This window comes from Xyrauchen texanus, chromosome 6 (assembly GCF_025860055.1).
Source record: "Xyrauchen texanus isolate HMW12.3.18 chromosome 6, RBS_HiC_50CHRs, whole genome shotgun sequence".
Lineage (NCBI taxonomy): Eukaryota > Metazoa > Chordata > Actinopteri > Cypriniformes > Catostomidae > Xyrauchen > Xyrauchen texanus.
In genome coordinates this window covers 33,602,914-33,722,813 of record NC_068281.1, presented here as the reverse complement: position 1 = coordinate 33,722,813, position 119,900 = coordinate 33,602,914, and the positions used below count along the sequence as shown (strand labels likewise).

Below are 119,900 nucleotides of genomic sequence, written 5' to 3'. Positions count from 1 at the left end.
AGATAATTATTTTGATGTAAATACTTCACAATTTTAAAAAATATGTCACACTACAGTAATGAGAATTAGATTTTCTTCTTTGTGTTTGGGACCCAGACACATTTTTGACAGGATTTGTTACCCTTTTGGATAACAATTTTCCCACAGTAGGATTCATGTAGAACGAAAAGTTAAACTTGTTTTCATTTTGTGACATTTATTTTGCCTTCATGTGCTGTCAGAATTTTCCTACTTCGCACTGAAGTGATAATTACGAGTACATTGTGTTCAGTGCTTTGTTGTCGGAAAGAACAGGAAACATGGACGACGCTAGGTTCATCCATACATATTTCTTGAGAAACTTTTATTATTGCTGGTGATAATGCAATTTTGGTCAAATACAAGCTACTTTCATAGTGTAAAGATTTATAACATTCATAGAATGGTTGCTGATATACATAAATGAATTTGACCAAAATGGCAAGCATTAATAATTCGCTGTTTAGAAAAAATGAACAAATGCCATTCACTACAGAAAATGTACTTTCCTCTGCCATGTTGAAAGTTCAGAACTCTTCCCATCTTGGAAACTCTAGTATCAAAATTATCTCTGTGATTAGACTTGAGCAGTCATTCATGTGCAACTTCCATTTATATCCTCACTTCACTTCCTGTGCCGGGCAAACTGAGCCTGCCCTAAAAACAATAGTGAGATTCCCAGGCCTAGACTCTGCATGTCACACGCTCTGACTGTATCCAGAGGTGTGTAGTAACGTGCTACATTTACTCAGTTACATTTACTTGAGTAACTTTTTTGGGGAAAAAATTGCTTTTAGAGTAGGTTTAAAAGTGGGTACTTTTAATCTCACTCAAGTAAATTTCTATTGAATTTTTTTTACTTTTACTTTGTTACAATGGTGTTCCTGTTGTTACATTATTTGTCAAACAATGTCTCTGATATTTCTGATATTTTGGGTGGGTCTGGGTCTCACTACACAACTGCTGGCAACTATCGCAGCTACTTCGGGCAGATTAAGAGTATAAATCCATGTAAACATCCACATTAAGTGTAAATGCCATTTGCTCTGCCGAACTTGTAATTGACAACTGGAGCATAAACAGACAGCATTTCTGCAGGTGGTGCCCTATGCAGGCTGCACACTCTGCATTTAGGGAGTGGTAGTACTATGTACAGAACTAATGATCAAAATTCTTTCGACACTGAAAACTGTAACTACACTGAACTAAGAAATAAAAGCTATGAAATACCGAAAGTATGCATTAATATAATTTAACATAATCTTGCTTTGGTTTCTATTTCAGCATTGATAAAATGGCCCTGTGGGACATTGTTCATGTTTTCATCGTGATAATTACTAGAAATGTTTTGAAACCTCTCTTCTTATTGACAAATTCATCCAGATATTACAAGAGCCCTTAAAGCAATACTTCACACAAAAATGAAAATTCTCTCATCATAGACCTTTTTCCACAGACTGTGAGGACATGTTTCCACCTTATGTATCAGTGCAAATCTCACGTTTTTTATACTATAAATTTTTTAAATATTGAGTGTAAATTACTTTTTTTTTAAACTTAAATATAACTTTGTGTTATATTACCCTTGAATTAAAAAAATAAAATAAAAATGACCACAGCTGTGAGGGGGTTTCTATAACAACTGCTAAGAGAGTGACAGTAAATTTGTCTTCTCCATTTTAACTGTCTTAATCCACCGCTCTCTATTTTTTTCCTCTTCAGGAATGTCATTCAAACATATTAGTGGATTTTTTTATTTTGGTCTTGGAGCAATTGGGTAAGTGAAAATGCTGTGATCTCCCAATCACCGCTGTCGAAGTTTACCCTGCAAACGTTTACTTCCGCATTCCAAAAGTGTAAAAAAGGTCTTAACTCACCTTTATGCCAAATGTACATGACTTTCTTTCATCTGCTGAATGCAAATGAAGATTTTTAGAAGCATTTCTCAGCTGTTTTGGTCCATATAATGCAAGTGAATGGGTGGCAACATTTTAAAGCTAAATTTTCTTTTTTTTATCACAGAAGTCAGCATAAAAGTAATCCATAAGACTCCAGTGGTTAAATTAGTATCTTCAGAAGCGATGTGATAGGTGTGGATGAGAAACAGAGAAACAGATCACTTTCACATTCTTCTCTGCATATCGGCCCCTGCTGGGCAGGGAGAAGAACTTCTAACAAAAATTACTTAAATATTGATCTTTTTCTCGCCCACACATATAACATCACTTCTGAACATATGTGTTTTACTCATGTTATTATTATATCGAATGACTGGAGTCTTATGGATTACTTTCATGAGTCCTTTATGTGCTTTTTGGAGTATCACAATGTTGGCACCCATTCACTTGAATTGTATGGACCTACAGAGCTGAAATATTCTTCTAAAAATCATAATTTGTGTTCTTTGAAGAAGGGAAGTCAAACACATCTGGGATGGCTTGAGTGTGAGTAAATGATGAGAGAATTTTTATTTTTGGGTAAACTATCTCTTTAAAGTGATAGCTCAGCCATAATTTAATATTCCATCATAATTTCTCTACCATCATATAGTTCCAAACCTGTGTGGCCTTCTGTATTCTGTGGAACACAAAATATGTTAAACAGAATGTTAGAGACGAACAGTCTTGGTCACCATTCACTTTCAAAATATATAGAAAAAAACATTCACTGAAAGGCTAACATTCTGTCTAAAATCTCCTTATTTGGAACAACATGATGGTGAATGATGACAATTTCCATTAAAAAAAAAAATAATAATAGAAAATACAAATGAAATAATAAAAAAGTAACCTGAAAGTAACGTGTTACTCACTACTTGAGTACTCTTTTAACTGAATACTTTCTTACTCTTACTCAAGTAATTTTTTATGGACGTACTTTTACTTACTTGAGTAATTTAATTTTAAAGTAATTGCACTTTTACTTGAGTACATTTTTTGGCTACTCTACCCACCTCTGACTGTATCATGCCATCACAGATGATAAAACTGATATTAGATTGCTTGGAAATGCTGGAGAGAAGAGCTTTACTTCAAATCACAGTTCAGAATGAATTAGATGCTTAAATAGGGAGCTTTCACACTGGGCATGTTTGCTGTGGTCCGATTCTGATTTCACACTAACTTGATTCTTTCGAACCCCTGTCCATTTGCGTTCATCTTACGTCATCACAAACACGCATGGTGAACACAACGCGACACATCATACTTTCTGTTTTTTTATTATTTTGGTGCCATTATGCACAGCAGAGTGAACGACAACTGCGTATATGTGCACCTCATGGCGTAACTCATCAGATGTCCAGGGAAGGCGGCTTGTTGCTGCTCGCAAATGCCATTTTTGAGCAGACAGCTGCTTGCAAGGAATTAATTTGCATTTTTGTTTACACTGCACACTTACTCACGCTCGTGTCCAAGGTGAAGTTATCGCCACTGTCATCTCTATTATAACCTATATTTATGACCTATAATAGTATTTATATATAGTATTTATAAGGTGTATAGACAGATAGACAGATAGTATTTATATTGTTGATTGTACTTGTATGTCATTGTGCTGTCATGCGTTTTTGGGGCTTTCAGGAATGCGTGGATCCTCTTGTGTTGTCGAAACTAATGATGTCATCATCAGCTAAAATGCATGCGCAGGTTACTTTACTTCCTGAATGAGTGCACGCCCGAGTCCGAGTTGCTTTCACATTCACACGATTCGTGCTACAGTTCCATTGCAACGGAACTCAGACTGCCTCCTTCACCCCAGTCCTCATGACAGCTTTCACATTACCAATTTTTAATGTGAACCGTGCTCTGTTTCGAACTAAACTGCCAGTGTGAAAGCACCCTAAATTAAATTCCATCAAACACACCATGGGCTTGAGGGCAGGGATGAGTGATGTTGATGATGCTGTTTGAAAAAAAGTTAAATGACTGTCTGCTTCCAACCCATGCTCATCTTTGTCATTGTATCTATTTTGGGCAAAAGCAGTCTTTTGGATCGTCATAGACCGTACCTGCCCATTTTTAGAGATGCTGAGACAATCTACAGTATTATCAGCTTCTGCTTTGAAAATTGCTTTTTATATCAACATCTTTTATACAAATAAGTCATTCAGACTCATGCTAGCAACATATCTCTGCAACACAGGGCATTTGTTTCAAGTTGTCAGAGATACCTAATATGATTGACTTTCCTGCTCCAAATTGTGCACTGAATCAGTCACTTTTCATCCTTATTTGTCTCAAGAGCAGATGGCAGATGTGTGAATTTAACACTCTGAACCCCCATGTGATGCTGACTGGTGCTGTCATTGTTTGACCTTTGACTAGTTTGCCATCAGCCCATCTGGCAGCTCTAGGCTGAGGCATTCATTCATTTGGGATTCACTTCAATGCAATAAAGACTTGGCCTGTGTCTATTTGACTGACCTCAGGTCAACGTGCATCAAAACAAGCAGCCAATAATGTCAGCAGAAACTTGAAATAACAGGAGTCAGTCCATAATCAAAATTTAACATCAGAGTGTCCGATGTGATATTATCTACAATAACAGGTTTCATTTAAAAATAGTAAGAAATATTTCACAGGTTTCATTTAAACATAGTAAGAAATATTTCTATATAAATATTTATAATATTTCTGAATCAACCAGACAACAGAATCCTGCTATAGAACATATTTAGTATTACACAATGGAAACAAGGCTGTGAGGTGTATAGACACACAGTATGTTCAATAGGTTGTAAAGTCAAGTCTAATTAGAACAAGACAAGGGTATACAGTAAGTCACAAAAGAAAAGTATATTCCGAGTAAAGATTATATAGAGTTTTTGCAATGATAATGATCACATTGCTTTCATGTACTTACTTATAATAATCCATTTATAAATGTTAAAATAAAGAAACCTTTCCACCATAGAGTCCGATTACAGAAAATAACTGGTTTAATCATTGTAAACATGGAGTTATATCCTCATGGTTTGAGTATGGTGATTGGGGAAGCATCCACTTGTGAGTCATAACCGAATGCAATGTAAAGAAAAGGTAAAGATGAAAATGTCCCAGTGAAGACAACTGTATTATATTTATAATATTGAAAATAACTACATTAAAACACTTAAACGCTGTCTCTTCGGACTTGAGTTGAGTACTTTCATCCTCTGGGAGTAAGCTGAACAGCACGCGCAGCTCCTTATTAATAGCTCAGATACTATGGTAAAGTGCTGTGTTTATCCAAAGAAACAATTAAACATCTGATGTTTACTGCCAAGTGCATCCAAGTTGGCTACATTTATTTAGAAAAATTGGGATCGTCCATAGACAGATCGATGGGTGGATGTTTGGTTATGCTGCCATTCGGAGCCGGATGTGACGTTAAGCAGACTGTGATAAAGGCCTATAGCTCTGAGTAGAACCTCTGTCGTCTCATAATTACTGTAATTCCAACACGATGTGAGCACACCATTACACTGACACCTAGTGGCGTGGATGCTGCACCATTCAAACACATTAGTTTTCAGTCACAAATACCATTGTGAAATTCACTTTTTACATTTAACCATGATCCAAGAATGAAAGTGTCCAAATAACAGGACAGTTACAATAATTAAGCAAGTAGTATTCAGCTGATCATGTTGTGCTAATGGCTGCCCCCAGGAGAGGACACTCTCCATGTAGAAAAAAAGTATCTTATATGACTGGTGTCTTCATCTAATTTGAGTGCTCATGATTTTATATATATGTTTCAAAATTACAATAATTTTTTTGGAAGCAAAACTTAGCACACCTTTAAGAGTATTTTTGACTACCTGAAATTGTACAGTACAGTACAACCCATTGAACAGACTTTTATTCCTCACAAACAAAAGAACAGCCTATGCTAGTTTAACTGGTATTTTGCTTGACCAGCTGAAAAGTTCCCAAAACCTCTCTAAAACCAGACTGGGAGACCAGCAAAGACCATCAAACCAGCTTAGGTGATTTTTTTTCATCAGCGTTTTAGTATTTGTTTTTATGAAAGTGCGCACTAGTACAAAATTACATTTGAAATTGTGATTTCATAATGCATACATCAAAGTTAATTCATTTAGTTCCCTCGTTGAGGGACTTTATATATAATCCTTTAATTTTACGCGTCAGCCTTCACTATTCACACACAAGAGGATCAACACAGGACCTCTGTGCCAAACGAGCACTGAGTGTTCAAGTTTGACTTTGATGATGACAAATATTCTGTCTCTGCCATTCCTCACTTGAGAGTGGTGTGTGAAAGAGCAGAAGAGGTTAGGGTTAAGTTTTAAAGAGCAAATGAATGTCTGTGCCCCTGGACATGGAGATTTGTAGGCTAAGTTTAATGAAGCCTAAACTTGTGATCTTTATTTGGTGACTTGGATGAGCTCTGTAGTGGCACTCACAAGCAATTGGCTTTATTCAAAAGACATAGGGGCGTAGATGGTAGAGGTAACCCCCAACCACAATAATCAAAACAAGCAAGTACAACCCCCCCATTATTTATACCATGATCACTGAAAACATGTAAATGCTTCATGTTCTGTAAGGTGCACCTGAGTCACTCCGAGGTTAAATCAGTCAAGACAACCAGAAAAAGTGCAGAAATAAAAAGGAGAAATCCAGAATACTGGGCTTTCTGAGTAACAAATTCAAGGAACACTTCGTTTAGAAAAATGTTGCGCCTTTGTTGTTGTTGTTGCTTTTTTAATTGCCGTTTGTTACTTGTTTTCAGAGCTATTCAGAGCTTATCTTTTTTAGAGCAATGTGTTTGCTCTTGATAGTTGAATGGTAATATCTAGATTTATCTAAAGTCAAACTTTTCAATATAAGGATGAAATTACGTCAAACCAAAGCTTGTGTTGCTAATTGGAAATTTGCTGACAAGGGATCTGTAGTTGCAGTGACAAAAATAATTTGACTGACAAATACAAGACAAAATGTTGAATGATTTTGTAACTTTTATTGACTTTTTCTATTGTGCAAAGTCTGAGACTGTAAAATAAACTAAGAATAGAGCTTCTTCAGTAATTGTCTTTTCTATATATAAATAAACTGTTATAGCTGTTTGAAGGAACACTAGCCTTGACAATCTTCTGCACTCTCTGAAGACTTGGCCAAAGTCTGAGGAAGCATTCAAACAGCAAAACAAAGGGGATGAGTGTGCTTTACATTTCCTTTAACATTTGACATCTTACAAGATTCAGCAGCTTACACTTAATCTAAAAATTCTGTTAATATGCATTGCTAAATTTTAAAAGTGAAATTTTTTAAAAGTGCACCAGTAAAAAAAACTACAGTTATTTACTGTAACATATACGTAAAAAAATTATAATATATATAAAAAAAACAATGCATGTAATTATACGGTAAAATAAAATACAAAAATATTTTAAATGTAAAAAGTATGATTTTACTGTATAATTAAAAGTAAAATGTATATTATGTTTAACAAGAGAATACATGTACTTTTATGGAAACTATTTTAACAATTACGGTAAAAATAATAATTGTGCATTCCCAGAAGTCACTGCGTGACCCATCACATTTCATTATATTTTATGTGAATAGTTATGCTTCTTTTTTAATATCAGTTATGTACACTGGGGTGTTCTGAAATGATTGTTGCATTATTTTAGCTTCACAGTTACGCTGATTGTGTTTGTGTGTCTCTTCATGTGTATTTATTATTGCTCCTGGAATGTACGAAACGATACAGTAAAATACCGCCAGCTGTTACCAGAAATGTACCTTGAAAAATACCATTACATATTAGTTCCATAGTTCCTAATGATTGGCCCAATCATTAGGAACTATGGAACTAATATGTAATGGTATTTTTCAAGGTACATTTCTGGTAACAGCTGGCGGTATTTTACCGTATCGTTTTTTATAGTGTAGATTGAGCTACATTTGACTCTTTTTTTTATTTTTATGAAGTCTAATGTTACAAACACACAAATGTAAAATACAGTATTGTTAAAGATTATTCATTTGACCATTTCAATGCCATGACAAAGGTTTTGTTCATAACAGAAGGTGATTTACATTAGAATGAGATTTTCTGGGGGAAACTAGGCTTTTCCTCATTGTAAAATCTTCTAATAATATTTGTACAGGAATGTAAAGAGGAATAGGGCCATTTCAAAAAGGTCACAGTTTTCAGATATTCCTGAATTTAACATTCAATGACAGTGATTAAATGCCCCAATGATGAGATCCTGGTTACAAAATTAGACCCTGTTGTGGAGAAAGAAAGCCTCCATCACCAGTTAGACCAAAAGTCCAAATTTAAAATAATTTTCATATGATTTCAACTGATTTGTTTTGTTTTTGTTGCATATACACATCCGGAGTCTACTAGATTTGCTGGAATCATTTTCAGAACTTCATGAAAAATAAAACAGGAAAAACAGACTAGATAAATGCAGTTTTTGCGGATTTCTATGGCCTGACCTCATTTGCAAGTCATGAAATATTTGATTACATGTCAGCTCATTAATTTGAAGCTGACATACAACTCAGAGTGGATGGCTGCAAGTGAATAGGTCATAGAGTGGCTGATTAAGATTGGGCTGCTACATATTCAGTTACGATGAATGCCTAAAATGAGAACAGTTTCCAGTTAACAAAGGCCATGCAATAGGCCCAAACAAGGACAATAGTCATCACATATAGTCTATAAAATTCTTAAATTAACCTTTAACTGCACTGATAGAGGACAAAGTTGCCAATAGTTTACACGTCACATTAACATTCATATTACAATGTAACAACACAAGTACTACTACACAGTAAAAATAATAATTACAACTATGAACAATATATAAATATATTAACATGTCAACCCAACAGATTAGACTTCATCACATGACAACCCAGCTAGATAGAAAATTAGTTAACGGGACAGTCCACCAGAAAAAGTCTCCAGTTACACTTGTAACCTCGGTTCCCTGAGATGAAGGGAATGAGACATTGCTATAGGGCAGTGGTTCCCAAACTTTTCACTGGCGTACCCCTCCAAACATTCAACATCCTTTTCCGTTCCCCCTCTCTAAGGCATAGATAACATGTGCACAATGTATTTTGAAAATATGTATATTTAACACAATTATCTTTGTAAAACAATTCCCTTGTATTAAACATGTTATATGAATCATATACATATTGAATAAATGGCTTTCCAATTAAGATGTGTATGCTAGATATGATAAAACTGCATAACTTGAAAACTCCCCATCATCGTTGTATTCAAGAATAGCGTTCCGTTCTGTGCCACAAAATGCGCATCATTGCAGTTACGGTGTTGTTGTCCAACTTCTAGCATTGCGGTTAAGTATCTGTGCAATTGCGTGGTCAGCTCAAGGTACTTTTTTATGTCAAATTTGACAATTTAGCAAGGTTGAGCTCATTTGCTAAAAAACATCATGTAACAATGAGAAAACAGGTCTCGTGTGTACGAGCAAATAAGAGTGAAAATTACTGCGTGTGAAAGGTGAAAATTATTTTTGACACATGTCAGAGCTTATGAACTTAAACCATCAGACTCAAAACTAAAATACAAATAAATTTTAAACTGTGAAAAAAATCAGAAACAAACGAGACAAACTAAAATCATGGACGACTGATATGTGCGAGTCTGATAAAACAGTGAAGTATTAATTTTATTTACATTCACTTGCAGTGAGCTGGGCTGGTGAAAAATTATACTTGTGTGACACATGACGCATGAGTAAACGCATTTTTTTTTACAGCAAAAGATACATATTTTCTGACCTTTATGACGTTTCTACACTAGGGGGCACACAAAATATTTTTTTTACCAGTGAGAAATACATGAACTGGGTTTGAATGTTATTTTAGACAGTGATGAAATTAAAAGAACGGTAAATCTCTTCACGTACACCCATTGAAACCTCACGTACCCCTATGGGTACGCGTAGCTCAGTTTGGGAAACACTGCTATGGGGAATACATTCCTCAATGACCTAGTTGAAACTCTTGTACAATAATGCCAATGTTCTGATTGGCAATGGTGTTTGAGCCCTGCCCCTTTAGGCCTATATAAGCGGACGCTCAATCACCATTACTTCAGATTTTTCTGACCGAGGGACATAGGGCATTACTCTTTCCTCAAATCTCTGAAGTAGTAGTGCAGCCAGCTTTCACAATGTCTTGTTCCCTACATCTCAGGGAACCAAGGTTACATGTGTAACCGGAGACGGTCCTGTTCGATTCAGTTCACTGGACAGTGTTAACAGAATTCCATCCCGCCGCACTATGTGTGTACCTAGATTTAGGTCCCAAGTCGGCATCATAGCTCAGTGGAGGGGGGGGTGGTGCTCCTCTAAGGTGATTTATGATAAGATTGTGTTTACCTATAGTATGCCTCTTGGGCATGAAACACTGAAATAGTCACTACATAAATCTTAAGCATTAATGAGGTAAAATCAGCGTCTAATCGCTTTTGAAGGAATGTACACCTTGCTGATAGAAGGCTTGAGCTGTCCAAAGCGCTAAAGCAGCCAGACAGTGGCGAGTTATCTAAATGCGCATGCGCCCGTGGCACCAGGCGTGTTATGGTACATGTCGTTTGAGCCAATACCGGAGAGGTATCATATGTAACAGACCCAACATTATGATGGCTGATGCTGCCGCCTTAAAACCCAGTATTTTCTGAAAAGACTTCAGTGGACATGTTTTCCACAGATTGAACTTGAGACAGACACCGAAGAATGGCCTGAATGTGCTCGCTCGTGAGGTGCGCACACATGTTCACGGAGTTGAACTGAACTCCAAAAAAGGAGATTTGTTGGCTGGGGGAAAGTGTACTTTTCGCCCAGGTAACATTCAGACCTAGCTTTTCAGATGGAAAAGCAATAAGCCTCTGTGTTCGCTCAGCAGGGCCTCTGATTGGGCTGGTAACAGCCATTCGTCGAGGTTATTCAATGTACCTGGAGTGGTGGTGGTGTAGTGGTCTAATGCACATAACTGGTAAACTGGTAATCAGAAGGTCGCTGGTTTGATCCCCACAGCCACCACCATTGTGTCCTTGAGCAAGGCACTTAACTCCAGGTTGCTCCGGGGGGATTGTCCCTGTAATAAGGGCTCTGTAAGTCGCTTTGGATAAAAGCGTCTGCCAAATGCATAAATGTAAATGTAAATGTAACACATGCATAATGTTAATTTTCAACGGAGCGAGTGCTGTATCAATGCATTTTGTGAACATGCGGGGAGCCAGAGGCAGACCAAAAGGAAGGAGACCATTCCTGTGGGCAGATGTGCATTAAGATCTGTTTCTGAGTTATCACTCGGTGCATGATTCGTGCCGGGATAGCGGGTGCCTTCACTTTGGCCATGGTTTATGTGGCTTTACTGCTGGCTCTGTGGTGGCTTTTGATGTAACTTGGGCAGTGAGAGTGGGAGTTTTTGTTGGCTGCTGACCGGACGCAGAGTGGGAGTGGGCTGGGTAAGAGGGTGTGACTGTTTATGAGCAGCCCCCTTGGATTCAATCATCTCCACATCACGGCCCCTCCATACCTCCTCATGTGGTCCCTCAATCCAGACCATCTATCACCAACAATCATGTGGATTTGCGCTGCTTTGGTGGCAAAAGGGGGACCTACACAATAATAGGCAGGTGGTTTTAATGTTGTGGATGTTCGGTGTATATACTGTATATACACAGTATATACAGTATATACATATTCTATAAGGATACAGTTAACTCCTGCTGGAGCACTGTGGGAAGCGGGTAGGTATCTCGCTGAAGTGTACCATTGTTAGACAAGTTATGGTGATTGCTTATAAAGCCCAAGTGCACACCAAAGGACGGGGCTCAAACACTGCACCCTGTATAAGGATTTCAGCTTGGTCGCCGAGGAAATTATTCCGCAAATTCTGTTATCAAACCCATATGACAGGATTTTCGAGAGAATACTAGCCTCAGTCTCCATTCACTTTAATTGTGTAAAAAAATATCCAATGAAAGTGAATGGTGACTGGGGCTAACATTCTGCCTAACTTCTCCTTTTGCATTCCATAGAAGAAAGAAAATTATACGGGTTTGTTTGGAAAAACATGAGGGTGTTCTTCCAATCATTTTTGGCTGAACATTCCCTTATATACAGACTTAGTTGTGATTAAGCAAAAAATACACACAACAGAGTTTATGGGTCCCACATTATCCAACATCCCAGATTACCCTAATTCACCCTATATTTACTCTATAAATCTGCTTGTGAATATGCTTTGTTGGTATTATTACTATTTCAATTATAATTGTATGCAACTTCAAAGCACCTATATGTGACATGGACACTGTAATGTGAAGTGTTCCCAATTTTAAAACAGAAAATGTCCACTCAGCAGCATAAAGTACATGAATAAATCTAGAGTCTCTAGAGTCTAGACCATGTACAGTAGTTGAATGCAGCAGCAGCAGCAGCAGCAGCAGCAGCAGCAGCAGCAGCAGCACATTTTGAGCGTTGATGTTATTCATGGGAGGTGGCATTCTGCTCAATGAGGCGTTTCCGCGCTGAAGTGGGCTGGGACAGGAACATTTCCACGAAGTGGAATAACCCGAGGAAAAAAGAGCGATAGACCACACAGTTATTTTTACACATCACGCAGTTATCGCTCTACCTCATGAAATGCTTCGAACGTAAGAAACTCGGATGCGCGGTCTCGTGAAAGGTCCTGTTTGAGGAATCCTCACGCGCACGCAGCTGCAGCATGAAAACATTTCAGTACCCGATACTCAGGGATAGCTCCGCTCCTTTTTCGCCTCCTCATTAATTTACCAACAGACGGAGGGTGTTTTCATCACTTACACTGAAGATGTACCAGGGACATTCACAGGTAAGCTCGCTTGCTTCTTCTGTATTATTGTGCATCGGCGCGTGAAGCATCTCCATCGGCACGTGCGCATGTGAAAACTAAATCAGCATTTGTGGGAGTTTTTACTGTTCTCACCTGGAAAATCCCACTCTCTAAGCCGTGTTTTTTAACGTGTGTGCATAGTGAACAAATATTTTATGACACAAGCAAGAACTGTAACAGGAGGAGGTGAACTTATAAGCAAATATCATGTTGCAAGGCGTTGTTATTTGTCCCATTTAAGGGTGTAACTGTCTGAAGCGAACACCCTATTCTAGTTGTATTTCTAGATTATATGCGTGACTTCTGAGTGGCCTCGAAAACTCTGTTTGTTTTTGAGTTATGAGACTTGTCATTGTCTATAATTGAATTTGATAGAAAATATCATAGGGAATAGTTAGTGTTTTACCATCATGTTTCTTGACACAAACATACAAATGTGTATAAATCACATATGTCTTGCTTTCTGCAATAAATAGCAGATGTGAAATTGTACTACTGTATGTGTTTAAGCCTAAGAACGTGCATACCATTTTTTTTTTAATTGTAATTGAAAAGGTCCTGTGCCAACTCAGTATTTTGTAGAACTTGTAGAAACTAATTTAAAATGCAATTATTTACCTTCATGTTTTAATGACCACACAATCTATTTAAGAAAAATAATAATAAGATCTAATATTTGAATATGGTAAAAAACAAATGAGCATGTGTGCCATGACCCCTACTGTACATGACTGCAGGCTCAACATAGATCTTTTGCACTTGGAAGGATGTGACCTTCATAGATTCAGATGAACTTAGATGTTGCCTGCTGCCGTTCACATGACTGATGCTGCTGTGCTTGCATTCAGGGAACTACCATCAAGAATGGTTTGCTTCCAAGTCCTCAATATAAATGTGTCTTCTGTAGAGGTTGACCAATATATATCTGTTTTGACGATTAATCGGTGCCGATAGTTTCTTTTAGGAACTAACGGTTAGTGACAAAAATGCTGATCTGTTTTAAAAAAATTATATAAAGAATTGCTCTGTGGTCAGCGCTGGAGGATTCTACAGTTTGAATGGCTTGATTCTACAATATAAGTAGAATGCAATTCAATTTTATGATAATAAGCGTTATGCTGCAAATGCTGTCCATTGAACTTAATTTGTATTGAACCCTGAATATGAATACAAATTTAGAGCATTGTTATGGAGCCAAGTCTCCGTCATTGCAAAATAAGAGTCCCTGTTGTGTTTTGGGCTTGTTTATAGTTAAAAGTCCCACATTATGCACCAAATTTGTGGTTATTATTGGGATGTTGGTTGATAAATGAATAAATAAAAATACAAAAACAGCACAATATGAAAAGACTAAGAATAAAAAAAAATGTCTGCCGATGAATTGCTTATCTGCCTTTTCCACCACCATAGTTATCGGTATCAGCAAAGTCCACTATTGGTCAACCTCTAGTCTTCAGTCTCACCAAGCTGTAAATATGAATAGTAAGATTTTAGTCCACATGTCTGTGTCACATTTCTCATGATTGCACAAAATAAAATGGCTTTACATTTGTGATTAAAAAGCAATGTACTGTCCTCATGTTTGCTAGTAAGCAAATCACTCTTTACAAATTTTCCCTTCAGTTCCAGTCTGATGTTCTTGATGCACAGATGGAGGTACTGAGGGATGTTGTAAATCATGTTTTTAAGTTGAAGTTGTGTGGAAAGGCTTGCATGGTGCTGTTTTATGGATGTTACAGAAGCTCCCCACTAAGCACTGCCACTCAGTGCACTGCATGTTTTGAATCTGCTCGTAAACCGGATCGATGCTTGGTTGATTTTCAGTGCATTTGAATCATCCGACTACTGGATTGGCTCTCATTGGTGATGGGCGAATTGCTTTTAATTCTCAGATGAGAAAGGGATTGATGCTCACTTGCTCTTATGCCCACCTGATATATTGTTAGGTGAAAAAGGCCTTTTATGGCAGCAATGCCCATGCATGCAGTGCTAATTAAAGCTTTCTGGAGGGACCATTAGTTCAGCCATGTGTGGGACTGTTTGAGACTAACAAAGAGAAGCGTGAGAAAGCCCTTTGATGTGCACTTGTTAGCGAAAATTCACCCCCACTAAATCATTATGCTGGGAATTTTGCACTTGGAATACTGCCTTTGTCCCATTTATGTCAGCAGACTCAGGTGTTTGAGTCAGTCTCTCCAAAAACCATGCTCTTTATTTGTAGTAAACTGTGTTTCTAACAATTTATCAAGATTTTGAGGTGGATAGAAATTCAGATTCACTTTCATACTGAGATATTTATGTTTCTCAGTTAGACTTTGTAGCTGTTTTTTTCAAGCACAGTAAAGTGCTTAATTTGATTATTAGCTCAATAACAGTAATTAATTCTCAAACATTTTAATGCTGAGCTGCACAAATCAGAGTCAGTGCAAAGGTTAATTTGAAACTAACTCCTTGCGTGATGCAAGCGCATGCTGCATATATTATCTATTTGCAGTGTTTTGTTAAATTGTCTTCTTCATTTACTGTCTCCATATGAGCTAAAGTATCTCAGAAGCGGGCAGTAATTAATTCCTTTAAAAACCTGCAGATGCACTCATAAAAGGAGGCATACAATACAGCAGTTAATGAAAGAACAATTTTTTTTTCATTCATTCGAAAAGCACTCATACTTTGATGATTTTGCCCAGTAGATGGATTTAAAAATGAATGGGAGCCAAACAGAATATGATGGAAAATAATGTCTCTTGAAATCAACCTCTGGAAAATAACTTGAGAATTACAATGAGTCAGCCCACTCATACAAAATGAAGGCTAAAAATAAATACATTTATTGTAAGTGTTTTTAGTGTGGTCCTTGGAGACAATCATAGTTGGAAAAATAAGAACAAACTGATTGTGACTTCCTCATGTAAAACCAAAGGAGAAATGATGATAACCTAATAAACAACAGCAGAATTCAACAACAAGAGATATGAGAACATGTTGAAACAAAGCAATATTATACAACAATATATAATATGTAATATTATATTACTATTGACCATTGTAGGGCTTACTTGATTGATGTTTTTAATCAACTATCAATCTGCCTTTGTACATTTCCAGTTCAAATAACATAGAAAGCCACACTATAAATGTAAAGGCAGATTGAGAGTTAGGTAATAGCATCTGGATTAGTAGATCCTACATTGGAAAAGTAGAAATCAGAGTGCTGCTATTGAAATTCAATGACAGTTGAACCTCAACATAAACCATTGATCAATAGACATTGCTCATTCATTTAGCTCACAATGTTCCAGTAAACTGAAAGAATTATCACCCATACTGAGCTCTATAGATAGAGCAGTATTGGACTTTGAGCTATCCTAAGCCAGTTCTGAAAAGGAACCCCACACAGCCTCAGCACCTCATCTTGAAGTCAACATAAAATCAAAATTAACATTATTTACTCTGAAAATGCATGTTCCTGGTGTTCTTGTAAAACTAAATGTAAAATACATCAATGCATTATGCAAAAAAAAAAAATATATATATCAGCAAGCACAGTACGTTCAGATGACGTCACCAGTTAGGCTAATCGTCCTTTCGTTCTCACCACATTCTAACAACATTCAACAATAGCATCACCACTACGAATATGGGACTCAAAAAATTACATCAACTCAACATCATTTTGTACGTTGCAGCGACAAATATGATTTGGTCTTGTTATGCCATCACAGCATAACTGTGTTAGCTGGAAATGTAAGAATTTGCTTAAACAGCTATACTTTTCGGCTGACGTCATTAATCCTGCTTACTTTTTTCACGTAATATCCTCTTTGTCTCAGAAATCAGTTGTTAACGGCATTTCATGTAGATTTTATATTGTGCTGTGATCTCCGATTTCAATGTAAGCTAATGGAATAGTCACATTTATGAATTCAACACATTATATGCAAATGTCATTGACTCCTTGGAGGGCTAAAGGCAGGGCACAAACACTCCCACCGGAATTCATCCTCTCCATGCCATCAAAAAGTAGGTGAGATGTGAACCCTAATGCAGGTTGCTCTACACTGCAGCTTAAACTGTTAATCACTGAAAGCATCTGGATTTGCTCATGGCAGCTGTTGTGGCACTTTTCCTGAACCAGATCATACTCCATAGACAACATACTGCCATCTGACACAGCAGCCACGGTGGATGGCATAGCTATTCCATGGTTAAAGTAGGTGCAAAAGCAGAGGATTATAATAAGTTAGAGAGAAAAAAAAAGCTTGGCGCAAACATCACAGGCTTTTTCTGTCTGACCTATAAGCATGCTTCACATGTGCGGATTATACTCACATTGCCTTTTTTCCTGTAAAAGCAAATTTCATATCATGCCTGGCCTTTAAATAATGTTGTCTCATGCTTTGTGAAAATATGCTATAGCCATACATTTTCCTGTTGTCACTGTAAGGGGCTAATTGCTTGGACACTGTATAGGCTAAAACTGTGGCCTTTTTACTAACTTTGAATATACTGTGGTTGCTAAAGGTATGATTAATGCTAATAAGCCTCTAGTGGGCCTCAGAGGAGCTGACACTGACCTCGGATACGAGCAAAGATTGATGTAGCCTTAGGCTGCCTAGATCTCCAAGGTACTGCTTGGATGATGTTCAAGGTAACACAATGTTTTTGTTCCTACTAGAAGCTGCGCTTTGATCATTGCTTGATATGTGCATAGTAGGCTTACAGACATTGGGATTGATCTTTTACTTCTAGCTGCAAAAGAACAACAACTTAAGCATGTATTGTAGGTGGATGGCATTGTTAAAACACAAAAATCTATGCTAAGCTTAAAAAACATTATATTAACTAATGAAATTTCCTTGACTTTTCAAGATTTGATTAATTTCTGTCCTATTTCCAGATTTTCCATGACTGTAGGAACACTGACATATTAATTTTATCTTAAAGGGGACCTATTCTGCAAAATTCACTTTTAGATGGTGTTTGTACATAAATGTGAGTCAGCAGTGTTTGTACACAACCACCCTACAATGTTAAAAGTCCACCCACTCCTCTTTCTTTTATTTCTATTAATCAAAAGCAGTGTGTCAAAATGAATGTTTTTCGTTTCTGCTCTACGTGATGTCACGTTAGAGCAGGCCTCGCCCTTGACTGGATCTATTATCATAGAGATCCTCCCCCTCCCCATTTTTTTCCAGATACAGTGAGAAGAATAATGTTTCAGCTTCGTAAGCATCATAAGTGTTCTGTTGTTGGCTGCAAAGGTGAACAAAAGAGTCTTCATTTAGTCCCGGCATCAGAGTCACTGAAGACGCAGTGGACAATTTTGTTTTTGAAGGAAATGTGCCCCAAAACATACAAACATTTTTACAAAACAGATTTCACACCGGACTGCTTTGTGAATGAGTGTCGATTTAAAGCAGGATTTAAAATAAAATTGATTCTCAAGCATTGATCAGTACCAACTGTTTGTGTTCCAGCTTTATATCCTGCAGATGTAAGTATCACACTTTATATTTTGTGAATGTTTGCAAATCACCTTTCCGAATGTGCTTGTTAGTCTCTGATTGTATTCACGGAGACCAGAGCTATGTCGGGGGCGTGGAGCAGCAGCTCATTTGCATTTAAAGAGACACACACAAAAACAGCGTGTTTTTAATACCACTCAAAAAGAGGCATTTACAACATGGTATAATAAATGATCCATGAGGTATTTTGAGCTGAAACTTCACAGACACCTTCTGAGGACACCTGAGACTTATATTACAACTAGTAAAAAGGGGCATAATAGGCATAATAGTAGTTCACGCAAAGAATGATAACAGTATCATCATTCACTCAATCTCATGATGTATGATGTGAATATATCCATACAATGTGGTCAATTGGGTCCAAAACTTCTAAGCTCCAAAAAAGGATATTAATATAGGGCCAGATACCACCCTTGCTTCTGTGATATTGCTATATTATAGCTATATCATAGAGTTCTGACAGCCCGAAGTTGAACCAAAGTCCCTTCAGTGCAAGTCAGGTCACTCTGCAGCTATATTTGTAATTGTAACACTTACGGGCAGCCTGCAGGACACTGTTTTATAAGGATATAACTCCAGGCTTCTTCTCCAGGATGGGGAAGACTGAAATATAAAATTGTGCTTCTTTAGCTCAGATGATGCGAAACAAAATATAAAAAAACAAAAATTTTCAAGCTGGTCCAGCTAATTCGCATGGGCGTTCTTGAAAAATGAAAATGTGATGCCTCTATCAAAACGTTTATCAGCTCTTTTGCCTGTAAGGTGGGACTTTCATTTTTACAGCCGCCATAATCAGCAATACGATCTTCTTCTTCGAGTCCGTTGCAATCTCAGATGTCGTTCTGCCAATATCTGGCGCAGATCACAGCTGATGTAGTTGGTTCAGCCAGATCCTGGGCACTGCACTGAGGGGCGTTTTCACACTCCAGTAGATGGGACATTGTCTGTACTGCTCTGCAGCTACATGTGTCGTCTGTCTGGTGGTTCCATGTTTTCATAAGTGCTTTGCACCTGCCCTGTTCCACTCGTAATCTGTTGAGGGTCTTCCAGGTTAGCCATGGGAGGTCGTGCCCGCTGGCGAGACATTCAGTCGGGGTGATTCCTCTCTCCATCCAGTCCAGGGCTCGTGTGTTTAGCTGGTTCCATTCATCTTTCCAAATGTTGGTCCTTGCTATTTCTTTGGTTGTCTGGAGAGGTGGGACTGTCAGTAGGAAACTGGCTCTCGATTTCAGACGGGGTGGGGGTGCTATGTGTCCGTGCAGGGGGTGTCTGGTGTCAAACTCCTGTGCTCTCCGCTCGTCTTGAGCGACGATGGATCGTCTGATGTGGGGGGGGGGGGGGTTATGCCAGCTATGGCGTAGAGGCACGGGACTGGCGTTGTCTTTATACACCCCGTGATAATGCGGCAGGTGTCGTTGAGGGCTGTGTCAATCAGTTTGGTATGGTGGGAGCAGCTCCAGCTTGAGCACGCGTATTCGGCTGTGGAGAAGCACAGGGCTAGGGCAGTTGCCTGGATGGTTGGTGGATCGGCGCCCCATTTTGAGTTTACCAGTTTGTGCAGGATGTTATTTCGAGTGTTGATCTTGGCTTTGGTGTTCTGAAGGTGAGTTTTAAAAGAGAGTGTCCTGTCGAGTGTGACTCCCAGGTACACAGGGTGAGGGTGGTTGGAGCGTTTGTATCCATCCCATGAGATGCTCAGTTCTTTTTTCGCATCTCGATTTTTAAGATGGAAGCTGCATAGTTGGGTTTTTGATGGGTTGGGTTTCAGGTGGTTGTTATTGTAGTAGGTTGTCATCTCTTGTAGGGCACTTTCCAAGATAGGCTCAATCTTCTGGAAGTTCTCCTGTTGGGTAGTGATGCAGAGATCATCCGCATAGATAAACCGGCGGCATTGTGAGTGAAGTGGTTGGTCATTGGTGTATATGTTGAAGAGAAGGGGGGCCAGTACGCTGCCTTGTGGTAGGCCATTCTTTTGGGCTTTCCATTTGCTCTTCTTGTCATTTAGTTGTACAAAGAAGCGCCTGTTGTTAAGGAGGCTTTTGATGATTTGACATAGGTCGAGGTCACCAGTCATGTCAAAAAGTTTCCTAATCATGGTGCGGTGCTGGACGGTATCGTAGGCAGCAGTGAGGTCTATGAAAGCTGCTCCGGTGATGAGTTTGCACTCAAAACCGTCCTCAATGTGTTGGGTGAGGTTCAGTAGCTGTCCAGTATAGGAGCGGCCAGGACGGAAACCAGCTTGATCTTTAGTAAGCTTAGAGTCTATTAGTGGCATAAGGCGTTGGAGTAATAGCCTCTCGTAGAGCTTGTAGGTGATGCAGAGGAGGGAGATTGGTCTGTAGCTCTTTGGGGATGATGGATCCTTTCCAGGTTTGAGAATTGCGACAGTCTTGGCCTTTCTCCATACCGGGGGGATTATTTTCTCTGCCATGCATGAGTTCAGCATTTCTAGGAGCCAAGTCTTTGCTTTAGGTCCCAGGTGCTGTATCATTTCCGGCAGTACATCATCGATTCCTGCTGCTTTCCCAGGTTTCAGCATGCTCATTGCAGCTTCAAGTTCTTGTGGGTCGAAAGGCTTGGTGAGTGCTCTGGCTGGTTGTGGGTGGTCCGGTACCGCTGTCCGGCAGTATTCTCCTGTGAGTCTACGCCGGTTTTGGCTGCGACCGTTTGCCACCAGCTGTGCTGCAACTGCATTTGCTGTGACTGTTGTGAGTGTAGGCGGTGTGGTATGGTCTGCGCCAAGACGGCGGATTGTGGCCCATGCCTTCCTGCTGTTGTAGGTCATATTGGTGTTTTCTACCAGCTCCTTCCAGGTTTTCCTTCGATCTTCCCCGACTTTGTTCAGCAGTATCTCTCCAAGTTCCATGGTGGTGGGGGAGAAGGGGTCCTCATGGTATGCCCCGTGGCAGGCTTTCAATAGGTCACTAGATGTTTCCGACAGCCCGGAGATGTACTCGGTCTGGCATCCTCTTGGTATATGTCGCCTGGCTGACCTTTTCAGCAAGTCTATAAACATGCTGTAGTTATTGGGGTGTGATGGAATGCAGGGGATGGAGTTTTCAATCTCCTGTTGGAACGGCAGCCAGTCTGCCTTACGCAGATTGAACCTTGGCAGTTTCGCGTCGTGGATCAGAGTCAGGTGTTTCGACTCGAGCCAGGTTTCGACTTTGTCTCCGTCTTGATTGTTCGCTTCATAACCCCACCATGTGCTATGGGCATTGAAGTCTCCGATACTGATATGGTATTTCCTCTTGCATCTGTCTGGCAGTTCAGAGTGGAGGAACGGACTTTGGGGGGGTTTATACACTGATGTGATAGAGACGTTCGGGAGGGTAACTGTGATGGTTTCCATTTGCCCTTCGGTGATGTGGGTGCAGACCTCTTCGATCACAAGGTTTGGTCTGCTGAATACAGCTGACCCATACTGTCTGTGTCGGATCTCGGCCACCAGCTTCATTCCAGGGATGGCTGGTCGGTGTTGTGCAGGGCCGATGTGGGTTTCCTGCATGCACACTATGTCAAAGCATCTGACCGCTGTTGCTAGTATGTCTGCCTTGTGTCTGGAAACACCTTCAATGTTGATTGAGGCGATTGACAGTGCAGGCCCCAAGGGGGGCGAGTATCTGTTGCGCTTTGGCATCGTCATCTGTTTGATTGCTCGGGTAGGTATACAGATATTGGCCTACTGTTGGAGGTAATATCAGATAGGAATATCAGATTGTACCAGTCAGCGTTTCCCAGGCTGCACCACGGGGAGGTTTCTGTATTAGTAATACGATTTCTCCCAGTCATAAGGATACCAATGACCCATCTCATCCAATACAGTCTCTGGTTTACCTCAAGCTGTCTATAGATTTCCTGATTAATTGTCCAATAAAATAATTGAAGGGCTATTTGCAATTGTATTCCATTACAAGCAGAATCTGATTTTTAAAACTTTCAAGGCTAAATAGTTTAGCTAATGACCAAAGCGGACAGCTTAATTCATGTAAATCATTTTTGATAATCAGGTTAGAAGGACTAGAATCAATTCATTGTCCATTTCAAAGTCTTACACATAACAGAAGCTAGATGCTTCAGTTATCTGACCATGTATAAAGCAGCTCTTGAGACAACAGATAAGCTGCGCAGAAATAAAAAAATGCATAGCGCTTGTGTTAGCATGCTCGACAATTCCTCTGCTTGCAGATCCTCTAAGGCCTGGTCCATTTTCACCCAGTCAACACAACCTGAGTCCACCACACGTGGGATGAGATTTTATCATCCACTACATGAGTCAGTTCTTATTATAACCCGACACTGCACATTTCTGTCTTTTGACCTTTGCTTTGCATCTCACATCTTGTTTTTCAAAGTTAATCTTTTAAAAATGCATCTCGAGAGAATTTGTAATTAATCTCACTGTATTGTATCTTCTATGAGATGTCCAGAAACCATTAATTGTGCTAAGATGTCTAGCAGTCATAGTATGATAGCCTCCGAACTGGATTGTAATTCTGGAATCATAATCCCTTTAGTACACAGTAGAGGCAAAAGCATGTCATATCCTATTTCATTAAGAACAGAGTGCTAAATTTCAAACCAGTCAAACCAACAAGAGCCCATGTGTAAATACCAACCAATCACAACAATATCTGAGCCCTCAATGGCATAATCATTAGGTGAACCAAAAGGTTTACATAATCTTGGCTTGTCACTCAATTCCCATGCTTTAGAGGTAAATTATTTATCATAGAGGTTTTTGTGAAAATGTTAGTAGTTTAAGGAGTCAGTTTTGAGAAGTGTTGGTCATCTGTTTAATTTTTAAAGTGTAAATGAATGGCGCCTCCCAGATACGCTCTAGAGCAGAGTTTCATTGCAGAGACAAAAGGTCAAACATGAGCTTGATGGAGCAGTGTTGAGGTTTATAATGTCACTCAATGTGGTGTTTGTGGTAAGACTAAGTGAATAAAGAGTTTGATGGATAATCGCAGAGATGCCTGAGAGAGACCTCAGAGCCAACACAGAGTACATCAATTCCTGACATTTTATCCTCTAAACAGCAGGTATTTTGTCCCATCTGGCTTGTGTTTTCTCCATAAGTGCTAAGCTCACTTTCAAGCAATACTGTATTTTAAACTACTAAGTGTGAACATATGCCTGACTTCATCTTTCTAATTAAGATGAATAAGACTGATTTATCTGCAGAATTAAGCTAAATATGTGGCCTGTTAGAGATTCCATAAAATTCTACAAAGCCTTGTTCTTCACATTGTTTAAATAATTATTTCAGCCTTGTTCTTCACATTGTTTAAATAATTATTTAATCTTTGATGTAAAAAGCACATAAAGAAGATACAAGTACAGGTGCAGCTATAAGGACAGCACACCTACTGTATGTTAAATATAGATTCATAGAGGTTAGACTCAACATTTTCTTGCATGAAGATTTTCTTGCATTGTTACAAAATCTAAAAGAGCAAAACGAGAGGAATGGATATTTTTTAAACAGTACACACCAACCCAAACCTCAATCCTAAACCTAACCATAAGTGAAGTAAAATGTACTGTTACAGGGAAAAATGCAACCTCCAAATTGTGCCTAACAGTGATTATCCTTCCTGATTTCAAGACCGAATGTAAACCTGAGTCCCACATGCTGTTGTTGCAAACGCTCTTCCGGTCGCATCACAGAGGAAGGTAAACACACTGGAGCCGAAGCAAAAATGTCTGATAGGAGATGGCTCCTGTCAGTGAGTCGGCATAAAGTGGCCAATCCTAGGGTCCTGGAACATTCTGAAATAAATCGCAGACATTCTGTGGGATCTTGTTGAACGAATTTAAGTGGAAACGAATTTGGAAGTAACATGCAATATGTATTTATGTTGTAAAATCATCTAAACTTCTGGAAAGCAACATTTTTGAAAGTTCTTCTGTTTATTATATGTGTTTAGAATATTTTTCTGGTGTTTTGTTGTTGCTGGACCAAGGAGTGCTTCATTCACTGTTCACTTCATTGATCGCTATATACAACAGCTCTGTTCGATTATTGGATTGCTATATAGGGCAAATGTTGTAGCTGTTCATCACTGCAACTACACTAGGGTTTAAATGGCAGTCTGCAGTGTTAAACATTGCCAATGAATTGCTTCTAAAACATCTTGCAGTGTCCCAGTGGTGGCTTAAGTGCTCAGATCTAGAGTGGGGTGGGGACTGTTAAAGCACAGTTGTAAGCCCAGTGTTTTTGGACAGTATCTAGTCATTGAATCCCTGAACAGAGCAATGCTAGTTTAAATGGTTTAGTAATCAATGTACTTTAACATGTTCTTAGATCTGCATTGTTTTTGGCAAAAAACATTTTTTTTTTATTTATTTATTCTTATATTGGATAGAATTAATTTATTTTGTGCTGTAGAACTGTTAGATGATGAGCATGTTATTTATGCACATTGTTTTGTGTCAGTTGGGTGAACTGCTGTTTTTTCCTGAATTATTTCCAACAATGGCTTTAAAAGTGGGAAACATAGAATTTAAAGCCTCTAAATGATCATGAATTCCTCTGAATTAATAATTTAGTCGTGTTTTTCAAAAAACCCGCACAATTCCTCAAAGATTCTGAACACAAACTGACACAATTCACTGTTGATTTCACTGTTGTAGGAGAAAGACTCTAGGGTGGTTGCTATGGTGCTGAAGGAGCTACCAAGTAAGGCATCCTCAGATGGAAAACCTCTGCTCACCGTGACAACCAAGGTGGGCTGAGCACATACACCCATCAACAGGGTGCACCAAGCATCTTTTGAGTGACTGTGTGAATAAGTGATGTAAACCCAAGAGCTTGGTACACCCTGCTTTGAATATCCGTTAGAGTTACACACATGAGCCATGTGTGTGGACGTGCTTATTTGTTTCTAAAGCAAGCTGTTCTATGGGGTTCAGATTAGATGATGTCATAAAGACCCATGACAATGGGACGGTCCATTGGGACCATTCGGTATTTCACGACACAAACAAGAGTGGCATCAGCTTTACGTGAGTGCTGCTCTGTGGTATCTACTTTACTCCCCATAAGCAGCTGCAGAATATTCTGTTGCTTTAAATGTATTTCTGTTTGTTGTTTTGCCTTTAAATTGCATGCACGTGATCTGTTTTACACAAAAGCCAGAGCTGCATGTTGATGTTATTTGGTGTTTTTTTCTCAAATGGAAATGATTTGTTGTAGAAAGCAAATTAAAGTGGATTTTGTGGATGTTCTGGATTCTTGCTGAAATATGGGGTGGCAATGTTTTTCACGAATGCTTATATATTTTGTAGCACCACTTTTCAATCACAAATGAAGTGTGGATGTCTTCTGTGGCTGATTATAAATGGTTTAAGCCAATGTTTGAGGATTTTGTGATTAGGAAGGTTTGGTTCTATTCCACTGGGGATGTGGCAGAGAGCCATGGATTTCTTAATACATAGTGATGAGCTGCTCAATGGGGAATTTACTGCCAGTTACTGCTGAGAGAATGCATTGTGAAAATGGGCAGACAAGGACTTGCTAGCTCATCCTGTACAAAGGAGCAAGTGTAAGTGAAAGTAATTGGTGAACCCTTAGACAATTCTAGCTGGAGTTAGGATACACAAAAGGCAAATTTGTTAGCAATCATCATCCTATTTAAAGGTGAAGTGTGTAATTTTTATAGTTCAAGATGCACTAAGTAAATGGTTTAATATGTTGTCTTGGACTTACACAGTCACCTAGCGGTGTGGATACATCATCATTCAAACACATTCATTTTCAGTTACCAATGCAATTGTAGAAATTCATAGAACTTTAGCCATAATTAATTTAATCCATTAGTGAAAGTGTTTAATAACAAAGAGGCTACTGAGATTAAGCAAGTAGTATGGTTGTTCATGTGATCATCTCTCCATATAAAATAAAACAGCTTTTAAAAGGTTACTGCTACTGAATGGAGTCTTCATCTTATTTGAGTGGTCATAAATTTACACGTTTCAAAATTATGTTTAATTTCTGTAGGAGTAAAACTTTTTGAATGAATAAATAATTACTGTGTGCACCTTTAATATACTTTCTTCTACCACACACTAAAAAAACTGTTAACTTGCAGTTGTTACCTTAAGGAGCCATTTCTAGCTGATTCAGGTTGATTAATTGATGTTAAATAATAGTTTTAACTTGAAATAAATAAATAAATAATCCAGTTAATTTAGATGTTATCACATGAAGCACATTTTTTAGGTTAATATTTTTTTCAGTGCAGCTTAATATAATAAATAATCAAAACATTTTAGGTTATCTCCCCCAAAAAGTGTAATCACTGTGGCTCTGTGGGTCTTTCAAATCACACTGATATAGGCCACATCCCCGCTAATACCTTATAATTTAAAAACACATTGATTTAGCTATTTTTCACCTGTAATACACTGGAACTGTGTTTTCCTTCACTGAAAAGAAAACTTTCGAAAATGCTCTCCCTAATTGCATACTTTGGGAAATGATGAAGTCAGGAAACAGAAAATTGAGATCCCCATCTGTCACTCACTCGATGTTGTGTCGATGTAGTGACACTGGGGGTCGCTCTTGAGAGCCCTGAACACCTCCCATTCTTTGAGAAAAGGCCAATGAGTATTGAGTTCCGCTCATGGCCATGCCCCCTTCTCCCCGGTCCCTTTCTTCCCGGAGTTGCACGACGAACTGACAAGGTCCTGGAGGGCACCTTTCGCTGCCCGAAATAGACTTCCTAGTTTGTCCGTTCTCACTACCCTCAACGGCCCGCAAAACGCCGCCAACCTGGCGGGATCGACCAGCGCTCCCCTCCAGAGCCTATAGAACTACGACGTCTCTGGCATCCAAAGCCTAAAGTGCTGCTGGACAGGCCTCCTCCGCCCTGCATGCCATGGCCATCCTGCAGGTACACCAGGCCAAGGCATTAAAAGAACTGCACGTGGGTAGTCCTGATCCCGATGTGCTGCAGGAGCTGCGCTCAGCAACCAACCTCGCCCTTTGGGTGATGAAGGTCACAGCGCGAGCACTCGGGCAAGTTATGTCCATCTTGGTGGTCCAGGAATGCAACCTGTGGCTGAATCTGGTCGAGATGAGGGATGCCGACAAAGCCCGCTTTCTCAACACGGCCATCTCCCAGATCTGACTTTTCAGCGACCTCAACCCGAGCCCAGTTCTCAGTCCCAGAGTAGAGCCACACGCAGGAAGCTGAAACTGTGTCCTACATTTAATTTGTCAGACTTAAAGGCCAGTTTAAAGAGATGAGATTTTAGACGTGACTTAAAAGTCTTCAATGATCACACTGCGCAGTGTTGCAATCTGTTTATCCAGAAAAGTGAAGCATACGGCAAGAAACACGTCATAATAAAAGCATGATTCAAAATAAAATCTAGATGCCTGAAATTGAATACAAATATATTAAAACTTTATAGTAAAATGTTCTCTATAATAATAATAATTAATCAAAGGGTCACAAGCAAGACATCTGTTGAAAAAATAAATAAAAAGCAATGTCATGTTAAAAAGTTTTATGTTCATTTGTTAAAAGTTTTAAGAATTTATTGATTAGACACCATTTTGATGATGAAATTAAATTAAACTTAAAAAGAAATTCTGGAAAGTTCTGGAAAATAATAATAATTATTAAAATAATAAAAAATAACTAAACTCTGTGTTCAGTAGCACATTATCATATTAGCATATTTTTGATGTGGTATCGAAATTGGTATCGAGAACTGTGAAATTTAACTGGTATCGGTACCCACTACTGAAATTTTGGTACCGTAACAACACTATTTCAAACAACAACAGATTAGTGGGGATGTGGCCTAAACCAGTTCTGGGGCGGGACTATCTGTTTGCTGACCAATGGCAAATGAGAGGGGGAGCGTTCAGGAGACATGTTTGAAAACAGTACTTACTTTTGCAATTCCTTATGGTGATGCTGGACATTATGCACTTTGAATATAAAGCAATGAGGACATGACTTTCAGGTATGAAAAAGAAAAATGTGTAGTTTATCTAGATTCAGAGTGTTTAGACATGCGGTTGGTACAAGACTAAGATAAACCACATGTGTTTCTTACATGTTGCCTTGATACTGTTACAAAACACTGTTATATGAATTTGCTTGTGTGCTCTTTATTTATTGATGATTTATTACACCTGTTATGAAGTGAGGGCCCCTCACTTTGCTGACCTGAGTCAAGGGCAATTCTTTTCTAATTTTGCTATTCTTGACAGCCATATATTTTTCCAATGTATTATTTCTTATGGCTGCATCCAAAGAAATTTGTGTCATAACTCGCCAGACCACAGAGTTATTCATTGTTATATATATATTGGTGTTTGAATAACTGCAAAAAGAGACTTCTGAGTCTCTTTGACTGCAGTAACTAAAAAATACAATATATTAATGACAATATTTTTTTTATCAAAAGTCAAAGTGTTACTAAGTTGTAGGCTATCACTTCATCTAGAGATGCATTACAACAGCATCTAAAGTTTTTACATCTGAATCCATGGGTATTATGTCTACTAACTACTTCCACTATTCATTCATTCAGTGATGGTTCTCTGATTTTCATACATGCTGTTACATTTTTCAATAAATATAAAAAAATTATCCAGTCTCAAACCCTAAATCAACAATGCAAAAATCTCCACAGGTTAAAGTACCTTAGATGAACTTAGATGATTTACTGTAAAGAATAACAATCTCAATGCTAATTGTTTCATATTCTAACTGGTATGGGCATTTAATATGATGATGTAACTTTTATGGAGATATCGTTTACAGCAAACAGTGCTTGGCAAAGGAAGCATGAAGTCTATAAATACATGCAAGCAGTATTGTGTAAGCTATTTTAAAAATGTAATTTTGATATTACGTGCGTATTCAAGGGCAAATTATCTGAGAGATATATCATACCATAATAAAAAACTGGCATAGGATTTTTTTTTATGATGCCACGGTAGTCTCCATGAGCAATTGCATTGAGTAAAGCAAAGAAAACCCATGTACACACTATTTCACACTAAGTAATCAAAGCAGAATATGCAGATCTGCTCGTGGATACCTGCTTTACTTTCAACTGCGTGACTCAAACTAAACTCTGAAGTTCAGTCCCTTTTCAAGTTTCAGTGTCACTTTGACACTGCATCAGTTGCTGATGCTATGAGAAGCTCTGCCCATGCAGGAGTGACGATCTCTGAGGCCTTTTATAAATAAACCAATTGATCTCTCTCTTTTCTAGCATTTGTCCCATGTAGGTGCAGGGTCTGCTTCGTGATAGTCTGCATATATATTTGATTTGGTACAAGTTTTACACCGGATGGCCTTCCTGATGTAACCTCCAGTGGCTGGGGTGCTCACAGACATACGGTGCAATTTAGAGTCTCCAATTCACTTAACCTGCATGTTTTTGGACTTGTGGGGGAAACCGGCGCACCCAGAGGAAACCCACGCAAACATATAGCATATATCGTGGAACACAGCACTCATCTTATGAGAATTTTCTCCTTCAAGAACGCGATTTCATATCTCGCACTCTGGACACCCAAAACTTTGCTTCGTGATTTGACCTGCACACCTTCACAGAGAGTAGGGCTCTGACAAACAGACAGTGCACTTCGTTGCTGAGTCTGCACACCTCAGTGAGTGGATTATTTTCTGCTTCCTGTGCATCAGCTGATGAATAAGCCTTCTCTTCGCTATTGATACTGCACTTCATCACCAAGTGGATTGCTTCTGCTTCCTACTGTGATTTTATACAATAGCAACTGTAAAAATGTTTGTGTTCACAAAAGAGCTGTTTGCTTCAGATTGTATTTCACAAAAGTTTCCCACCATGTTAATGATATATTCCGCTGTCTGATGGGCACAAGCACTATGTTATTTGCTTAGGCGAAGCTCACGCAGAGGTAGCGCTTAGTGAGACTGATCGCATTCACTACGATCGCATGAAACTCAAGACGCTTCGCTCTTGGCTCGAATTCTTTTTGAAAGACGATGCCTGTCTCCTCTCCTCCCACCATATTCCTTCTGTGGCTCCAGAGGGTCAGAACACAGAGCACAGAGAATTTGAGGAGGATTTGTCACTGGAAAATATCTGACACTGAGCTGATTCAGGCCCTCTCTCAGGCTGTCGAAAGCTCCAATTTGGGTAGCCCACTCCAAATGCGCCCGAGCATTCTTGACGTGATGACCATTTTTAACCGAGCTGGCCTGAACCTACGTCCTGCCAGCTGGTACCATTCTTCCCTGAGTTGCATGATCAGCTGAAAAACATGGTATTCATCCTACTCTGCACAAACGTTTATTTCCGGAGCCGCAGCCTTCACAATGCTCGACCATGCTGAAAAGAGGGGTTACAAGGAGAGTTCCCCTGTGGAAGAAGCACTGGCAGCCAACCTGTGCCCCTCCTCTGCACTGGGTTGGAAGAACAGACCTGTATGGTTATAAATGAGGCTTCTCCAGTGTCTCATCACTCACGCTAGACATTTTGTAAATGCGTGTATTTTGTCAGAAAGACTTACGTTTGGTCATGTGACCAGAAGCAAAGTTATCATGATGGATGCATCCAACACGGAATGGGAAGCCATGTGCGATGGACGTCCAGCAAAAAGGTGCGCGAGCAGCCTGGCACATTAATCGGCTGTAATTATTTGTGTTCTTCCTAGCTTTGAGAGCTTTCTGGTCTGCATAAATCTCTAACGGTAAGTTCGGTCACATCCAATGATGAACTTGGCATGCCAGTTTTTCAATACGTAAAATGTACATCCCTGGTTACCTGAAATGCGGTGCAGATCTGCTTTCGCATCAAGGTGTGATACTGGGATAATTGAGAATTCATCCGCAGGCAATTCTGATGATTTAGAAGCAGTTCAGAGAAGCTGAGGTGGACATGTTCACCTTCCCATTGTCCACACACTGTCATCTCTGGAACTCCATGACTCAGGCTCTGCTGAGCCTGGATGCCCTAGCTCCCAAATGGCCAGCAAAACACAAATATGCATTCCCTCCCATTCATTTGCATAACCAAAAGTTGTGCAATGTCCAGGAAGACAGGGAAGCTATGCTGAAACTGGAGTGACCCAACTGCCCTTAGTAATCAGAGCTGGTGGAACTGCTAGATACCCCTCAACCCACTCCTCACTGCAATAGGAAGGGGAGGTTATGTCGATGCATTTTACTACCCTTCTGGCTTGCAGGCATTGCTAGTTTATGCAGATCAGTTGCGCAGCCTGATGGTAAACGATTCCCATAGCGTCAGCAACTGACTCAGCGTCGAAGTGACCGACTTGAAAGGGAACGGTACAGTTATAACTGTAACCCTGGTTCCCTGAAAGGAGCGAAAGAACTGCATATGCTAGCCGCACTACTGATTTGTCACTGTAAATGATTCAAGGGATGCACTCTCTTTCCTTCAGTCAAACATTCTAAATAGATTTGAGGTGTGTTCCACCTTATATGCTCATGATGACATGTGCATCGGGACAGAGCATCAACCACTGTCTGCCAATAAATTGGTGTGATTTTAAATGGCTTTAGAGATCATCACTCCTGGGAGAGCTTCTCATAGCATCAGCAACTGTCACAGCATCTCATTCCCACCTTTCAGGGAAGCAGGGTTACAGTTGTAACCGTACCGATTTTATGTCACTAACCTGGCAAATTGAAGGAAATCCAGTAATTATTTTATCCTCAAATATGCTGGTTGGATCAACGTGGAAGCTGGTGAACAGGACACTGGTGTGCTTTTGTTCCCAGAAGTTTAGTCAATCCAGGAATTCAGACTAGGACCTACTAAGTTATGAAAGCATTTTATTTTATGGAGTGGTGGTGTAGTGGTCTAAAGCACTAAACTGGTAATCAGAAGTTCGCTGGTTTGATCCCCACAGCCACCACCATTGTGTCCTTGAGCAAGGCACTTAACTCCAGGTTGCTACGGGGGGATTGTCCCTGTCATAAATGCACTGTAAGTCGCTTTGGATAAAAGCGTCTGCCAAATGCATAAATTTGTAATTTGTAATTTTATAGTTTTGTGTGCAATATGCATCAGATAACTTACATATTGTTTACTTTTAGCTGTTTATGCATATTAAGCTAGAATAGGAGATTTTAACTCTGAAAACTCTTATACACATCACCGTAATAATTATAATAACTTCAAAAATCAGAGCGGCCTGGCTCCAAAACAATGAGGGCCGGATCACAAAACAGGGACGTGACAAGATCTAGAAACAAAAACTTTTAAATAAATGACAGACATTTCCAAAAACATTAAAAGAAAAAAAACAGAGATCTCCATAAATGTTACAGCAGAGTACAGTAAGATGAATACAGTGTGTAACTCGATGTAGTCTAAATGAAGTATGTTTGGTTTGTGTGTTATAGTTGTGTAGTGAGCAGCAAGAGAGCCGTCCGTTACTGAGTCCTTCCATTGATGACTTCCAGAGTGAGGGCAAGAGTGATGGAGCAGCTCGGCCAGCCATTTCCAACACAGCAGGTTGCTCCTTTCATTATTGCTCTGTCATCTGTTCCTCCTCACTTTCGCATTCATCTTCTCATTCATCTGCATCTTTTCACATAATATTGGTTATTATTGTACATGTACATGATAATTGGAATTTACTTTAGTGTTGGGTTCAAGTCCACCTTAGTTGAGTCCGAGTCAAGTCTGAGTCTTTATGTCTTTTTCCTGTTTGGTTTTTGTAGTCCTTTTGTAGTTTGATTTTATGATTGGTTTTCCCCTGATTAGTTCTCATTTCCTGATTGTTTCCCCAGGTGTTCCTCATTCCCTTGTTTGTTCCTTTATGTATTTAAGTCCTTGGTTTCCCTGTTTCCAGTGTTAGTTCTTGCATGTGTTATTATGCTCTGTGCCAGGTTTCCTTTGTTTTTCTTTGTCCTGAGTTTTACTGCTGGACTAATCAGGGGAAAACCAATCATAAAATGAAACTACAAAAGGACTACAAAAACCAAACAGGAACTAAACTAAACTTCAACATAAAAGCACAAAACATGACACTTTAAACAATTGATTCGAGTCCGAATGAATCTGTTCATGAATCTGAATTAAATTGTAACTGTAAATTCAACATCAATATTTTAAGCTTATTTTAAACTTTACAAAAACTTTAGTTTTTTTAAACTAAGAAAAACAGTTTGTCAATATAAATGTAACAAAAACACCTGTTGCATTTAATATATATATATATATATATATATATATATATATATATATATATATATATATATATATATATATATATATATTTTATTATTAGTATCCTGCTGAACAAACTTTAAATTTTTCAGAATGAAAGCATATGCTTTAGGTGTATGAAGACAGAACTGTCCTTCAAAACACTTCTTATTAGCGTTCTGTTGACATTACAATTATTTGTTGCTTTCCCCCCTCCACTTAAACATAGACTAAAGAAAGTGAAAGCTGGGTTAGTCATTACAACCAAGGTTATTGTGTTTCAAATTTTTATTTAGTTTTTGTTTCTACTTCATTTTCAATTTGCCAATTCAATTTAATGTATTTGAGTTTTATTTAAAATGATCCCTATCTAAAGAAATAATAGTCTATACTGAGATCTGTCAACAGATTTGGGTAAATACAGAACATACAAATGAGTCAACACATAGTAGTAATTAGAACTCACTGAGAAGTAATGTCTCACGATTTGACTGTGAATGCTACATCCAAAAACACTGGAAAAGCCCACTGATAATATTAGGGCCATGTCGTCATGGACATGATTTTTTAATTCATTTGTGGGAAACTGCACAATGCAGGGCAGTTCTGTATGCTGTTTGTGTTCCTTAATCCATGATGCGTCCATGTGCATCTCACTGCAGCTGCCGTGTTGGTCTGAAATCAGTCTTTAAATACTAACCAAATTTAATTGAGCTCTTCTTTAACCGCAAAAACACATAATTTGGGTCATAAATTCAACAGAATTTTCCTTCAAAAGTTTCAGAGATGTAGGCTAAAAAAAGATGTGCATAAGTTACCTGGTGGTTTAAAATAAAAATAAAATAAATTAAACATTTAAAATAAAATGACATAACCAACTAAATTAATCTCGTAACATGAAGTTTAGCTTCATACACAAACTCTGACATCGAATAATACATTTATTTTATAGTCTATAATTATAAACAAAACATTTCACTGCCCAAAATATCCAAATATTTTATTGTGTATGGTTGAATGTTGTGAATGGTGGAAAAATACTGTAAAAGAATATATTTTAAGCAGCTCATCAATGCTTTGTAATAGTCAATTAATAATAAAAAGGTGCTGTTTATCTGTTTTGAGTTGCAAAAAAAAAAAATCAAAGGCTTGATTCCGAGTCCAGACTCGAATACCCCAACTCTAATTTATAGAGCATAAAGATGTAGATGCTCCTTTGAACTTAGTTCCATTCAAAACTGTTATATATAAAGTATCAATTTAATATTTGTGATTATTGCTCAAAAAGGTCCATATACTAACATTGAAACAGGGACCTGTGCCACATCTTGGAACCACAACATGGGGTTGACTCTTTCATCTAAAGCTCGCTAGACACTGTAGGAGTTTTACAGTCCTTTAGGATTGTTGCTTGTCAGGCTGTACAATATGAATGCATTGCTATCGCCTTGGCACACTGTGCAAAATTATGGCAGACTGTATGATACACATCGTAGCTGACTGTGGTCCCAATCGTCTGTGAAACTGACTGGGAGCATTGCGGAATAGAAGCAAAACGGCGAGATTTGCCTGCCCCGTCAGGACATCAGCATTTCAGCATGTCCTGAAAGTCCTGAAAGTCAGGACATCAGCATTTCCGTTACTCCAATACCACTCTATCAGGAGAATAGGCTAACATATTAAAAGAAAGATTAATTTGTCAAATAGGCCTATAATAAGATCACAAATACACTAAACTATAGATGATGAGAATCAACGCGAGTGCAGGTTTACAGTAATAATGAGCTACCACAAGAAAATGTTCATTGTGGAAATAAAAAGACTTGTGGCCTGAAAAATGACAAACATCTCCTTTCACATTGTTTCACATTGGGGAAAACAAAAAAAGGTGGGTCATAGTATGTCTGTCTCCTCTTTTAGATTAGTAACCTAGGCCACACAACATTTCGAAAATTCATATAGGCGTATAACACCGTGTAACAATAATTTTTTTGGTTCCTAGGTAATAAGTGTTATTTCCTAATTGCTTATGCCTCAAAAGTATAGAAAATTGCTATTGTTCCCCACAAACCTATTTCCCAGAAAATTCCAGATATATTCAGTGCTGAGTAAACTTGGAGCAACTTCTAGAACATTCTAAAACTTTTCAGTAATATAAATAGTAGTATAAATACAGGGGCCTTAAGTACACCAGTTCAGTTTAGTTCCAGCTGCCTAAGTGGATACATATCAAGACCTTGATGGATGCCTGAAGTATGATGAGTACGGCTGGGAGGTCATAGGAGACTTAAAAATGGTGGCATTCCTGATGGGTCTCCAAGGCGGTTTTACAAAGTTTTCCTGCTATCTTTGCTTTTGGGACAGCAGGGACACCAAGGTGCACTACCACAGGCTGGACTGGCCACAGCGGACCAAGATCTGTGTGGGGAAGAACAACGTCTGGTGGACCCCCGGAAGGTGCTGATGCCACCACTGCACATCAAATTGGGCCTTATGAAACAATTTGTCAGAGCTCTGCAGCCTTCAAGTACCTTAAAGACTTCTTCCCTAAGCTGTCTGAGGCAAAGGTCAAAGCCAGTTTCTTTTTCCACAGATAAAGAAGATCCTGAGTGAAATGAATTCCCCAAGAAGCTCACTAGTAAGGAGAAAGCAGCTTTGAATGGCTTTGTCGCAGTGGTTCGTTGCTTCCTGGGCAATCACAAGGCTGAAAACTACAGCACAATGGGCTGTAGGATGTCCCTCAAAGTCCATATCCTTGATGCTCATCTTGATAAAGGAGAACATGGGAATGAACTCAGAGGAGCAAGGCGAGCACTTACATTAGGATATACTGGATTTGAATGCTGCTACCAAGGACAGTATAACAGGAACATGATGGGAGGATACTTTTGGGGGCTGATTTGTGAAAGTTATTTACAGTATAATCTTAAATATTGAAAAACTTCTCACTTCTAAATCTTTTGTAGTCATTTATGTATTACTTTAGTATAAATACATGTTAATTTGGATATATAATTATACATAGTTATCTTTAAATATTTAAAATTATATATATATATATATATATATATATATATATATATATATATATATATATATATATATATATATATATATATATATATATATATATATATATATATAAAATATTCAGATAATTAAAATGCATTAAATTCCTGTAGCAGAAGAGTTAATCATTTATAAGACAATACAAAAAGCGGTTTTAGAATACAATGTATTGTTTACTACCATATTATTGATCATACGCCAATCATTGGCATACAGTTCACAGCAATCCATTTCACAAGTGAATTTGTCAATCAGTTCGAGATATATTAAGAGGGCTTGTTTAAGGACCCGTCACACCTGCCAGACATTTAATTTTTTTATTAATGCTTACAAAACTTTTACATGTAGAGCCAAGGGGTATATTAAAACAAACAACAACAAAAAGGAAAATAAATAAATAAACAGTTTAATAAAAATATCAAATTGTTTACATATTTCATTTCACTTTCTTGTTACTCAAATTGGAAATTGTTCTTAGGTATTGCTGCACCTCTAAAACTAATGGTTTATAACCACCATACTTACATTTATGAATACTAAACTTTGACAACAAAAGCAGAACATTAATCAAATAATGTCCCTTATGAAGAGACATGTCATAGCTAAAAAAAAGCAAATAATATGATCAGAGTTGAAAGCTGGGAATGATATGATCTCCAACAATCTTGCAGAAATCAGACCAAAACAAGTCGAGTTGGGACAACTCCAAAATAAATGAAAAAATGTTTCCGCCTGCAGACCACAAAATGTACAGAATATATCGACATCCCAGTTAAATCATAGAAAATAATTAGTGAGGTAGTACTTATAAATAAGTTTGAAGGAAATTTCTTTGATTTTATTCGTGATTAAATATTTATGGGTAATTTCCAAATTTTTCACCATCTCAATCCAGCGTCAGACATGCTTGTGTAGCATCTCGGGTGTGTTGCATCATAAACATAAAATGTTTAGGTCACTGTGTCAAGTTAAATATAGTTTAATACTCAATCTTTAAACACATCTTGAGATCCCTTAGATCGCATTTGCTCTCCTTCAATTGTTTTGAACGCAAGAAGTAACGCATGTTTGTGTTGTTCTGCCTACTGAAGTTTTTTCTTCACAAAAAACTTTGTTCATACAGCTGAAATTTCACTTACTGCCCTCTGGAGTAAACAGATTCTACTACAAGCTTGCATTTCTCAGGAATCTTCCCTATTATGGTGGGGGGGGGGCATTTTGATTAAATGGTTAAATTTTTTAACATGTTATTCTTTGTAAAATTAATCGCGCTGAGTTATATCGACAGCCCTAATTTTTTATAAAATTGCAGTGGTATGAATCTTAAGACATTTACAGACATTTAAAGTAAATGTATTAAACGTAAAATAGTTATTTAAATAAAGTTGTAAAGAAAATGCATGATACATGTAAAGAAAAAAAAGTTTACGTTTTGAGAGCTCTTTATTTATTTAATTCAGGGAATAATGCTTCATATTGCTGAAGTTTTACACTTTTCTTCAAGCATTTTCTGTTTATTTATTTATTAAAATCTTTTATATAAAATGAAAAGAAAAACTTTGAAAGAGCTTGAGTAGAGTGATAACTGGGCACAAATGTTGCTATGGTGGTGCAAACACGGAGCAGGTTTCTTTCCAAGTGAATTGGGTTGCAAGAGAGGACCGAAATATCTCATTAGATTTTTTGATTAGATTCAACTTATTTTCAAGTACAGAGCCAATAAAATGCAGTTAGCATCTAACCAGAAGTGCAAATAGCAATATGTATATATATGTATGTATATACAATATGGGTTTTTTGAGTGCAAAGTTATGATGTAGAGAAGCAGAGACCAGCTCAATGCAAATGTCTATAATACAGTACAATGTGTAAATGAAGAAGCATAAACTGAAGGTGCATTGTAAAGAATGAGGTATAAATATGTAAATGTGTAAATATATGTTGGCTTTTTTAATAGCAGTCACACTATACGGCTGCAATTCTAAATTTCTGACACTTCCAGAACTTCGTTGGAGTCTAAAGATCATTGCAAAGTCTATTAATCGGTTGTCAGTGAACATTACCAATTTTGCCAGAAATCATTTAGGGTTCCCGAAATTTGTCTCAGATGGCAGAATCGTGGCCAAAATTGCAGAATATGCACCGGGCTTAAGGCTTGGCAACATAAGCCGACTTAGCAACCATCTAGAACACCTTAGCAACCATCCAGAACACCCTAGCAAACTCTAGTCTTGTGGGAGCGAGTTTTGGGTATGTCAGCCCAACTCACATTTTTCTCAGAAAATGTAAAAGTTTAGTTGTTAATGTGTTGTTCCTTCTCCTCTAGTCTTGTCCACAACATTAGATCTGGTGGACTTGAGTGAACCGTGTGAGAGGAGGTGGACCTGGGACCGATGGAGCCCCCGTGGGTCTTGTAAGAATGGTTTCTCTAAGAGCAACCTTCGCAGGAAGAAGTTTGAAGAGACGGAGCTGATCCAGGTGGAGACAGAGCCGTCTTCTCCCAGCCCCTTCAATCCTGAAAGAGACTCTTTAGATTCAGGTATAGCTCTTCATTAAATCTACTCTTGTTAAGTCAATTTAGTTGTACATTATAGCAAGGTTCCCTAGACTTTATTTGCAAAAAATAATGACTATTCCTTACCAACTCAGTTGGCCCAGTTGCAAACTAACAGATTGCATTTCATAAATCTGAAGTCTGATTCATTTGTTGCACCATGTAAAAGGACAATATTTGCATTAATACCTACCTAAGTTAACCTAGATACAAACAAACTAAACTGTTATTCAAAAACCCTTTGAGCCAATTTATTAAATAATCTATGAAAAGGCCTGCATTTGTGTTATTGCTTTTAATCAATTAAAGAGGTGCTTATGATTAAATTGACAGCTGATTTAATCCAGGCTCTCAGTGTAATTAGATTTTTGCACATCGTTTTTTCTGTCATTGACCACTTCATCAGAAAGCATTTACTTAAGCAGCAGCACTCAAGTTTAGCATGTATTATTAAAATGTATTTAGTGGAACTGAAATGGTGGAAAATTATGCAAATTGATTAATAAACACATAAAATTGTGGCTTTCATGACACTGCCGCTCCACAGTAGATATGAAGTCACTTTCTATTGTGTGTCTGAAGCTTACACTAGAGGTGGTTTTGAATGAAACACTATGCTGGCTTATCTTAATCCTCTGAAAAATTAATAAACAACTTGCACTGTAAAGTTAATTTCCAGTAGATTGCTCCTTAAGCTACTGTAAGCTAAATGTACTGGAGTGTTTTCCTGTTGTACTAATTGTATTATTCAGCAGCCCAACTGCTTTAATCAGGTGTGAGCTTTAGGCTCTAGTCTTGAGCTATTAGCTACTGTAAATCCTTATCTGCTTCTGGGTGGCTCAGTCTACCTTATGAAATATTGTTTCATTAAAATAGCCTAGAATTTATGACAGTCTGATGGTTTTATTTCCTGTCATGCTGCACGCTTACCATCCTGTCTCTAGTGAGCAGTTCACCCCTAGAGAAATGGGAGGATGTGAGCCTTCACACAGACAGTGCCTTGAATGAAGGGAGGAAGTGGAGATCGGAGAGGAAGAGGTGCACTTCCAACCATTCATCCAGTGAGCTTCTGTGGTATGCTCAGCACTGCCCCAATATAAGTATATTTTTACATTGCACAAGTGCACTTACACATTACAGAATTGACATATTTTCTCACCCTCATGACAACTTAAATGTGTAGGACTTTCTTTCTTCTGGACCTACAGAGCTGAGATGTTCTTTTAAAAATCTTCGTTTGTGTTCTGCAGAAGAAAGACAGTCACACACATCTGGGATGGCATGAGGGTGAGTAAGTGATGAGAGAATTTTCATTTTTGGGGGAACTATCCCTTCAAAAGTCCTGTTGGGGATGTGGAACACCAGTAAACCAGTTTTCAAAACACTTTTCAACAGGGTTTAGTATAGGTGCACTAAGATGTGGCCAGATTACTTGCAGCAGTCAAGTATGTGACTTTTGACCGCTAATAGTTTGTCTATTTAGAGAGTTTTGTGGGGAATCCATCTGCTTCTAGCAGAGGAGTGAATGCATCTATTGCTTATATAAGACAAACCAACAACAGTCCGATTTTAAGAGCATCATAATTCATCATCGATGTCAGATTTGGATTATTTATTTCCATTGATTAATTCAGTTTCTTCTTGTACATTATTGTCAATATTGCAAGCAATAAGAACATTGATCATCCATGACATCTCTCCCTCTTCAGGTCTGCAGACTTTAAGACAGATTTCTCTAACAGACATAGTGCCCTGGAGTTGAGCATTAGCACAGAGTCAGACCCTGGGCCCACCCCTCAGGTACAGAGACACACGAATGATACTTTGATCGGTAACACTTTAAAAGAAGGTTTCATTTGTTAACATTAGTGAACAACATGAGTTAACATGAAATAACAATGAACAATACTTTTATAGCATTTATCAATCTTAGTTAATGTTAATTTAAACATATACTAATACATTTTTAAAATCAAAAGTTGTATCTGTTAACATTACTTAACATTTGCAGTATGGACTAACATGAACTAACAATGAACAATTATATTTTTATTTACTGACATTAACTAACTAATTAATAAATGCTTTTTTCTTTTGGGGAAACAGAGCTGTCCCATTATATAAAGACACAAATGCTTGGGGTACTAGACTCCAAATAGTGAGAGGTAGTCTTCCTCTTGAGAGATACATTTTCTGTACCCATACATCTTTGTAACCTGACAGATACAAAGTGTTACTATAAAAGGACTTCCATGTTTCTAAGGTGCAGTTGATGGAAAGGTACAAAGTTGTTCTTTGAAGTTGGATTCAAAGGATTTGTAATGCACCAAAAAAAAGTCTTTGTTTGTCAGATTTCAGCATCGACTTACTTATCGTCCAAGAAAGGCTGGGCTTATTTCTTAAATATTATTGAGGATTCAAATATAGTTTTTTTTTAATGGAGTAACATTAAGAAAGTATAATTTTCAACTTAATAATGCATGATATTTGAAAAGTTATATACAAAAAAAAGTAATAATAATAATAATAATTAAGTCAGAAAAAGTATGTTTGAAAACTTTTTTTAAATGAATTATTAAATTGTGTACTTACTGTATGTATTCAAGGAGCAAGAAAAGTATGTCGATACCTTTTTCTTGAGGATTTTTCCATTTGACATGTTTAAAGTCAGTCAATTTTGGTTCAGAAAAGTAAAGTTAGTTTTAAGAAAAGGTCATCATCTTTTCGCGGATAGCACATGGTTTGATATTCTGCAAGTTATTTAGTTGAAATACTTTTGGGGGTACTGTACAGTATGCTAAAAAAGTAATATTGCCCGTAACTTCAAAGTTACCAATTTAGCATAATCTAACAACAAAGTCAGTTTTAGCAAGCAACTGCTGTTTGACCTTCTCTCTTGGTGTGTTTGTGTTTGTGTGTGTGTGTGTGTGTGTGTGTGTGTGTGTGTGTGTGTGTGTGTGTGTGTGTGTGTGTGTGTGCGTGCATTGCCATCTGTGTGCACAGTGGCAAAGGCCCCAGCTGGGCAGTACTTTACTGGGGAGACAACACTCATTAGAGGAGGAGTTTGTGCGAGCCAAGGCTGCTGTGGAGGTGAGAGTCCCTACAACACACACACACAAACACATGAGAAAATCTCAGTAATTCATTCATTTGAAAAGTTTAGAGGAAGTTTTCTCTGCTGTCAAACAAATCTTCCTACCTAAGGGCTTAATCACAATGTATCTGCCCACCTGGGAAGTGCATTTTCTTGCATTTTGTACGGTCAGACACACCCTGTAAGGTAAGACTGCATAATTGGTGTATTTTTAGCCGAAGAGTGCAGCATCAACATAAATGACATCTTAAAGAGGCTGGCTTGTGATGATGTCAGCAGTTACCTCCCTTGTCTCACATCCAGAGATGCTATTGAGCAGTAATATTCATTAGACATCCATTTTCAAGTGATGTGCTCAATTAAGAAAAGTGGTAAAAGCCAACAGAGACTCCTATACTTCCTATAAAGTTTCCTATACTTTACTATGGAAATCAACTATCAAAGTAACTGGTACAATGTAACTCATGGCATCAGAATCCTTAAAAAATAAAGTTTAATATTAAAGCAGAATTCTTTATTATGTTTTGCATGTAGGTGATGCATTGGAAATTTGTCATCTGCACCATGAAGGGGAGGAGTCATGGGTTATATTTCTGATTTATTTTGCTTAAATCAGCGCAGTACACAGCCTTGACTGATTTGTTGGTTTTAACTGTTTCAAGACTATCTAGCTGGTCTCCCTGCTTGACCATGCTGTAAAGTGCCCCAACGCCCTCTAAACCAGAAAACAGACCAGTCTGTCCAGGTTGGGAGACATGCTATTGTAAAGTTGTGTTTTTGTTTCTGCAGTGACTAATGTTTATGTCTGGTGCTTACTAAAAATGAGGCAGAGACAGGACATATTTATTGAATAAGAAGCTGATAATTTCACACATAAGAAACAGTAATTTAATCTGTACAGCAGGTATGGAGGCTGTCTGTGCTACTAAGTGATTTTTGTGTATAGATGAATTACTTTAAAGATCCCCTGTGGTGTTTCCTCTGCACAACGCTTCTTCGTCATGGTGACAGAAGTGCTTAAATGAAACAGACAATCTAGGAAAAGACTGATCATCCATATTATATTGGGCTGATAACAGAGGCGTGTAGAGGCGTTCTATTTGATTTACCCAGTGTATCAATCATACAAATGTGTGTGTGCAGGATATTTTGTGATTAATTGACCCATCTAGCTGGTACCTTCATCACATGATATGCAGCACTCTCCCTCTTTCCCCTTAATGCAAATACTCAGTGACTCAACTCGAGGAGGCTAGTTGGAGCTTAAGTCATTGTTTGTGTGTTGCAAGATTAATTTGAGCTGCCAAGTAAAACAAAAACACCAAGATATTCTAGTCAATGATGCTTTTAGAACTGGGGCGTTCATGCTGTACTTCTAGAGAAAAAAAAGAAAGAATGCAGGTGGAAAACATACTCAAAAGCCATGCACAAATGCACAGAGCAATGAAAGAAAAGTCCTTTTACATCTTAGTCATTCTGCGTAAATGGAGTTCACAGGCTCATGCTAATATAAGAGCCAGGTGAACGATCTGAGTGAAGAAAGCTGATTGCACTCATTCATTCTGGTGATTTTCCATTTGACAAGATCAGTAGCTGATCTACATCTCTACTGACATTGAGGCCATTACGGTCTCCGTATGAGATTTTATGAGATTATGGTCATTAATTTCACTCACAAGGGAAACTGCTAAATGTTACTTAAATACTTATACTATACACAGCTCACTGGAATACATGATTCTGATCAGTCAATCATGGCTATTTGTTGTGATATATTTTGTATAATTGACCATTGTCCCAGGCAACTGTTGTCCTACATAGCTATGCTGGTTTCATGTCTCTTGTATGGTTTGGTCTCTTTGTTCTCACATAATTAAAAGAATTTCAACTCAACAGAAATGGACATTTAATGTATATTTATTTATTTTGTAAGTAGCAATGTAAAAAACAAGATTTTTGACATTCAGTCGGTCATTAAAGAAAAAAAAAAAAAACCTTCAGGGTGATATCTGGGTGACATCCGCTTTGCATTGGGGTCCTTATCACTCTGTCAGGATTATTTTTCAACAGTGACTGGCAGACTGTTTATTATGTCTTACTTTACCATCCAAGTTATCCAAACATGTTGAAGACAAAACCACACAGAGATATACACAAATGCAGACACAGTCCAAAAGAGACATTTATGATAATACTTTCCCCTTGGGGTCTATGCTGGACTGTAACTGGAATTTTCTCAGACTTAAATCTATAACAAACATGTGATCTGACATGTAAACCTAAGTGAATAAATCAATACACTATGTACTGGTTGTAGAAGTTTGTCATTGTAATCCAATCATAAGTGTGCTTCTTGCATATAACATTCGAGTAGATACATAAAGAAGATGAATATGGCTCTGACCTTTTGACCTTGTGGCTTCAAATATCAGTGCAGCTTTTATAAATAAAAACAATATGTTCTTATAAAACTGGAGAACCAAATTAAAATAGAAAAAGTAAAACACACAAATCCAGCCTTTCAAATGCTGTAAAGTGTATCCTTAGTATTCTCAGCTGGGTTACGGCAATGTTTAAGCAGCATTTTGTAGATGCCATGTAGCATCTTTCTATATTGCTCCCCGCACAACAAGTTTTGTATGAACCCTCCACCCCGCTCAACAACTTTTGGGCCAGTTGCCATGTAAAATCCCGGGCCGATTTCTCTTCCCAGTCAAGCCCTGCTCTACAGGGTATTTTTATTATTGTAAAAAAAAAAAACTAAAATGAAAACTAAATAAATGTTATCTTACAGAATTTACAGTTCATTTTAGTTGAGTGTTTACAGTTATATAGACATTTATATAAAACTGTAAACTCTCAACTAAATTGAAAGGACACTGTAAATAAAACAGAAATAAAAACTAAATTTTGGCCTCATTTTTTTATTATACAGTGTGTCTGTATTGGTTGTGTTGTAAAGGGATGTTGACCTGTCTCCCACAGTCAGACACCCAGTTCTGGGATAAAATGCAGGCTGAGTGGGAGGAACTGGCGAGACGTAACTGGCTAGACGATGCTGACAGTGAAGGACTGGCTCCACTCAACATCTCACCAACTGAAAAGGTATCTCAACTAATCAGAACGCTCTACATTACTCTGCAGCCAATCAGAAGACGTTACGCTTTACGCTTATACATGAACTGTTATCCAAAGAGATGACACTGTAGTCAGTGTTATGTGAGTTAAGACATTATAATATAAAAAAGATTAACGGCAAGTAAGGAGATGGTTTGTGGAACATTACATAATGATCAGAAAACACTCTGATCATTGTTAACCAATCAAATGGCACTTTTCCACTGCACATTACGGTCTGACTCACCCCAACTCTACTCGCTTTACTTTTCTGAGCTTGTATATCCACTGCTGTTTAGTGCCATCTCAATGTGGGTGGCATTATAGTCTGATCGTCATAGTTGCACCACCTTTACTGCCGTGACATCATCTTAAACACGAGCTAGTAGCTGTTAGCTACTAGCTCATTGTGTTGCATAAAGCAGTTGTTGCATGGTGATTTTACACAAGTGTAACAGTTAAATTGCCCTGGTTGTTTTAGAAGCAAGCTTCCAGTAGCTGGTCAACTAAATAAAGTGAAGCTTTCAAGCAGAGTATAGAGTTAACGTAACAAAACTTACCATCCTCCATCGTGGATCAGTCCAGAGCACTCTTCCTCCCATTGCTCGCCGTTTTACATAGCGTCCATTGGATCAAACCACTTCAACTTTTCCGTGATGGTTCTGTAGTCACTATTACCTTTTTTTAATTTTCCCTACATTGTTGGTAGGTTCGGTGGTAGCCGCGTGCGGCCAACAGCTGAGACACTTCCTTTTTAGTTTCGCTCATCACTAACGAGTGGACCGTCTGCACCTCGGTCATTGACCATGTGTGGCTTTGCGCACAGCCATTTCTTTTTTCACAATTTGAAAGTCACGTGAACAAATGATACTGTTATCGCTGTTGCTAACTTTAAAACTATCAGGTTGATGTCGCATGTCGGAAATCCAGTGACGCTGGTAGTGACAATTCTCCCTGACCAATCAGTGATCTGCAGGGTTTTGACGTCACATTTAGTATCGGCTCAGCTCGCTTGGAACCTCGACCGTGGTGGTACTAAAATATTATCAGGTACTATCCTCAGTGGAAAACCCCAAAAAAGCAAGCAGAGTCGAGTTGAGTCGAGTTGTACCATACAGTGGAAAAGCCCCAAAAGGTAGGACATTAATTCATAACAACTGGTTTCAAGCTCTCAGTATTACACATTCTATGATGGCAGAAGTGATATAGAGGTAGATTATCACTTCAAAGTTTATAGAATCCAGATGTCAGATAATGTGCTCTTTTATCTAAACTTCTCTCTCATGTTCCATCATTGTGTGGTCCCAAACTTATGGCAGAGAACATGCAGATAAAGACTACATCTAGAGCCTATGATGTAGCTATATAAGAAAAACAGCTTGATTAATCAGAGCCTGTTAGCATTGACTTTGATTTGCATATTTCAGCACATGCAGTTTCTGTTACAGCTATGTGATTAATTATTGGAACCACTCAAAAACTGCTCTCACTGATTAATCACTCAGACTCTTCATTTGAGAGAAGATTGGATGTTTATAAGGTCATAAGGAGTTCATAACAAGATTTTTACTTTTTCTGAAGAAAATGTGAGTGGTCCTTGCCAAACTATCTGCTACAATGCTAGGGTGTTCTGGATGGTTTTGTGGCCTTACTATGGTTGCTAGGGTATTGCTAGGTGGTTGTTGTGGTGTTATGGTTGGACCAAGTGCTCACCACCAAGTGTCTTTGATATTCTGGTCCCTAGATTTGACTTGGATGCCTCTTTCAGCGCAAGTCAATGGGATTTTTCAGTAAATCTGATCGTTTAGAAAAATAATAGCACACCTCTACTCAGTTACCCTCATGATTTCCAACATCACTAATTTCTGTAGCACAAATGTTGTGGGATGACTTATGTGCTGAGCAGGGCTGTAGTAAGGTAACCTGTGCCCCATGTTGGCTGTTGTATGCTCTGGGCTCCTTTCCTGTTAAAAAATACAGTTCAGAATTTGTTGTGGGCCCTCTGGAACTTTGGACCCCTAGGATCACCCCAATAGCTACAGTCCTGGTGCTGTTAGGTCCTTTGCATGCACCACTAATTACATACAAAACTTAAAAAGTGCCTTAGTTGCTTGTGTAGTGTCCTGTATAGTGATAGTATTTGTAGTGTGAATGTTGGGCATATGACTTTGCAGTGGATCATGTGAAGTTTTAGTTCCTGTGCCCTTTTCGGCAGTGGTGGCTCAGTGGTTGAGGCTCAGGGTTACTGACCAGAAGGTCGGGGGTTCAAGCCCCAGCACCACCAAGATCCCACTGTTGGGCCCTTGAGCAAGGCCCTTAACCCTATCTGCTCCAGGGGGATTGTCCCTGTAATAAGTGCACTGTAAGTCGCTTTGGATAAAAGCGTCTGCCAAATGCATAAATGTAAATGTAAATGTAAAATGTATCACCACGCCACCTCTGAGTCTGATTAGCCCAACTGCAATTTTCACTGCAATATTAAAGACCTCAGCGTGATCCAATTATCAACACTCCACCATCTACCTCTCCAGATTTATGAAAGGATTACATTTAGTCCCTCACTCAAGTACTCTCTTAAAATATACATGATATTTACTCATGGTTTGATTGTTTTCTTTCACCTTGGCTTACGGCTGTGTTTGTTCTTCGGTACTGTTGCTTGCAGGGTTACTGTTTCCACAGTAATAACCCCTTTAAAGACTCCATCAATGCCTTTGAGGGGGGGCTGCATAGGTGCACAGATGGGGATTTGAACAGTGCTGTATTGCTGCTGGAGGCAGCCATCTTACAAGACCCTCAAGATTCAGAGGTAAAAACCACCAAAAGTAATCTCACACTCACACACACACACACACACACACACTCTCTTCCTTACAGTTTCTTGCCAGCCGATTTATTGAGCATTTGTGCGTTCTTTTCTGCCTTATATTTTAGCTCAGTTCCAAAACCTAGAGTGAGCTGCCTACCTCAGGTCTCATATGGAAAACCTGAAAATATCAGGGACTTTTAAATATGTGATTTCCAGGCCTGTAAAAGTAATTGAAATTAATTCAATATTAAGTATTCATGGAAAAATCATGGAAATTTCTATAGTAAAAATATGTTTTTCTAGTTATGCTCTGCTCTAAAATACTTAAAAGTCTAGAAGGTCTAAACAATATTTGACAAATCCTTATCTAATATCATAAACAACTTGAAAAGTTATGGAAATGTCATGGAAATTCATGGGTCAAAAGGTGTGGGAACCTTGCTAACTAGACAGCATTTGAGGCATCATATTTGTACTGCTAACACAAAGGCTATTCCAAAATACACTTAAGATATCTAAGTTACCTTCTTTTGGGCAAAAATGTATAGAACTTCTTTTTGTGGAAAAAGCTATTGAATTACAAATTGATTACTTTACCCCTTATTTATGTGTGCAATGTATTTGTATGCTTATTAGAGTATTGTGTTGTTTGCTTAGCAATATGCTAACGTCTCAATTGTGAGTTAAACACTGAAAAGTCTGACTAAAATGGTTCAATCTAATTACAAATTGACTACTTTACCCAATATTTATGTGTGCTGTGTATTTGTATGCTTATTATTGTATAGTGTTGTTAGCTTAGCAACATGCTAACATTGCAATTGTCAGTTGAGCATTGGAAATGATGGATAACAATTGGTAAATCTGATTACAAATTTACTATTTTACACAATATAATTTTGTGCTATGTAACTGAAAGCTTATTACAGCGTTTTGTTAGTAGCAACATTCTAACAAAGCTATTTGGTGAGCATAAATAGCTCAAAGGTCCCCATTAGAACAATGTTCAATTACTGAGGCTGCCAGTTTTTTAAACATATTGTTGTTCCCTCGCTTTATGTGCTTGTGAGTTGAGTCTACCATGCAGAGCACCATTAAAGCAAGGACATAATACTGAAAATGGCGTGGTGGAAATACATTGAGCGACCACTAATATGAATATAGAGAGGAAGTGTCCCCCAAAGTCTATGACTGGCTATTAGTGTGGTTGAGTTGCTGCCTATGTAGAATGTTCAAAATCAGTAATTTATGAGTTCTTAGTTAGGATGCTGCCTTAGAAGACTGCATATGTAAGCTGTAGACTGCAATGCAGCTCAGGTTATTTAGTATCTTATGTTTCCTCACCTGCTTATGATAGATAAGGAAACAGATTATATGTGACCGGCTTACTGCTTTAACTGCTCAAAGCCAGTAAATGTGATAGCCAGTGCAAATCCATTTTCTTCCTGCCTTCCTTTTTTATATCTCATTATTGTTCAGTCAGCACTGTCAAACATTTAATGAAATTTCCCATGTTTTATGAGCTAAGGTGGTGGCAGACAGGTGGTGTAAACCTCTGGGATGGCTTATGAATATGATCCTGTTTAACTGTAATAAAAACCATAGTAGAGTCCATTGTTGGCATACCCTGAGTGGCACGCCATGAATCGCATTGGCCAAGCACATAAAGCGAGGGAACAACAATATGTTTAAAAAACTGGCAGCCTCAGTAATTGAACATTGTTCTTATGGGGACCTTTGAGCTATTTATGCTCAGCCTTTTTATTTCTGCTTTGCTCTAATAACTTTGTGATATTTTGTAAGTATTTTTTCCCCCTCTTCAAAGGCTTGGCAGGTTTTGGGGACCACACAAGCAGAGAATGAGAATGAGCAGGCAGCCATTGTTTGTCTTCAGAGGTGAGTAGACATTCATGAGGGTATTGTGATTAATGCTCGAGTCTGATGTTTGCCAGAGAAGCATTAATGCTCTGTTCTCAGAGCATGAATGATGTTGCAAATACAGTGTTGCAAATACAGGGCATTAAGCCCTTTTATGGGGGATTACATGCTTTACAGACACTCAGAACAAATCTAAAGCAGCAAGGGCAGCGTTTTTCAGATTCCTCCTGAAATCCACTAATCATTGGAACATCTGCGTGGTGAAAGACCATTCAAATAGTCACGTTGCTGTTTAACACAGTAGGGTCTATAAAAAGAATGGATTAAAAACGTACTTTCTTTTTTATATCCAGTATGGTTTGTGCTATACTGATAACCATCCAGGCACAGTGGCAAACTTTCCAATCAGTACAGTTGATAAAGTATTCAGCCCCAACATTTTTCCTCAATGTTTTTTTCTCAGAGAACGCAAGGGAGTTTTTTTGTGAATCGCTCAACTCTGTAACACTACAGCTCAAAAATAAATTACTTAATAAACAATTAAAGCTTATGTGTTTTGAAAAAACTTTTCTATCCCAGCTTAATTTGCTGAGAAAATAAAGTAAGCTATTCGCAGGATGATTTCCCTGGAAAAACTGTGTGGCGCTATCAAAACAATCCTTTGTTTGCTTGAGGATCCCGACCAGCTAGACACCAGGGGCCTGTACAATGAAGCCGTTTTAGGTATCTAGCCAAATAAATGTTTAAGTTTGCATCAACCCTATAGGTACCACATGGGTCTGCCTTTAGCGCTGTTCATCACCATATTAATTTACGCTCCACGGCTAACCTGCTCCATGCCAGGTTTTGTTCTGGGTGGCAGATTGCTAAAAGATTTACACATTTTACAGAAAAGAAAATCGTAGAAATAAGAATGACGTTGCACCAATATTGATTGATTTTAAAATATTAAATACTTATCTCTCCAAAAGATGGCAACAGAATTTGGGAGATGGCTTCCAAACCCTTCTTAATGGACTAGAGATAAACATACTGTATTTCACTTGAAATTTAATATAAGCGGTACACAAAATGTGTCTGAAAAACAAAAAAAAACAAAAATCTTATTGTTGCATACGCATACCAGTTATTACATACAGTATTCTCACTGCTGACTTTTTAATTATTCAAAAGTAGTCTATATTAATTTGTATTAGTATTAAGTGAAATTTAACTTTAAATAGAAATTAATATAAAAGTTTTTATATTTTAAAATAAGCTTTTAAAATGAATAAGCCTTTCACTCACACATTGAAATATTAGCTGTTTATATTTTTATCACATTATGAATTTGTTTCCAGCGTGTGTTCCAGCGGTGTTTCTTCTTGCTGTGTGAATGTCTTTAATTTCTTCATAATTGTACAGTGACCCTTCGTACTGTGTAAATCGTGTTTTAATTCTTCATGATTTCATGGTGATCTCTTGTACAGTGTAAATACGTTTTACAATCTCTTCTTGTGCTGTTTAAATTTACTGTGTTTCAATTATTCATATTTTCAGAATGATTTTCCTTCAGCGGAGAGGTAAATCCCGCTAACTCTCTGTCTCTCTCTCCAAGTTTCACGCGATTGACTGTTCGCTGCAAAACGTCATTCATTCATGTGTGCAAACTTATCTTAAACTCAGAATCAAAGCCTGAATTGACAGACAAAGTTGATGAGCAGAATCATGGTACAAATTAAGCCTGGTTTGGTTTTGTCAACTCGAAAGAAATTGTCACGAACCCCGCTCCTCTGCCCCATCCCCGCTTCGTTGCACACACACTCACTCCTCAAGCTCGCACGCTCGTTCCGCCCCCTCGAGCTCGCATGCTCGTTCCGCCCCCCCTCGAGCTCGCACGCTCGTTCCGCCCCACTCGAGCTCACGCTCGTTTTGCTCCCTCGAGCTCTCACGCTCATTTTGCTCCTGCGAGCTCTCATGCTCGTAGCAGGTCTCCCTCCTCTGGCTCACATGCCCGCTCCCTATGGCCAGAACATTATGACCACCTGCACTCGTCTCTATCACCCCTTTATTCGTTTCACCTGCACTCGTCTCATCACCTTTCATTGTTTACACCTGCACCTTCCCCTATAAATACCACAGCACATCCGTTTCACGGGTGTTGGTTATTGTATTTAGTTTCCCGTGTCTTTCCCCCCCGCTAGTCTCGTCTAGTTTTGATCTCCTCTTGAACTCCTCTTGATTACCCCCTTAGCTTGCCAGCTCCTCGTTTCCCTAGTACCCCTGTCTACTCCCTTTGTTATTTTACCCGCCTCTCGATCCTGTTTACCCCGGCTTTGACCCTCGCTCCCTCGACTACTCTCCGGATTTGCCCCTTTACTCTCTTTGATTCCCCGGCTTTTGACCCTACGCTTCCCTCGACAACTCTTCACTGGATTTGCCCATTTGTACTTTTGCCTGCTTTTATTGTTGTCAATAAAAGCAGTTTTTGGCTTACATTGTGACTGTCTCATCTTGTGTGTGTGTGTCCGGGTTACAGAATAACCAACCTCACCGAAGACAGTCACAATGCATCACACGGAGAATTCGCGCAGCTCACTAGAGCGGATGTTTTCAGAGCACTCTGCCCCAGGATCTACCGGTGGGAGTCATGATCGCGCGCTCACAGCCCAGGGCCAGCAGGTACGTGCGATTTTTGATTTTTGTCACCCTGCTTCACCTGTGTCTGCCCCTGAGCCCGTTAATGCTTTCCATGCATATTTGAGCGCCGTGAACTCTCCACCCCCGGAGAAGTTTTTTGGCTCTTCGGACGCTGACCAAGGGGTTTTTATGCGAGGCAGCGGTTGTGTAACTCATAACCCCGCCCTCGACATTAAGTAGCCAGCGGCCCGACTCTTGGGGTTGCGTCAGGGGAGTCAACCCTTGGAGGTTTTTGTTATGGATTTTTGTGCCCTGGCGTACCAGGTGAATTTTGATGAGGTGGCTCTGAAAGACATTTTTCAATGTGGACTGAATGAGCCAACCTCATCCTTCATGCCAGGTGGTCACTGCTCTCTCAACCTGGCTCAGTTTATTGACCTCGCCCTACTGTACGCTGGTTCCTCGTTTACTGTGGGGGAGGCAGAAACTGAACCGGCGTTCCATACCGCGGCCCCCGTCTTGAGGCCTGCCGTGGCCCCCGTCTTGAAGCCTACCACGGCCCTAGTCCCGAAACCTGACACGGCCCTAGCCCCGAAGCCCTACACGGCCCTAGCCCCGAAGCCTGACACGGCCCCAATCCCGAGGCCTGTCACGGCCCCAGTCCCGAAGCCTGTCACGGCCCCAGTCCCGAAGCCTGTCACGGCCCTAGTCCCGAAGCCTGTCACGGCCCTAGTCCCGAAGCCTGACACGGCCCCAGTCCCGAGGCCTGTCATGGCCCCAGTCCCGAAGCCTGACACGGCCCTAGCCCCGAAGCCTGACACGGCCCCAGTCCCGAGGCCTGTCACGGCCCCAGTCCCGAAGCCTGTCACGGCCCCAGTCTCGAAGCCTGGCACGGCCAGCGAGTCAACGCCCATGCCTGCCACGGCCAGAGAGTCAGCGCCCATGCCCGCCGCGGCCAGAGAGCCAGCGCCCATGCCCCCCACGGCCAACGAGCCAGCGCCTGTAGCCTCGACCGTCCCCATGGCCACGTCCCCTGTTGGCCGAGGATGCAAGAGAAGGAAGAGGGCCCCTTCTCCCCAGTCTCGTCTTGTGCTCAAGACCGCAGAGGTTCCCTCAGTCTTCCACGGCTCTACCGACCTCTGCTCCGCTCTCAGAGTCTTCCACGGCTCTGCCGGGTTCTGCTCCGCCCCCAGGGTCTTCCACGGCTCTGCCGGGTTCTGCTCCTCCCCCAGGGTCTTCCACGGCTCTGCCGGGTTCTGCTCCGCCCCCAGGGTCTTCCACGGCTCTGCCGGGTTCTGCTCCGCCCCCAGAGCCTTCCACGGCTCTGCCGGGTTCTGCTCCGCCCCCAGAGCCTTCCACGGCTCTGCCGGGTTCTGCTCCGCCCCCAGAGCCTTCCACGGCTCTGCCGGGTTCTGCTCCGCCCCCAGAGGCTTCCACGGCTCTGCCGGGTTCTACTTCGCCCCCAGAGTCTTCCACGGCTCTGCCGGGTTCTGCTCCGCCCCCAGAGTCTTCCACGGCTCTGCCGGGTTCTGCTCCGCCCCCAGAGTCTTCCACGGCTCTGCCAGCCTCTGCCCCGCCCTCAGAGTCTTCCACGGCTCTGCCAGCCTCTGCTCGCCCCTCAGAGCCCTCGCGGCCTCCGCCTCTCGAGTCTCCCAAGGCCCCTCCTCCCAAGCCTCCCAGGGCTCTTCCTCTCAAGCCTCCCAGGGCTCTTCCTCTCGAGCCTCCTAAGGCTCCTCCTCTCGAGCCTCCCAGAGCTCTACCTCCCAAGCCCCCCAGGGTTCTGTCTTTCAAGTCTCTCGAGCCTCCCAGAGCTCTACCCCTCGAGCCTCCCAAGGCTCCTCCTCCCAAGCCTCCCAGGGCTCCTCCTCTCGAGCCTCTCAGGGCTTCTCCTCTCGAGTCTTTCAGGGCTCCCCCTCCCAAGCCTCTCAGGGCTTCTCCTCTCGAGTCTTTCAGGGCTCCACCCCTCAAGCCTCTCACGGCTTCGCCTCTCGAGTCTTTCAGGGCTCCTCCTCCCCTCGAGCCTCTCAGGGCTCCGTCCCTCGAGTCTTCCATGGCTCCACCCCTCAAGCCTCTCACGGCTTCGCCTCTCGAGTCTCTCAGGGCTCCTCCTCCCCTCGAGCCTCTCAGGGCTCCGTCCCTCGCCACCGTCATTGGCTCCACCTCCAGAGCCTTTCAGGCCTTCGCCCCTAAAGCCTCCTTCGGCTCCACCTCCAGAGCCTTCCAGAACCCCACCTCCAGAGCCGCCTACAGTGCCGCCTCTGACGGCACCGCCTTTCACGGCTCTTCCCTGGCCCCCTGACCCTGTCCGGTGGCCCCCTGACACTCTCCCTGTCCTGTGGCCTCTTCCCTGGCCTCCTGACCCTGTTCCTGTCCGGTGGTCACCTTCCAGACCCCCGGACCCAGTCCCTGTCCTCCAGTCGCCTTCCAGAACCCCTGACCCAGCCTCTGCCCTATGGCTGCCCCCTAGATCTCCCGACCACCCGCCTGTCCGCTATGTTCCCCCTGACCTTGCCTTGAAACTGCCCATTGACCCCATGGACTGTCTCATTTCCCTCTGTGCCCCTTGGACTGCCCTCAATTTTGTTTGTGTGTTTTGTGGGTTGTCTGTTCAGGGTTTTTTTGTTTGTTCTTTACTCTCTTTGATTCCCCGGCTTTTGACCCTACGCTTCCCTTGACAACTCTTCACTGGATTTGCCCGTTTGTACTTTTGCCTTCTTTTATTGTTGTCAATAAAAGCAGTTTTTGACTTACATTGTGACTCTCATCTTGTGTGTGTGTGTGTGTCCGGGTTACAGAAATCCTGTAACCCTGAGTTTGTTCAGCTAGCTTCATGGTTCATATTCCAGCAAGCATAAACGTTTGGATGTTTATGAATGTTTAAATGCACAGTTTTAAACGAGCTTAGGGCTGTGTCAATTCTATCAAATATCAATATATCGCAATACTTTCCTCACAATATTGTATCAGTAATTTTGATCCCTGTATTGATATTTTTATTCAACTATTTGCATATTCACATCATGTCAAACAGTTAAATAAAGAAGAAGCAGATTTTTTAAATAAGTGCCAACTCAGAGCTGCGTTTCTCAGTGCAGTCAGAGACACTCCTATGAGGCGTTTAACACTAGGGCCATGCAAAAATATATTTTTTTCTGATTTTGTCCTCCTTGACACACTTTAGCTTATAAATAAACCTTTATTAATAAATATTAATCTAGTAATATTCATTTAGCTGGTTTAACTTTGAATCTGTCGCAGCAGACTGATCTCATAGTGAAGTCTTAAACAGTAGGTTGATTTTTCTTCTGTTAAAATCATATGTGCGTACCAAAATTCTAACACTGGCCCCAGTGGCCAAAGCGGTAAAGAGGGGCAACAAAAGCTAGTTGTTTTCAGCTGTCCAGGACAATGATTATGCGAAGGTGATTACTGTCTGGTTTTAACATGCAATACGAATGCGGGTCTCCAACGCTGATGAAGCAATGCACTTTCGGTCACGCCTCGAGTCTAATGGGAGATGCCGCTTGTTAGTGAGTCATAATGTGTCCGATCCTAGGGTACTGAAATTCTCTCATGTTGTTTAGAGCTAGAGTTCTTTTTGGATAAGTCTATCAATTTTGCACAACGTGTTGGAGCATTATTAGCCATTCCACCTTGGAAAGTGCTCATGCTGTGCAATGTTAATTGGAGGGTGGCAGTGGATAGCAATTCTGAGGTCTTTTCACAGTTGTTTAAAGAGGTTAAGGTCACTTCAGTGTTACTCTGCCTGTGTGGTTTGGGTTGTTGTGCTGCTCCCTCCTTAGTTTACACTTTCTGGCAGAGGACATTAGGTTTTTATCCAAAATGTCCATGTATTGTGCAGCATTCATCATCCTTACAGTCTTGATCAGATTGTTAGTTCTAGGTGAGAAAAGCACCCCTATAACATGATGCTACCACCACCTAATTTAGCTGTAGAGATGGTTTTAGCTGGTTTATGACCTGTGCAATCTTTACATTTCACATATTGCTTAGCGTTTGAGCCAAAAATTTCCACTTTATCCTCATAAGACCACTAGTTATTCTACCATTGTTTTTAAAGGGTCATGAAACTCTAAATTACATTTTCTGAGATGTTACCAGATATGTATATGTTACACATGATAGAAGACAAAGTAAGCATCCATTAATTTTAAGAGGAATGTGGTTAATTTAGGGATTTTGTGCGCTATTGTCATCTTCCGGGTTTAAAATCAACATCGAGTCAATGTCACACAATGTGACATTTTACAGTACAATAGTGCATTGCAGCATCATTAGTGTCTCATAATTACGAGACTAAATGGCTTTATCTTGTGAGATTGTGCTGTCTCATGTTTTTTTTATTAAACCACATAACCAGTGTTGCCTTCAAGCTCTCAAGCGCCTCAGTTGAGAGAGTTGATATTAGTGCTGGATAGAACACGAGTCCTCCCTGCGCTGCTGACAGATGGACAGGACAGGCTTTCTATCAATGGCAAAACATTTTAAATGTTCAAGCAGCACACATTTATTAACGTGAGTGTTTCGACATATGCAGTGATGTGGACTGTCTCTCACTGGGGCTCGTTTGAGACGTGGTTTACATTGACTACCATACATCCACCCATCCTTAATGTATGTGTGTTAAACAATCTAAGCACTTCTATTTGTGAATCAACATCTTGGACTAAGTCTCAAAATGTATTAAAGTTTAAAAGACATTCACATATTTTCAATTCAGAGTACATGGCTTGGCATTTAGTTGCACATTAAATTACATATATAAAATTACCAGTTTGATTCTGTGCAATTTATTGTGAGTTAACAAAACAGTGTATGCTTAATGTGTGCATTCTGTTATGAGCAGTTGTGAGAATCTTTGATGCTGTTAACTGCATAAGTGAAATAATGTTGAGTGACTGGATCAGACAGTTATTTTGTTTCCTCCCCATTCTCCCCATACTCAGCTGCTGATCACGCACACTTGGTCTGGCTTCTTTTGAAAATGTGGTGAAACAGGGGGTGCTATGACCCTTTGAAGTGGTGTTTTGTTAAATAACTAAGGGCAACCTCTTCTTTTATATAATATAATATAATATAATATAATATAATATAATATAATATAATATAATATATTTTTAATGTAGAATCTGAGATAATAAATTGTGAAAATGCTGAACACTTTTTCAAAACACTGTAATTGCTAACAAACAACAGTTGCAGGCTCATTAACAAAACTTTCTTTCTCTGTCTTCATTAAGTGTCACTCATTCATTAATTATCTTAGTCTCGTTGTCTTTCACCTTTCTTGCTCTCTTTGTTTTGCCATGTTGTGTTTGTCTGTCTTTGTTCAAATAGATGTTTGGAGCTGCATCCAAATAACCTGAAGGCTCTGATGGCTCTGGCAGTGAGCCTAACCAACACAGGACAACAGCCTGAAGCCTGTGAGGCTCTCCACCGTTGGATCAGATACAACCCCAGATACAGGCATCTGCTGCAGGACCGCAGCCCTCTGGATGGCTCACCGCTGCCCCACCGCAGAGGCTCCTCCATCTCCCGTATCTCCACTCTTGGATGGTACAATCAAATTTGCTTACATTCTGCATATATAATGCCACAAAGTTAAAATGGTGTCTATGTGGTTTTAATTAAGAAGATAGATTCTGGTAATTGAAAGGTTGTAGTTTTGAACTCCACAAGGGGTGATGCATGATCTATTGCCATTGTTCCCTTGAACCAAACACTTTGGGGCCTACACACTAAACAAAATTCTGACAGAACATTTGACAAATAGAAATACATAAGATGCATTTTAAGTATGTAAAAAGTGCCCAGTCAGCTTGAAATCAAGTGGGAATACAGCAAATGGAATTTTTATGGAAGAATATTAATGATAAATGTCTTTGAAACTAAAAAGCTTGCTGAATTGACTGAAAAATAAACACATTGTGCCTCATTCATGAAAATGTAGTAAAAAAATTGGGTTTCAAGTATTCCCTGGTTTTGTCTTGACTTTTATGTTTCCCCAGGTGTTCCTCTTTTCCTTGTTTTCCCTTGTGTATTTAGGCCCTTGTTTCCTCTGGTTTCTTTGTAAGTATTCACATGTATTGTCATGTTCTCTGCCTGGTTCCTTTTATTCTGAGTTACCGTGTTCATCTTTGTTTTATTAAAAGCAGTGTTTAGATCCTCATTCCTCATCTGCCTCATCACAGAAAGACTGACCAAAATTAGATCTAGCGGCTGTCAGAATTCTGCTTCTGAAGCAAGGGGACTGTCCAGTTGAGGATTACGTCTGAGTTTTTAGAGATGGCGAATTTAGTGCACTATCCACACAACTCTCTGGTGGTTTTCTTCCGGACCTGTCTGAATGGTGCACTAAAGGAACAGTTGCCTCTGGCTGATCCTCACTGGACGCTCTGCGAATATATGGAGAAGGCTCTAAAACTTTGTGGATCCCTTTACACAGTGGATTATGGCGGGAACCCCAGGCCAAAACCAAAATCTTCTGCTCGTTGCTCCAGGCCTTCCACGGTTCCTTGTGCGAAGTCGTTCCCGAGTCTCTCCCGGTTCTGCCCGCTCCCCCAGAGACTCCTCCTCCAGCGGCTCCGCCCGCTACCCCAGAGACTTCTCCTTCAGCAGTTCCGTTCACCTTACCAGAGACCTCTTACAGTGGCTCTGCCCATCCCTCCTCAGGCAATTTCACCACCTGACGCAGTCCCTAGTTCTGCAGCCACCTCTTGACCCTGTCTCAGCCCTATGGCCGTCACCCAAGCCTCCTGACCCTGTCTCGGCCCTATGGCCACCTCCCAAGCCTCCTGAACCTGTCTCGGCCCTATGGACCCTACCAGGATTCTTGACCCAGTCCACACCCTGAGGTCATCTTTGTCTCCTGGCCATCCGCCTGACCTGTTCTGGTCTCCTGGCTGTTCGCCTGATCTGCTCTGGCCTCTTCAGACTCTGGCTCCACCTGGGCCTTCACTCCCACCAGCTCTGCCTCGGTCTTCCGAGCCCCCAGCTCAATCACAGCCCTCTGAACCTCTGACTCTAGCTTGGTTCTCCGAGACTGCAGCGTCCCCCTGGATCTTCATCTCTCCAGCTCTGCCTTGGTCTCAAGTCTCCCTGACTTTCCCCCCCGTCACGTATTCCCTGTTTTTCATTAACATGTGTTAATGAATTCAAAACATTCGGAAATAGACTGCACATTCATTCACATTTATCATAATCCACGGCTATGAAAATGTCATATAAGGTAGGCTTCAGACTCGCTAGTATATGAGAATAGGAAGCTTTTAACATCTATTCAGTAATCTATATATATCATTAGAGCTGAATGATTAACCTAAATAAAATCAAAATTACAATATGACCCAGTGTTTATATGCAATATGACCCTGTGATTTAAATAAATATTCTCAACACACTGTCCACTGTGTTGCGCCTATGTGCACGGCTGTTTTGTCTGTAATGTGTAGGGCTTTCTAAAATGCATGCAAACTGGATCAGTGTATTAAACTTGTGGGTTCAGAGTGGCTCTGAGCTGCATACACACAGATTCTATCTATCTGGTGCCCTCAGTGACTGATGTGCTCTTTTCGGTACAGTGTGCTAACATTGTGCGTATGGTTGCCAACTGTCCCGTATAATATGGAACCGTTCTGTTTTAAATGGGACAAAATTGTATTCCATATGTAATCCATACGGGACACCATTTGTCCTGTATTTTAGCTTCTCGCACCCAAACATCTGAGTGTTTCACAAACCGAGAGAAATGGACCTCAAACACACACCTTTAGCATGAGTTGTGTGAGATTAGCTGATGCTACGTTACACGGACACTAAACTTGAAAGATGCTACCATTTAAATTTTTTTACATTTATGCATTTGGCAGACGCTTTTATCCAAAGCAACTTACAGTGTACTTATTACAGGGACAATCCCCCTGGAGCAACCTGGAGTTAAGTGCCTTGCTCAAGGACACAATGGTGGTGGTCGAACCAGCGACCTTCTGATTAACAGTTATGTACTTAAGCTCACTACGCCACCACCACTTTACCAGAGGAAAGATCAGTGCACGTTTTCGTGTTTTCTGTCAGAAGTAGGAGAATTTGTCAAACATTTAGCATTCAGTTGTTTCTCAACATTATAATTCCAATACATTGCATATGTCACCGCTAAATGATGGCAAGAAAAACTGCAGCAGTTTTAGTACAAAAGTAGCTAAACTGTACAGGTTTATTTAAAACACAATGTAATTTTCTTATATTTCCCTTGTGATAAACACTGTACTACCAAAACAACGAGAGAAATACTCCAAGGAGAAATACACTATTTTCATGTGAAGCATTTCACATTTGAAGCATAAAAATACATTATAGTAATGCATGGTTGCTTAAAACAGACTTGTACAAAGACCTTATTTTTATTTATATTTTTACTAATATTTTATTGTCTATAATATTAATATTATTTTTAACACATTTAACACATGGTTTGTTGAGCTTTAAAAATGGAAAAGGCTTAAGCATGGAACAAGGAAGAACATGGAAACATGGAATCAAACATGTTTTTGTGTCCATCTGCACTGTTTTTCAGCTGATTTCCTATGTAAACAAGCTCTAGATAGAGCTGTTTAACCATTGTGCAGCATCTCGCGCATGAGCCCCGCTAAATGTCCTGTATTTGGCTGGTAGAATGTTGGCAACACGAGCTGGGTGCATTATATAAAGTGCCCCAGATATGCTTTAATTTCATATTAGTGTAATTTAACATACATCTATGTTTGGCCGCTACAATGTACAATACACATTTAAAATCACCCCATGACTGTGGGGGTTTTGTTGAAAACAAGGCAGATGAAACATTTCTTCTCTTCTTCTTTGGGATTTTGGCATATTCCGCACCTTAGGCACATACCTCCACCTACTGTTTTTTTTTCTTTGCAACCAATTCTTATGTTTGTTTTGGGTTCTAACAATGGTGGTGAACCTCACCATGTGAGTTCCCTCTAAATCAGTGTGTATGAAGTTATCAAGATCCTCTTATCTTCCATATCAAATACATTTGTCTAAACCCTTGTCTATTAAGAAATAATTCTAATTCATAATTACTCTTTGATTCATTTGGTCTTATATACCTATCCCTAAGATCCAATTTATCATACTTACATCTTTTGTATTACCTTTTTTCTATATTTCAATATTACGTGTTCTACTGTTTATATTTCCCCACAAAAATCACATCTCCCTGTATTATGTTTACCTATTAAATATAAAGACACATTAAGCCCTGTATGTCCAAATTGCAATCTAGATAGAATCTCCTCCTCATTCCTATATCGCCCTAAATTGTATACCTCCTAAACTAATGAACTGTATGTATCCTGTAATAAAATCTTCCTGTACTGCATAAATCCCATTTAGTTTGCCACTCTTTTTGAATACTTGATTTCATTTCTCCTCTGCCTAACAGAACCTCAATGTCGATAATGTTTCTCCTTTTTCCTTTTTTGCTGCCAACATTTCTGCCATTTAATTTCCGTAAACTCCTGTGTGTACCGGTACCCAACAAAATTTACCCAACATCTATTTTCATGTTTTCTAGTGATTTTGTAATCATAATTTATATATAATTTAAAATATCTTCTCTAGTAGATTGATGTGATACTAGACTATTAAGGGCCAACATGGAATCTGAACAGATGATTACTCTATCTGGTCTAACATCTTCACTCAATTGGAGTGCAACTAATTCTACTGTATATACACTACTTATCTGTTCGATAGTCTCTTGAAGATTTATAACTTGAGTTCTGGAATAAAAACACCTATACCAGTTTAGTATCTGGTGCTTTTGATCCATCAGTGAATATCTTGCCAATACGAGAAATAATTAAGTTTCATATATTTACATTTACATTTATGCATTTGGCAGACGCTTTTATCCAAAGTGACTTACAGTGCAATTATTACAGGGACAATCCCCCCGGAGCAACCTGGAGTTAAGTGCCTTGCTCAAGGGCACAATGGTGGTGGCCGTGAGGTTCGAACCAATGACCTTCTGATTAACAGCCCAGTGCTTTATCCACTTTAGCCTAGGTTAACATCTACCTTTGTCATAGGATGAAGGCATTTCACTGCATTAAAAGGATGTTAAGTCAACTACAAACAGAAACTTCCATTCTTCAAAATAAAAGCTTCCGCCAAATAAAGGCTGCACAGTAAGTTAATTATTAAAGAAAGAAATTGAATAATAAGTTAATTTATACAATAATGTGTTTCTATAATTTCTTAACATTATTGCAATAATATAAGTTGATCAGGTTTCAAAAAGTAAACTGACCCTTTCATAAATTGTAAACTAATTTTACGAAGCAGACAGATGCAATGTGATTGTGATTGGTTGGGGGGGCAGTTAGGTGGTGATAGTTCATGCCGTTGTGCTTATTGCATCTCCTCCATTATGTCCCAGCTAACTGGTGCTTTGATGAAAGAATGGACACAGGGTGTGGTGGATCGTGTTTGCGTGAAAGAGCATCTGCCTTGCCGTTCTTGCTGCCAGGGCGGTAAGTGACTGAAATTGAACCTGGTGAAAAACAGTGACCATCAGGCTTGGCGTGGATTCGATCTCTTGTTTGCCTTGATATATTCAAGATTGTTGTGATCAGTGATAACTTGGGAATGGGTGGACTGCCTCCTCTAACCAGTGACGCCATTCCTCGAGTGCCGCGTTCATGGAAAGTAACTCATTATTTGCAGTGCATGACTATGCATAGGCCTTGCTTCTCGGTGGAACTGTATTGGACAGAAGTTCAATGGCACAGTTCCATGGATAATGAGGAGGAAGTTGTGTGGCTTTAATCTTGTTAAACACTTCACTGAACTCTGCATACTCCTTGGGAATCATGGTCTCCTTCTGTGATTTAGGGCTCTATACTGGTGATAAAGCAAGGCCTGGAAACAGTAACATGGATATGTTCATGACAGAACATTGACCAATGTGTGAGCGCACCTTGGTTCCAGGATATCGATGGGTCATGGATGGTCAGCCAGTGATGACCCAGGATAAGTGCGTGATTGGGCGAGTTGATGACATATGGGGAGATATTTTCAACATGAAAGTCCAATCTTAATGGTTATCGGAACAGTCTGTTGGGTTAGACCAGTCCCAATAGGTGCGTTGTCCACAGTGGTGATGTTAAGCTCAGGAAAGCATTCAATGTTGGGTATGTTGAGATCTTGTACAATCACTTGATTAATGAGATTAACAGCAGCCCCAGAATCCACTAATGCTGGAACACATCTTACATGAACACCAATGGAGATTTCTATAGGCAAGAGAAAATTATGTGAGGTGGGTGATTTAATGTTCATAGTACTCAGTACTCAGGTTCGGGTGATACAGTGGATGTTTGGTCCTGTACTGAGACTGTAGAATCTGGGATGAAGCATAACGGAGGCCGTGAAGCAGGTTATCAATCTTGATGGCCATAGTGATACCTTCAGAAAGCTTCATATCTTCAACCTTGCAGGTTAGTTCCATCCCGAGTTTCAGGTTAAGCCCCTTGCGGAAAAGTCTTCAGAGCGACATCATTCCACCCACTCTGAACCGCTAGTGCCCTGAACAGAACTGCATAATACGCTGATGATCAATGACCCTGGCGTAGACGTAGCTGAACTGAGATATCTTGACCACCCGCTGGATTCTCGAAGACTTTGTGGATTTGTTTAACGAAGTAATCAAATGAAACCTGGATTTCCGTATGTAACCCTATGTTAAATAGGGTTAATAAATAATAGCACTATGTTAGAGTGATTTGTTAATGAGTGTAGTTGTTGAAAATATCTGACTAATAACTGTGATACAAGTTGTAATATGTTAAACACAGTTATACAAGATATTTAAGGGTAGAAGAACAGAGAGCTCATGGGAAGGCTTGAGGGAAACCCCAAAAATGTATGTAGTTTGTGTGAAATGTACTGGTGCGAACAATCAGTTTGTATGTGCATCATGTGATAGGCTAATTCCTTGTACGCGTACGCCTTCTTTGATGCAGGGTAAATGTTTAGCAGTGCCCTGAGATGTCAATCAAGGGAGTGTGTGAAATATGTATATATATAGAGAGAGACAAGATGTGAAAAAGAGAATGAACGGAGACGAAAGGGTGTGAAAAATAGATTAGTATGTAAATGGCTGTATTGTTGGTATCTTTGTGTTATATTGAGATGAGAACACGGAAGAGCCTTTTGTTTTGTTGAGTGAACTGACACAAAAAATCCGGAAGATTTCGGGTGCGATTGTTCACTGACGGAGATCATTCAGATTATTTGCATATGAACACATAGAGACTCTATACCAAGCATGAGAGTTTTAGTCGTTGAGGGATTTATTCGGACACCGTGGAAGAATCCAGATAGCTCTTTGAGTCACCGGACGCACTCAAAGGTCCTCTGGTTATGAGGGATTTGGACAGTGAGAAGAGGCAGAGAGACTGAATAGTTGCAGTTCGCTGGAGGACTGTGAGCCCATATGAAAGCTGAAATCCAGTGAGAGCTTGATTATGTGTTAGAGGAGATTCAGGTACTCAATATATGGTTCTTTTGGCTCTCAAAGAGTGAAGAGGCCAATTTACAATTTTGAAGTCCACTCCAAAGTCAAGCTACGACACAGGCCTGCAACTGTGTGTTAGTGTGGGCATTTTATCGAGGTTTATGATATAGTTACAAGGAATTAAGTTTAGTGAGGAAGTCAGGATTTAAGTTTAATACGGACACCGAAAGAGGTTATTTTGGTTAAGTGTATGTCCTGTGAGTGTATGGAATGCCTAAAGTATTAAAATATCAGAAAAGGTAATTAAGGTGTGTTTTTTTTTTTTTTTTCATTTTTTTCATAAAGGTTAAACAAGTATTGTGAAAAGGGTATTTGAATAATTGTTATTATTATGATTTTTTTAAAAAAAGGTTTAAAAACAAAAATGTATTGTCACGTTCCTCTGTTGTCTACCCTGTGTTCTGTGTCTCACTATTCACGTTCATGTCATGTCTCCTTGTCTGCTCCGTGTTTTCCATTTCACCCATCACCGTTCACGCTCCATGTCACGTTTTCCTTGTTGTCCGCCCCGTGTTTCACTGTCCTTGTCTAAAACTACATTTCCCACAATTCTCGGCCTCCCTCACTGCCTGCACTCATCATTGTTTTCACCTGTGTCTCGTTCAGTCTCCACTTTGTCTGTGTATTTAAACCCTGGTTCTTTGTTTAGTCTCTGTCAATCGTTGTTCGTTTCTTGAATGTCGTCAAGCCTGGTCTGTGTTCCTTACCCGAGTTCATAGTTTTGTTTGAGTTTTGTTTGAGTTTTGTTTCACCGTGTTAAATCTGTTTAGTTGTGTTTTAGTTTCCTAGTTTCCCATCATGGACTTTCATTTGTGTTTACCTTTTATTTCTTATGTGTTAATCCCAATAAAACCGCGTTTGGATCCGCACCTCTTGTCCGTCTTGTCCTGCTTCCACACCCTTCATAACATGTATTGTTTAGACTGTTATTTTATTATTTTGATATTTATGTAAATAATTGTTTACTATATGTTTGAGTTCATGTGCATATGTCTGGGAAGTTACTAATTCTGAATTTAGTAACTATATTTGCAATTATATTTTCGGTCCTAATTGTTCAGCCCTACTTTTCACTTTTCCAACCCCGAAAGTGGCGAGAATGAGTGATGGATGTGAGATGGCTCAAGTGAACTAACTATTTAATATATTCTTTGTATGATGTCAGAAAATATTGCTGCAGCGCTGCATCAAAACAGTCAGCTCTGATGCTAACGGCTTTATGCTTTTATTTTATGTTTTGTTGTTATTTATGTTTTAACATAATATGTTTTCAGCTGTACAGGGTGCAAACCAGTAAAGAGAAATGTGTCTTTTATTTAATCTACCCCCCAACCAAAACCCAAATCTAACCCTAACCATTAGTAGAGACAAAATGCAATGTTATATATAAAAATGCAACCTCCTTATCACGCTTGTGATTGTTAATAGAAACATGATTACCTTATCGTTTGAAATGGGATTGAACTGTGGTCTCCCGCGCTACTAATCCAATGCTCTACCAGTCACGCCATGAGGGAAAGTAACTGTTGTGGAGTCATTGCAAATATGTCAGATGGGTGCTGGGCATGTCTGTTTGTTTGTCAGAGATCAGTCAAGTTCATTGCAGTCCACCACTCAAAGATCACTCTCCCCAGAATTCTAAATCACAAACACCTGGTCATCACTTATCACCTCATCAGCCAACTCATAATAACACTCACCTTGTATCCAGTCTTTGTCAAGCCTCCAACAGGAACAGACCATTTCTCCCTGAGTCCTGATATCTCCGTCGATCCTGAAAACCTGAGTATTCCGTTTTCTTACCTGATTCATACTAACCCTATGCACTGTTGTTCTGCCATCTCCAGATCTCTTATCCGATTCCTGAACCCTTGTCTGAGATCTGATCAAACCGGCCCGATTGCTTCTAGAAAAGAGAAGGAGTTAACAAACTGATACAGAGTGAATGTTCTACGATCCAAGTCATTTGGATTTCCAGTTGTTCTCCGTGCAACAAACTATCTTCACTAAACCAGCACCTGAAAAGTCACCTGATACTTACCTTTCACCTTCTATACTTGAATAAAACTATATTTGAATCACTTACCTCCGATCTCCTGGTCTCTACCCTGACAGAAGGCTTGACCGAAAAAAGGGGAAGAAGAACAGCGCGATGGAATCTGTTTGTAATATTGAAAACCCTGCACAACCGACAGCCGCCACTGTTAATCCCAGTCAGTCAGCTTCCAGCACTTCCGTAAACCCCGCTCCTTCTCTGGTTTGCTTCACCAATCCAACTTCCCGTCCAGCGCCATTCTCCGGCCGGGCGGAGGATTGCAACGGTTTCCTGTTACAGTGTTCGCTCGCTCTAGAACAACAAATCCAGTTATACCCCACTGAAAAGTCGAGGGTTGCTTTTATTATTCAACAGTTATCAGGAGCTGCATTAAGATGGGCTGAAACTTTGTGGCTGCAGGAATCTACCGTTACTTCCTCTGTACAAGAATTTATAAACCATTTCAAAGAAGTTTTCGAGCGTCCAGTAGATGATTCATCCATCAGTGACAAGCTATTGCAGTTACACCAAGGCAAGAAGTCAGTTGCTGAATATTCACTGGAATTCCGCACTCTAGCCCGCCAGTGGGTGGAACTAAAAAGCTCATTTCCATCTACCGACGTGGTTTGAATCCTGCACTCCACCTTCAACTTGCGATTTATGATGATAGCCTGGGGGTCGAGAAATTCATACAGCAAGCTCTCCGTGTGCACCAAAGATCTCAAGGCTGCTATCGCGAAGCCCAGCAACCCACCTTTTCACCACCTCAGTACCTCGATAAACGACCCTCCGAAGTCACTGTCGAGAAGATGCAGGTGGATAACTATCGACTGTCCCAAGCTGAACGCTCTCGCCGTCGAGAGTTAAAACTGTGTCTATATTGTGGAATGGGAGGACATTTTCTTCGCTCATGGCCTGCACGCACCTCCTAGAATGCTTGTGAGTTCTGTCTGCACGTCCGCCTCTGTATCAGCTCCGCTAATCGATATCTGTGATTCTGAAATCTACACGCTTCCATGTCTCTGCTACAGCCATTGTGGATTCCGGGTCAGCAGGAGACTTCATCTCCGGCAGCTCTGTCAGAAACTCCAACTTCAACAATCCGCCACCTCCAAGCCATACGCCATCCATGCAGTGACGGGTGAAACCATTAATCAGGGGTATGTCACGCCTCGAATTAAACCTATTCTACTCTGTATTGAAGACACCCACCATGAACTGTTTGAACCTTTTGTACTTGAGAATAGCCAGACTGATATTATCCTTGGCCGTCCATGGCTTATACTGACATCAACCTAACATTGACTGGAAATCGGGTAAGATTTTGAAATGGGGTTGCCTGTGCTCGTCCATGAGTTTTGAACACCCCAGTACGCCCATCGCCAACTTGCCTGACACCATCCCGATGAATTCAACCTCCATTGAAAGCCCCATAGACAACTTGTCGGTATCCATTCCTTCATGCTACTGTCAATATTCAGATGTATTCAACCCCGTCAAGGCTGCCAAGTTACCACCCCATCGAAGCATGGGATTGTGCCATCGATCTGATTCCCGGAGAATCCATCCCCAAGGGGCTGAATCTACTCTCTGGCTATTCCTGAGCAAGAAGCCATGAAACAGTATATTGAAGAAGCATTAAAACAAGGCTATATTCGGGCCTCTACTTCACCTGCTGCCGCCAGTTTCTTCTTTGTCCCTAAGAAAGATGGAGGTTTACGTCCGTGTATAGATTATAGAGCTTTAAACAAGATAACTGTCAAGTTCAGTTACCCACTCCCATTGGTTCCCTCTTCACTTGAACAACTTCGAGAAGCCAAGATATTCACCAAGCTGGATTTGAGAAGTGCATACAATCTCATTCGAATCCGAAAGGGCTGACTGAGTGGAAGACTGTATTCATCACTCCAGCAGGACACTACGTAATATCTCGTCATGCCGTATGGTCTGGTCAACGCCCTTCAGTTTTCCAAAGTTTCATGGATGAAGTTTTCCGAGACTACCTGAATCAATTTGTCATTATCTACATAGACGATATCCTAATCTACTCCAGAAACTTGGTGAAGCATCAGCAACATGTCTCTCAGGTACTCCAACGGCTACGTGAATTCTCCCTGTTCCTGAAAGCAGAGAAGTGCTCCTTCCATCAAACCTCAGTCGAATTTCTCGGTTACCACCTCAGTGAAAGAGGAGTAGAGATGGATGATCGTAAAACCAAAGCCATTACTTCCTGGACCACTCCACAGTCTGTCAAAGAGTTACAACGATTTCTTGGATTTGCGAATTTCTATCGAAGATTTATTTATCAATACAGCCTGCTTACAGCTCCTCTGACCTCTCTACTCAAAGGAAAACCAAAAACACTTCTCTGGACCACTGAGGCTGAACATGCCTTTCAATCTCTCAAAACCAAGCATTCACCACAGCCCCTTACTCCAACACCCGAACCCTGAAAAGATGTTCATTGTGGAAGTAGATGCTTCTACAACAGGAGTAGGGGCGGTGTTGTCACAAGACTCTGCTTCCTCACCTAAACCCATGCCCTGTGCATTCTTCTCCCACAAGCTATCTCCTGCAGAAGTGAACTATGATATTGGTAATCGAGAACTCCTGGCCAGTTAAACTTGCGCTTAGAAGAGTGGAGACACTGGCTAGAAGGAGCCAAACATCCATTCCTAGTTCTCACAGACCACAAGAATCTGCAGTACTTGAAAGAGGCAAGGAGACTTAACCCACGCCAGGCCAGATGGGCACTCTTCTTTACTCGCTTCCATTTCCAGATCTCCTATCGTCCGGGTTCGAAGAACGTCCGAGCAGACGCTTTGTCCCGCCTCCATGCCCCTGAAATTTCCCACGTAAGAACCTGAGAGTATACTCCCTAAAAAATGTTTGTCAATCCCATTCAGTGGGACCTAAATGAACAACTGCTTGAAATGTCTCAACACCAACTCAGTCCTCCAGAATGTCCTATCGGAAAGATATACGCATCCAAAGAATTTCAGTACCTCTCTAATCTCCTCCGCGACACTCGCCTGTCGGCACAGGTCGTCCTGGAGTTAATAAGACCTATTCCACTCTTCAAACTCGATACTGGTGGTCCAACATGTTACAGGATATCAAGACTTTCATCCAAGGATGCATTCTCTGTGCCATGAACAAGAACCCTCGTCACTTACCCACTGGAAAACTCATGCCTCTGCCAGTCCCAAGAATCGACCTTGGTCGCACATTGGAGTCGACTTCGTCACTGACCTTCCTCCCTCAGACGAGAATACATGTATCCTGGTAACTATTGATTGTTTTTCCAAAGCCTGCAAATTAATTCCCTCAAGAACTTACCCACAGCCTTCGGACTGCAGAGCTATTGATGGAACACGCCTTCCGAATTTTGGCATCCCGGAGGATATTGTGTCAGACAGAGGGCCACAATTTATCTCCAAGGTGTGGCGAGCCTTCTTTGCACTAATGAATGTTACAGTGAGTTTAACATCAGGGTACCACCCACAAGCAAATGGTCAAGCTGAGCTGAAAAATACAAGATGTTAGTCGTTTCCTTCAGACTTTCTGCCATTCGAATCAACATCTCTGGAGCCGATATCTCAGTATGGGCAGAGTATGCTCAAAACTCCCTTCGACAAACCTCCACAAATCTAACACCATTTCAATGTGTACTGGGTTATCAACCACCATTGTTTCCATGGTCCGGTGAGTCATCTGAAGTCCCCACGAGTTAACACTTGGTTCCAAAACAGTGAGAGGGTATGGAACCAAACTCATCATCATCTCCAACAAGCCTTGAACCGTCAACAACACTTCGCAGACATTCACCGCAGTAACACTCCGAATATCAGCCTGGGCAACTGGTCTGGCTTTCGACCAGAGACATCCGCCTAAGACTCCCTTGTCGTAAACTAAATCCGAGATACATTGGTCCATTCCCGTTGTAAGACAACTTAACCCAGTCACCTACCAGCTCCGCTTACCAGCCCAATATCGCATCCACCCCTCATTCCACGCCTCACTCTTGAAACCCCATCATCCACTTGTTCCTGTTCCCTCCACAGACCTAGTGCACGATGACAACCCCCAGTACCTCCCATTGAAGCCGACCCCATCTATACTATTAGAGAAATCCTGGACTCTCAACGTCAGAGGGGTCTACTCGAATATCTGGTAGACTGGGAAGACTATGGCCCAGAAGAGAGGTGTTGGGTACCTCGAAGGGACATCCTCGACCCCATGTTACTCACAGAATTCCACCTAACTTCATCCTGAAAGGCCTGCTCCACGACCCAGAGGTAGACCCCCACGACGTCAAGGTACTTGGTCAGCTGGCTGACTCTGGAGGGGGGGGGTAATGTCAGAGATCAGTCAAGTTCATTGCAGTCCACCACTCAAAGATCACTCTCCCCAGAATTCTAAATCACAAACACCTGGTTATCACTTATCACCTCATCAGCCAACTCATAAAAACACTCACCTTGTATCCAGTCTTTGTCAAGCCTCCAACAGGAACAGACCATTTCTCCCTGAGTCCTGATATCTCCGTCGATCCTGAAAACCTGAGTATTCCGTTTTCTTACCTGATTCATACTAACCCTATGCACTGTTGTTCTGCCATCTCCAGATCACTTATCCGATTCCTGAACCCTTGTCTGAGATCTGATCAAACCGGCCCGATTGCTTCTAGAAAAGAGAAGGAGTTAACAAACTGATACAGAGTGAATGTTCTACGATCCAAGTCATTTGGATTTCCAGTTGTTCTCCGTGCAACGAACTATCTTCACTAAACCAGCTCCTGAAAAGTCACCTGATACTTACATTTCACCTTCTATACTTGAATAAAACTATATTTGAATCACTTACCTCCGATCTCCTGGTCTCTACCCTGACATTGTTGGCATACTGTTGCTGATCCTAAGGTACCAGAATTTTCAGGAACAGCATGCCAACTTCCCATTTGATCATGCTGTAAATATACAACCATATGAGATTGCATCCCCCAGAAATGCTAGCGCTCTTAATGCAATGCATTTTTTTTCAATGAAATTCAGAATGTTTTTTTGTTTCATAGAATACCATAATAAATTTGTCATTAATGTACTTCCATACAACTGGACCTGTCTTTCACTGATCAGCGAATAGCTATGTCAAAAGGCATTGCAGCAAAAGTTACAATTTTCTTTAACAATTTAAACTTTTGGTCACTTGGCATATTGTCATTTTTGCAAACCCTTACATTTTTCCTCTATGTCCTTGTAACGCTCCATACCCATTGAAATTGTCTTTGTATCCCTATTGTCTGTGTAATAAGTGTATTCTTAGCATTCTTTATTGCATAGAACCAGTGACACATTGCTCCACTTGTTGGTAGGTTTACTCTTGGTTTTTGTACTTCTGACTTATGAGTAACTTGTATCTTCTGATGGTGCAGGCAGATCTGATTTAACCTTTCAGCTTCTGAGTGTGTTTCTTTATTTCTTACGAAGTTCTGCTATTCTACAGCTCTTACGTTTCATGTTTAAAACTGCATAAGGACAAATATTTAGGAGGATATTCGGTTCCTCTTGTAATGAAGTGACTAAATGTGGCTAAAAGCTTTAGCATCCCTATTTTTGATTTTGAAACCAAAAACTGTTGGTTAGGTTTAATTTTGCCTCGAAATGAGTGTTTCTGGTGTTTGTGTATAGTACTCAGCTGGTGGAGGTGTTGGAACTGTATCAGGAAGCAGTGCAGCAGAACGCAGACGGAGTGGACCCTGATCTTCAGACAGGTCTTGGTGTGCTCTTCAACCTCAGCTCAGAGTTCGACAAAGCTGTAGACGCTTTCAACGCTGCATTATCTGTCCGACCAGAGGTCAGAGAAAAGTCACGTAATCACACTTCCTCACACTTATTTTTGAACTCATTTACACAGCCTAACAGCACTGTGCAAAAATACGTTTGTTCAAAAATTCTCATCACCGCTATCTGTAATGCATTTAAACACCACTTTTATTATATCGTGAGACCAAAACCAACCTCCAGACCTTTAATAGGGTCTGAAAGATGTCAGTGTTGTCCTACACTGCTTTTAACTCTCCTCATATGTGCTCATATATGTGTGTTTCTGCAGGACTATCGGCTGTGGAACCGACTTGGGGCAACATTGGCTAACGGCGACCGCAGTGTGGAGGCGGTGGAGGCCTACACCAGAGCTCTTGAGCTTCAGCCAGGCTTCATCCGCTCCAGATACAACCTCGGCATCAGCTGCATCAACCTGGGGGCACATCGGTAATGAACCCAGTCACCGGACAGGGTTTATGGGACATTGACCATGTTTATTTACTGTGTATTTAAATACACTGAAATAGACCGGGCCTTGTTGTCACTTGGGGAATCTGTCACAATGAATGGCTATATCTCAATAATTGAACGCTTTTGAGTCAAACATCCAACTGCGCAAATGTGTGGTTTCTCTAGTAGAGTTTTTTTTTTTAACACAGTTCAAAACACAATTTCATTTGAGAATTTGTGATTTATGAATTCTACGCTGCAAAGTGAATTTCAAATCATCATTGTTTTGTTATAGCAAGTTATAACATGTGCACATAATCAAACCACACTGGCACACATTAAGGCATAACTATGTTATGAAGGCATATTTTAACAAAATGTAATACATTTTATATTTTATTTTTATTTATGTAATAAATGTAATAAAAAAATGTTTTGAGTGAAAATCCTCTCAGGGCATGTTGTCACAGTTTTACCGGGCAATGTTCACATGAAATTTTGATGAGGAGGTGGGCGTGGCCGGGCCATGATGGAGCATGGCCGGTGCTGAATCAGCTGATCAGCAGGAGAGCGAGATAAAGGGGGCCTGAGACGCCAGTTCGAGAGAGAGAGATATGCTTGCAACTACGCTTCATGTTTGTTTATGTTATTTTTACCGTTAAAGTTTTTGTTTACTGTTCAGCCAGTACCCGCCACCTCCTTGCCTATCTTTATACTGTTACAGTGGTGCTGAAACCCGGGAGGGAGGATGGATGCACTGTCACCGAGTCCCCGCCGCTGCCATACAGCAGCAGCCACAGCCTCCGTCTGCCTGGGGACGGAGGGGCCGCTGCCAGCTGCCGAGAGCTGGAGGCAGTGCATCCATCTGCCAAGAAGGAGAAGAGCAGTTCTGTCCGCCAGGGGCCAGAGTACTCGCTGCCATCTGCTGGGGGAGGAGCATGCTGGCATCCACCAGAGGGCGTAGGAGCGGTTGAGGACCGGGCAACAGCGTGTCAGGGAGCCGGCAAGCAAGTTTTTCTCTCTCTCGCTATCTCACTGTCTCTGTGTGTCTCCACTCGCCCTTTCCATCTCCCCACGCCTACCCTCATCTCTCCACCCAAGTTCACAAGAGACAGGGTGGGCCACCGGCCGACAGAACATCCGGAAGTGCAGTGTCTCCCCGAGATGGAGTTTGAGAGAGAGAGATACACACGTGGCCGCTCTGCATGTTTTTTTATGTTGGCTTTAAGTTTACCATTAAAGTTTAGGTTTACTGTTCAGCCAGTACCCGCCTCCTCCTTGCCCGTCATACTGTTACAGAAACCTACTGTATGCCCCTGGTTTAAAGATAAGTTCTATTGTGACAACTTAGCCCATAAAGTGTGACAACATGCCCATATATTGGGGCAAGTTGTCACAAATAGTTATTTCAGTGAACTGAATCTCTTTTTTCCTGTGTGATAACGGTGAACATTTTTGTCTTTTTTTTTTATTTTAAATTACATCAGCTTTAAAACTTTTAGTTATGCCTCCCATAGACCAAAGAACAGAGGTACAAAATTAAAAAAGAAGTTTATTTGTTACATTTTCTTGTTTTCAATAGTCTTAGGCATAAGGTATATTGTAATACACATACTGTTTTTGGATTTGTCTGCAAATAATCAAAGCGATCTCTCTTGTTTCTCACAGGGAGGCAGTGAGCAACTTTCTGATGGCTCTGCACCAGCAAAGGAAGAGCAGGAGTCATCAGGTGATGTCCAGCAACATCTGGGCAGCTCTGCGCATTGCTCTGTCCTTCATGGACCAGCCGGAACTTTTCCAGGCAGCTAGCGTTGGAGATCTGGACCTCCTTATGAGGGCCTTCAACATGGACCTGTGATCACACTTTGACCTGTGAAATTGATCATTCACTAACAGTAGGCTCAAAGCTAGGCTTGAGTGAATGATGGATGTAAATCTAATATGCAGATTGTACACAGCTATTTATTGTTATATTTATGGGATACTGGGCAGCCATTACTAGGGTGTTTATTCTATAAAGCACAAATGAAAGAATTGAGACTAGAGGAATAAATGACTGAGGGAGAGCAAAAGCACTTTTCAAAATATTCTTGATGGTAGTTCTATTTAATTGTAAAATTATTTTTAAGATTATTTGAAAACTTTGTATACTTGAGAAAAATGAACCAAACTTGTGAATAGAGGGAATATTTTGCTCAGCTTATGGACTAGCATTAAATATTAATCCTTTCAAAAAATGTAACTTATCAAATTCACAAGCGCTGGCCTTTCAATTCCTGCTGTCAATCCCTCTTCATAACCACAAAGTGACGCTGTTGACCCAGTGAAAAAACACACACCCTTAAATGCAGTCAGTGCATCCTCTACCAAACACCCTGACACCATGTGCAGTGTGATGAATTACATTAGCTGAATTATACTTTAGGACACAACACCCTCTCAGGGTGATCCCAGGTGTGCGGGCAGGGTGTGTTCCCCAGGCCATCTGTCTTCCAGCAAGCCCCTTTAAAAGCTGCGTGCTCCAGGGCATACTGGATCAGGGCTCGGTGGGGTGCAACTTCAAAGACTCTGCATGAAAGGTCACAGCAAAAGCAGTATCATGTTGAAAGTGAGCAACGTCCCTATGTGTAAGAGCATCAGCCCAAACGCTTAAAGCCAACTGAAAATATATACATTATACTGTATATCTATATGAACATCTTAGTCATACATTTCACACATTGGGCCTGATAAGTTTAAAGTGCATTTCCTATGACTGAAAACACTTTATTCTGTGGAGATATAACAATTTATAGAGATTAAAGCCATGTGTTAGAACAGTAATTATTTCAGATCGTTTTCAGTAGGGTTAGGCTGGACATTTTGTTTAAAGCCATAACTATGCAAACAAGAATTGTGGGTTGTTTTTGGCTAAACTTACCAAATATTGTAGTGGGTCTAGTTTATATTCGGATTTTTCTTTATAATTTTACCACTGTGCATTATCAGTGAAGTTAGTATAGCTGAAGAATAGCAGAGATTATTGAACCGCACTGAATGAGATACAGACATACATAATTAAACATTAATAATGCATTATTATTTTGGCCAGTGAGAGACAAGACAGCTTCATTAGTCACAATTGAAATATTACAGATGATTTTGGGGGAAATTGGGGAAATCTGAAATGATGATTGTATGTATGAGACAAAAACCGCTTTTCCTCTACATTTCCCCATATTTTAACTTTAGGTGGAATGTAACTACTAATGTAAAATATTTTATTTAGAAATTCTGGCATTGCCACAGAGAAAATTTTAAACACCAACAAACTATATATGACTGTATTTAAAACCGTATGCCAGATCTATGGGCACAGTATGCGGGCATTATTGACACTTGTCGAGTAGAGAATCACACTAATTTTGCTATGACCAGAGCTGTTAACAATGCAACTATGAATATTATTAGAAATGACTGTAGAATAGCAGAATGAAATGCATTTTATTTTTTACTAATATAAACTATATTATTGAATGGAATGACAAGTCATAAAATGTATGCATGTCTAGGCATCATGTATAATCTTTCAGTCTCACCTACGTTAACAGGTAATCAACCCAAAATGCATTTATAACCAATTTATTAAAACTGTATTTTAGAAGAACTGGAATATAATGTGTCGCTTTTTGTTTTGTTTCAAACTAAGGCCAGATGGTGATCCCTGACTTGTCAATGATTAGAAATCATGATACCGGAGCACCCCCCACAGGCACACTCACAGCACTGCTTACCTTCCTTCCGAATGGCACTAATACCACTTTTTACCTCTTTTTCTTTGAATGGCATTGTTCTCAGATCATTACTAAAAACTAGATGATCTATAATTAGCCATATATTTAAGTCAAATTTTGATGTTAAATGACATAAAACTTCCATCTACAAAAGACAAATCTACTAAAAAGATGATTAAATAATTGAGTGTGCAAACAAATTTGCAAGGGTATACTGTATTATAGATATGTTTCTTATTTTTATTATATTATTTGTTTATCCACAGAAGAACCTTACGTGTTAAAGACTTATTATTGTAATTACATAAATGTGTATTAATGAGCATACCATATTAAGTCTGCATGCAAATTATAAAAGTTACAAAGATACAAGCTCATTCAAAACACAATGAAATCAACGCATAACCTTGGATGGCCTTACACAAGCATTAGATTTGAAGTGGATTATACAGCCTAGCTCTTTTCCTTTCACAATGAGAAATTTCAGACATTTACATCAACAAGGATCTGAGAATATAACTCCCTGATTGAAATGGAGAATGGCTTAAATTAGCCTATGGATTATTATTTTTATTTTTTTTAGGATTTAAGTGAAGAATGAGGATGTGAGGTGGATGTCTCAGCAGGGTCATGTTTCGTATCATCCTCAGAAATATACTCAAAATACTTCCTTTGTAACTGGAATCGCTTTAGTGCTGACAGTGCCTTTGGGTATACATGCAACAGTAATGAAGAACAGCCTTCAACTTGACAATGTCGCCATCAAGGTTGATATGCTCTATTTTAAACTTTGCAGTTTTTAACCTATTTGAACTCTCTAGTATCAAATGATCAATAGTGATAAATTAATGTGAAAGTGATGTTCATCCAGTGGAACTGTTGTGTAAAATCAAGCTTAGTTCACACAAAAATGAAAATTCTCTCATTATGTTCTCACCTTCATGCCAGCCAAGATGTGTATGACTTTCTTCTGCAGATTTTGAAGATGAGGATTTTTATAAGAATATCTCAGCTCTGTTGGTCCATACAATCTAAGTGAATGGTGGACAGAACTTTGAAGTTCCAGAAAGCACATAAAAGCAACATAAAAGTAACCCATCCGACTCCAGTGGTTAAATCCATTTATTCAGAAATGAAAGGATAGGTGTGGGTAAGAAACAGATTAATATTTAAGTCCTTTTTTACTATAAATCTCCACTTTCACTTCCACAATCTTCTTCCTGCATATCGTCACCTACTGGTCTAGGCTGGTCAAAGGTGGAGATTTATAGTAAAAAAAGGAATCAATATTTATCTGTTTCTCACCCACATCTATTATATCACATCTGAAGACATTGATTTAACCACTGGAGTCTTATGAATTACTTATTTGCTGCCTTTACGTGCTATTTGAAGTTTCATCATTCTAGTCACCATTCACTTGCATTGTGAGGACCTACAGAGCTGATATATTTTGAATTTATATATTATATAAAAATCTTTGTTTGTGTTCTGCTGAAGAAAGAAATTCACACATCTGGGATGCATGAGTGTGAACCATCCCTTTTGAGGATCGAAATCAGGATTTGTCTGCGAATATGAACATAATTGACCGCAAGCAGTTCATTGAGGCCCTTTGAAAGAAAGCGTTGACAATGCACTAGATGGAAAAGCTTTCCATTTTAATAAATTATTGACAACCTTTCATTGCGTACTGATATGACATTTGGGGATCCTTCTTGCGTTTTAGAGCTGATATTCTAAACAAAGAGTAAATCATTAAATGCACAGAACAATCCTTATTTATTTTGACATTTACTCAGTTGTGACACTGACAAAATGAACAGACCATGCCACAACTACTGTCTCTTTAAGACCTCATCTTCCCACTTTCACCATACCACCTCCCCCATCCAGCCCCACCTTGTCACCACTATGAGCAGCTCTCAGTGTAGATGTGCTGGACAGTCACTGAATTCCCCACTGCCTATCCTAGTGACAGCACTCTGATCATCACTACTGAGGGAGCTGTGGGCTTTCAATAACCAGCTTCACACTCATATCTGTGGAGTTCAACACTCTTGGTAAGACATTTAAAATGGTTTTGTTACTTCATTACATTTATTATTATTATTATTATTATTATTATTATTATTATTATTATGAAAACCCTGGATATGGTTTATAGATCAGCAAGTGTGGTCATCACTAGTGTGGTCATGCAAGTATACTGGTGGTGTTTCTTAACCCATAGCATACCACAGATGCTTCAATTATTGGCATAACTGTTTAATTCTAATTCATTACTGTATTTGACCCATATAACTGTTCATCTTGATTGCCAAATGTAAAATAACTCTTAGTAGCAAAAGTATTAATTTAAAAAAAAAAAAAAACAAACAAAAAAAACTTGCTCTTCATTTGCTACTGAAATTGAAAGTTAGAATTGGCAAACTGGCAGCCCCCATAGTAAGGGGGATGTGGTTTTAATTAGGTGTGAAAGGGGTTCACCACCTCAAAACCAATCAATGACACTTTGCTGTACAACTAACATCACAGGACCACCTGCCAGGGTGCCTAACAATAATGAAAACATTTTTTACATCAAGTACCAAATGTGTAAATATATGTGTCTTTATAATATATTTGTCCTTTAAAACCATAACAAGTATCTCTTGAATACTTGTTATAAATTAAAGGCCAATAACAGTGCAAGTGTATTAAACTAGTACTTCAGTTATTTTGATAATTGAGGAAGCTGATAGCCAGAACCATTTCTAGCGCAGGTGTGACAGAAGGATCTGCTTAGTTAAATATAAAATTCGCATTGTTAAAAATATAATCGTGCCATTATAATACACAATATCATTCATTAAGAGAAACATTGTACTTATTTTTGAACATCTAAACTCGAAATCTTCCTTTTAAAAACACACGAAACTATCGTGTCCCCCCTCTCCTTCCGCACAATTGTTGCCATGCTCTCAATATCAGTATGGGTGTGGTAATCGCTCTGTGAATTGCCTTGAATCTCGTAAATTTGGCGCCCGAGGCCCTGTTGTGGATTAAAATAAGACGAAATGAGCGAAATAATATTTTGAACATTTTAGTCTGGATATTGAGGCACCCGTCTAGGCAGCAGGAGGATATTGTTGTGTTGTTACAGCAGGTAATGTGTGCCAATGTTTGTGTGGCGCTCTCGAGTAACTGACATGATACATTCACAGCTAGCCACTCTGCTAATCAAAACTACCTTCATATTACTCGCCAGTTAGCTAAACGGATGACACATCTCCACGCAGAGACACGTTTACTCATTGTATCGCGTTAATGGTGGATTATATCGTGGTTTCTGTGTAGTGCAACATGTGGTATTGAATCTGTTTTCAAAACTGCCTCAAATAACATGAACTGCAACTTTAACGTTGGCATTAACGCACATTTGTCTCATTAAAACCGTTGACCAACTAAATGTAACTATTTAAAAGCTAAATATCCCTGTCGGTGTGGGTCGTATTTCCTTTACGACAGTTTTAACAGGCTCTGAGTATTATATATTAGATTAGGGATTAGCACATCGGGATTAAAGAGGATTTATCAGATTATTCAATCCCGGATATACAGATTCAATCTTGGATTAGAAATGTATTTCATATGCTTGGACCAGCAGATTTGACATCTTTGATTCACAAAATGGTCCATTATTTAAGCAATCTGAGATCACTGAATAATGAATTATGCATTATTATTATTATTATTATTATTATTATTATGCTTTTAAATAATGCACATCTGGTAATTTCTTACTTTTCCTGTCATTTGTCTTGGCAGGGTTGGGACCAACAGTCTTCCTGTTTTTATTTTTTTTATTTTATTTTTTAAAACAAACATTGGGTAGTTAGTCATGCTACTGTGGTTTCTAAAATATATATATATATATGAGCTTCACAAAGGTCAGGGTAGTCCAGAGCTGTCTTTAGGGGTATTCTCATTCTGTGTCAATTTGAATGTGTCACTGCCAAGCAATTGCCCAACATTCAGTTAAATTGCTGGAGATCACAGACCATTTGCTGTCAAGCTGCAATAGGACTGCAGGCTGTTGGCTACATAACTGTTATATTACAGTTGGAGTACCTGCTAGATTTGCATATGGCCTTTGAATGTACATTGTCATCTTTCCCTTGCTTTGCTGTTGAGTTTCATTCAGTGTATGACTTCTCACAGCTTTGATCATTTGAATCGGCTGCTGACTCTATTTGAAATTGTGATAGCTAGGTTTTTTTTAGGGAAGTCAATTTTTAGGCGGTGCCAAGCAGTGCTGCCCCTCATTAAACAAAGGAGCCCTGCGTGCCCAGCTCTTCAGTTGGCAGTGCTGGAACGTGTTTGGATGATCCTTAGTTCCATTCAGCATAGTGTAAACACTGACGCCGATGCGTACACTTTTATCACTTTCTCTGTGTTCCCCACTAACTGTATCCAAAGGGCCAGTCATGTCTGTGAGACTTCTGACAAAACCTCCAAATCACATATGGAAATTGATAATTTTATGTATCGTGACTTGGTAGTGAAATGAGTGTCTTAAATGATTAATTCTTCATGAGTAAACTGTTTTACAACCTACATTGACGACTTTACGCTATGTGACGTCATAACGACATGTGACGTCACACTTGTGTGTTTTGCAGGACTTAATCAGTATTATCAAAGCTGAGAAGGGAGTGAAACGCTCCGAGGATCATGAGTGAGCTGGAGCAGTTGCGGCAGGAGGCAGAGCAGCTGCGCAATCAGATCAGAGTAAGATTCCATACCCTTTCTGCTCCTCCAATCAGATCAAAAATCTCCTGGGACATGGACTTGACATATTTGCACATCTTCAACAAAATAATTATCACATAGTTTGCTACATTGGGTGTGTACGCATTAGGAAAGCAGTAATGATAGATTGATAAATCAGTTAGGCTGATTAATTGGCCAATATTTTGCTGTAACAATATTATCAGTAACGGTCCAATAACTTCACCCAGTTAGCCAATTAACAGAAATGGTGTTTCTCCCTTTGTCTATTACAAAATCTACCAGCAGCAATTGTGAATTTACTAGGGCTGGGGGAATGTAATACCATGGTATTCTTTGAAGTACCTTGGTGTACCACGTAAATGCTATGGTGTGTGAATATGGTAATTATTCACTACTATGGTATATACAATGCTGTGAAAAAATATTTGCCCCCTTCCTGATTTCTTATATTTTTGTGTATTTGTTTTAGACCTTCAAATGAGATATAACTTAAAAAAAAAACCGCAAGGTTGAGTAAACACAAAATACAGTTTTCAAATGTGTATACACTACCGGTCAAAAGTTTTGAAACACTCATTCTTTATTATCACGTTATTTTTTTTATATATATATATATATATATGTATATGTATCCATCCATCCATCCATCCATCTTCAACCGCTTATCTGAAGTCGGGTCGCAGGGGCAGCTGCTCCAGCAGGGGGCCCCAAACTTCCCTATCCCGAGCCACATTAACCAGCTCTGACTGGGGGACCCCGAGGCGTTCCCAGGCCAGTGTGGAGATGTAATCTCTCCACCTAATCCTGGGTCTTTCCCGAGGCTCTCTCTCTCTCTCTCTCTCTCTTTCTTATATATATATATATATATATATATATATATATATATATATATATATATATATATATATAAAATTTTTTACATTTATTTATTGTTAAGTCATTAAAACTATGGAATATCATAAATGGAAATATGGGAATTATGTTGTGACTAAACAAAATCTAAAATAAATCAAAACTGTGTTATATTTTAGTCACACTTTGCCTAGATTTTGCAGAAATGTACTCTTGACATTTTCTCAACCAACTTCTTGAGGAATCACCCTGGGATGCTTTTTAAACAGTATTGATGGAGTTCCCATCTATGTTGGGCACTTATTGGCTGCTTTTCTTTTTTATTTGGTCCAAGTCATAAATTTCAAAAACATTTTATTTATTACATTTTCTTTTATAATGAAATAAATTAATATGTTGGCACAATTATATTTTTGTCTACATAACTGATTTCAAACATTTAAGCATACACCTTCAGATTAAAAGATTTAAGATCATGAGAAACATTTCAGTCGTGTTGTCATAACTTTTGACTGGTAGTGTACATTTATTTTATTTAGGGTTGGGCGATGTCCCCTAAATTGGCAGTTGACGATGTTGACAGTAAAACATCGCGATGGACGATGATATCGTCGGGGGGGGGGGGGGATTATATAAAAAATTATAATTTCGTTATTTTACTAACCCAACTAAATGACTCGTCGGCGCTTTATCAGTAGGTTGCACGACACGTGAAGCATTTTCTTTTTTTTAGCTTTCACTTAAGAAGAGTTGTGCACTTTTTATTTTAATATATCTCTTTACATAAATACTATTTTCCAATTAAAAACTATAATTTCGTTATTTTACTCACTGATGAGCAAAAGGTCGAGGCAGAAATGACCATGTACCTGCAGGAAATGGCCATTGATGGGGAAGAGGACCCGCTGACTTGGTGAAAACGAACGACAAAAGGTTTCCGTTCATGGCAAGATTAGCACGGAAATATCTGTGCATATGTGCTACCAGTACTCCATCAGAGCGGGTCTTCAGCACAGCGGGTAGTGTAGTTACTCCAATCCGCAGCTTATTAAAACCAGATAAAGTGAATATGTTGGTATTTCTGGCCAGAAACATCGAAATTTAAACATGGTCTATGGTGAAAGATATTAGACTACGCATTTCCGTTGCGGAGCTATTCGATTTTGCATATTATTTTTTAAACGTTCATTTGTGTAGTTCATATGACCACTTTACAATATTTCAATAACATCATTTATTTTGTAGCCTGTGCTGAAGTTAATTGTGCTGCTAATTATAAGTGAAATGTTTAATGCCGAGTTTCGGTCTGAGTGTTGTTCCCGTTTTCTTGTTCTTCTATGTTTTAATAAATGTGTTGTTCATATTCACCTTGTTTCTTTCATTTGATTTGACATTATGGATTTATGGCCAAGGAAATTTTTCATTAAAAGTATTAACCAGACAAAAGTTATTTGACGTTCGCTGGTCTGGGTTTATCTTAAACTGCCGCTTCAGTGTATACAAGAGCTATACATAGCTCTATGTGGCAATGAGCAAGATTTTCTGAGACACTACAACTACTAATAATTAATTAATAAAGGCTATTTTCTTGTAGCCTACAACATAAAATATTTTAATCTAAATGTACAGTGTAAGACATGTAAAAAAAAGACAAGAAGCTAACAATGTCAAGATCAATATTTGTGTAGCCTGCCTGACACAGTATTTTCACAGACTAACACGTCACGTCTCTGGCATGTACTACAGTATTTAAAATAGCATATATGCATTAGTTATATTCTCAATTTAATTTACAGAGCAATCCCTGCAAAGTTTTTAGGTTAACTATAGAAGAGACTAGGATTAGTGAGTCACACTAGCAAGACTCGCAAAAGGGGGCGTGGCATCACGATGGTGGCTCTACATCGTGATGTTGGTCAGCCATCACCGTCCATCGGCACAACCCTAATTTTATTATAGCAAAAAAGTTAACCAACACATATCACCCACGTGAAAAACGAACTTCCCCCTTAAACCTAATAGCTGGTTGTGCCACCTTTAGCAGCATCAACTGCAAGCAATCGCTTCCGATAACTGGAAGTCAGTCTTTCACAATGCTGTGGTGGAATTCTGGCCGACTCCTCTTTGCAGAGCTGCTTTATTTCAGCCACATTGAAGGTTTTTGAGTATGAACTGCCCATTTAAGGTCCTCCCACAGCATCTCAATCGGGTTCAAGTCAGGACTCTCAAAAACCTTAATTTTGCTTTTTCAGAGGTGGACTTACTGCAATTATTTGGATCATTGTCTTGCTGCATAATCCAGTTGTGCTTGAGTTTCAACTCACGAACTGATGACTAGACATTCTTCTTAAGGATTTTCTGGCAGAGATCAGAGCATGTTTCTCTTAAATATTTGCCCTGGTCCTGAAGCAGCAAAGCTTCCCCACACAATAACACTACCACCACCTTGCTTGACCGTAGCTATGATGTTCTTTTTGTGGAATTCTGTGATTTACGCCAGATGTAACGGAACCAATGTTTTCCAAAAAGTTCCACTTTTGACCCATCAGTCCACAGAACATTCTTCCAAAAGGTTTGAGGATCATCAGGGTGTGTTTTGGCAAAATTCAGACGAGACTTAATGTTCTTCTGGGTTAACAGTGTTTTTCACCTCGCCGCTCTTCCATGAATGGCATTTTTAGCCAGTGTCTTTCTGATAATGGAGTCATGTACAGTGACCTTCATTGATGTGAGAGAGTCCCGCAGTTCCATGAATGTTGTCCTTGGCTTTTTTGCGACTCCTGGATGAGTCGTCGCTGTGCTCTTTTTGGAAGGTTGGCCTCTTCTGGGAAGGTTCCCCACTGTGTAATGAAGTATTCTCCATTTGGAGATAATGGCTCTCACTGTGGTTCTTTGGAATGCCTTTGAAATGGCTTTTAGCCAACTTCATGCTGCTGAAAAAGTTCTATGTAGGTGTTGATTTGATTGAACAGGGCTGGCAGTAATCAGGTTTGGGTGTGTCTAGACCAGCTAAACCCCATTATGAATGCAGTTTCATTGATTTGGGGATGTAGTAACTACAGGATCTAATATTTTTTCGCACCGGCCCGGTTGGTATTGGGTAACTTTTTTTGCTTCAATTAATAACATTATCATTTAAAAAAATGTATTACTCAAAGGTTACTCAACCTTTGTTATATGTTGGATTTTGTTTGAATGTTAGAAATTACTTTGAATGAGATACACAAAAACAGAAGAAATCAGGATGGGGCAAATATCTTTCACAGCACTATATAGCTTTTAAATAAATGGCAATTGAACTGCATAGTTTGAGCACTGTTGTTAATTATTTATTTGTTTATATTTTACAGTGTACAAAGTTAAAAGGGTTGCCGTAAAATGTACAGCATTAGCTGAGAGAAATTCTTCATGTAAACAAAATGGATATTAATTGAAACACCAAAATTAATCAGAATATAACCAAATCTGAATCAAATCAAGAGCTGTGAATTGGAATCAAAGCAAATAGGGAAATCTGTAATGATAACCAACACTATAATAAAATTCAGTTGTTGTGTTTTTTTTTGTGTGTGAAATTGAGTAAATTATGTTTAAAATATTAGTTAGTTTCTTTAATTTGAGTCATTTTGTGGGCATCTCATTCACCATCATTCAAATTAGGTATATGTCTGCATTATATAAAACCTTTTAGATCTCTTCATCAGCCATTGAAAAACATTCTCATCTAAATCTGATTTAAACTTTGTAAACATTTTTATTCAATACATACGTCATGTATAACTGACAGCCAGGGAATAGCACTCAGGTGCTGTATTTTCCTTTGCTATATTCAATAGAATGTGACTGCACTGTGACATGCTGCTGTTCCCATTGCAGGATGCCAGGAAAGCATGCAGTGACTCCAGCCTGTCCCAGGTAAACAGCTCTGCTGCCATCCCTGCTGTGCCCCCCTCCCCACAAGAGCAGTGCTGGTCTAACCTAGCTCATTAAGGGGAGTGTCTATGGAGGTTCCCACTTTCCTCTGCTCTGAGTTCAGCACAGACATGCAAATCGGCCACTTACGTACATGCTGAACATGCTCTTTTAAGTGCACTAAAATATTAAACACCCTCTTACATGTTAAGGCCTCCATCAAAATTTAAACATCAGCCCACAGCCTGCTGATTTTGTGACTTATGATTTCATAATTTGGTGCTGGGGGTTATTTTTCTCTTTTGGCTCTTGTCATTTTTAAGCAGTACTTTTCTCCATCTTGTGCAATTTTAATTTTACTGTAGATGATCAGTTTAATTGTTGGACCGTTCAGTCAACTAATATAACACATTTCACGCTTGAATGATCAACAGCACGAAATGTATGTATGCTTTGTAATGCATAGTGCTAGATTGACTTCTGTGTGCTTAGATTACAGCTGGTCTGGATTCAGTGGGAAGGATCCAGATGAGAACGAGGCGGACCCTCCGAGGCCATTTAGCCAAAATCTACGCCATGCACTGGGCCACAGATTCCAGGTCAGTTGACAGCGAGAGAGGCAGGAGGGGGCTGGAGGATGGGCGCACTCAGAGGAACCCTGCAGCTCTGTCAGTGTACACTCAATGAATAATACAGCAGGCCTCTCACAACTCAGGGGTGTTCTGGGATTATGCAGGCTGCCTCCTGCTCAAGTGTCTCTTTTCCTCCCTCCTCTCCTCCCTCTATCATTCACTCTTTCTCCATCTGAGCATCCCTTTTAGGGCTTGATGTAAGAGACACAATTGTTACATGGAGCGGGTTTGTGCACATAACAGCCTGCAGTGTGTTTGTGGAAATTTTAATTTAAATGCTACATGCTTAATTTTTGCTGTTCTGTCACCGTTGTTGTCAACACTCAACCTCTTTCAAAAAATGTTAGTCTGTTACATTTCCTTTTCTTTGTTTAAACATTAAGGTTACTAGTTAGTGCCTCACAAGATGGCAAACTCATCATTTGGGACAGCTACACCACAAACAAGGTGAGTCCAGCCCAACATGTGTATATGTAAATGTATGTATACAGTATATACTCTATAAGACCTTCATTTTAATATTAAAGGTACACTCCGTAACGTTTTGATTGTGTCATCTTGGACTAACAGTGACACCTAGTGGAGTGGATGCCTGCATCATTCAAAATCAATAGTTTTCAGTTACAGATACATTGTAGAATTTCACTATTCGCAATCAGTCATGATTAATCCATGATTAAGAGTGAAAGTGTCCAATAACAAGATGGTTACTGAGATTAAGCGAGTAGTATTCAGATGGTCATGTGATTCTAAAATGGCAGGCCCCATGTAGAATAAAACCGCTTTTATAAGTTTACTGATATGACTGGGGTCCTCCTCTCATGTGAGTGCTCATGATTTTATTCATACAGTAAAAGAGTAAAACTCTTTTAATGGGGGAAAGAATACTGACTGTACCCTTAAATCAGTATTTTTCATTGAATAGTTTATGAAAAAAATTAACTTTTTTTTTTTTTTTAGGACTCGCACTTACAGGTTTTTTATAATATCAGTTTAATATCAGGATTTCAACTTCCCATACATGATCTTTAAAGCTGAAGTGTGTAATTTCTGACAGAAATTAAAAATTTCAGCTTTGTCAATTTAAAGTAAATTTTGCCTCCTCCAGAAATGAAAATGTCATCTACTCACCCTCTTAGTGTGTGTGTGTGTGTGTAATATTATAAATGTTTTTTATTTATTTAGTATAAATAGAAATGGATTATCAAAACTGCTCTGGTTCTTTCCAGATTCACGCCATTCCCTTACGATCATCATGGGTGATGACATGTTCCTACGCTCCCTCAGGGAACTATGTAGCCTGTGGAGGCCTGGACAACATCTGCTCCATCTACAGCCTTAAAACCCGTGAGGGCAATGTCAGAGTCACTAGAGAACTGCCTGGACACACAGGTAAATGCCAACTACAGCAGGGCTAGTGAGGTGATTCATAGCCAGTTGCCAGTTGGATGTAAATGGATGATACTGTCAGGTGAAGCACATGTTTTAGTGCCTTGTTTTCTTTCTCTCTCATCAGGTTATTTGTCATGTTGTCGCTTTCTTGACGATAGCCAGATAGTCACCAGCTCTGGAGATACCACATGGTGAGGTCATCTGTGCTTGATGCACTGTTTTAAAATAATGTCCTTTCATTTCACAACATTTATAATTAGATCATGAAAAAACCCTATTACATGATGTAACTGAGCTAAAGACAATTAGAATTAATTCAAGAATTGTATAGATTGTCAGTAAATTCCACTGTGCAACAATTGTTCAGGAACTGGTTTGTTGTTGCCAAGTAAAGTAAAAAAGAAGGGGGGAAAATCATCTGTGCTGAGTGAAGCAGGAAAGCATTGTGTATTTTCAGCTGCTTGTCTTTTCCAGTATTGGCAAGTAATGTGATTTGTGCTCTGTATTGCAAGTCACTTTCATAAGATTTTTTGGTGCAAAGAACATTCATGTTTCACCATCTGGCAGATGCTCTTCTCCAAAACCATTTGAAGTGCATTGAAGATATACAGTATATTTCATTAGTTTGTGTTCGAGCAACAAGAATATTATTGTGACAAAAATATAAACTTTCATGTTGTTCACTGCTATAGTTGCATAATGTGAGTTCAAACTTTATCCAATGCAGCTCTTTGTGTTTGTGCTGAATGTGACCCAGCTCTCCTTCTCCTCTGCAGTGCTCTGTGGGATATTGAGACTGGTCAACAGACCACCACATTCACAGGGCATAGCGGAGACGTGATGAGCCTGTCCCTCAGTCCAGACACCAGGACCTTCGTGTCGGGTGCCTGCGACGCGTCCTCCAAACTTTGGGACATCCGAGATGGAATGTGCAGACAGTCTTTCACCGGTCATGTGTCTGATATAAATGCTGTGTGTGTGAGTGTCACAAAGGGAAGGTGTTATCTTTGCCTGGCTTTGTTGAGTCTGTGTAATGCATTTCATATGGTTATTTAGATTTGTGTTTGAAAGCATTATTCAGATGTTGTACTCTTTCCTCAGTTCTTTCCTAATGGTAATGCCTTCACAACGGGATCTGATGATGCCACGTGTCGGCTGTTTGACCTTCGTGCTGACCAGGAACTGATGATGTATTCGCATGACAACATCATATGTGGCATCACCTCTGTGGCCTTCTCAAAGAGCGGCCGCCTGCTTCTCGCTGGCTACGATGACTTCAACTGCAATGTGTGGGACACGCTAAAGGGAGAGCGTGCAGGTCAGTACCTTACCCAGCTCTGCACAATATATCTGTGACCATATTCACCAAAATAAAAACTTTTAAAAAATTTTTAAAGGTGAAATGTGTAATTAATTGTGCCTCTAGAATCACTGCGCAAAAAAAAAATCCAAGTTTTCTGAGCACACTCCCAGACTCGGAAAAAATTACTTTGAGATAGTCCTGCCCCACACTCATCCCACTGGATGGGCCAATGTTGTTATGTTGAGCTGGTCAGGATGCTCAAACATACAGAGCAATGTTTTGATAGTGCCACAGTGTTCACACTTTTCTGGGTAATCAACATATGAATGCCTAGAGTTGTCTCTGGATATCAAGCCAGTGACGACTTTCTCAAAAGCATTGTAAATGGTAAAGTCAAACACTAATATAATGCAGATATTAGTTACCTATAGCCATCTTTACACTGCAAAGTTGGCACAGAAGCTGCATCTAACTGGCATTTAGGGTGCATTTACACAGACCGTTTAATGCTGCTGAGAGATTTACATTTATGTATTTGGCAGACGCTTTTATCCAAAGCGACTTACAGTGCACTTATTACAGGGACAATCCCCACAGAGCACCCTGGAGTTAAGTGCCTTACTCAAGGACACAATGGTGGTGGCTGTGGGGATCGAACCAGCGACCTTCTGATTAACAGTTATGTGCTTTAGCCCACTACGCCACCATCACTCTAGAGCAGGCATAAATGCATTTACACCGCAATAACTGCAAAAATAATGTTATGAGATTAATATTTTAAGTATATAAAATTATGAAAACAGAAACATGAAATAAATGAAATATGAAGTTATACTTTTAAATATGAAATTAAATTATGAAATATATGCTGTATTATAACAATGACAAAGTTTAAGGCTGCTCTGATGTTGCATTTCATTTACTAAGAATTTAAGCAGCATCAGAACTGCCTTTGATATTGTGGCTGAGGTGGATCAGAGCAGGCTTATCTCTGCTGTGTGAAGATGCCTTATGTGTAATACAAATCTTGTTTTATGTGAGTAAACGGAGATGTTGCTTGTGGCCAATGTTTAATCTGAAGGATTTTGTATGAACTGTAAGATGTATGACTAAATGTCTTTTGAAGTTGAGAGAGAGAGAGAGAGAGAGAGAGAGAGAGAATGAATCCGTATCTATCTCTAACAAACTTCATCAACAAACAAATCAGCTGAATGTAAACAAGTTCACTGAAACTGAGGTATGGACATTTTCAGACTTATTTATTGTGAACATCGAAGTGTTTGTTCAGACTTTTGTTTTCTTCAAAAAGTGCCTTTTTCTCAGGGTCACTTGAATAAGAGTGCGCTCTATCTCTTCCTCTATTAGCTAGATACGTTTAAACTTTAAGCAAACTCTGGTACCAGTAAAGTGGATAGGCTTTCATTGGGGTTCCTCATCATTGTAACATAAGCCAAGCGGCTAACCTACTCCGGGGCAGTTTATGTTCCCGATCAGAGATCTCATCCAGATTCTGGACCAATCAGCTTTGAGCAAAGTGACAGTCACTCTCCCAAGTATCTTTCACTCCAGTTTAAAGTGCACTTCAATGAGACAATTTTAGAAACGTATAAAATAAGCTATTTATGATCATTATTTATTGCTAGAAATATATTTTTGGCAGTCTTGCATTTGTTTAAAAACACAAAATTTCTCGATAATTTTCCCACATCGGCCATAAAATATGTATGAATAAATAAACCTAAAATAATTATATCATTTCAAGTAAGATATTAATACAAAATCAATAATGATTGAATTAATTTAAAATCTAAAACTTAAATCACTCCACAATATATTGTAGATGTATCAGAAAAGTGTGACTTCCACCCAAACCCTTTCTTCTTAGGATTTGCTGACAGAGATGCCATGAACATTCAGTATTTCACTTGAAGTTCAATAAAAGCACACTAGCACACCAGATATGCCTTTATTGTGTCTTATGCTGCTAGAAAGAAAGAACAAATGTCTTTATTATTGCATGCCATCTACTCATTTTCCAATTGCTCGCATTATTATTTGATATTGTATTATATTAAGTTAGTAATTTAAATCAATACTACAGCTTTACATTTTTAACATTTCAACTCAAGATATTAAAATTGATAAATGATCTATTTTAATATTTTCATCACATTTGTTTCGTGCTCTAGCAGCAGCAGCAGCAACGTTTCTTGCTGTGTAAATGCCTTTAAATTTACTAGTGATCCTCTGTGCTGTGTGAATCTCTTATAATTATTCATGATTTCATAGTGATTTTTCATGTTGTGTAAATGTGTTTTGATTGATCATATGTTTTAACATCCTCTTGTGCTGTGTAATAACGGTTTAAATTCTTATAATAATTTTCATAAACCTCTTCAGCAGAGAAGTAAATCTCACTGACTCACGCTGCCTCGCATGCGATTTGGCTTGACATAATTTTCTGGAATTTCCCAAGCTGCTTAAAGGCACAGTTAACTTCGTGTATGTTAACTTCTGACCCACTGGAATTGTGATATAGTCAATTAAAAGTGTCTATAAACAACTGTTGGAAAAATGACTTGTGTGATGCACAGGGTAGATGTCCTAAACGAATTGGTAAAACTATAGTTTGCTAATATTAAATCTGTGGAGTGGTTAAAATGAGTTTTAATATCTTCAACCTAAGTGTATGTAAACTTCTGACTTCAACTGTGTATCAGTGGAATAAATGCATAAGAATAAGTTAATATGAGAGTTAAAACGCCAATAGATACAATAAATAGGATGGAAAACATTTGCATAATAAAACACCAATAAATATAGAAAACTGGTTAAAACAAGAAATAAGTTCTTTTGAATGCAGTAAAATCCCATGATGGAGACAGATACACAGGCTCACCATCACAGTTGGCAATATATTTGTTGTCTATGTATTTCATTTTAAGAGTGTAGTCCATGCCATGACCAAGATGATGCAAGCAGAGGTCATTAAGGTGCATCACTGTCTGGCTGGAAGCTTGTTGCAGTTCTTGAGGCTGCAACTAGGACTACACAATCGAAATTAAATCGAAACCGCGATATGACCTTTTGCGATTTATTAAATTGCAAAGGCTGCGATTTATATACGTGCTTTATTTACACTAAACTGGCGTGTCCTGCATGAAACTTTTATTATCTGCGGTAGCAGCATCTCCGTCTCCGCAAGGCACAGGTATCATAATAATAACGTGGAATACAAGATGGGGTATAATTCAAACATCTTTGTGATGATTGTTGAGCAAACAGCATTAACAGAAACACCTGTAGAGTCCAGAAACATGCGCTATTCATTCTCCTGTCATTTGTTTACTTCACGAGAGAGTGTGTCGCCCTTATTACACTCCCCGTGGAAACAAGTGAAAGCGGAACTAATATTAACAACTTCCAACAAGGAACATACATGTAATACATCTATATCAAATATTTAGTTACTATAATATAATGCATTGCTAAATTAAATATAATAAAATAATGAAATAAAAATAATTTAATTAAATGGTGACAAACTAACCAAAATGTTCACTATAAATGTAAATACACCAATGGGTTATCAGTTAACTAATGTTGATGATTAGTGGGCTGAGATCCTGTCACAAAATGGACAAAAACACGTACATTGAGGATGGTAACATTTGGATACGAAGAAGACTTTGTTTCACTGTTTATAAATGTATTTGTTTGTGGGTGAACTGAAAAAAGGTCTCAGTTTGGTTCTTTTTAAGAGGGCTCAAGTGTGAAATCCCCAGTAGCCTTTTTGCAGTTGAACATGTGGAAAACATTACCAACATAATCACAGTTCAAATCGCAATCGCAATATTTTTCAAAATAATCGCAATGTGACTTTGTCCAAATCGTGCAGCCCTAGCTGCAACACAATTATTTTGATAATTGATTAAACTTCGATTATTGCTTTGATTGAACAGATAAAAAAAAATACTGTACTTTATAAAAATGAAATTATACAGGGTGTAAGGATTTGGTTTGATTTATGGTACTGAAATAATCATGATTTGATGCTATTATTTTTAAACCAAGCCTGAATCATAAAGTTATGTTTGAATGTTTTTGGTGTGTTATTATTTGTATGTTTAGGACTAGGGCTGGGTGATATGGTGATTTTTTTTTTTTTTTAATCAAACTTGTGGATGATTCACGATTCAAATTCTTAAATGTACTCCAACATGATTCAAATTGTATGTTCTTTATTAGAATGCAAGTCAACCTGTTTGGAGAAATCCAAGTTCTTTTCATTATAGGAAACAAAAGTGTGCAAGAAAAATGTACTAATGCACCACAGGGTGAAGTTCAAAAATGGTGTGAATGTAAAATAATTTAAAATTGAATAAAGCCAGGTGTTCAGAAATAATAGAATAAGAGAACTTGGCGATCTATCTGAATCCTCATGGCAAAAGGAGCGGTGGATGTTTGATTCTCCCATTTGTAGCCTCTACATGATTTGAACTGAAGTGCCCAGAACTGTCACGTAACTAACACTTTTTTTTTTTTTATGGGTGAAAAGAACGGAGACCGTTCATCAACATGCACATGCCGAGGCCAGTTATGGTCTTAAACTGGTGTATACATGCATGATGGACGAAGCTGAGCTACAATCGTCCTGGGAATATTACCGCTGTCTTTTGATATCAGTCTCTGTGTTGTTCTCCCCTTTTCTCACCAATTTGGAATTCCCAATGCGCTCTTAAGTCCTCATGGTGGTGTAGTGACTCGCCTCAATCTGGGTGGCAGAGGATGAATCTCAGTTGCCTTGGCGTCTGACACAGTCAATCCACGCATTTTATCACGTGGCATGTTGAGCGTGTTACCGTGGAGACCTAGAACGTGTGGAGGCTTCACGCTATTCTCCGCAGCATCCACACACAACTCGTCACGTGCCCCACAGAGAGCGAGAACAACATTATAGTGACCACGAGGAGGTTAGCCCAACTATACCCACCCTAGCATCCGGGCCAGCTGGTTGCTTAGGAAGCCTGACTGCAGTCACTCAGCATGCCCTGGATTCAAACTTGTATGTGGTAGTCAGCATCTTTACTTGCTGAGCTACCCAGGCCCCCGTGCCTTTTCTTATTTACAGTGTTATTGATGCCAATGCATCCTTGTACTGGAATGGCTGTCCGTGACCGACTATTTAGTGACTAGTTATTTTTTCAAGATTCTTATTACATTGTTGATCTTCTTTCTGCAGGTGTTTTAGCTGGGCATGACAACAGGGTCAGCTGTTTGGGGGTGACCAGTGATGGCATGGCTGTAGCCACTGGTTCTTGGGACAGCTTCCTCAGGATATGGAACTGACCTGACGGGACTCTGGGGAGCCATTCTTTCCAATCACAGCTAATGTAGTGCACCTCTGCCACACCGGACCCTTCCTTTCCACTCCTCCTTCATAGAGATGACCTGGTTTTCTTCTCCTTGGACCACACTATCCCTCCATCCAGCAGTCAGTCAAAGACGTGAGGACCAGCAGTGAAGACCCTCCATTTGCTTTTCTGTCTCTCTGACTCTAGGTCTTCATGTCTAACTCTAGAGGTGGGGCACAGATGGTGTTGTTGTATATATTGCCATTCTTTGTGCTTTTACGTGTAACATATGCACTTCTGTGTTTGGATGTTCTGGTTTGTGGATACTCGTGGTGGGTGTCTTGACTGTCCCTGTTTTTAATTTTTGCTTAAAGATTTAATAATTTTTTTGTCCCCAATCACAGTGATATTTGCCATACCCAAAGGCCAATCAGTGTCATGAACAGAAGGATGAGTTGAGTAGTGAAGATGAGGCTGACCTGCTCTTGCACAGTGTTTGTTGCATTAGTGTTTGACCTTTTAAGGGATCATTCACCTAGAAAAATTATGTCATTTTCTCACCCTCATGTCATTCCAAAACCTTATTGGAACATAAAATGGAGATATAAAGAAGAATGTTAACCTCTGTTACCATTAACTCTAATTGCATCTTTTTTCCATACATTGAAAGTGAATGGTGACTGAGGCTAAAATTCTTCCTAACATCTCCTTTTGTGTTCCATGAAGAAAGTCTTGTGGTTAGAAACGACATGAGGATGGGTTAAAGACAGAATTGTAATTTTTGGGTAACCTATCCCTTTAAGTGTACTTTAATTGCATTGGCTGTGTTAGTGTACCATAGGTTGGTAGTGTATCTAAGCCTGTATGTGCTGTCCTCTAAGCCCGACAACAGTGTTTGGCTTGTTTCAGTGTGTTAAGACTGTATTACTAAGTGCAGAGAAGGATTTACTGGCAGCCTGTCTGTCCCATCTGTCTTCAGAAGGTTCCACCATTGTGATTTGTCTTTACTGTCACTAGATGTGGTCTTAAATTTGCTGCTTTCCATATTGATCCAGCTGACCATACTGTATGTATTACACATTTATGATTAAGGTTCGGTTCAGCATTTTGTTTGAATCCAAAAACCAAGCACGGCCTTGATGCTCTGTGGCACTTTGCCATTGGTGAGCAGGCAGGAGGTGCCACCTAATAAGTTACAAGAGGCCTTGGCCACTGCCATTCTGACTTACAGCATTGTTTGCCTTCCTACACACACTCTGAAAACCTGCCCTTTTGAGATGAGGATGTAGCTCGGACTGTATGCTTATGCACTAGAAGATAGTCATGTAATACAGCACGCACTGATGTTTCTGCACATATTTTAATTAATGTAGTACTTCAGCTCTGTGGCAAGAAAGCTAAAAAAAAAAAACAGTCATGGTTTTATAAGCCAACAAGCTACACTGTGCGTGTCTTTTCCACAAATGTGAGTTTTGAAGGTATAGATCTCTGCCTGTGTAAGTCTAAAAAAATATCAAAGTAAGCCTTAACCATCACAGTTCACCGAAATCACCATAATAATTTTGTGCCAATCGATATGAATGAACTCTGATCACAAAGACTGGTTTTGTGAGCGTATTATAAACTGTATTAATGTTGTTTTTGCTTTTAATCATGGCTATTGAACTAAAAGGTTTGGACATATTGCTTTTATTTATACATATATATATTCAGAGTGCTTGTTGAATTAACTTTTCCATTTATAATTCCAGATTGCATTCTGTTGCATGAGTTGTTTTCTAATTCATGCCTTTTTTGTTTTTTGACATTTGTTTACTGTTCACCAGATAAATCTTTTCAGCGCTCGTTTCAATATTTTATTTGAATCATGCAGTTAGTTATGCTGTGAATGGACATCCAAGCATATGTGGAAACTTAGTGGTGTTTTTCAATTCTTCAAAGTTGTTTTGAGTGTTTACAACATTTAGACCATTGCTTTTAAGGTACATGAAGTTGAATTTGCATTTTGTGATGAACACAATATACAGTATAACCAACAAAGGTTCATGTGGTATTTTAGTCATCAAAAAATAGCCTTTTATTTTCTAATTGACAAGTTAAGTGCTCTCTGAAGTTCAACCTGGAGGAGTAAGCTACATACTATCCTATGGATATTTCAGCTAGCTAACTGAGACTTATCCTATGGATAAGATCAAACACTGTGCTAGTGAGGTCACAGTCCACTGACTTCAGAAATCAGCTTGCTTCCTTAATACAGTTTACAAAATTACCCTCTTTTTGTTTTATTTTTTTTTATTTTACTGTTTGTTTGGGATGGTTCACCCAAAAATGAAAATTCTGTCAGCATTTACTCGTATGACTGGATTTCTTTTGAGCAACACAATAGATGTTGGGCAGAATATTAGCCTCACCATTCACTTTCAGTGTGCCGTTTTACAGTGCAAAGCCACTTGTGTTTCTCAGTGGAAAGAAAGTCAAATGGGTTTAGAACGAAAATAGAGTCAGTAAATGATCACAGAATTAGCATTTTTGGTTGAACTAATCCTGCTCAGTAGATTGGCCTTTATGAAGTAAAAACTTGGCAAGAAACTGAATCCGTGTGAACGAATTGAACAACTGTGAAAATTATTGTTAGAACTTTTAAAAGTGTTATGTAACAAAAAATGCGGCTTCAGGTATATTCAAATCTTTCTCAATCAGCATTTGTTTTGTTTACAGTACACAGGCGGAATAATCTATGACATGAGCTCTGAATATTTATATTTTCAAAAAAATAAGGCCCCCCCCAATTTCCGACGTGCAGGCCTCATTGTTAGAGGAGGTTGAGCGAGAGCCTGATTTTTCTGAATTGGAACTAGGCCATGGTTTTTTTGCTGAGGTGGTTACGCTACCAAACATAACGAAATTACTTCACTGAAACCCTGAAGCAGATTTCCTCATTGCAGTAATTCATGTCAATCATGTGATCACAACAAAGAAATGACCTGACCTCATTTCTAAAAAGAAAGTACACTAGAGTCAAAGCAAAAAGCAACATATTGTTTGTGTGTTTGCATTCGTTTTAACTTGTTACAATATGGCACAACATACTTACGAACAGTACTCTGATAACCCAAGTGCAATCTTTAAATCATATTAACAACAGACTTTCTCTCAACCCTAAACACAAGTTGTGGTTTAAATAATTCATAGTGGTTTTGATGTATTTTATCTAGATTTCAGCGATAGACTCCCTTTTAAAAGTTCAGAGTGCCTGTAAATGACCAAATCAATCATCTTTGCTGGTTTAGCGATGGACAAAAGTTGTTGACGGGGATGGGGGGGAGTGATTGTAAATGAGATGACTGTGGAGTTCAGGGTGCCCACTTGTCTGTGTGTGTCCTAACCCCCCACCCCAATCCGCCACTGGACAAAAAGCATATGGATGGTCCTTTAGATGCCATAACTATCTGATTAAAACCAAATGATTTCGTTTTTGATTCTCTTATTCAGTAATTCTGTTTTTGTTTTTTTGTTTTTTGTTTTTGGTGGTACTGTCTGACACGTTGGACAAAATCAGAAGACAAAACCTCTTGACTCTAACACACATTTGTCTTAATTTACTTTAATGTCTTTGTTATTGAAAACAGATTTGTTTTATTTCATGACATTGGTTCAGAAAACAATGATCACTTGCTGTGGAATATTTTTAAGTCTTTTCTTTTTTTAACACCAGAGTTTTTTTGTATTTGTACAGTGGCAGTGACACCTGTTACTATTTGTTCTCATAATCAATAAAGGCTTTTCATCAAGGGCATTGTTTTCTTGTAAATGGTACTAATTTCTCATCGTGCTATGGACTTTTGTTTTATCAACATCAAGGAAAAGTATATATATCTTAGGACCTGCAACTGGCCATTATTTCTTCACCAGTTTTAATTTTTTTCTTCTTCTTTCATCTTTTCTTTCAATAGTTTATTTTAGTTGGTCCTGTGGTGTGATGAATACATTTTTACTATGAATGATGTATCATACGAAGTATGAATATTACATTTAATCTCAATATGAATGATGCTCTACATGCAAAATTCTTAAAGAATAATCAAAATGCAAATTTCAGATGGACTTTACGTAACACGTCAGACATGTCAACTTTACAAAGTTATATCATGTCTACTAACCATTTATCATTGCCATGGCTCACTATAAAATAAATCATCTGGACTAAATGGATCTTTTCATACAGCACACATGCCATTATAAAAACCGGTTGTTCCAGCTCTCAACACTGGAGGACCGTCTTAATCCAACTCTCAATGAATACTTTCTGCTCTCTTAATGTTGAATCTGTAGATAATGCGCTGAGAAATACTCCAGTTGTGACTCAAGATCAGTGGCTTTGTGCCTGTGAATAAAACAAGCAAAATTATCAGTTGAGATCACTAAAAGCGGAAATGTGTAACTTCTGTGCCATGTAACTGCAAAAATGATGATTGTTTTCAAACAGATTTACTGAACATACTCGCCCCACTGGTTATATCAACAGACCTTAGTCAAAGCAGATGTCAAAATACTTTCTGCTATCTTAGCTTACACACTGTATGTCTATCCCTCACAGCTTCTGTTTCAATCATGAAAAAGTAAGGTTCAATACAAGTTCAGATGAACTGACACCATTTGTGGCATAATGTTGATTAACACGCACAAAAAAAGGAATAGTTCACCCCAAAATTTAAATTCTCATTATTTACTCCCCCTCATGATGTCCCAGACACGTATGATTTTCTTTCTTCACCAGAACACATTTGAAGAAAAATGAAATTTTTCGATTTCTCTTCTGAAGCTTCAAAAATCACAGACAGTCAGCAATAACTTCATCCATACGACACCAGCTGTAAAATGAATGTCTTCTAAAGCAACGTGATCGATTTTGGTGCAAAAAAGATAAATATTTAAGTACTTTGTACTTGTTTTCTACTCTAAATCTAGAGGCTATCAAACCGGTCAGCAGCGGTATGCGTGTGATGTAATTGCATTGGCATTTGAAACGTGAGATCTGAGGCACGTGAGTCAAAGCCAGAAGAGCGGTGCTGTTTACAAGTGAGGAGGAGGAACGCTGTACAGTAGTTTGGTTGGTTTTGGTTTAGATATGTAGTCATCTGTTTCTTTACTCACAATGATGCATTTGTGTGCTTATCCTTTACATCTCAACTGAGTGGAGAACGTGAGATTACATCTGTATCATGGCAATGAAAGTCACACGAGAGGCAACTTGAGCTCCACCCTCTCAGAAGCGTTGGGTCTATGGTTGGATCATCGCAGAGATGCTACTTCTTTTAAAGGAATGGGAGAAATTGGAATGCCCAAACAAGAAGCTCTAGTGCCCAACGGTCAACAAATGTAGGTAGGAAGTCCCGCCTTACAGGTAAAAGAGCCAATCACCTGTCAATCATTTAGAGAACGTTCATGCGCATTACAACTGGTAAATAAGCACAATTTATGATTAAGGAACTACTGAGATAAAATATTTTTCTGTTTTTCTTCATATGTGTTCTGATGAAGAAAGAAAGTCATACACACCTGGGATATCATGATGGTGAGTAAATAATGTGAGTAGAACATTTTCATTTTTGAACTATACCTTAAGTAAAAAAACAAAACAAAAGTCATGGTTTATAGTGAGGCATTTTCAACAGAGGTGAATGGGGCCAGTCCATAAACTCTAAAATACACAGTTTAAAAAGTATAGCAAAATGCAAACAGTTCATTTTTCAGTTTAACATTATTTTAGTGTGATAAAATTGCTTACTCACCTGATCCAGAGACTTTGCCTGATCTGTGTCGCGTTATATCAAATTGTAGATTTTATTGTCAGATGACAGCGGTGGTAAACCCGATGCTGATAAATCACTGATTTTATAACACAATAATCACGTTAACAGGTTTAATGTGTACACTTTTGGCTACATTTGAAACTGTGTATGTTTATTTGTGTGAACTGGCCTCATTCACTTCCTTTGTAAGTACCTTACTGTAACTGCGTGGTTTTTCTTGTTTTTAAATGAAAGACAAGAAAAAATGTTTTGTGGTAAGCAACATTATGCCAACAAAAATGCTGTCAATTGATTTAAACTTGCATTGAAGCCAAAATATACCTTCAAATATGGTGCTACACAGACTAAGGTTTAGGTTTTGCTGTGTTTGGCTGGTCGAGACAGAGTAATGTTTTGATAGCGCCACAGTGTTTTGGCTAAATCAACCTAAAATTACTTATAGGCTAGTTGTCTTTGCGCATTAAGCAGGGATTGGAGAAAGTATTTTAACGATAAATGATTAAATCAGAAAGCACAACATAAACACAATTAGCCTATGATTCATGCTATTATACAAAAAAGAAGGAAAATGCAAGAAGGAACCTAAATGCAAATATCGCTGCAAGCAGCGATACCGGGGTCAAACCAATAATTGGCACCATGAGCAGCAAAAGAATCATTGTGACATGTTTTCGGTTAGAGTCCTATGAAGAGTGTATCAGGAGTCAGAAAAAGCTAACTTTCAATCATAAAAACCCCCATTGATTTAAAAAATAACTAAACATTGCTATTTCACTTTTTTCCAGTATGTGGCACTGTTCTGAAACTGCTGAGGTACTATCTGGGCATAATGGTTATCATGCAAGAAAGAGTTGAAGAGTTATATCTCCTTACCAGTGGGGGACAGTGTGCCAAAACGCTGCAGGTAACCTTGGGACTTAATGTTGATAACACATACAAAGTTTCATCCCAATCCCTCAAAGTGATGCAGAGATACAGCCTCAAGATTAATTTAGCGCATTCTTCTTAGAATTCATTGAAGCATCAATCGAAAACGGTATCATTTATCAAAATTCTGTGAATAATTCTTTGTCGTGAGTGAAAAAGTAGGTTTTTCATAAAATTCAAAATGGCGAAAAACATTTCATGACGGAAATGGCGTTTGAATTCGTCTTGAGCCATGGAATCAGAGGAAAGGGGAATTTTGTTTCTAGGACTCATGGTTCAAAAGTTATTTACATAAACGTGAGTACGAGTTTGGGCAATTGGTGGTACTAGAGGGTTTGAGGTAGAGACGCCAAATTTGCTGTGGTGACACATGAGACTGTCCTCTATCTGTGTGCCCAATTTCATAACTTTTCCCCAAGCGGTTCTATGGGCTGCCATAGACTCAATAGCGGAAGAAGCATAATAATAATAATAATAATAATAATAATAATAATAATAATACAAAAACTAACAGAAACAATAGGGGTCTTTCGCCCCTTCGGGGCTTGACCCCTAATGAAGGTAAATGATGCCGCACAACCTTTCAAATTCTTAGAAGACAAGGATTAGCTTTCAATTAAGAGTAATTATATCCAGTGTGAGCTGTCAATTCATTCATTCTCAGTATTTTCTCTCAATATCTCTCACGCACATCATGCCTGTTATACCTGAGAGTTTTGGAGTGTCGCTGGACGCTCTCCAGCCGCTGGATTCTGGCACTGAGTCTGCGGATCTCCGTTTCAAGCTCCATCTCACTCTTGTCAACCTGTTGGCACATGCGGGCGAAGACGGCCACCATCTCCCTGCAAGAATGCCATTGGAGAGAATCACCCTCATGCTACGGATCATTCAAGCTAATGCTGAAAATTTTTATTTTTAGTTAATTCAAGTGTACCCCAGTCTTTTCTCTTTAGTTTCCATAAGCTCGTAGATAAGATTCGGAATTATAACTACCATGATTATGAAGTGCTGGGAAAGGCAGGTGATATATCACATGAACTAGCTTTTATTTAGTGCATGGTGCATCTTCAGTTGGCCAATATCCAATATGATTTGTGTCTGACTCTGTCAAGCAGATCTGAATTTAAAGAGTTGTCGAACAACAGATCTGGCTCACTATTTAAAGCTAAAGATGGTTTTGTTGTTTTGTTTTGTGGTTGTGGATAACTTTTTATTCAATTGGGAATTCAAAATGGACAGATATGGACAGAATGGACAAAAGTCTTTCTTTAATCTTTGTAAAGAGGGTCTAACAATAATCAATTGTGTATACAGTATTCAATTTGAGCATTGAAAGAGCACAGAAACATCTTCAAATGTTATGAAATTCTTTAGTTCAGTCTGACACTCACTGTTGAACCTGCTGTCCACAGTTGCTGCTGATGATATGGGTGATAGCTTGCAGTCTATGAGTAGTGTAGTCCACAAACTGATGCTTGAGGGCTCTCTCTTTAGAGCCGTTGGTCCAGGTGAGTCTTTCATACAGGTAGAGCAAACTGTACAGACTCACAGAGAGAACGATGACTCTCCATCCCACAGAACGCCACACCTGTCCAAACACGGCGCCACAAAAATCTGTTTAAATCTCTTAAATGTATAAACAATATAAATTGAATGTTTTTAGAACTCAAAGATGTTGTCATAGGGCAAGTAATTGCTCCTGGTATAAACAGATTTTTAATCAGGTATTTCTTACCACCCCAGCGATGACCAACATTCCCACAGATGCTCTGGAAGTGAGAGAGACCAGCCCTGTTGCCATAGAGATGGCCAAATCCTGCTGGGCCTGGGTTCTCATGGGAGTAGAGGATGAGGTGGCCTGTGCACATGTACAAATCCTTTGTATTACTGGGGGTTCATCATTCAGAAATGAAATACAAATTCTCATGTTTACTTCTACAGCTTCTTACTTCACCTGTTTAAATTCTTTTATATTTGGTCATCCCATTGGAGCAATTAAAGTTAATTAAGGAAAAAAAAGAATAGCAAGTTACATTTAAATTCTGGTCCAATAGGCTCAAAGCTTGTCTTGCTTTAGCAGGCCCCAGGAAACGATTCACCAAGGATGTAAGACCCAATGAGAACTGAAACTTAATGTCCTCCTCGAAATCTGCGCAGAGGCTGGCGCAATTCAGGTCATAGGTCATGTTGAAGTTCCTGTTTGGGAGGTGGAGTTGACCTCGGGCAGCAGGGGGCAGCAGAGGTCGTATGGTGTCTAGACATGAGAATGAAACGACACAATCCATGCTGAAAGCTGTTTAGTGTACAATGTCTTACACACTGGGGACCTTCTTGAAGTGTTGCAGTGGATAAAGCTTTGTATGTGATGTATGATTTTGTTAGTATGAGTCAGTAGTGTTTGTGTACCCATGATGTCTCTCTGAGATGACAACACACAGCCGTTTATACTGCTGGAGCAGCGGAGGTCCAAATTCCTCACCATTCGCTCTTCAACATAGACCATGAGTTTCTACAAAATGCACAAGAACGATTATAGCATATTTGCCCAAATTTGTCATTAATACAGTGCTCATTTTGACTGTTTTCCAGTACAAATATCTTATAAAAACATGCTTAAAATAAGACAAATTTGACAGATTGCAGAAGATATCAAAACTACTTTCCAGAAAATGTGTCTTAAATGAGTGTATTTTGTCTAGTTCCACCAGCTTTTTTTTCACTTTTATCTAAATGTAGGTTTACAGCAGTGGTTCTCTGTGATTTTTTTTTTGGTCACGCCCCTTTAAAACTAGAAAAACTTTTGATCAAATCTAGACAGGACCCAATTCCAGCAGCCATCACTCCAACAACTTATCCTTGAGTAATCATGCTAAATTGCTAATTTGGTACTAGAAAATCACTTGCCATTTTATCAAACACTACAGAAACCTATTTGGTTTGTTAAATGAAGCTTAACATTGTCTTTGTGTTTGTTTTTGAGTTGCCACCGTATGCAATAGACTGACTGACTGTCTTAAGGTCAATTTTGGACAAAAATGGCAAAAAGAAACGGCTTTCTATAGAAACTTGTCAGTCAATCATTGTTTTGAGGAATGAAGGCTAAACAATGCTTGAAATTGCCAAAAACTGAAGATTTCATACAAAGGTGTACACTACAGTCTTCAAAGACAAAGGACAACTGGCTGTAACAAGGACAGAAAGAGATGTGGAATCCCAGATGTACAATTAAACAAGAGGATAAGTGCATCAGAGTCTCTAGTTTGAGAAATAGACACCTCACATGTCCTCAGCTGACAGCTTCATTGAATTCTACCTGCTCAACACCAGTTTCATCTACAACAGTAAAGAGAAGACTCAGGGGTGCAGCCTTATGGGAAGAATTGCAAAGAAAATGCCACTTTTGAAACAGAAAAACAAAAAGAAAAGGTTCGAGTGAGCAAAGAAACACAGAAATTGGACAACAGATAATTGGAAAAGAGGGTTATGGATCTTAAACCCATTGAGATTTTGTGGGATCAGATAGACTGTAAGGTGCGTGAGAAGTGCCCGACAAGACAGTCACATCTATAGTAAGTGCTACAGGAAGTGTGGGGTGAAATGTCACCCGAGTATCTGGACAAACTGACAGCTAGAATGCCAAGGATCTGCCAAACTGTCATTGCTGCACATGGAGGATATTATGATGAGAACACTTCGAAGTATTTTAAGAAGTTCTGACATATTTTTTTTTCAAATCGTAATAGTAATTTTTCACGTTATTATTGTCCTGACTATACATTGTGATCAGTTAAATGCCACTTTGGCAAATAAAAGTACCAATTTCTTTCCATAAGAGCAAAATCTGAACATTATTCCAAACTTTTGGCTGCCAGTGTATGTTTAGAGTTTTTATATACTGTATAATAAAAAAAGATTTTAAAAGATTAACATTTTCTTTCAACTTGATGTCACAACAAAAGATTTCTAAAACAAAATGCAATGAAAATCGAATGCGTTCTTTCAGTTTTCACTGTTCTGCTGAATAACAAAAAGTTAAATGTCAAAATGAATAGCTCACCCAAAATTAATTTATTCACCTCTGAGTTGTTCAAAACCAGCATGACTTTTTTTTTAATCTGTGAAACACAAGATTGAGGGATAAGAGGATTGTGATTGTTCCAGAAGCACATAAAAGCACCATGAAAGTCATCCATATCACTCGTGTGCTATATTTCAATTCTCTTGATGCCATACTTGTTTCTTTCTTGTTCCCAATAAGTCAGGCATGCACGTGTGAAAAACGTCTTTGTTTACATATGTGCAGTGCAGTGAGAGCACCTGATGGCACATAAACGTTGTGGGCTGTCAAGAACTGCACAGCATGCACATGATGCGCTGTGGTGCTAAAAGAAAGTATGAACAAGTCTTAAGGAGAAAGGAAATGAAACTTTGCACAATGTTTCATTTGAATGCATGATTTGAGACCACACTTTGAGAACCACTGGTTTAAAGTATGCTTAAAACAGAAGACACAAAGCTGTCAGTAGAGGAAGACAAAATACACTTCTATCTGGAATACATTCTCTGAAAACAAGTTTTTCAATATTACTTGTCACAATGTTATCACAATATTATCACAAGAATTTATATGGTTTTAAGGGCATTGCGATATTTTAACTGGAAAACAAGACAAAGATAATGAATAAGAAGACAGTGTGTGCAGAGTGTGTCGCTCAGAATATTATGCTCACTGTTATTCTGAAAGGAAGTTTCCAAATTCATTCCATCTGAATTCACTAAAGTATTCATTAGCTGAATAAATTAATGCAAAGTAGTGTTAGATTTTGTCACATTAAAACGTTTTAATTGTTGAAAATTTTCTCTGAATCTAAAGTAATATTTCTTTGTGCATAATGACAGCAGGACATTAAGAGTCCAGCTTCTCAATCCAGCTACACTGATTACACAGACAACTGTGTTTCCACAGGTATCTCTCCTGAAATCAGTCAGTGAACAGTTGAAATAATGCACTCATAAATAAAGCTCATGTCTTTAGGTTTCTTTGGTATATGTTAGAGACTGTACTAGATAATTCTACAGCAATCTTTCTAATCTGTTGATTAAAAGAATATAAGAACTGGGATGTCATTTATTGTTATTTCACAGGGTACATTATCAAAACGTACAGTTTTGTACAGGGCTAAGGCGTCCGTGACAGGGCTAAAATCAGCGCAGAATTCATCCACAACAACAGACAGGCCACGAATCTCTTCTGCCAGGGCATTGGACACCTAGAAGAGCAGCGTAATAATGTCAATTTATTAAGCCTTTTCAACACAGTATAGAAAATATAAGGTTAAAATATAAGCAGAGATTGTCTGTGCTGTGTACAGTACATAGACCTTCATGTAGTCCTTAACAAAAACTTCCAAAAACAATGTAAGCATAGTTATTACAGTTGTTACTACAATACACATGTGTTAACTGGGTATTAACCACTGCTCTAATCACATTGTTAGGAGATCTCATAATGTATTTTAATTTTACAGTACTAACATTAATTATGTATTTTGTATGTATGCATTTGTATTTTATCTATTTTAGGTTAATTGTACTAGTAGCACATGTTTGTATGCAAATGTACAGGAAGCACTTCTTTAGCAGATAGAACTTCAAAGCAACATAATCACATGGGAAATCAACATGTTTCTTCTGAAAGTAAAAGTACCCTGAAATCGATCCCATTCTGCTGAATTACTGACAAGCAGCATCCCACATCAGGCATGTTTACATCAATTCTGTTTGCATGAAAAACCTCAAGAAACATGGGTTCTGGTCCTGTGGGACCAATGAGAACAATATGGACATTGAGTTTTCGCTTTAAATTAAATGTTTTACTCCACTGACGTTAGATTTAGCATTGGGGCTTCAGTGAAGGGTTAGTAAAATATGCATTCCTGTTGACTGTATTACATAATTTACAACTAAAAATACAACTAACTTTTGGCCACACTCTGTGGCCATTTCACCTGGGAATTTGTCAACAATATTTCCTGCTTTGGCCACTGGGGGGGCAGTGATTCAAATATCAGTAAGCATAGACCGATTTCTGAAGCAGAACTTTGACCATCTGTTGTCGAATTCATAGTGATGCTTGCCATTTGTTGATTAAAATGGTCATCAAATCTCATTTCAGATGCTAAAGCATTGTTGCAATTTGCTCTGGATCTGGAACATCTGCTAAATGCTTTTTCTGTAAATAGACTTTGGTGGAAATTATGGTTCCCCTTTTGTCACTCACTCGACGTTGTGTCAATGAAGTGACACTAGGGGTCGATCTTGAGAGCCCGAAACACCTTCAGATCTTTGAGAAAAGGCTAATGAGAATTGGCGAGTTGAATTTGCATGCCACTCCCCCCGACATACGGGTATAAAAGGGAGGCCAGCAGGCAAGTTCATTCAGATTTCTTCTTCGGAGCTGAGCGGTCGCACTACAGCAAGCTGAAGTCAACTGCTCACTCGTTCACCTTCCTTCTCAGAGCGTTGCTGTTGATCTACGACACTTTCCAGCGGCCTATCCCACAGCGTGTTCGCTGGCCTCCATCCATCTCTGGGAGGAGACAGGCAGCTCACCTTAGTGCCAGCCTAATGTCTCTTCTGGAGCATGAGACCCAGATGAGATGTCGATCAAACTCGTACTCACGTTTATGTAAATAACTTTTGAACCATGAGTCCTAGAAACAAAATTCCCCTTTCCTCTGATTCCATGGCTCAAGACGATTTGATTCCTAGTGGTGTCGGATGCTGAAGACTCGAACGGACTGCCGTCTTCGGGTGTGGCAGCCTGATCTGAGGCGGATGCTGAACTCACTGCCATGCTTTCCAGGGCCGCCGCGAGTGTCGGACTTGAGTGGAACCCTCCGCCTGCCCCTGATTACTCACGGCTGGATGACTGGTATCTTGGGTCACCCTCCCCTCCCTTAGTTCCAGTCTTCCCAGAGGTGCATGCATGCTGAGCGCTGCCAATCAGCCAGCACTCCCTTTCCGGGCCTGTAGGACAACGTCGTCTCTGGCGTCGAAAGCCTACAGTGCTGCCAGTCAGGCTGCCTCCGCCTTGCATGCCATGGCACTTCTACAAGTCCATCAGGCCAGGGCACTAAGACATCTGCATGACGGTAGTTCTGATCCCTATGTGCTGCAAGAACTGCGCTCGGCGACCGATTTCAGCTCGAGCCATCGGGCAGACTATGTCCACACTCGTGGTCCAGGAGAGCCACCTGTGGCTGAACCTGGCTGAGATGAGGGAGGCAGACAAGGCACACTTCCTTAATGCCCCCATCTCCCAGGCCGGCCTCTTCGGCGACACCATCGAGGACTTTGCCCAGCAGTGAAGCAATAGATGGAGGACTTTGCAGTACATCTTGCCCCGACTCGGCTACGTGCCCAAGGTTTCTACGACCCCTTTTAGGGATCAAGTGGTGAGCATACAAGCGTTGCCCCTAGAGGAGGCTGACCCAACCTTGTCGTTGCTGTGTACGGTCCGCACTGGGGTTGAGCCAGTCTCGTCTCGTGTACTTTCAGGTGCAAACAGGTAAGTACGTTTCGTTACAAAGACAGCTGGCCAGGTGTACCGCTTGTGCATAACACCTTTCCCCTCCAAGAAGGTGAAGCCGTGCGCTCTTCTCTACCATGCGTGTTCACCACTGGTGAACCTTGGATGCTGTTCCTCCTAGCCCTCTGACTAACAAATCCTGTGGAGGAATTTGTGGTCAGACCCAGTACTTGTGCTACATGCCCTGTACCGGGGTAAGTTCTCCACAGGTTTTTGGTTTCCTTGATAACCTCCTGTGATGTATCTTCCACGGCATGGTCTCTCGCTCCCTTGACAGAGCCCTCTCTGCACCAGTCGCTGTGTTATAGAATTTCCTCTCCTACAAAGGGCAAGACTTACCACCACGCCTCTCCCATGTCTGGCCATTGGGCCCGAATGGTGTATTTGTCACTCTTTACTCTCCCCTCCTCTTCAGGGCAGGGTGTGGCCTCCGCAGGGTCTTTTCCCCCTGAAAGAATAGGAACGGAAAAGAACGCCTTCCCTGGAGCGTTTTATGAGCATTTTTCATTAGGCCCCAGCTGAATCTATTTTTCTACTGAGAGAAACTTAGAGAGAAAAGACTGCATGCTCGCTTAATTGCTATGTCTCCTTATCCCTCCTCAGTGTTATGGGGAAGCACACAACGCCTTGGGGCATCTGAGGAGGCTTTGTGCAGCCTGAGTGCATCTGTTCCTACGCTCATAGTAGCTTACCTACACCTGCTTCGGCAGTTCACGTGACCAGTTCAGTCATTTTGGCATTTCATATATGGGACCCCTATTGTCACTTCATCGACATAACGTCGAGTGAGTGACAGAAGGGGAACATTTCAGTTACTGTCGTAACCTCCATTCCATGATGGAGGGAACGAGACGTTGTGTCCCTCTTGCCACAGACAGAATTTTACCGCTGTAATGGCCAGGACCTTGTCTTGGCTCAGTGCAAAACCTGAATGAGCTTGCCTGCTGGCCTCCCTTTTATACCCGTATGTCGGGGGGAGTGGCATGTAAATTCAACTTGGCCTTTTCTCAAAGATCTGAAGGTGTTTCGGGCTCTCAAGATCGATCCCTAGTGCCACTTCATCGACACAAATTCTTGTTCCCTCCATCAGGGAACGGAGGCTACGAAAGTAACTGAGATGTTACTCTGGTAAATTTTTGTAAGGAGTGATGATGTAGGTTACCTTGGCAGCCACATTGTCTGTGATGGCCTTTATTTTGTCTTTGATGTCCTCTGTCAGGAAGTTGAGCTGATTTTGCACAAATTCTAACCGGTCCATGAGAGCTTCTCGCTCCTCTATTGAGAACACTCTATGGATTTACAGATACAAACAGCAGAGAAGCCTCAGTTTTTGACTACAAAAAACTTTACTGGTTTCATGTAGAATACCTTTTTTAAAGAAATAGTTATAAGAGGCTGTCATTCTGTTTAACATCTCCTTTTGTGTTCCACAAACATAAAGGTTTGAAACAACATGAGTCTCAGGCCTTGATTCAATAGTGTCACCAATACTGTGTTTGAGAGCTTGGACAGAAACCCTCCATTATAAAGCGGAGAATGTTCTGGAACTCACTTCTTTTCTGCTGAAGAAATATTGATGGCATCCATGATAGCCTTGACCGACTCAGTGATCTGCCAGGCTCTAATTGTGTGCTGCTCAAATTTGGTCTTCACGGCAGACTGTGAGATAAATTCCTGTGGAATCCATGAAGCAAGTTCTTGAGCCAGCATTGTGACACAATTATCAGAGATCACATTAAGATTAAAACATCTAATAAAAACAAGATTCCAACAGTAAGATAGTATCTACAACCCATCAACAAGGGTGACATGTTTTGCTGCTTTCCACTCTCACATTGGTTATTCATTGTGTGTTGCCAGGCTGAATCACAACAGACTCATCTGTTATTACCATCGTAGATTACTGTGAATTTTCATCCCAGGATCCAAAAAATGTGAGAGGACATAGTGATAGAGTGAGGTACGCTCACCTACTCAAATCCTTGAACTTGGCTCAGGGATGTGGCACTATGGGAAAGGCATCCTGGAATCTATGAGGAAGGCCAAGTATCTCACACATCTAGAAGCCAGCAGCAGATGCAACACAGTTTGCTTGAGGGGATCATAATCACGTCACACAATTTAGCCCTCATAAATTCTCTTCTAGTCTAAACATCATGCAGACAAAACGAAGACTCATTTTCCAGTGTGCTACTTTTCTGAGCTCCCCTTAATCTTCATTGATTTCTAGCCTCATTGTCAGACAATGATTATTCTGGAGCTGGTGACCACAGTTTGAGTGCATTCTCACCTCGAATGTTCTCTCGAAACTCTGGAACTCCCTTAGTCGCTCCTGGAATCCTTCAGCCAAAGTGCCGCCTGAAAATATAAAGCATATGCCCCATTTCGTCCTCATAATACCAGCCAATACAACATGAAATAAGAAATGAATCATGTGCAGTTAAGCATCATTTTTGTGCATTTTTCAACACTTTATGGCAACACCTTAAGCATCATTCTCAAAGTCATTGTATCCACTCAATAGGCCACTCCAAGATATATTAGCAGACGGTTTTATGGTTGTTTTACCCTCATTTTTTACTTGGCTAGGCCTAGTTTTTCCTGGTCTCCCTCCAGGACAGTGTCAAAAACAAACCAAAGCAGTGGAGCCTACCAGTCTCTGGCATTCCCTGGGTGTGCTGGATCCTGGCACTCAGCACCTCTTTGGCAGAGACAAAGAATATGCGGTCAGGTGCTTTGTTAAGGTCCACTACCTTCAGTTCTTCAACTAAGAAACTGATGCAGCGATCCATGTGCTGCTTTCGCACCTGAAAGAAAATAAAGGAGAAACAAACAAACACCTTTATTTTTATTTATTTTATAGAATTTTAGTAAACATAATAAGTAACAGTTCAGAATAACTTTCTTTACTATTACTATACAATATTATTACATTATACAATGCTTAAAAGATTGTTAATGTACATTTGTCTTCATTATATTTCTTAGTTATTAATTTGTCCTAAAAATCCGAATTTAAAATAACATTTCAGATTCGTAGTTTAGAAAAAAATAATTGTACGTTCAGTTATGAAACTAAATGGTGCCTTCTGAAAGGTCCTTTGAGCATGCAATCAGTTTGACAATTTGCTTGCATACTGTGTGGTTAGGCTGATAGGCCTTTTGACAAGTAATCTTTTAGCCAATAAGCTTGGGCACTCTCACTTTGTCTAACATTTAAATTGCCTCAGTGGTTTGCAGAAAAAGCTGGTTTCAACGAAGTGATGTGAGTTTTCTTTCTTAAATCCTCCTCCTTCCCAGCACCACTTGTCTAGCTCTGCTTCAAGGGGATTGTATGTAGGTCTAATTGTGCAACAGCAGCATGTTATATGTGCTTTATGCAGCAAGTCTATGTTCTTGCAGTTGCAGGTCTTCGTACTTGCCACACAAAATGGTAAAAGTTATAGCTTGAATGTACTAAATCGCTTTGGATAAAGCATCTGCCAAATACATTTATGTAATTTAAATACTGAAAAAGCTTGTAAGATAAGCATTATATAAAGTTTGTTAATTACCTATTAGTGAAAATTATTGTAAAGTGTTAGCAAATAATCTCATGTCATCTCATAATCTATGAATCTGAAATGTATGTTATTGACAAAGAAATATGCAATAAATAAACTCTCAATTGTAGGAGTGATTTTTAAATGGTGAATCACTAGTTATACGTTGTGAATCATTTGATATAAAACTTACATCTTGCAGATACTCAGGCTCTAAAACAGATGCATCCCAGCGATTATTTAAGATGAAAATGTTGGGCTTTGATATGCGCTCATTTACTTCGTGGAAGAAGTGTTTCTCCTTTCAAAGCAGAGTAAAACATAATTTAAACCAAGCAACAACATTAAGGAAAAAGATGACAATGAGAAACTATAGGAAAAAAGGAAAATAATACAGGTTTATGAGTTTTGTCTACTGAGTAAATACATGTAAATCTGTGTTGTTTTGATATATAGTACATACTGTGATTCATTTCTTATCTTAACATTGCATGATTTGATTTGTCTACTTACAGTGTTCATAATGGTAGACTCAGAGTTGGCCACAAGTACAAAGACATCAGCATCTAAACAGAACTTGTCAATCCAACTGTCCAGTTCTGATGTGACATCAGTGCCCGGGCTGAGAAGTGAAGAAGGAATAGGTCAGAACTATTTCACTGAAATACAGACCACATTTTGTTCATAATCTCTGATCTGAGAACAGGTGACCTTAATAATAATAAATTGAATTTGTATAGCGCTTTTCTCAAACTCAAAGTCGCTTTACAGAGCAAGTGAAAAAAAAAAAAAAGAGATTATTCAGGAACATATAGAGTTGGGAGGGGCGGGGGGCTATGGATAGGCAGAGGTGAATAGATGGGTCTTGAGGCGGGACTGGAAGATGGTTAGAGACTCAGAGGTGCGGATCTCATGGGGAAGAGAGTTCCATAGCTTGGGAGCTGCCCTGGAAAAGGCTCTTTCCCCAAAACTGTGGAGCTTGGACTTGTGAATGCAGAGGAGACCGGCTGAGGTGGACCTGAGGGACCGTGAGGGTTGGTAGGGGGAGAGGAGGTCAGTATGAGGGGGCCAGGTGATGGATGGCTTTGTAGGTAAGTACCAGGATTTTGTATGTGATCCGGTGGGAAATGGGAAGCCAGTGTAATTGTTTTAGGACTGGAGTGATGTGGTGCCAGGATTTGGAGCGGATGATGAGTTGGGCAGCTGCGTTCTGGACCAGTTGGAGTCTTTTTATGTAGTTTGAGCTGATACCAAAGAGTAGTGAGTTGCAGTAGTCCAGTCGTGAGGAGATGAAGGCGTGAATGAGTCTTTCAGCAGCAAAGGGTGTGAGTAAGGGTCTGATTTTGGCGACGTTACGGAGGTGAAAGAAAGAGGTTTTAATGACATGACGGATGTGAGGCTCCAGGGAGAGGGTTGAATCAAAAATCACGCCGAGGTTGCGGGCCTGGGGAGATGGGGAGACAATGGTGTCGTCAATGGTGATAGTAGTGTTATTGGTTTTACTGAGAGTGGATTTGGAGCCTATGAGGAGGAATTCTGTCTTATTGCTGTTGAGTTTGAGGAAGTTGTGTTTCATCCAAGTTTTAATAGCAGACAGACAGGAGTTGATGTGGGAGAGGGGAGGATTCTGAGGGGATTTGGTGCTGACCTTGTATACATTTGAACAGAAATCAGTAATTATATATGTGTTTTAGCAACAGAAGGTGTAGAGGTAGTCATGTGAATACACCAAACAGGCTGCCACTGTAAATGGTGCTGCTTGACTCGCTCTGAGCGGGATTCGAACCGGCGTCAGCCGGCATGTGAGTCAGGCGTGCTAACGAGGAGGCTAAATGCTACAGCCTCTAGCGTCAGTCGAGAGTCCAGGAGAGTGAAGTTTACATGCACTGCACAGCTATCACGTACCAGCTGGCTCCCATTATGCTAGCCTACCACCCAGGATACATCTAGGGCAGCATTGCCAAAATCCATTAGTGCATTCGCTTGCTCCCCCCTTCAAAACACAACAAACCTTGTAAAGTTCCTTGTAGAAGTCCATTCATCTGCCAAGGATGCAAAGAGTATGCCAGTGATTGTCCTTTAAGCCAGGTCTGTTGTTTGTGTGCCAAAACCTCCCCTACTGAACCTTAATCCAGCTCTTACAACCCTAGCCCAGAGTGGAGTGGTCCATACCTGTCCATCAAGACAAGATCATCTCTCAGCAGGGCACACTTAGTTTTGGGCCAAAATACTCGGACTAGACAGCCAGAATCTAGATTCCAGTCCATGTGCAGAGCGTGAGCCAACTGATTGACTGTCTGTAGAGTGAAAAGATAAAACATGCAGAGCTTCAACAAAATAGAGGATGACACAAAGTACTCAAATCATGCCACAATATTGGAAAACCTTTTCACACAGATGCTATATATCTTAAAATATTTCCTGTGGAGCTTGCTGAAACTTTGTTTTATGTGCTAAAAACAGAATTGTTTTTATGATCTCAGCTCTGTAGGTCCATACAATGCAGGTAAATGGTGGCCAAAACTTTGAAGCTCCAACAAGCACACAGAGGCAGAATATAAGTAATACATATGTAAAAAACAGGAAATTCTCTACAAGCAATATTAACCACAAATCTTATTTTATTTATGAAATGAAAACTGCTATTTTAAAAATACTATCGAAAATATTGAGGGAACCAATTGTCAATTCACCTTCTGAGGAGTCTGAACTGCTCTATAATGCTAGATATTATAAAGCATATAGTAATTATCTGAAATGAACACAAGTATATTTGCCTCATACTTCTATACTTTTCCTCTCTTCTGAGTCATCAGTGGTAAGGTAGGCATGCTCCCCGTCTGTGCCCTCCACACTCAGGAAGCAGTTGGTGGTGTGGCCAATTCCACTAGGCAGAACCCGCTCCCTTAGCATAGCATTAATTACTGTACTCTTTCCATTACTGGTCCTGAGAAACAACATTTAGCACCCAGAGACAGTCTATTTATCTTCATTTATTTAATTAATAGTTCACCCAAAAATGAAAATTCATTTTGTCAAAGATTTTTATGATCTCAGCTCTGTAGGTCCATACAATGCAGGTGAATGGTGGCCAAAACTTTGAAGCTCCAACAAGCACACAGAGGCAGAATATAAGTAATCGATATGACTCCAGTGGTTTAATCTCTTTAATGTCTTCTGAAGCGATCCAATCGGTGTTGGGTGAGGACAGACCAAACTGTCACTCCCTTTTTCATTATAAATCTTGACATAAGCAGTCTTCTTGGCGATCATGATTTCAAGCTCGATAACACTTCCTAGTGCATATGCAGAGCGCTAGATGGCACTAGGAAGTGTAATCAAGTTTGAATCATGATCAAAAAGAGGACTGTTGATGTCAAAATTTAAAAAAAATTAGTCATATTTTGGTCTGTTGTCAACCAGAATGATGCTTCAGAAGACATGGATTAAACCACTGGAGTAATTTGGATTCCTTTTTTGTTGCCTTGTGTGCTTTTTGGAGCCTCAAGGACTTGGTCACCATTCACTGGAATTGTATGGACCGAAATATTCTATGATGAGAAAGTTCTACATAAGAAAGAAAGTCTTACACAATTGGGATGGCGTGAGGTTGAGTAAATAAGGAGATCATTTTTAATTTTGGGGGAATTATTAATTTAGCAGTATCTCAAACACTGACTCAAAACATGCTCAGTGACAAAATGGCTGCAAAAAGATGCTTAAAAAAAGCCCCCCTCAGAGTACTGTTCAGATTTGGCTGCCTAATTTATGGCAATTATATGGTAATATAATATTGTACATATTATATCTGCTTACAAATCAAAAAATGCTATACATATTGACTGAACACCTCAATAATTGGAGCAAAAACATTAACACTTCGTCTCATTCTACTGGCCTGTTTTCACCATTTGGTTTACATACCAGTACACTTAGATCAGTCATTGCTGTGGGTTTACCTGCCAAAGAAGGCCACCTTCATATGTCTGCGGGCTAACACATCTTTTATGACGGTGAGTTTCCTGGAGCAGGCGTGGATCTGCAGACATTGGTGCTCCCCCGCTACATGCTCTAGATCCTCACTCTTCCATGTTTCTGGGTAACACACACACACACATATACACAGCTTACATCAAATACCACCTCAGAGTAAAGAACACGACCAGAAGTTCTTCTCCAAAGACTTGATTTAGGTGAGAGAAACAGTCTTTAAGGAAATAATTACAGCCATTTCAAAGAAGTACATTTACAGTACCGTGGTACAGTAATGGTATCAGATGGAATTACTCTGGTAATAAATGATAAAACAACATTCATTTACCATACTGTATATATATATATATATATATATATATATATATATATATATATATATAGCACCTTTCACACATGCATTCTTTTCCAATAATTTACAGGTTAGAGGTCTTGTGTGAACATGACCTTTTTGAAAATACTCGTACATTTTGCTCTGGCAAATTCCCTTAGTGAGAAGTTGTAACATTACCTAAAAATGTCTCTTTACATTTACCAGTAAAGACAACCCAAAGGTTATAGCCATTGTATATGTCCAAATAACAAAACCATGATACGTTTTTGTAAGTAAAATAAACCCAAAAAATAGATAGATTAGAAAAGGGATAATTGTGTTCATCGATCCAACTCACCCTCTACAAAATCTGATCCCTCTCGAACAAACTCCAGCAGCTGATCAAAGACAGCACTGATTGTCCTCTTTGCCACCACAAAGTGCTGCAGTGGTGAAATATCATCATGCTCCATGTTTAATTACTGAAAGCACAGTCAGTATAATTGACAGCTTAGATGACTAAACACAGGGAGAAAAAGTAATATGTAATCCTAGTTAGCCTACACAGTATATTAAGTCATTGGTACTCACTCTGCCAAAAGAATGACAGCAGAAGCGCTCAGTTGGTGCTTTTTTCAAATTAGGTCCACAAACATCTTCATTATAGGGATATTAATCCTCTTCCAAAACGTCTGTTCTGGGCTTGATTGTTACTTTGTGTATTATAAACTCCTGTAATATTTAGAGAACCTGCCTGTGTACAGTATGTTGAGACTGTCTGATCAGGTTTGTCAGTACTGTGCAAGTCAATGCAAAGCCGCACTAGTGACCTAAAATCCTCTTATCCAGGACTTAATTAAGTGGACAGATTTCTATCACCTGTTCTCCAACCACAAAATGCAATTTATTACATCAGTTAGTTGTAGATATAGTATTCTCTACATTGTTTATGTACAGTAGATTGACTGTGCATAAGTGTCAGAAGTGTGTGTTTTTGTTTTAAATACTTCTTGACCTATGTCTGAATTAATATTTAATAATAGCTGTGTATTTTAAGTTTTCATGATGGTTTAAAGTACAGTAAAACATTTCTGTGCAATGTTAATATACAATATTCAAAAAAATATTAGAAAGATCAAGCAGTGAATGTTTTCATTTTATAATGGCGTGTGTGTGTGTGTGTGTGTGTGTGTGTGTGTGTGGCAACCATTTCTCATTCTCATTTCTCAAATGTTCCTGATTGTTTTAAAAGTATTTGGCCAACAGGTCAAGAGATGGTGCCAATGTTCTTTTGTTTGATATTTGTAAAAACATTACACTTAATTAGGCTCAAGTGCTCCAACATTTTTAAAGCTTCAGTAGTTTCATGCACAGTGGTCTAGTCTAAAGACCACACAGATGGGGTTCTCTCAGCCAGGAAAAAGCAAGCGTGAAAGACTGATAAATAAAGAGGTGTGGTGGTTTGCTGAATGGAAGTGTGCAACTTTCCCCTGAACTGTCATCATTTTCATCAGAACAATTCAGCATATCTAAAATGCACATTTCTACCCCACCCAAATATCTTTCACTGCTTGCAAAAGTAGGATATAGTCTAAAGTAGCACTTTTCCATCATTTTCTGACATTTTAAAGGAATAGTCCACCAAAAAATACAAGTTCTGACATAATGTACTCATGCCCTCTAATAGTTCCAAACTCGTATGACTTTATTTCTTATGTGGAAAACACAAGGAGGTTTAATGGATATCCTAGTCCAGTCTTTTCAATCTTTTCAATATAATGGCTATCACTTTAAAGCTTAAAAAATTACTCAAAAGCATCATAAAGGTAGTCTATGCTTCTCTCATGTACTCATGAACTCCTAAAGGAAAGATTTTAATGTAACCCACAAGATGCATAGACTACTTTTATGATACTTTGGGTCCTTTGGGGAAGCTTTAAAGTGAGTTGCAACCAATTGCCTTTGTTTTAAAAAGACGAACCAGGATATTCATTAAAACATCTCCTTTTGTGTTTCACATAAAGTCATACAGGTTTGGAAAG

General features: G+C 39.5%; 3 protein-coding genes across 4 annotated transcripts; 2 read left to right on the top strand and 1 right to left on the bottom strand.

Annotated features, from left to right (window-relative positions):
• Positions 1–12,612: 12,612 nt before the first annotated feature.
• LOC127645266 (PEX5-related protein-like) lies at positions 12,613–77,278 on the top strand. Its single transcript, XM_052128828.1, has 13 exons — positions 12,613–12,881; positions 32,821–32,932; positions 39,024–39,236; positions 40,196–40,325; positions 40,961–41,051; positions 42,255–42,341; positions 45,331–45,450; positions 48,128–48,271; positions 50,097–50,167; positions 58,127–58,345; positions 73,101–73,266; positions 73,525–73,682; positions 75,354–77,278. Exons 1-13 carry the CDS (start codon positions 12,861–12,863, stop codon positions 75,541–75,543), a joined length of 1,722 nt encoding a protein of 573 aa, XP_051984788.1. The 5' UTR covers positions 12,613–12,860; the 3' UTR covers positions 75,544–77,278.
• A 2,140-nt stretch (positions 77,279–79,418) lies between these two features.
• LOC127645029 (guanine nucleotide-binding protein subunit beta-4) lies at positions 79,419–99,498 on the top strand. 2 transcript variants are annotated; one of them, XM_052128524.1, is made up of 10 exons: positions 79,419–79,521; positions 82,123–82,231; positions 86,963–87,001; positions 87,491–87,597; positions 88,014–88,077; positions 88,860–89,022; positions 89,147–89,213; positions 89,799–90,000; positions 90,124–90,340; positions 95,568–97,606. In XM_052128524.1, the coding sequence occupies exons 2-10, from the start codon at positions 82,175–82,177 to the stop codon at positions 95,672–95,674; spliced, it is 1,023 nt and encodes a 340-aa protein (XP_051984484.1). In that variant the 5' UTR covers positions 79,419–79,521; positions 82,123–82,174; the 3' UTR covers positions 95,675–97,606. The 2 variants fall into 2 exon arrangements, with proteins under 2 accessions (XP_051984484.1, XP_051984482.1); XM_052128522.1 differs by lacking the exon at positions 79,419–79,521 and adding an exon at positions 80,431–80,606 and having other exon boundaries at positions 95,568–99,498.
• On the bottom strand, positions 97,755–118,331 carry LOC127645028 (mitofusin-1-like). Its single transcript, XM_052128521.1, has 17 exons — positions 118,217–118,331; positions 117,512–117,647; positions 116,337–116,499; positions 115,725–115,849; positions 114,066–114,174; positions 113,746–113,853; positions 112,664–112,817; positions 112,301–112,368; positions 111,563–111,684; positions 111,173–111,299; positions 107,585–107,689; positions 104,826–104,928; positions 104,462–104,673; positions 104,155–104,310; positions 103,811–104,007; positions 103,127–103,261; positions 97,755–100,063 (listed from the first exon to the last, which is right to left on the bottom strand). Exons 1-17 carry the CDS (start codon positions 118,329–118,331, stop codon positions 99,994–99,996), a joined length of 2,205 nt encoding a protein of 734 aa, XP_051984481.1. The 3' UTR covers positions 97,755–99,993.
• Between the last annotated feature and the right edge of the window lie 1,569 nt (positions 118,332–119,900).

Coding starts and splice junctions, on each gene's coding strand:
- LOC127645029 (XM_052128522.1), top strand. CDS start 82,175: ATGAGTGAGCTGGAGCAGTTGCGGCAGGAGGCAGAGCAGCTGCGCAAT. Junction 90,001..90,123: donor CTGATATAAATGCTGTGTGT/GTGAGTGTCACA, acceptor CTCTTTCCTCAG/TTCTTTCCTAATGGTAATGC. Junction 90,341..95,567: donor GCTAAAGGGAGAGCGTGCAG/GTCAGTACCTTA, acceptor TTCTTTCTGCAG/GTGTTTTAGCTGGGCATGAC.
- LOC127645266 (XM_052128828.1), top strand. CDS start 12,861: ATGTACCAGGGACATTCACAG. Junction 41,052..42,254: donor ACCCTGGGCCCACCCCTCAG/GTACAGAGACAC, acceptor CTGTGTGCACAG/TGGCAAAGGCCCCAGCTGGG. Junction 73,267..73,524: donor CATTATCTGTCCGACCAGAG/GTCAGAGAAAAG, acceptor GTGTTTCTGCAG/GACTATCGGCTGTGGAACCG.
- LOC127645028 (XM_052128521.1), bottom strand. CDS start 118,331: ATGGAGCATGATGATATTTCACCACTGCAGCACTTTGTGGTGGCAAAG. Junction 112,369..112,663: donor CCAGGGAATGCCAGAGACTG/GTAGGCTCCACT, acceptor TTATATTTTCAG/GCGGCACTTTGGCTGAAGGA. Junction 111,685..112,300: donor GTTTCGAGAGAACATTCGAG/GTGAGAATGCAC, acceptor TGGATTCCACAG/GAATTTATCTCACAGTCTGC.